Source organism: Copidosoma floridanum, unplaced genomic scaffold, assembly GCF_036245765.1.
Source record: "Copidosoma floridanum isolate Cflo_tuat_1 unplaced genomic scaffold, Cflo_Japanese_pri ptg000030l, whole genome shotgun sequence".
Classification (NCBI taxonomy): Eukaryota; Metazoa; Arthropoda; class Insecta; order Hymenoptera; family Encyrtidae; genus Copidosoma; species Copidosoma floridanum.
The window spans coordinates 14885435-15029613 of record NW_028321907.1 but is presented as its reverse complement, the minus strand read 5'-3'; the positions used below and the strand labels follow the sequence as shown (position 1 = coordinate 15029613).

Here is a 144179-nt window from a genome sequence, read left to right as displayed (position 1 = left end):
TTTTTTCGTTCTTTTTTTTTCTTTCTGTAGGCAATTTCTCTTTAGTAAACCGCTTTTTTTATTTTGCTTCTTTGTTTTCTAAAGCTTTTAAACTATAATTTTGCATACTGATTGACTGGTCGATGAACAAGGGAGTATACAGAGGAAGATTAGGAGGAATATTACATAAATTGATTGTATTGCGATCGGAGTGAATGTTGATGTTTTTATTAGTGAATTAAACACTCTTTCCATAAAAGTATTTTACGATCTGAGAGTTTTAATTTTTAAAGGGAGTTGTGGTAAAATCTTATGGAAATAGTTGCCATGACCATCAAATGAAAAATTCTTTGTGCAACTAGAGTGATGAAATGTTATATTATAAATCCAGATGGCCTAAGGGTACTCGAACTTGTATTATTAACGAAGTAAAAAAAGCCGTGACTGAAAATTTAATTACATCCGATTAAAGGTAAAAAGTTTGGCGAGAATTGTCCAGAGCACGCACTTCCCTTTTTCATTACTCATCCCGCGAGCGCACGTACAGAGTTTTGAACGAAGAGTTAAATTGACAGATGAAAATTGATCGAAGCCGGTAAATTAAGCAAGTGGAGAAGGGAAAAATCAAAAGTCTGGCTTTTCGATTATAATTAAAAACTCCGTCGCTGTTGCTGCATTGGCGCACGTATCGGATTCCATAAATATATACACAGTACAGTCTGCTCGCGAAGGGCTCGTATGTTATATTCATTCGTCGTTTCACGAATAATGGATTTTTTTTTTTACCGTTGGCGTTCCATGCAACAATGAAGAGATTTTTCGTAAATTTTGACATACAACGTATTCGCTCTTTCATAAACTTGTAAAGCGATGAAAATGTTTTTTTTTTTTACCAGTCTGTAGTAGATATTGGTTACCAGTCGAATTTTTCACTACACTAATAATGAAAACAAAGTGCAATTTTTACGTCTCCAAATTTATGACCAGAATTATTTTATTTAACATTTTATTGATCTTCACAGCGATAAGCCATACGCTGTACAACACGAGTTACAGTCCTCGTGTCACAGTTCCTATTTCCTAAAGGTTATGAAAGGGTTGCGACATGTGTGCAACCACCCAGCGCTGTTTTATTCGGCGCAATATTTTCAATAGACTTCACGTATGAGATAAGAAAATTTTGAAGGTACACAGGTTAAAGTGGGCTTATTTGCAACTCATTTTCGAGGACAACCCATGAATAGCTTAGTATGCAACGAGTCAGTTTTACACTAGTTTTATTTTAAAATAATATTTATCTTGGTATATTTAAAAAAAAAAAATTACTTTTTTGAAATTTATTTTTAAACGTTTGAAAAGATTCTACGTGCTTATATTATTGTAGTTACTGGAAAACGATTCAGCAATGTGGATCACGTAATTCATCGGGATTTTCTGCGCTGAAAAGTTTGAAAGTTACATTGAATAATAATACTTGTTAAAATTCACAAACAAGCAATCAAATAAGGGCTTACAGCAACTTTTCGAATAGCTGCAATAAAATACTTTTAAAAATATATTATTTCCAACGTAAATTTGCTTTGCATGTTTCTGTCTTTTTAGAAATAAATAAATAAATCCAATGTTTGACTTTGGCATGAAACTTTTGCAGGTGAAAATCAAATTTTGCGAAACTCTTTTTTTTAGACTCCCTATTACAGTGTACTTAATGTAAGTGTGATTTCGAGAAATGCTTATGAAAGAATGTAACAACACACTTTACATTCTTAATTTGTATTCAAATTATCATTATACTTTTTTATGTTTACTTGAAAAAAGCTTGAATTGTACAACAAAATAAGTTTTTTTTTTGAAATTCTTTTAAATAGAGAAATAACACACTGGCTTTATTAAAAAGCCGCAGGCAGAAACAAAAAGCATTCGAGTATCAAAGGTGTGTCGAACGCCAAAGTTACAAATTTCCAAGACCTACATTCGAAGGAAAAGAAAAAACTCGAATAAACAACAGCCCTCGAGAATTAAAGCCCCTCCAGACTATTGCCTCTTGTGCACATACCTATCGTATAACTAAAAGCCTTCTCCTTCCGTAAAAGTCAGTACCCTTTCCCCCTGCAGCTTCCCACAAAAAGACCCTTTATGAGCAAATATACCTAGTTAAAAAAAAAAAAAAAAAAAAAAAAAAATTTAAAGCATCAAACCAAGCTAGCGAGGAGGAAAAACGGAGCGTTAATTAAAAACTTTGAAGAGCCACTGCAATCACGCGGTGGTGCCGCCGTCGCTACGCCGAATTCACCCTCACCCCCGCTCGCTCTACTACCTTCTTTTTTACACCAAAAGAGGAGGTCGAGACGTAGTAAAAAAAAAAAAAAGGAAAAAAAAAAGATAAGAGTGGGGTAAGAAAAATAAAATTGCGCGCAATGCGGGGACCATAAAACTCGAAATTTTTCGTGTGAGAAGGAGAGAGTGCACCTACCTCCCTTCTAAGCCGTTCGGGTTCGCTCGTGCGAGTCGTCCTGCTTGGCTCTGGCGCTGCAATTTCTATTTTATTGTCCACCCACACACTTTTTTGACCAAGACGACGAATCCGTCGAGGACGAACTGCGACGAGGACAACGACGACGAAAGGTAGGAGCCTCGTCGTCGGTAGCATAATTTATTCCATCCAAGTGAATTGGGGCTGTTATACTTGATTTACGTCGCTTTTCAACACCCTTGCGCTTCCACATGTACCTATACGAGTACCCACCTATACGCAAGACGTAGTTTCATCACGTGCATTAATTGCACGGAAAGAGTTGGTGTGCAGTTAACGCTTATAGATTTTTTTGCATCGGATGTGAAGGTAGGCGTGCGGGAGGATATCGCCACTAAAGTTAGAGGTTAAAATAGCCATAGCAAGCGCCGATTTCAAGTGGTTTTTTCCGAAGACAAAATCTCAGAAAAATCCAATGGTAAAATACGACGACAGGGTGAAATTATTTGTAGTCTGGACTTCAATTCAATTTGTCAAGAGCACTTGAATAGCTCACTAAATCTGGAGTACACTGTATTTCGTGGAAACCGTTGTACCATAGATACAGAAAAGAGACAAACATTACAATGCAAGAGCGAATATATCTACGGATTATTCATTCGACACATTTAGTGAAATGATACCCATACACCAAGTTTTTTAACGTTCGGAAAACTGGAAACACAAAATATACACGGTCAAGCATTTATCAATGGTAATGGAGAGGAAGAAGAAGGTAGAAAAGCTAGTGTACATTATTACGTATACATACGTGTTCGCGTGTGTATACAACGAGTAAGCTAGCCTCCTAAGTTTCCGGATCTCCGTACGATCTCATCCCTAATGCGATAATGTGAAATAAAATGCAGCAAGTAACTATCAGAGCTCGCTCGTATAATGTTTGTACCTGCACTACACGTGCCCGTAGATACATGTATACCTCACACAGGAGAAAGAGAGCGTGCGGGTTTCATTCGCCAGCGCGGCACAAATGAAACGCAGCCATCAATCCCTTTATAATCCAATAAATTCCTTAATAGAGGCAATAGCTCTGCCCCAACCTCTTCTGTAGCACTTTTTGCCCCGTTGAGCGCTTGTACTACGGCGTGGCGCCGATAACGGCTTATTTCTTGCGACGAGGAAAACCTTTGTGCGCGATAGAAAAAGAGAGGGACACACTTTGTGTGCTATCCTTGCGATCAACTATTTAATTCCGTCCACTGGATTATTAAAATACGAATGGTATGATTATATTATGAGGCCTGTAAAATATTTGCTTCGAATAAGGTCACTTTCGAAAAGAAAAAAAACATTGTTGGAGGCGAATTGACATTGAAACATAATTATAATTTGGAGAGAATTAAAATTTTCAGACTTCAAAAGAGATCAATCACAAAGAGTTAAATTAGTTTGCAACAACTCTTGCGAGAACATACCGATACACAGCTAATTTATAAATTTCTCCATTAAAGCAATGAGCAAAGTTTTGACATTCAGTAAGGTTATAGAAAAATAGTAAATGAGAGCTATTACATAGCCATGACTTACGATTTAAGTGAGAAGTAAGAGAAAAGGCAAATCAGTGGTGATGCACTTGCACGAAACACAAAAAGAAATGTTTAGGTTTAAATAATCATCAGGAATATAGAGACAGAGAGCAAATAAGTATATAATATATTATACAGAAGTCCAGATTATGAATATTGAAAAAATAAATTAGTCGACAGTTTTGAGATTGACTGTCACATGTGTAATAAAAAACGAAAATGTAACAAACGCCCCACATAGGTTGGATGATCATTAATCTCGAACTGGATTGCGTACATCGAAGCACGCAATTAGACCCCAGTATAAAGCTAATCAACTCCAAGACATGCGAAAAATTTTTTTATCCTTAAAACCGCAATGGAAAATAATACACGGTCTAAAACTGACTCTGGGAGTAATAAGTTCAAAAGTTATAGCAATGATAAATAATATCGGTAAAGGTAACTTTGTGCTATTGAATCCACAAAGATTTTTCATCATATAATAAAGTATAACATAAGGAAAGTATAATTTTTTCCTTTCTCAGTTCCCAACTAGTGATGCAAAAAACATGGATTTTCTTTTGACCAGCAATAATCCAGTACCCATCAGTCGAAATTTAAATCATACGAGTGTATTGCGCAGAGAAAATCACGCGAGAAATATCAGCTTTCAATTCTGAAATTTCCAAAGTATCAACATTTATGCATACGGTATAAAGCCGATACCGTGCGAATGCGAAAAGATTCCCCTAACGATGATTAAGCTCCCGATAGGGTATCGCGCTCTCTCTCTCTCTCTCTCTCCGCATATAATATGCACACTTGGTCAGATTCGCGGAGGAGACTCGGTTCATTGTCAATTCTGCGTGCAGAGCGTGTGTATAAGTGCTGCAACGTTCCTCAACTGCAACAACGACGAGTAGTCCCCCGGAAGTGTCGTGCCAGCGAAATCCGAGTCGTACACGTTAGGTGAGTATACGCGGAAAGCCATTATAAGAAAGAGCCCATGCTCTGCGAAAACAGATAAAAAGAGTGTGTGCTGTATGTCCGTCTGTTTGTCTGCGTGTATTTACGTACTGTGTCCTGCAGAGCAGGTACAGCGAGAGAGAGAGAGAGGGGAAGATGAAAAGAGGGTGCAAGAGGAGAGGATTGACAGGTGCCGCACGAGCGCGATGCAATGACGTATACGTGGCGCACCGTACGTAGTTATAATACTACACCTACCCGTACATACCTATAGCTACCTCGACTCGTCTATGATGTCTCGCGATGCGGAGCTTTTATACATGTATACATACACGCAAACAGTACGGTATTATCTATAGTAGGTAGGTATAGGATCGCGTTTGTTTGAGGAAAATCGTTGCGAGGGGTCTGTGGCGTGCCAATTTTGATGGATCGAAGGGAGAGGGGGGGGGGAGATTGTTTTGCTGCAGTCGTTTTTCGGTTCTGCGAAACTGCTATGGATAACAATGTGTGTGCTGCTGCCGCTGCTGCCGTGAGCTGATGTTTATCGATAGACACGAATGCCAGTGTTTGTCGAAGGAATGTATACATTGCGGAGTTTTGTAATATATTCGTTGTTTTTAATGTACGGTTGATCCACTTTTTTTCTTGAACAAAAAAAAAAAAAATGATGGCTGATTGGGTACAACTTTATTACTCATAAAAACGATAATATTCAACAATCATTTCTTTAACAAAGCTTGTATTGAGTCGTCCGGGGTGATTAGAAGTGAAAAATGTTCCTCTTATTTAATTAGCAGCGACTCGATGAAAACCCCCGTGGCCCTCGGACACAATGAGAGTTGGGAGAAAAATGAAGCAATTAAAAGAGCGCAGAAACGTATTACATCTTTTTCTTTCTTTCCTCTGTACTCCCTTTCACATCGTCCGTGCGGACAAAAATGCGCTCGAAGGCTAGACGCCCCGAAAGAGATAAAACAAATAGCCAGTTAGCGATGGACACGGAACTATTATTTATCGTGCAGGGAGTCGAGGGAGAGAGCAAAGGATTACGCGGCCGGAGCAGCTCCGCACGAGGGAGAGCGGGCGAAAAAAAAGGGGCACGGGTTCAAGGGGCGCACGCTGGAGCCAGGCGCGTCTTCTCCTTCGTGTTTTGTTACTTTTTTTTTTCTGTTGGAAGCAAGCCACGACCAAGAGAGATCAAAAGCACGATTTCATAGCAGCAGAAGCAAGCAGTAGAAGGCCCTCTCTCTCTCTCTCTCTTTCTTGACGTCTCGCGCGTCTTCTCTCCTCTGCTCTTCTGCATGACTGCACGTATAGGTGCAGCACGCCTCGGAGGTGTTTCATATCTGGCCTCTATCGCCGTGCACGCAGCTCGAGCGTGAAATTCGACCAGCGGGGCATCGTCTACTTCTCTACCTCCACCGAGCCATTTGCGCCTCGTTTTATATTTTTTCCTTGCCACCCCGATGCTGCCCCTCATCATCGTCGTCGTCCCGTGGACGTATATTAAAAGCTAACTTTGCAGCGCCGTGCCTCGTATTATAATACAATGTCTTGTATAAGGCCTCCCCACTTTGACTTTTTTCTCTATCGCTTTCTCGAGCTGTTAGTAGATACACATGTACAACAGCTCTGATAGTTCTTTCAATTTTAATTTTTTTTTTTTTTTTTTATCTCTTTCTCGGCGAGCTGTCCGAGAGGTGTTAAGTGGAAGGGGCCCCTTGACGGTGTGGAGAAGCACTACCTTTTGACTCTTCACGTGCTAAACACACCGTGATTAATTATGAAAGTGAGGGACTACCCTCTGCCTACTTCTGCTACTTATTGCGTGCAAGACTTTTTTTTCTTGCTTTCCCCTCACACAAATACGCTCTCACGTAATTTACCGTTTGCTGCTCGGAAAATGAAGATTTCACGAGTTGTCCCACACACTCGAGTGACCTTGATATTGAGTTTCAAACATAATGTGCATCCCTGTTTAACACATTACTTGACCAGGATGGATCAATTTTGATAGAGCAACGTGGAAAAAGTTTTGAAATTATTTAATACGCAAATGGAGTAATTCAAGTTTGTTTTCACAAAAAAAAAGTATTGTTTATTTTTTTTTTTTCTGCGAATCATTAGGAAGTAGGTTGACATCCGTACGATATTCAAAACTCGTCTGTATTCACGTACATGGAGAAGAAACGCCAGCCACTCTTCCATTACATTCTTGGTCCATAATTGTACCACATCTCATGCAGAATTGAGGGAGTGCGGAAAACAACGTAAAAGCATGGTACAAGCGGCAGCATCACGTGTGTGCTGAGCTCCAGCTCTGTGCGACTTCCTTATACATGGATCCGATACGCGCTACCGAAGCAACATCAGCAACAGCAGCCACGCCAACGACACCGCTGCTCCGATGACCACGACGACGACGACAACGACGACTGCATAGAGGCGACAACTCAGCAGTCGAGCGCTTATTAGGCATATACCTACCCAGCCGGTGAGCCATCTGAGTAGGTAGAGGCTGTATACATAGCATACAGCCCCGGATCCTCGTGCTCCGCCAGCGGCAGAATCGGCCTGTATGGCAGTCAGGCCCTTATGATAAGTAGGTCTTATGAAAAAGCCGTGCACGGGCGTGCTTACATCTAGCTAGTGCGCGCTAGTGAGCTTCGCTCTCTTTCTCTCTTGGTCCGAACATCACGTTCGCGGCAAACGACGCACACGGAGGAGCGCAGCTGGAGCCTTCCTCGTGCAGTTGCACAGCAACGACAGCACGTGCCCTTTTCGTTGAACCTATATATACACACGTATAGGGTATATATATATATATATATATATATATATATATATATATATGTATCGTCACGCGTGTGTCGTGCAGAACGACGACAACGATGTCGACGACGACGACGGCGATGGCGCTCTCTCCCTCGTAAAGCCTCCCCCGCAGCGTCTTTCCTACCTCGTCCTTCTTCTGCCATTTCCTCAAACTTGCCTCCCTCCTCTACCTCCTCTCTTCTCTTTTGTGTGTGCTGCTGCTGCTGTTCGTTCAAGAGCAGATCCCACGGTAATCTCTTCTGCTTTATTTTCCTCTACTCTCCTCTCACCCTCTCCCTCTCTCACTTTGGTCGTTGTATTTTTTTTTTTTTTTCTTCTTTGTTCGTCTTTTTGTTATTATTCGTGCTCTCAATTTTTACTCGCAACGCGCGCGCCCGCCTGGAGACATCATCTCTCATGTGTTCTTGTTTATTACCCGCTTCTTTTTAATCTCCCCCTCACCCTTTACTATTCTGTGCATACCTACTCTGCTTTTGGCGTTGTTCTCCGTTTAAAATTTTTTTTTTCCATATTTTGTTGACTATGTTAATTTTTTGCTTTACAGCGTAATTTTAACTGCTAGCTCGTAAGAAAATGTTTTGGCGTCGATACAAATGACCAGGGTGCCAAGGATATTTTACTCCATTGATTTTCCATGGCTGAATTATGAGCATTTGAATATTTTTTTTTTTTTTTTTTTTTTTAACCATCGTAAGATTTAATCATTTTAATCATTTTAATGAAGGTTCTGCATCTGTAATGGTGCAAGCAAGAAAATTGATTTTTTTTCCTTTACTGCTGGTTACAAACAATGTTTGTCCTTTACCCATCGGAAATCATAAAAATGACACGGATCAACAAACTTATTAATGCAAGAAAAAACTTATTAATTTATTCAACGAGTCCTCGAAAAGCTGATAAAAAAGGGAATTAAAAGGAATAACGGTAACACGGACCCGAAGACGAGCTTGGCACAAGAAAAACTACTCAAGAAAGGGAACACAACTGGCCTTTCAGGGGCATTTTTTTTTTTTTTTTTTCGAAAAAATATTTTTCAAAAATTCCACTCATCGTAGTTTACTTTTTCATCCCTCCATACCCTCACCCACCACAACAGTGGTAACAGCCTCGTACTCGAGGGCCCAGCGCAGAATTTTGAAATAAGATTTCAAGTGGTGCTATAGACACTATACCAGTTGTCCGCAACGAACTGACCACTTTGGCTCATCCTTCGTTTTATTCTTCTTCACGGCGATGGTCCAGTAGACGGTTACGGGGAATCTGCTGCTCTTCGAATTTTCCTTGACCGATTTTGTATGTGCATCGTGATTCGTGATGCGCATCGATAAGCGGGCCAATGTACATATCGCCGATCCCATTGGTACAGTGTGTATTTTTACTCTTCTCATTTTTTTGTTAAGTCGTACTTTTTAACGTTTAATTATTTTGACGCAAGTTTTAACGGATATCAAAACTTAACCAATCTTTATTACACTCGTTTCAGCAGACCGTGTCCTCGACAAATCGATTACCAAACAATCATCCCTAGCATACTCGAAGATCATTCCTACATTAAAAGTTTTCCCACCGTATATACCAACGTGCAACACGTTCAAACAAACAAACAACCGAGCAAGAAGGCAAACAACAAACTGCTGCAGCATCAAACCAGTCAAACTCGTATATGATTCGGCTATCACTCCCAGTAGAGCTGCATCGGCAGTGCCAGCAGTATATAGTGGTACGTACACACAGAAACAGCAGCAACCTAGACGACGCAGTCATGCCACAGCATAGCACACATCCGCCTCCGCGGGCGCAAGTCAAGCGCAAGTTTTGCCAATGCGCCTACCTGCCTGCCTGCCTGCCTGCTTGATTAATTAAACGAGTCTCTTTACTCTGCCACTGTTCCACCCTACCGTACTGCTTCGAATGAAAAGAAAAAAAAAACAAAACAAAACAAAAAAACAGAAGAAAGAAGAGCAGAGGTACAGTAGTGGCGAGTCACCTCGCGGGAGCCTTAAAATAGAAATCCGAGAAGAGAGAGCAGCAGTAAATATACGCTCTCTCTCTCTCATCGTTCTCACTCGCATTCGATTTCAAAGAATCCGAGACAGCAGCGCTGCACAGCTAATTAGGTGCGGATTTTTCAAAACTCCCCTCCACACCCCCGCCTCCCTGATTCTCTCTTCTGTGCACGTAACACACCCACACACACAAGTATGGCCCTTACCCCATCCCTTTCTTCTTTTATCTTCCTCTGTCTCTCTTCAATTCAGTTCTATCCCCCTCCAAGTTCACCAACGCGCCGCGTACCTCACTTAATGGGAGCCCCTTTGGTTGATGAAGCCTCCACGACTGTTTCAGGCTCTCTGTACACGTATGCGGATGACTGATTTCATCGTCACGCATTTATACCTACTTATAATCCCACGTGATTGAATGATAGACGCAGGAGAAAGTGAATGATACATTTATTATATGCATGTACCCTGTGAGCTTCGTCTCTCGCTGAAGCAATTTTACGGATTCGCACAATCACCGGATATATCATGAGTTTGTCCGAATCGTATGATTTACTTGCACTACATTACACACATGACAGCTGGATGTCATCTATTGTTTCGTAGGATGATTTTTCAATCTATGTAATTATTCATAAAATACCCCTGCAATGCGTACTTGTGACATTGAATTTAATGGTATGTTACTGTGTCTTTCCAATCGGCACTATTCAATAATGTTCGCACACGTCCCTTATAATTTCAATTTTCAGAAACTGACATTACCTAAGATAACAAGTCATATTTCATTAGTCTTGAAAACTTTTTAATTAACCAGGAAAAAGGATATTTTATATTGGAAATACCGAGGTTCAGTTGACAAGTCAATAAACTGATTGAATGTGATATTGGCTGTTGAGAAATGGTCGTAGTATTGCCTTACTTCCGTGCTTTGTAATTTTTTGTATTGATACATGTGTTTATAGATATAATGCGTTGAAATAACCATAAAAACACATAATTCGTGTCAGAACGTGACTCACGACAAAAGAACATGATAGCAATTATTTTATATTGAATATCAACAAGTGATATCGATCAACAATTAAAACTCCACCCCACAAATGTTTCCGCATCAACGTGTGCCTTTGGCATGGTTGACTGAGCCTTTTTACTATGCCACCGTTATCCTAGTAAACAATGCTTACTTCAATCACACTTTGTAATGCAGTAAAAATAAGGGTAGTTATGGAGCTCCATACCTGCCTTATCTAACTTGTCATCACCGTCATACATTATAATAAATGTTGTATTAAACGAGCACATCTGGCACAAAACAGTAAAGGACAGCAAGATAGTATCAAATCCCGCCGCCCGTCGCATTATCTCTTGATCGTGCCCGAGGAGCAGGTTTCAAGTATAAAAATAAAAATGAGTGACAGAGAGATGTGGAAGCAGGGAAGTGAAGCAACTGGAGCAATACGCAGCACAGCGCCCAGCGTGAGCTAAAACAACGACACGTACGCAATAGAATGGACGAAAGAGCTTGAAGTCAAAGGGCGAGGAATGAGAAGAATCGGAGAATCAGTGACAGTAATAAGTAGAAGTATGGGTTCACATGTAGCAATGGTGGGGGTAGTAGTATAAGCACGGTAGTGGTAAGACGGGAGAAGAAGAGAAGAGGACGAGAGGTGGAGGTGGTTCAGGAGTAGGGTTGCGTGGTAGTGGTACCTAGATAAACTCCAGCGTATCCTAGTGCCAAGATAACCTGACGTGACCCACCAGCGCGCAACAACTTGGGTATGGGTGAACGAGCGGCAGTCCACTCTCTCTGTCTCTCTTCTGTGCGCTGAATAATTACAGGTAAGGTAAGTGAAGGAGGTAGATATAAGACGAAGGGAGAGTAAGATGGAGAGAGAGAGAGAGAGAAGAGAAGCAGATACAGCTATGGTAGCGGGAGACTAGAACCTAGTGTTACTCTCTCTCACCAACCCTCCCGCGCGAGCAAGTCTTGTAGCCTCCTCCTCCTCCTTATTGGTCTCTTCTTCTTCACCAGTTGGCCCCAATCCACGCACACACGCTTTCACGTATCAAGTACCAAAATAGATCTATACCTATGTATACGTGCGCTACTGCTGCTACAACTGCTGCCTCTTCACTTGTTCGTCCGATATTACCTACCCTTCCCCCGCTTAGCCCCTCGTCACCCCTTTGCGGACGCACCAACACCGAAAACCATAGGTATATATAAAGCTACGTGTCCACACACCACCCCGAACTAACTATACGAGCCATGTGCACGTGCCAAGACGACGACAACGAAGAAGCGTAGAATAGGGTGAAGAGGCAAATATAGAAGAGGACGAGGATGGAGGAGGAGGAGGTTACAGTGCACACGTAGGGCATAAGTGCAGTTACGTGCAGTACGCCACGGTCCCGTCATCTTTAGTACTCCTATAGCTGGCTAGATAGCTGTTGGTCGTCCCTCTTTTCTTCGCTGCGATAGGTACCCTCCTCCTATGCACCTACCCAACCGTGCCCCCATGCGAAAGTGCACACGCGTCCTAGTTACCGCGGCGGAGCGCGAACAAGTATTGTATAAAAGAAGGGTTGTTTCGTGACCAAGAACTCATAGGAGACACATACCTACGTGCAGAGTAGCAGCAAAAGCTACAGCACTGGGCCCTGCGAGAGCTGAACGAGAGCCAACAAGAGCAGGGGGAGCTGAGAACACGCAGGGCCCGATCCGGCTCGCCTTCCCCTTTACACCCACCTTTGACCAGATCGAGCTTCGAGAAAAAGGACCAAGTAGAGAGGAAGAGAGAACGAAAAGAAAGGTCCGGAGCCCCCGGTCACGAGTGCACGCATACGGGAACCCAGGGATAGCGCCTCGACCCTCGACGAAAAATAAAAGTTGGGACGTTGAAAAAAAAAAAAAAAAAAGTAAAGAAAGGAAGCTACCGCTGCAGCAGCTCTCTCGCTCGCACCGCTTACCTACAGGGGTGGTCCGGAGCGTTACACGCGCCCAAGAGCGACCGGGTCTCTTCCGTGTGCGCATCGATGGGAGCCAAAGAGGAGGAGGGCGGGGGGGGGGAACGGAGTTTTGGGAGCTTCATTGTGCGACGACGCGTAAGTTCTTCGAATTCTTCCCGGGGAACGTGCAGGAGGCGGGGGAGGATGTGGAGAACGGGATAGGAGTTTTGACGGGTAGATCGCCGTTCGATGACCCTTTAACATTGCATTGTAAGAATATGCATCGTCAAAGAACTTGATTTTTACAATTTACTATTAGGTAACAGTTGAAATCTTTCGAAATAAAGTTTTCAATAATAAAATTCAAATTACAAATGACATGCCCCTCTTTTTACTGATAAAATTGGCATCGCGAGTCAGATGGGCATACAACATTTATAAAGTTGTTCCAGCAGTCGACCACTTTATCTCGCGATGAATTAAATACCAGAGTTAAGCGCGAAATCCGCGCGTGTTTTATTCTTAAAATCGTTTGGACCCCCGATTAGATATTCGGTGGCGACGACTACGCTTAAATAATCGCACAACAATCCATTCGCCAGACTTGCACTAGATAACCCACATACTTTGGTGCATCAGAAACGGTAGGAGCTTTTCGAATTACAAATCGTGCGCTAGTGCAAATTTTATCTTCGCACAGTCAAACTTTCTTGTATTAAAGAGTAACGCATACTTGAAAAGCTGAGCTCTACATTTTTATTCCCATCCCACAACAGTGACGGTCCTCGTGTATCGTTTCAACGGAGGCGTGAAAATAGCCGCATCTCGTGCGCGCATGTATGCACACGTCGGGGGCTGCTGCCGGTCATCGACGTTGGTGTATCCATTATTCAGACACCTTGCCGACGTACATACGTGCACGTATAAACACAGCACTGGTGAGCCCGTGCGCGCGCGCGTTATTTAGCGTAGAGCCGTGTGTGTTTGTCCGTGTCACCTTGTCAGTGAACGGAAATCGAGTCGCAAAGAGCTCTAATTTCCATCTGATGGACGATTTAAAAATACGCTTTTATCAATATCGGATTCGCCCTACAGCATTCGCTCTCTTTTAGTTGTACAGCCATGCGACTCAAAATATCTGTATTACAGTACCCATGCTTTCCATTAAATTTGACTAGAAATTCATAATTCATGGACTACTGTTTTTCATGGCGAGAAGTACTTGAACAAAATTACAAGGTAAGCAAGGATAAGAGCGATACCACAAAAAAACTCTAGCTGGGTTTCTCAAAAATTTTTTTAAGACTATGATTTTTATTAGTTTTAGGTTACAGATATCTGGAAAAAATTTTTTTAAAGTAAATTAATGAGGCGTGAGGAACTTTTTTATATTACTAATATAATAAATACTAATCTTGAAATAAAAGAACAATTTAAGGTTCCTTACTAAACTTACTTTCAAAATGGCACTTTGAAAAACTTTTTATATTTTATAGGACTTCTAGCAGGACTTTTTTTGTGAAATTTCTTAAATCTATTAGTTTGATAAACTGATGATGAAATTTAAACTTTTTTCATAGTGAAAGGAAAAATTTGTAGATACAGTGTCTTACTAATATTAATGGCTTGTACACCTAAGTACACCACAAGGATCATACACTGAGAGAAAGAAATAATAAAAATTACTGTGCTATAAGAATGGTCATCTGGTGTCATTCCGTCAGTAAAAATGATTGTTCCAATAGTGAAAAGTCTCTAGACGACCAAACAGTACTAGATTAACATTCCAGCACATTAATTTTTATTTTACTTTTCCCTCAGCGTACGAAAAACTAACCCATCGATCCGTTGAGATAGCACTGAACAGGAAACCTGATCACAAAAAGAAACTTAAAAAATGCAATAATGCAAGCCCTACCAGCACACTCCAAACATCCATCAATCGTTCGCGAAAAATCAAAACCTTCGGCATTGGAAATGAGAAAAGCCACTGTTCCCGTATTGCTGCCGCAACATCGATAAATCGCACCACCCGGCGACGCGACGCGGAGGATCAGAAGCGTATGCAGCACCGGTCTGGCATACAGAGCACACAGTGTCATTTGCTGGGGGCACCTCTCTGGCTAATACGGCTATCGGAAGCTCCTGCACAGCATACGCGCAAAGATTAGAAGTACATGTTCTACGAGCACAGATAAGCCCGCGTCACGCATTATATTTGCCAGGCTACACGTATAATGTGTACCATGTAGGCAATCCTTTACCGCATAATATTGTTGTTTATATGCAGCAAGAGAAGCGCATCCTTTAAGGCTAGCCAGGGAGTAGGTGTACGAGGAGGATAGAGGGAGGCCAGGAGAAGAAGGATGAGAGAAGAGGCGAGAAGAAAGAGGGAGCGTGGCGCGCATATCCGCATGCAAAGGGCAGCTCCGGCCGTATCTCAGGCGGCCGGAGCCACTTAATTGACACGCGGCGCGGTCCCTAACACGCGGCGACCCCCCCTGCTGCTGCTGCCGACGCTCGAGAAGAAGAAGAAGAAGGAGAAGCTGGCTACTGCAGTACACACGGCGCTCCTGCATGGTTCCGCATTCGGAATCGCGGATCTCCATCTGTCGCCACCGTTCGGTCTCGCTCTACTGAACCTCAGCTACTTATATACCTACATGATACCTATATGCGCTGCACCAGCAAAAGGGGAGCGGGTGGACTGCACTGCTCACTCTCTCGGCACCACCGGCGGCGATTCTTCACGCCGCACATGTGGAAATGGCGACACGTCCTCAAGCCCGTCACGCAAAGGACTACTCTCTTGCGGTTCTTTTTCGAGCATCCGCGCTCTTTGGCCTTTAGCGTAGTTCCTTCTTCTTTTTCGTCCTCTTATGGAGAAAAAAGAGACCAACGTGGTCGTCAACAATTAACGACACCGCACTCCCAGAGAGAAGGTTCCTCTACCTTTCTTCCGTAGAAGTGAGGCTGTTTTTCTTCTAATAAGTGCACAATACAAACTCACACCGTCGGTGCAGCATCCGGCCATACATGTCTTCATCTATGATTGAAGCAACTGTCGTAGCTATTAATTTTTTTTTCCTCATCAAGATATTAATTTATCCTTCAGACAGGGACAACTCGTACGGAGGTTGGCAAGCTCGATTTTCGAAGCCACCCTTTTGCATGATCCCAAAGGAAGTTGAAAACAAAGCTCGCCGATTGCGTCAGAAGCAGCCCCAGGAATTCAACTTTCAGGCACCGTATCAAGATCCGTAAATTATCAGCCCGCTTGCACCGGCATCTCGCGAGCTGGGGTAAGCCTCCCCAACCGCCCGTGAAAAATCTTCCCAGGACGAAAGAGCAGCAGCGGCCTTCCATCGGGTACTCGCTTCCTAATAGAGTGCATTGCCACGCTGCCAACCCTTGCCACGGGAGGATGGACGAGGAAAAAAAAAAAAAAAAAAAAAAAGTCACGAAAGACAAAGTAACCAGGCGAACGAGAATGGAGCAAAAGCTAGCCGATCGATCGTACCGATCATTAACGAAAACCCGGAGAACATCGAGGGAGAGTAAAGAAGGTTGGAAAAAAGGGGTAGAGGAAACGGATGAGGGGCTGAGAAGCGGAGGAAAGGGCTCGGCGTGGCGTCGAGAAGCGTGTCGTCTGGTCGCCGTATCAGCGCAGCATCCTCTCCTTAGTGGGATCGCTCTTGCACTGTACTCGTGGCCACAGGGTTGAAGGGATGGATATCGAGATCGATAGATCGCCACGAGCCTGTTTACTTTAAGTCCCGAGTTTTCTAAAGCGAAAACCCCTCGACTGTTCTCAGCTCTCTCTCTCTCTCTCTAGCTTGTGCTACGGATTTATGGTGGCCGGAAAAAGAAAAGGGAGCAGAGTACCAGCGATAGAGTGCAGGGTACCCCCCTTGGTAGCCTCGGAAAGAAAAGAGCCGGGCATTGGTGTATGTGTATACATATAGGAGTGTAAAAAAGACCCAGACGAAGATCGTGCTGCGATGATGCCTGAGATGAGGGCTTCGCGTGCCCTCTCCCCCTCCCTTCGTACAGTCCCGTACGTGTGTATATCTGTACAACCTATCCCTATACTTGCACCACACTCTCCTCCTCCTCCTCTGCTAGTAGGTACGGTCTTACGGCAAGAGCGTGCGCCGGCCAGCTCAGGATCACGTGCTGGTACTTTGTGTGTGTGTGTGGCTCAGCTCCCCCGAGGTGCAGGACGAGCAAAAAAAAAGGAGAGCGGTGGGTAAGTAATCGCGCAGACCACGAGAGAGTCCGGTACCTCTATAGGTACCACTACAGTTGCACGTTGCACGTCCTGCGAGCAGAGCTCACGCGCGCAAATACGAAGGCAAGCTGCTGCTGGGACAGTGTACGCGGAGAAAGGGAGAGAGAGAGAGAGAGAGAGGAGTGCAAACACACGCCAGGAGAAAGAGGAGGCAGAAGGTGGAGGAGGAGGTGGGTGGGGATAGTTTGCTCTGGATTCCGAGCGTGACCTCGTGCTGACCCGGCGAGAACATCTCCGCGTATCTCCCTTGCTCTTTCTCTTCGCAATTATACCCCCACCTCGGGCGCTCCTTCCCTCTTGCACTGCAGGATTCACGTTGAAGGAAGAGAGAAGGAGAGTCTCGAAGAGAAACAGGCCCCCTCGAGAGCAGCCTATTCGTGAGCGTACTCTGCACCTCTCTCGATCTCCCTCTTTCTCGTCGTGAAGAACTAAGGATCTCGAAGAAAGAGGTACCTGCTACGTAAGCGTTTACACGCAAATATATAGGACGAAAGAGGGAGAGAAAGAGAGACAAAGGGAGAAATGCAAAGAAAAGATACTGCCGGCATGGGCCAGCTAACGCGCGAAAGGCGAGAAAGGGAGAACGAACGGGATGTTCGCTAAGTAGCCTGTACCCCACGTACGTGCGCGTATGCGATTCGGAAGTTTCTCTCACCTTCTTATCCGACGTGTAACTGATGCTCTTCCCATGTATCTTATATGCACATCGGTCTTCTCATATTTAGGAAGAATCACATGATGACTCTGATGATGCCGTTTTACTTGGATATTAAATCAAACATAAGCTTTACATTCATACATGTAATTATACTTTATTTTCTGACACATAACACTTTATTACAATTCAATACTGGAACTATTACGTAAAAGGACTGAGAATTCATGGTTTTTCTACTACTGGAATTACTTCGCCACTTGATCGAATGCGTTTAACTATGCGCTACAAATACTTTATTTATAACTGTGGTTTGTAACTTTCGCCCTCAAATAGATATTAATAACAAGATCGGAATTATAAATTTTATTATAATAATATTTGACTACGAATTATAAATTGGCATACGTACAATTTATTGTTCATACGCGCTAAGTGCATGTGTACTAAAGCGATCACGAACGAAAAATAACCGAATGGCTGTGCAAATTCATAATAAAACTGTACGAAGGACAAAAAAAGGTAGATTAAAAAAAAAACACCCTTGCTATGTGCTCACACAAAAGCGCTCTTGAAACTTAACAGCCACGAATAGCACAGCGTGGAGAAAAATCATCAGCCACGAGACTGCCTCAAAGTAGGAAAATCGTCATTAAACTCGTGAGTATCGAGGCGCACAGCAACATCCTCTGGGCGACTCGTCCCAGAATAAACGAGCGAGAATAGCGGCCTCACGAAGCCATAGACCCCACCGCTCGATTCCATAAACACGCATAATTAATTCACCGTATCTCTTCCTCCTCCTTGTCCTCCTCCCATTTATTTTACGCGAGCAACTATCCCTATAAAAAATAAACTTTGTGCTGGGATCGCGAAAAAAAAAAAAAAAAAAAAAAAAAAGGGAAAGAAGGAGGCTTACGCGGCACGTAAAATCGTCGCCGGGAGAGCCTGCACCATAATTGAGCGTAATTTGCGTGGCTTACCTTGTACCCTCTACCTTTTGGCATACTCCCACAACAACGACGACGACGACGCGGCCTGTACCTATATAAGTACAGCATGCGAAAGAGATTCTTAAGACGGTACAACGAGCGCTCGGTATGCTATGGTCTCTGTACACACGTATACTTATATACCTACTGTAGCGGAGAACGCGCGCGGGTCAGCTGCGGGGGATCCCCGGGAAAGGTGGTCGGGGTCGCCAACCTCGGGTAAACGCTGAGCCTCCACTCAGTGATCTATTGTAGTGCACTTACAAGAATTTTGATAGTTTTAATGGATGGATGGGTTTTAAAAAATAAAATTTGTATGGGAACACAGTAGGAAAAAATTTTTGTCATGACATGTTTCAACTTCTAATCAATAAATTAATCGGACATTTGTTTATGTGATATGAATACCATCAGCAAATTATAGTGTAAATTTAAAGACCTTTACAATATTGTAGTCAACATGAAGTCGATATATTTACGGCTACTCCATAAACAAAGTGAAACCATAAAAAGGAATTTATTGATTGGTAACATTTTCACTTTGTATATACGAAATTGCATATTATTTCTCATCCCTAGGTCTATAAAATTACTAGCTATTGATAAATACACGATTGTCATGTTATATATCTAACTTTCTTTCATATATTTTGGTCAATCACTCATAATTAATTGTTTATTAATATAATTAATTTATTAATTAATACATTTTTATTTTAATGTTTCACTTATTTCCTATGATCATTATCACATCATCACCAATCAAACCAAGAAACTATGAATTGGTTTCAATTATTTTTGTTCTTATTTTTTATGTAGTAAAAGTATTTCATGCGCAATTAGTACCAGAAAGAAGGAATAACGTTCAATGTGTAAATAAAAAAAATGTAATATTCAAGCTTTTATCTAATTCAAAAGTTAATCACGATACTTATCCGTCACTTAAACAAAAAAAAAAAAAAAAAAAAAGAAAGAAAGAAAAAAAAAGGTCGCAGCACATCTCATTATACGTAAAGACAGCCGTCTTCTATAGAGTAGTGCACCCGAATAAAAATAGGCAGCCTATAATGTAATCCCGTAATGATCCATCCATGCAATGTTCCAAGATTACGTGCACCATATTATACGGAAGCATATTAAAAGGAAAAAAAGCCCAGAAGACGCTCAGAAGGACGTCGTCGAAGTAGCCCTTTCATCGCCGGTGCCTGGCTGCCGTGAAACGCGGGGCTGCATTTTTATTTTTCTCCCCCTCATCCTCGGCCATTATGCATAAACGCGCCTAATTACAGGCGCGTTCTCGCGTGCGACACTCGGCCGGCTTTTTCGCGCCACGAATGGGGAATACCTTCTGGAATTACTCCCCACACATGGGTGTTTCAACGGCAACGGCAGCGGCTCACACGCCCGCGGCATTTTTTGCCTGTTTCTGTGAGGCGCTGTATTATATACAGGATGCACACAGTATGCAGGGTATAGGCAGCTATACCAGTTTCCTACATGAGTGTAGTGGCTCGCCAGCCATTCACTTACTGTTGATCGCTTTACGCCCTCCCCCCCCCCACTCCGTTCTTTGTTTTTTTCGCTGATCAGTATTAAGACATACAAAGTCTCGGGTGCCCGTGAGAATGAGTTGCGAGTGACGTACATTCCTCAGAACGAAAAAAAGAGAGAGCGAGAAAGCATCTGTTCAAGTGTTAATTAGACTATTGTTTAGCACTGCAATAATTTATGTATTAAAATCGTTTTTTAACATTCAAGAAGTGGATGCAGGCATGGGCTCAAGAAAAATACTGTTGAGTAACGTAACACGAACCTCTTTATCTTCTTTTTTTTTTTCTTCCATTTCTCCTTCTTCACATTTTTCTTTTGGCCATACTCGTTTTAAGGGACACTATTCTTATTTGAAATTTAATAATACAAATTTACATATAGTCGCCACGCGTGTTTTTCTTTTCTTCGGCCAAACCCTTTTGAAAATTGCATGTAGCATAAAACAAGTGCAGACTCGTGTATATGTATACTGACAAAACACGAGAAAAAAAGGTAGAAAAGGTAGCGGGCAGCACCATGCAAAGATGGGGTTATTGACTTTCTGGACGGAAGGGACACTTTTTGGCGTTATTTTACCGCTAGCCGATCTATGCATACACTAAGGCGTTGACGTTGAGAACTAAGGGCTTTTTTGCAATATCAAAGTACGATAATAACCTCATTAATTCTGACAGCTCTATTACGTATATACGCGTAATTAGAGTTTAATTAAAACTATTTGAAAACTAACCATCATATTTTCTTCATTTACTTAACTATTTTAATTTCCCATTGTAATTGTAAGCTATTCCTGAAAATATACTCGATCAAAAATACTTCAACTCCCTTGAATAATTTTAAAATTCTTCTTATATTATCATTAAAGAAAGAGTTATTTACTTTGACTAACTACAAAAAGTAAATACAGTAACTAATTCAAGTTTGTCAGTCCCATTCTTAATCTGACCGCAAATTTCAAAACTACTTGAAGGTTGAACAACTTAAATTTGTTGAATGAATCAATTAATTAATATATCAAACAGTACAGTTTTTTTCCCTCGACTCTTAAACGTACCGTAGTAACAGTTTGTTTTTTAATCGACCAATGTAAAAACAAGCCAATTATACAAGTTGTCAAAAATTTATTGGAGCAATGACTAAAGAAGAAATAAAATACAGAAAAAAAAAAAAAAAAAAAAAAAACACGAACCTCATCAGCAATCAACAAGCATCCATTTTGCGTATATTCTTCATGTTGTCGATTTCTATCAATCCTTTAAGGTAGGATGATAGGCAGCAACACGAAGCAAAACATACCGCTATAAATGGACTCTTAAACCTCAGACCTAATCCGCATACATCACATCTGCATTTCACTTATCACCCAACTCCGGCTACTGCGGCTTCAGCAGCGCGAAAGAAAGACGACCGCCCGTGGCAATTAATCATACGTACTTGACGTTTTGTGTGGCCTGACAGGACTCGATGCCGTGCAAAAAGGATCGAAGCGAGTCCTCAGAAAAAAAAGGGACGCCAGGGATGAGAGACGAGTGGTCGTAAATTCTAATGCCTTTCAGAATAGGGCGGAGCAGGGGTTGCGTCTCGGCCCGCGAAACTTGCTCGTAAACTCGCGCTGGATTGAAATAGACTCCAATGTGTGTGCGCGGGCTGAATAACCTGACAATGCAAAGTGAGCCCATTTATGCGTCGTCGGCTCCACTAACTTGACCCCTCTACCTTATTGCTTTCTTTTTCGAATTTGTTACTCAAATCTTTGTCACGCTGTTTACTTTTTTACATTTTGTTTGTTACTGGTATTTTGGATAAAATCTTTTTTCCAAAGAGCAATTGGTTACAGCATAACTTTTAAGGGTTCGTTCATTAAGACTGAGATTAGAGAGGATGCAAGTAGTCCCCCCTTGGGGTGTGGATATAGGTTGATAGGAGTTGAGATGCATTAATCCGAAAAAAGCATTATCACAGATGTTGGTTTATTATTTCCTGCTAAGTTTGTGTTAAATTAAAATGATTTATTTACTGCTTACGCATTAATGTTTAATTACGTACATATATGTTGAACTACCGAGTGACAAGTTGTGTCTTATAGATTATATATAATACTTTTTTTAGTCAGTACATACATTTAAAGTTATGTAAACGTACTGATGAGATGTGGTAAAAGTATTTTATCAGAAATCGTGATTTTTTAAAAGTTTGAAGATTTCGTTTTGCATTCGTGTAATAGAATAATCGAGAATAAGTGGTTAAATAGAAACAGAAGATATTAGTCAATATATGTTTGAATGAAAAAAAAATCACGTGTAACTAAATCAGTGAAACAACAATGTATAAACAGTTTTATAAATAGCCTTCGTAACTAAAAATACAAACATTAATGTTTTCGATCATGGAAAAAATAGTAAAATTGTAGTTGCCGGAAAACAACAAAAATAGAAATAAGTAGAGCATCTGTTTCCTCTCCAACCATTAAAAGACGCATCTCCGTTAAGCCACCAGCTTACGAGCAAAATTTCTCCCTCATTCCCGCGTATCTATTTTTCGCGCACAAGTCATTTTCCGGCCCATACAGGCGAGCTTCGGCATATAGACGCATCAGCGCGACAAAGTCGGATTTTATGAGAGTTTATGCTGACTAGCCTCATACGGACACGTGCTACAAGGCGGTGAATAGTGGAGGAGGAGAAGATCACGGAAAAAAGGCGAAAACGAGTGCGTCGTCAGAAACGCGCAACTTTGGGCTGCTGCTACTGAAGCATAAATCATGTTCCGAGTATTACGGGTGTGGAGTTTTATCTGGCCTCTACTGCTATTGAAAATCGATCGACCGACCAAGCGAGCGAGTAACACCGAAGATGGGCTATAGTACGCCTCTGGGCTCTTTTCAAAGTGTTATAACGGTATCGTATACATGTACATGTCCATACGTTGTAGCAACCTAAATTGTAAATCTGTCAAAGTAGATAATTGGTCTCGTGATAAAATTACGTTTAAAACCTGCATGTATAAACAATCCTACCCCACAGCCTGTATACAATGGATCCATCAGTTACACAAACGCTAAATTGACAAAAAAAATTTTTTTTTATATTTTATTTAAACTTAAGCGTCCCAAAATAATTCAAAAAGAACAAAAATTATTACTCTTAAAATGAAAAGAGAAAGTAAAAACTAACAGTTGCGTAGCAGATAAAAAACAGACGAGCACATTTGCTCTGAGGAGAACATCCTTTCTTCGCGTCGCTTCCCCTTGCGCTTGACGTTCATCCTGACGAAAAAGAACCATACCGAAAAAAAAGGAACAGCGTGAAAAAGGAAGGCGAAGAAGTCGAGAGAGCAAAAGAGGAAAACCGCTGCGAAAGATGGCTTTCCACCCTACTTGCTCTTTTTTTTTTTTTCGGGTAGATGGTGGCACTCACAAGTGCGTCGAAGTCGTCTATGTCACCGTCGTCTGTGGCAGCAGTCGGTCGAGCAGTTAAAAAAAAAAAAAAAAAAAAGAAAAAGCTTAGCATCGTCGTCGCCAACGCAACGAAAGCCAAGAGCAGTGTAAGTGAGTTAGCACGAAAAACGAGGGCTTTGGGTAAGAGAGACGGCCGGCTGAGTATCCGTACTGCAGAAAAGGGCCTAGCAGTAACCACGGCGGTCGTAGTCGTCGGAACAGAGGATGAGAGAACGGGGTGAGGGAGCATCGGGAAAAAGCATTCGAGGGAGGGCCTTCGTGCGCAGGATAGAAGGAACAATAACACATAGAGAAAGAGAGAGAGGCACGAAGGGAACGAACGAAAGACAGAACTATACTGCGTTTTCGGGCAACGACCCGTCGAGCCGTCGGTCGTCGCCGACGTGGTGGTAGTGTGCGAGTCCCTACGCGCTCAAAAGCCCAAACGAGCCGAGGATCCTCGGACTCCTCCGCCCTACTCCCCCTGCCAGTCTGCTGAGCTCCCTCACTCCCTCCCTTCATCTCTTGTCCTTCCTTCCTTCCGTGGGTATATGTTTGTGTGTACGTACCACCTATTCCTCTTTTTCTCTGTAAACATACAGCTAAGAGGGCTGCGTGTACGTTGGACAAATGCGTGCAGAAAGCTCGTCCGTCCTTCTGCAGCTCCAATGCTTCCATATCGAGCTTGCGAGTCTCGGCCAAATTTCACTTCCATGTCGTGATGCTCGCAGCTTTGGCGAGCAGGCTAGATTTCCTTTTTCTCTCCACCCTCTTTTTGGTTTGATCCACCCATCTCGCTTTCACTGAATTTGGTGCTGTCGTAAAGTAGATAAAGAGTGAGCGCATAAAACTTTCAAGAGGGAAAAAATGGCACAACAAAGATTCCGAGCAAAAAAAACCGTAGAAAGATTTATGTGTCTTCTATAACGGAATACGTATCATATATCCATCGGACGAGTTGAATTTTTGATGTTTCAAGTAGTATCAGAAATTTTACAAATAACGTATTTCAAATGATTGAAAAACAGGAATACTTTATTGAGCTTTATACAGAATTATATGCATTTTTAGGTATTCATTTACGCGACTCTCCTTAAAAAAAAAAATTTACATTGAAGTAGAGTATCCGTATAATTTGGAATAATTCAAGAGAGTTAATTCGCAGTATGAACTCAACGGATCCTTTGCACAAATCATTTTTTCATTAAAGATCAGTCTCGAGATGTATAATATAATTAAGCAAATAAATGCACTCGAGGCTGTCGTCAGTCGCGAAGATAAACACTTTGAATTTCCGTGAAGAAACGCGTGTACGCTGAAAAGTGCAAGGGAAGAAAGGGTACCACGGAGAAGGGGAGCGTCTGAGGACGAGTGCCAAACCTTCTTCAATAATATTAATTCCCGCCACAACCTCCTTTCAGTGGGTGCCAATGCGAATACGTTCATCCCGTGAAAGGGCGTCTTTTTGCCAAGAGCCCATTAAACGAAAAACCGTACAAGCGCGAGAGTATGGAGAAGTCGAAAGAATAACAGTGGTGCGGGAAACGGAGGGGCGCAAAGTGGCGAGCGAAAAGAAGGGACAAGCAGTCGGCAGTCAGCGAAGAAGAGAGGGCCTGGTGGTGCCTAATAAAATTATCAGGCGACACTAACAAACGTACGAGAAGAAAAAAGTTTCAAGAGCTAGTGTTTTCCTTTTTTTCCTATCTCTTTTTTTGATGTATGATGGACAAACATGTTCGTAATATACACAGAACAACATGGAGAGCAAGAAATAAAGCGATGAGCAATAAATGAGCTTGCGATAGGTACCAGTAGCACACAACCGCACCAATAAAGTATTTTGTTACCTGCCTTGCAGCAGCCCACGTCGACGAAACTTACCCTCCTCTTTCGAGAACCCACTTTCGATCCCACGTTTTATATGTATACATTCTTTTGAGTTGGGGTTCAGGGAGCTTTTCACGTGAAAGTCGAAGGATAACTCAGGTGGTAGTGTCTTCCCCGTTCAAGTAAAAACAGAGCGTGTAATGGAAGGCGACAAATGTTGAATGGAACAAATAATTCTTGCACCAATGAGGGTTTTAATAAAACCACACCAAGAAAATTTTAAAACATAACCATATTCTTTGGCGGGGGGAAGAAAACAAAGCTCAACTCTCAGATAAAAAGGAGCCTGAGTATCAGGAAGCCGAGAAAGAAAAGAAAAAAATACAAGTCACCGCACGCAGGGGGGAATCAATTAATTCCCAAAACTCGGTATATACGTAGGTATTACCCGTACGAGAGGGCGAAGCCCCGTAATCTCCAACCCTTCTGCCCCTTAATCCGGCCAATATTTTTCGGAGGAGGAGAAGGAGGAAGGGGCACACGAGAAACGGCCGCATCAAGCGAAAGCAAGCGGTAGAAAGTGCGACGGCATTTTCGGTGGCTTTTCTACTCCTCCTCTTCCTCAGACCGTATAGCCGTATACTCGCTCACCCTACCCCCCCCCCCTGCCCGAAAAGGTCGAAGATCGCGTTCGAAGCAGTATAAGAGGCAGCAGTATACATATACATGGCAGGGCCAAACGAGCAAGCGAGTCAGGCTGGCGGTGTGAACGAACTTTACGATAACGTGGCCCCGAAAGTTAGGTAGCCAGACGCATATTCGGTGTGCGTGCGTGAGAAAGCTTGAGCAGTCGGCGGCTCGGCGGGGATGACTACTCCTGCGTGTGTATCTCTTCTTACACCTATACGTGTATACTTGTACAGCCCGTGTGCATGTATACACGCAGCTCACCCCCTTAACGTCATACAGGTATACATATAATATACGTGTGCGTGTGTACGCGCGCAGCCATAACGGGTGGAAGGGGGTTGTTGCGCCGTCGCCGCCGCCGGTGCTTGCTAGCTGGATGGTGGGAGGAGGCTTTGCAGCGCCACTGTACCTATATAAGATAAGCGCAAGGGAAAGACAGAGAGGCGGAGAGGGAGAGGCGAGCAGACCATGTACGAAAGAGGGTAGTAGAGAAAGTGAGAAAGAGAGGGAGGTGGCACGGGAGGAAGAGAAGAGGAGATTCATCCGGGGGTGGGTTGCGTCTGGTGGCACGACTTGACCTCGGTTGACCCGAGAACCGAGCGAACGGCGAGAGAAAGAGCGAGTGAGAGAGTGACTTTGCTCGTTTCGTCTCTCTTTCCTCCAAGCCGTGCCGCCGAACAACCTCCGCGCGCCGCCCAAACGCCCAGTCGCCCTATCCCTCAGCCTACCCCCCGCTCGACTCCTCTCTAGCCGTGCGGCGTCTTGCCATCCCGTCCACCCTGGGTAATTATTGATGTGTCTGCCGCCATCGCCGCCGTCATCCTCTGCACAGGCGACTACTTCCTTTCCGAGCGTGCACTGTAATAGGGGAGCAGGAGTAGCACTGGTGGAAGGGAGAGCTGAGCTCCAAGGGACGCACGGGGAGGTAAGGGATGCGAAGAGGAGAAACGTGGAGGGACATTTATTATAAAGCGGACTCTGATTGAAGATGTGTCTTATTTGCAGTGATGTGAGAAGGGGACGAGGCGCCTTTAAATTTCGAGATGCGAGCCACTATGAGAGATTTTGTTGATTTCTACATTGTATGATTTTTTTCACACCTAAATTGACTTTACGAAAATTAGTGTCCATAATAATTGGTGGTTGTTCTAGTAATTAGAATTTTCATCAAAAATAATAGTAAACCGCGTTATCAAGTACTACGTAAGACCTCTGTAGTAGTCTAAATAAACACTATCTTAGAACGGACACATCCATTGGAATCCTACAAACCACTGTTGGTCCTTTTCCATGAAGACAGCTTATTTCGACCCTCCCAATAAACGAGAGTTTGATGAAAAAATCAAAAGGGACACTGATAAAATGCATACTTATGATGCAGCCGTCAAATTCGGAACCCAAGTAAGACAGCAAGTTATTTGGGATCCCTAACTACTCCAGAAGGGCTGAAAAGATCATCCATACGAAGTAGTAGTTAAAGTTCACGCGTGAAATCCCTGCATAGTGCAGAGCTAGTACAACATCACCCACACGTCTGTCACAAACAAGGAGTATGGGAGGGTGCAGGCAGGCTATGTCTTCGTCGATGCGCTTGATCTGTGTTACTTACTCAGGGGTGAGAGCACGGCACTTGTCGTCAATATATTTCTCATTACGGACGCTCTCAACGGCCAAGCATACGTCGATCTTTATCAACTTCCTCAGATGCTAACTACTACCACTACCACTACTACTACAACAACAACAAAAACTACTACGACTACTACTACCACTACTACTACTATTACTACTACAACAATTACTAGTAGTAGTGAAGGCTACTGGGACTACTGGGAGCCAAGTTAGCGATCAAAAGGCGTGATGACATCAGGTAAGACTCTCCTCCGTTCTCTGTCTCACCGGAGTAAGGAAGCAAGTAGTTATCGATCATGGGACAGCATCGTTAAGGAAGTTCGTAGGGGGAAGGTCCGCTTTGCTCGCACCTACACTTCGCAGCGTGTCACTTTGCCGTACCTGCCAAGCTCCCTCGAGGCAACAGCCTCGATGGCTATACTCTTGTACCAGAACTTCCCTCTCTGCTCCTCATCCTGCTTCTGCACCTCCCTCTTCTTCTCTCAAGCCTCCGTCTCCGCTGCCCAACCTCTTTACACAACTACCCGTTACTTTATGAGGACCAGAAATTTTTCTTGTTCAAAGAGTTACATTTTTTTGAAAGTCTACGGTCGATCAAAGACGACCGAGCTAAAACTTATGAAAGTTGCAAGTTAACTTAAATTTTGCTGCAATTAAAATTATATACACATATTTATTGATAAAAAATGTTATTCATTTGTACACGAAACACTTTTTATTTGTGATATTTAATTTTCTGCTAGGTAGCTTCTTACATAGAAAATACATTAAATTTTGCATGTTTTTAAAGTTTCATCGTCAAACTTTGCGTTAAACAGCCACACTATACTCGGGATCGAAACAAAAAAAAGTAAAGCCAGAAAGAGAGACAGTTGTGGGGAAAAGAAAGGGGAGATACATGGAAACCAAAGTACCGCGAGGATGTTCTCGCGCTCCCTCATCGCGGCTATGTATGAGAGTACAAGTATAAGTGTGTGCGCGGGTGCAATGGGGTTGCTGCAGCAGTGGGATATGTTTGCCTGTGAGTTGCCTTTCTTGTGCTGCTCCCCCGTATACGTAGCCGTGGTTGGGTATGAGTACCGGAGGGAAAGAGAGAGAGAGAGAGTAGAGCAGTATTGCAACCCTTTGCTTATCCGGTTCGCAGAGTAAACGGAATTTGCATGAAAACACTGTGCCAGTAGGTCGCGAGAGTCGAAGGTACTTAGTACTGCAAGCGCGTCTTCCTCCCTACAGTGATTTTCGAGCACGGATTTTTTGACTTGAACTTTCTGAGTAACATGTAAATTGGCTTACTATTTTTTCCAATTCTATGATGGCATTAGAGTTAAGATCAATCGGTTAACATTATTAAGTCAGCTGTGCTATGAAACTTGACTGATTCCGAAACTCTAAATAACAGAGCGCAAAAAAAAAGTTCCTCTGCATCTTTTTTGCAAAATAAAAGATATATTCCACGTACTAAATCATTCAAGCAACATTCACGACTGCCGAGCGGTACGTTCCTCGATCTCATCTCGAAGTTACCCGACGGCGTCATGCAACCCGGCAATAAAAACACCGAAACGCGCCAAAACAGCACGAACCGGGCCGCGCGGCTGCACATAAGGCAAGGGCCGCCCGCGGAAAAAGGCTGCCGTTGCTGAAATTCTATCGGCAAAACGTCTATAAAACGTCGGCGCACGAAACCACCCCCTCCACCAACGATTCGTTGCAAGCACGGTGCACACGCACATTCGTTCAACTTACCCCCCGCCTCGGCGCCCATTCGAGAGGCAGATATAGAGCTCGAGACAGACAGACGAAGAACTGAAGAACGTGTATAGGCAACAGTAATGGAGAAAAAAAACGAAACTCATGAACACTCGGGATGTATGTTGTAATGGCGAGTGCACGTATATAGGGTAGAAAAAGAAGTAAATTCGCGGAAATATAAAAGAAAAAGAAAAAAAAAAGGACGGGAACAAGCCAGCGATTCGTGTGCGCGCACAAAAGCTGCCGCTGCTGCACGCACTCTGATATTGGATTTAGGGAGGTTGCGTGCCGCGAGCGAAAACATACATATATATACGCACGAGGGAAGGCGTTGTCCTCTTGAGCCCGAGGTGGTTGAACTTACTCTCGGAGCTCGCCACTGCTTGACAGACCGAAGTTGGAGCTTTTTTCTCCCGAGATGCTCGCTGATAGGCCTTTGGGCCATTTATGCGTATAGAGTGCACACACGAGTAGAGTAACACACATTGGGTTGCATAAGCGCGAGTATGGCAGATTTTGCAATTACTCGGACCATGGATTTGAAAATCCATGCGATGATGATTTTGATTGGAAATAATAAAACACTGTACATCAGGTACTATTATAAACCTCGATGTCACTGTTATCATTTTATTGTCAGTTTTTAGACGGAAAAATGAAGCTGTTGGAAATCCATCGTTCATAATAAGGTTGCTTGAATTTAATTATTTCCTCGAACTAGCAATCACTTGAATTTATCTGAAATACGCATATACATCACATTAATGAGTGTTTGTGTCTGTTTTGGTTTTGTTCTTTCAAGAGATACTAAGAAAATATACGAAGGTGCGCCCACAGTAGAGGCCAAATAAAAGAGGATTGCGTTTATAATCCGACTGATTATATTTTGTTACAGTGAAGGGGTGGAGTTGCCCAGATTCCGATTCCATGCTCGAAGGGCCCGTATATAAGAGCAAACTGCAGTCCAGTTCTCGACCACTCCGCACATACATAAGCAAGCACGCAAATTCCGGAAACCCCGAATACGGTGAGGCTCGTCTACCCACGCGGATGCGGCGATAGTGGTAGCGGGAGATCGTAATGGGTACACGTCACACGTGCGAAGCGTCTGAGACACGCCAAGGGACATGCCGTTATTGCTCACATTGTGTATTTTGCGTACATCGGAACATACGATCTTTGTTTTCTCATGCTCATAGCGCCATTGCTGTTCGGCCTGTGTTTCAATTACAGTATGGTCAACAACTTCTTGTTTGCAAGTACAAACTGTGCAAACTCATTAAATAATGCTCACTTGCTAAAAGTAAAAATATCATCGGCACTTGTATAAGTACTAATCGCAGGAAGGAATAGGTGATTAAACAAATTCACAAAAAGTCACAAATATTATTTAAACATCAACTGAACGAGATCGTATTTGTGACCGAGTATTTTTACAAAGTGTACATGTGCACACGCGCACACACATACAGACCCAGCTTCCCTCGATCGTGTACATTCTGATGCATAATCACTCACTCAGAGTCCCTAGGTCTACAATTTCGCGCGAAATGCTAGCAGCGTGCGTTGGTTCCCCCTTGATTTCTCGGCATCTTCTCACTCATCCTTCTTAACAACCACCGGCCTAAAGGTCATATTCTCTCGAAAAGGAAAGGGACTGTTTTCCTACATGTCGAGAAGACCAATTTCCGAGTTATGCGTAAGTGAGAGAGAAGGGGAGAGATTGAGAAAGAAAGGGGAATTTTCTGTGTGTGCATTCACGTAAACATCGGGTGTAAATATACATACCCGCGGCCAGCAAATGCTCAGGTAATTGCATAATATTGCCGATCGAGCGCTTTCATGTCGTACTTATAAAGTAGTGCGTGTGCTCGGCTGTTTCAATTTTTTTTTATATTGTATTTCACTGTCTCTACTCTCTGCGTTTGATATTTCGTACGTAGGTTTGCGTTCGTAGCCATGTTGGCTATGTTAGTCATGCATCGATATAATATAGGTATACCGTTACGTTACTCATATGGGTAATTTTCTCTTCTATCGATGTTTTGGTTACAATCATTGTTGGAAGGTTTATTATTATTTTTTTTTTTGTATATTTTCTTCACTAGTAAATTATTATTATTATTATTGCTGTTATCGTAGTTGTTGCTGTTGTTGTTGTTATTGTTATAAATACTGCTCAGAAAAATGTACAAACAAAAAATAATTCGTGAATGAGTATAGAGAATTGCGAAGTGAATTCATACATGCAATTCAAAAGATATACAAAAATAAATAGATGCAACCAAAAGAGTAGTAAGAAAAAAAAACAGCTCGAGAAGGATCTTCGACTACTTGGCCCTTTTCCTTCTGGGCATGTATTATCATGTCTCCTAAACAATGAGCCAAGGTAACATTAAACCCCTGGCCCTATCCCTCTCTGTTTCTACGCGTGTATAGCTACGCGCAGTGCTCCATTCATAAGATAATTGCGTTATCCATTCCCGTCGCACAATCAAGTGCCACCATCCTTCTCTCTTCTGTGTACAATCGTCTAAGCTGAGCTCTGCTTCTGCGTATATATATATACTATACCTACTCGTCTGTGCATCTATACACGTGTTCGTACTGCAACATACACGCACGAGTTTTCGAGTAGGGTGGGAGGGGATCCTAGTGTGCAGTGCGAAATTACAGTCTAGAGCGCGAAACGCGTGTAATTTCGCACCTGGGAGGCATAAATGCGAATTGAATATCGTGTTTAGACGTGGTAATGAGAGTAAGTGGTGCATGCACATAGGCTTACGTAAGGAGACACTGTGAAGCTAGATCTCGAGTTGGTGCACGCGAGTTGTAGTGATGTACTTGTTACCAAATGATTTTTTTTTTTTTAGGGAAAGAGGAATAAACATTGTCTACTATATTTGTTTCAAGTTGTTAATCAACAGGTATAAACAGGTATGGATGGCGATCAAAACGCCTATGCTGTCTCATGTTCGATCGAGTGAAATTTGTAAAGAGATGTAGGGTTGTACGGATGAACTGAGTTTGAAAAGTGTTTACAGAATTTGAGCTAATTCTGGTTAGACTCGACGTTACCATTTATAGTCAAATTATGAGCTTAATGAATGTTGATGCAATGAATTTGCAACAGCAAACAGGAGCGAGGAGAGAAGTTGGGCAAACACCAATACCTTTAAGTAGCTCTACCTCGTAAACTTTGAGAAATTGGGTGTATTGTTAATGCATTGGGTGGTAAACGGATGATAACACTGTTGTTTACATGTAATTAAAATTATTACCAAGTTTTAAGAATACTTTCTATTCTTCGTAGACACGTTTAATCATTATTCACTATAGTTTATGGATTTGAAGTAGAAACAGTCATGTATGGTAAGACGTGTGCGATTTCAAAAAAAAAAAATAATTTAGTGTACATTAACCATACCTAAATACAAAATCATTTTGGTGACGAATATAATGAGGGTCTTATTTATTTAAATCAACAAATGACACGACAAGCCAAACTGGAAGTATTCACCTTCGAACTTGAAAAACGTAAGTACATTTAAAATTTTATTTTAAACGGTACAATTTATAAATTTCTCTAGAAAAAACTTGTTCAAAGTATATGTAAAACGAAATAGAAGAAAGAGACAACCCTTTTTGGAAGAAAATAAGAGAAACATGCACTAAAATTGAAATCAACATTGAACAAAGCGGTCGAGTTTTTTTCCTAATCATTGCAAAGTAAAAAGTGCAAGACTCACAATCAGCGTAGAAAAGAAGACAGTCAAATATAGACGATGGGCAGAGATACAGAGAGGAGGGGGAGAAACAGTACACGGCTGGAAGAAGAGCCAGACTAAGGGACAGAGAGGGACAGAGAGGACGGGAGAGAGCACCGTCAGTCGGGCGTAATCATCAATGACGCGTGTCATCGGATAAGAGCCGAACAAGCAGCACACAGCCACGGAGAGCCGAGCTAAGCCTTCCGTACGCCCACTCTCTCTACCTGCAACACAGCCAACGGTGTACTGCGTCGCGACGCCTTTCCTCTCCTTCCACTCCACCCCTATCTCTCTCGGTCTTACAGTTGAACGGACGCCACGCCGGTGTTGTGAATAGCGCACAGCGGACAGATCGCCGCCCCCGGACCTAGGCGCCGTAACACGCAAGCAACTCACTTTTATACCTGTGTGTGGGTGTACGTGTGCGTCGAGAAGGAAGTCTGCTGGCAGCAACGCCAGAGCTGCACATCAGGGGGATGAGACGGAGAAGAAGAGAGAGAGAAACGCACAGACGGCGATATCGACCGTCCTCCCCCGACCTGCCCCACACGTGCTTCTCCTCCTCTTCTTTCTTCACCACTGCTCTGCACGGCCGACTCGAGGCCAGGCATCGGCTGATATGTATTGCCTCTCTGTATACACGCACACAGAGACGTGGAGACGGCGACGCCGGTTACTATGTTGAGCCTCTCTCTTCTTCCTCGTTTTCGTTCCTTACCCATATAGTACAGCAGCTTTCGACCTATCCTGCGTCCCAAATTTACTACAGAGATTACTGTTTCTTTACTTCCTTGTATCACGTTCCTTTTTACCTCAGTTTTTCCCTCTGATGACATTTCCCACTCGATACGTAGATCATCAGATCGTTGATCAAGTATTCAGCTTGTGTCTATGAATTAATATTTTCCATAACATTATTTTTACTATGCTGACTTGTATTATTGACTACTACTACAATATTAATGTTTTCATATACTTTGTTCATTAATTTTAACGTCCAAAGTGGTTTTGACAAAAAACGTAATGCTTACAACGTAATACAGAAAATATACGAATATAAATTATTAAATTAAAAAAAAAAAAAAAAAGAATTACAACACTGAATAGGAAGAGAGAAATATAGAACAAGGAGGGGGGGGGGCACAGCGCAAGCGGAGTAATTCGGCAGTTTATAGTAGACACGTCGACCAGTGCGAGGCGAGCTTATAAGCGCCGGCTCAGGTGAGTTCCCCAATGTGCCCCCTTTCCTCCCTTGATAGCCCCATCATTAAGCGCAAAAGCTTGTGAAACGTATGTACGAGTGTGTGTGAGAGAGACAGAGAGAGAAACAACAACAACAACAACAGCACAAGGCCATCACCACCAGGAGTAGGGAGCAATAGGAGGCCAGGGTTGTGACGCAGTCTCTCCCTCGTCTAGACGTTTCACCCCAAGGGGCAGGGAGAAAAGGGGGAGTTTGACGGCAGAGCCGCGCATCCGCTGCCATTCACGCGGCCGAGAATTTACTGCCCCGACCGTTAATGCCATCATAGAACCAGTAGACGACGGTGGCGGCTGTAGCCGGGGCCGAGTCATAAACTTCTCGTACGATCGCGCTTGTGTTTGTAGACTCTTTCCTTCTTCATGCGGAGTAGGTACGTATACACGCTACTTTTCTCTCTATTGCCGCTGAAATGTTTTCACGCTTGTTAAAAGTTTAGTCTGTGCAGAGCGACGTGTGCGTGTCTGAGAATTTGCACAGAGGTAAAGGGAGCTGTACTTTTTTTTTTGTATTGGATCTCTTGAAAAATTGCTCTTTCGTAGTTTTTATGTATTTGTAATGACTACGTACGATTAATTTAACAGAGCAACTGAGAATAATTTGGGATTACAGCATAGTAAAAATGATACGTCAAGTATCCACAACGCAATAAAATCTATCACAGTATTATATAGTTTTGACTTATTTTACTTAAACAATGATTTTTAAAAGTCTTCTAGAATGTTAAATATTACGAATATAAAAGTTAACACATCGGACTGATTGCCATGTCTGATTAAGTAGTTACAGTCAGCCAATAGTCAGACGTTACACGACTCCACGTTAAAGACTAAACATATGTTGCCCATGTCTTTATTTGGTTTCCATAAAGGGTTTGATTCAATTTACTTTACTTTTCATTAAATTTTTTTGCTTTTTTTTTTAAATTGTGAAGAATTTCACAGTTAAATAAAAAAAATCAAATAATGTCAGACGTAATAAATGATACATCACTAGCTACTATTTTACGCAACAGCTAAACAGCCTCGTACTCATGAAGAAAAACAAAACGAAATCTTAAATGCATACCCAGGAACTGCCAATATATGGCTCTGTGAATCAGTGCAAGTCCTCGCCTTACATCCAAGTTCCTTTTAACGTTACCTAGTCCACTGCACACAACAAGCACGGTGTGAAATTTACGTTTCTGTGTTACCACGCGTCCAAACTGACAAAAAATAATTTTTGTACTAGGCTCTAGCCAATGGGTATAGTACCAAGACGTGCCTCGGCATCTATGCACCGTACCTACACACACCTTAACGTAGCCACCCCACATACTCAAGTAATAACTTTCCAGCTTGTCCTTCCCTTTCTTCTGCACATACATACTCTTTCATTTTGAGACACTTTAAGCTAGACGCTCTCGACTTTATATATACAACATACCTATCTCTCATACACAAGTTCGTAGGCATTCTCTCAATCTTTACACGTACGCTGGTTACATATATATATATATATGTGCCAATGCAAACGTAATATTATGTTCCTTCATAGCATTACTGCAAGCAAGTGAATCCTTTCTCTCTTGCTGCACTGATTCGTGTCCCTGACGATGTGTACACTATATCTCTCTTTCTCTCTCTTATACTTACAAAGGAGGATATGCGCACAAACGTGGACGAAAATTACAATAAAACCTCGTTCAAGTATCTCTGTTTTTCTTTCTCTCTCCCCTCTCTCTCTCTACTGCCGTGTTCGTCGATTTAAACGAGCCAGCGACGCCAACGTGCTTAGACAAATGACAGAGCTTCAGGTGCATCTACCTACTCGCATATAGGCACCCCGAGTCTACTCTACGTTTCTATTACAATAATCTTGAGCCTATCATTTATATGAATAAATTTATAGATCTTATTTGTATATGCCGGTGTAACCTATTGTTGTCAACTACTACTTTCCCTTTTTCTTCCTCTTGCAGTTTAGTTTTATAGATTGATTTAGTCACAATGCACAGTCTTTTTTGCCTGAAAACAGCACTGAAATCTACAAGTATAATATGTTTGTACAATGAATGCAACAGTTTGCTTTTTAAGAAATGTGTTTGCATAAGTTACCGAGAGACTCGGAGTTTGTGTGTTTACATTGAGCCACTGCCAACGTCTTGCAACCATCTGTTGTTGAAGGTGCTTGATTGCACTGATTAGTTTAGTAAAGTTCCATGAAAGTACGTATAACTATTTGTGTCCTCGATAAATAAAATAATGCGAAAACTACAGGCCTGTGATGTAAGTTTTCCAAATTTTGTTTCATTAACCTACTTTGTCGAGTGAAACGTTGACAAACCATCTAATGTTCACAGGAGAAAAATATAAATAATTTTTTAAACATTTCCTTGTTAATTTTTTTACTATTCTTATTTATATTCTGAATATTTGATTTGAGAAACCATTGCACATTTCAATAAATAATAGATAAACATTATTTGCCAGATATTTAAAAAATGTAGTCTTATTACATGGAATAAACCTTTTTTTCACAACCTTAAATTCTTGGCGATTAGATCCCCTCTTCCTCGTCTCGCTTGCTCAGCTTGCACGACTACAGTTGACTATGGTGAATAGACCACACCTTGACGATGCGGTGCTATCATTTTTCTTTCGTGAGCATGCATGTAAGTACGTCTGTGTGCAGTCAGATGCGTGTACGAGGATTGAGCGCGAAAAATGGGGCAATACGTGAATATATAAGATCAGATGTATATCGACTGAATTAGTCTTGAGTAAAAGGAGTGTGTGAAAGAGAGAAGCTCCGTTGTTTCGCTCGAATGCATCGATTTCATTATCATTTCTGTAATTGACGAATCAAGGATTTACGAAAGAAAGATAGAGCCTGTAGTTACAAAGTAAAGACAAAAATGTTGTCATCTATTTTTTATTTTTTTAACACTAAACACTAAAGTTCGAAGAAAACCATATTTCAATACTAGCCGTTTTTATACAACAAAAAACTTTTAAATACCATACATTACAATTATGTCTCAAATTGAATTGCACTTAAGAAAAATCACAAGCATGTATTGATTTTTCCACACCATCGTAAAAATGGTAACATTGATTTTCTTGTAGAAATCATCTAAAAATCTAAAAAAAAAAAAAACATTCCTCTACTCAGCCCCTTGATCATCTGTAACACATACTGACACAGGTACAAACAGCAGAGGGAAGGGCTGATGAAGCGACGTGTATAAAAGGAGAGGAAAAAGTCGACCTCCTCGAAAGAAAAGAGAATGAAAAAAAGGAGAAGACGATGAAGAAGAAAAGGGCGTATGCGACACAAATTTGAACAAGCACGTGCGACCGCTTATGCACGGTATGTAGGCTAAAACCGGCTTCTCACAAAGCATTCGCACACAAGCTGGGCAGAAGAGCCCGAGGAGCCGCTGTTGAGTTCCCGCGTTTCGTTCTTGTATCGCGCAACTCTGCCCCACGACAAGACCCTCTCCTGCACGAGCTTTCTCACTTCACCCAAGTCATTCAGTGAGCCCTTCTCAGAGCAACACACGTAGTTGGCCTCCATATATTACACGGATGACTCGTGTTGATGCCTATAGGCAATCACAGCTCGGTGAAACGGTGAATGAGTACCCAAAGAGGTGCGGTAAGCCGTGTCTTTTATTCCTTCCTTTTTCATCATTAACAAAACAAACCAGTGTCCTGACTGGCTCTTTCATTGTCAGTATTCCTACATATCTAATAATCCACTTGTACGTATACCTACGCGAATATTTCATCCTTTGATCTCGTCGATCTTTCGCAATATCCCCGCTTTCCAAATCCAATCCGTTTGATCTTGAAACAAGTTACAAGGATCCTTGACTATTCTTTCAAAAGTCGTGATTAAAAATTCGATGACATTTGTTTACTATTTCAGTATATCATCCTTCCTCCCTTCCATTTACAAAAAAATTAATTAAAGCCCTCCCGTCAGCGTCACCACCACTACCCAAGCCACTGGTTAATTTTACATGTGCACGCCTCATTATCTTAGCTTCATTAGGCAACCCAGTTGCTGGCCCGCTGGGGCATTATATGTAAGTGTACTCAAAAGACATGCGACCGCTAGCTTGTACGTTCGTCCTCTGAGCCCCAACAGTAATCCCAATAAGTTATTGTTCTCCAGTTCTCTTTCTGTGATACATATTTGGGTGAGATCAAACATCGTTTTCTCAGTCATTCAATATTTGACAAGTGCTTGATACAGGAAGATGCATACGGACGAGCTTAGTTAATAATTTTTGTTCTTAAGTATGAGAATTCACTCGAATTCATGAAAAAAAAAATTTCATTGTATCCTTCGAGTTCAGGATAGTATAAGAATCTTGACGGTCTCAGAAGGGAAATTTTCATTTAAACTCCGGGTGCAACGGGCGAAATCGCCCGAAATAAATTAGACCGAACTCTCCACTGCAGTGAGAAGTAGGGCCTCCGAATAAGAAGCGATAAGAATTAGTGGCACGAATGCCATGCGAAGGTAAGAAAGGGAGGGGGCGAGAAAATAAAAGCAACAAGCTCTAAGAAGAATTACTTGCACAGTGGCACAGAGAGACGGAGAAAAACGATCAGTGCCTCAGCGGCGGGCAGAGAAAAGGGTTTGGGTCGAACGAGGCAGGGCTCTCCACTGCGGGCGGCTCTCACGAAACCTCGGGAGGCTCTCGGGGGCCGCGCGCGGCTAAAACGCAGCTCCTTCGCCCTCCCGAGGGAGGGGAAGAGAGCGCAGGAGAGGGCCGAAGGAGGGTGCTGTGCTAGGGACTACCATTATCCTAGTAGGGCGGATCAATACAATCGCTAATCCGGTGCATTGTGAGGTGAGCCGTGCTGCAGCGGCGTCGGCAGGCGTGGCGCTATAGCCCTCACCCATGGACTCTGTCCTGCTTCTTTTCTTCTTTATTATATTATACATCTCTTTATATTTTTCTTATATCTGCGTAACGCCCTTCTTCGCTATTTTCATCCCGTTCTTCTATTTAATTGCTTTTTTTTTTGCTATCGTTATTTTCATTTTATTCCACTTTTTTGCCGATGGTTCCTTTGCTCTGCTTATTCTTCGACTTTGAATATCTTTCCCTTTGGATTATTTTTAGCATTGTAGAGTGGGTCCAAAGTGTACCTTTATAGTCCAGCCGTACCTCATTTTTTCTGTCTGGAGGAATCGGGAATAATAGCCACCATACTGAGCTTATTAAATTCTCAGTACTTCAATAATTTGCCTTTTCATTGTGCACGAGAAGTTTTTATTTTGTTTTGTTTCTTTTTTCATTCGAAAAATTTATTAATTTAAGTAAATTGCGTTTACTTCTCTATTTATAAATTAATTGCAACAATGTATCATATTAAAAACTTTTTAAAAAGACCAGAAACGTCGAGTTTGATTAAAGTTACGCAGGTAAAGAAGTGTGTTTATTTGGAAAAAGTTACTTATACCTCCATTTTTGGAACTGATGAAAATATTTCACTGTTGCTGTAATTTTAAATAAAATACAAAAAATGCACTCGATAAGCAATTTATATATTGCTGCAGCAACAGAGACGGTCGCACTATTTACTCAAACTATCGATCAAACAAAAGACAACTATAGAAAAAGAAGTGTGCCAATCCGAAACTCCCAAAAACAAAAGCTTGTAAGCGTGTAAATCCAACAACGACGTGGAGCACCCATTCATCCCCGTTTTTTCCCAAAAATATACCCAATCCCTTTTGTATAGCCCCCCGAAATCTCTTGACCCACGAAACTCGAACCACAGAGTGAGAAAGGGAGAAGCAGCGTTAGATATCTAAATCCACAGTTTCCGCTTTAGCTCGTTCAGTTGTTGACAAAAAGAAAAGCTACCACGCTCAGTATAGCAAGACAGAAAGAGATGCAGAGGAAAAAAAAAATGAAAATTATTTTTTTTTTAAATTTATATACATAAGAGAAAATCCGCGGAAATATAATAAATCAGACGTAGTGCTCTTTTCTTCAGCCTATTAAACATTTTTATTCCTTTTCACGAAAATCTTTGGAAAACGTTTCAATTCTTTCAAAACTACGGGGCTGCACCCCCTGCACCCTTTGAGCACCAACCAGCAGAATGTGATCTAATGTTTAAATTTTTAGATGTTTTAAGTATGATTCAATAATTTTTGTGTTTATTTCATCAAAAATTCAAATAATTGTTATCACTACTTAAGTAGCACATCCTTTTAAATGTTCCTGCTATGAACAAACCATGTGATCAGCCAAGACCAATCAAATATCAAATGAACAGGCTTTTCATCAAGTAACCCATCAATCCTTTAAAAAGTATTTTAGAATGATGGAAATTTTGCTTCGAAACAATGGAAATAAATTTTCTGTGAAGCGAAACTGTTTGCTAATACGTAAGTAAGCTTTTTTCAGAAATTAACAGCGATTGGCTCATAAGCTCGCCTTTTTATCGTAAACAAATCGATTGACTAAAAAAAAATTAATAATTGTTAAATCAATCTTACGGATCGATAGTTTTCTGAATTTCATGGTAAAATAATAGTCTTTAGTCATTAATGTCATAGCCTTTTTTAGAGGCTCTGGAGTTTATCCTTAGAGCAATTTGTAATCCTGACTTTTGGTGTAAGCCTGGAAATTATTGAAAAAATCATGGAAAAGATTTTCCTCTTAGAATAAATCAAACACCCTTAAAAAAAAATTGATTACCGCTCTGTATATAGTTTAAGATTTAAAATTTGCTCTTGTAAGCCTGAAAGTAGAGGAAAAGCTGAAGAACTTGTACCATGTCCAGCATCATATTATATGTATTCAAGAATTTACCCCTATCAAAGGCACGCACCTTGAAAAAAAACTTTTTTCTCTTGAGTTGAACGTCTGGAATCGCTTAATCCAATTCACTACGACGTGCTATAGGTGTTGCGCAGTTTCCAGGAGCCTAGCAACCCCTGCGAACTAACTCGTGTTTATTCCTGCGAACAACCGAAAACTGTGTTACTGGAATAGGTATGCAGGAAGAAAGAGAGTTTATCGGTGAGAGGGAGATGAACTGCGCTCTGGGTCAGGACGAGAGAGTGGAAAGAGAAAGGCAATCCCTTTATAATGACACGCCCGAGCGAGAAACGATTCCTGCGTCTTGAAATGGATGCGCCAACTCCCTCTTTTTTCTTTACGCGACGCGATGTTTATGTGGGTCGTTGTAAAAAAAGCTCTCGCGAGCAACTTTGATGAGTCTTGAATGGTTGGACACGAATTTCGAAGGAAAGGGAGCAGTTCGAACTTTTAAAAGGTACAGCAGTTACGCAATTGTTTAAAATAAACAAATTTTTTGAATGTTTGCGTTTTTTACTTTTAATTTTAAATATTAAATATGTTTAGCTTTGAATCTACAGAATACCTTTTAAAAAGGAGACAAAATGTTAATCATTTTCAAATCTGATTGATGATTAAATGTAAATTTCTATGAGTCGGGTTTCATTACTGACAATAAACAAGTATAAATATATCGTACGTAAGTGCACTCATGTAAGGTCCACGTAAACCCACGTTAACTCAAAGGAAGAGTTACGTGGGATTGGAGAACAAGTGTCTCATCTCTTGATGGATGGAAACTAAGATGATTGGAACGATACAAATAAAATATTGTGCCACTTTTGTACGTCACGCATCAACAATGGAATCGGCAATTTTATAACTACCAAATATAAGTCAATGCAACTAAACAGGATCAAGGTCAGCAGTATCAAATACAAAGTCTACATGTCTTAATAAATAACAAAAGATGCGCGCACAATTCATATTTCTCACGCAGGTACTGGTGCTGTACTTTTTTAGGGTAGTCTTTATAAGAGGTACCTTTTTCCTCTTACACGCGTATGAATATATATAACAGTAATCAGAGATTATTCGATATTGTAAGCTATACTAAAATTTTTTTTTAATTTCTAGTAAAAACTCTATTTTTTGTCACGGGGTGGTTTTATCACCTGGATCCACGCAACTATTATTGCGAAATATTATGAAAATAAATTTGATGAAGTAAGTATACAAAACGGTTTAAATAACAGCAAACGAATCATTTTAAGTACTGATAAAATAATTGTCTTTTAAAAGAAGTTATAGATTTTTCATCATTCACGAAGGATCAATCATATATTATGCATTCACGGAAATGGATTTGTTCCAAATATTCATTTAGCGACGTCAATGACATCACATATTTAATTAATCTAACCGTGGAATTCACAGTATATATATATAAATTTCTTTTTTTTTTAATAATTAACAATACTGCAAATAATTCTATACTAAGTAGTGACATCCAGGAAACTTAAAGAAAAGCTTGGCGCAATAAAGATTTATTGGTATACATAAAGATGATACTGATTTCTACTCTACCATCTATAGGTAGTCCATTTTTGATCAGCGCTGGAAATTTCCACGCAATCGATTGTACAATTTGTACATACCTGAAATTTTATAAAAATACGAAAGCTGAACAGTTTAAATAACGATATATGTTTTTTTTATTCGCATCGTGTGTTAGGAATATAGAAATATTTCATACGATATGTCAAGTCATTAGGCAGCCTGATGGCCTGATCAGGCCCCAAGGTTTGGTTATGTGATGGTCTACATTTGCGGGTGTATTCCGCAAATGCTGCCAGCAGTTAAGTTACGTAGGTCGTGGTAACGCCGCATGGTCGGGTAGCGCTAGCGTCAACCTGTACTAACTGTCGGTGGGTTCCGCATGTCAACAAACTCCGAAATATCAGATGGCATGGGAGCGAAAACAGTAAAAAATATCAAAGTTTGTTGACATGCGGAACCCACCGACAGTTAGTACAGGTTGACGCTAGCGCTACCCGACCATGCGGCGTTACCACGACCTACGTAACTTAACTGCTGGCAGCATTTGCGGAATACACCCATAGTCCGCAGGCTAAGTATACGTCCTTAACCGCCTTTTTCACTAACGTTTAGAATAATGATTGAGACAATCAATGATTGTATCATGAGTTTTTGTATAAAGTTCAATTTATACAAATAAGTTGGTAAATATAGGCACACATGATTAATATTTAAACATTTTAAGCTGTATAAATATATAACATAGATTCCAAATATGCATTATTACCGCTGGAATATGCTAACAAAACCAAATATCCGTCTTTCTCACCCAGCAAAATAATAGGTATCTGTATAATCCTGTATCAATTTATTGCACACATGCGAAATGTTCAATGACAGTAAACAATGACATAATTTCAAACTTTACTTTTAACTCTTCATTTCACACGTAATTTTACAATGCAATTGATAAATTATTATTCATACAAAAGTATTAATATTCTTATAGGAGTTCGATTTTCAGGCAAAAGATTATTTGTAAACTTGCCGTAAACAGCACAGCCAATGTCAACTTTTTATTTTCTATCTACACAACTAGTTGCGGCTGGTTTTAGCGTTTCAGATTTCTAAACTAAAAAGTGGCCCTAAAATTCTGAAGGAAAGCTTTAGATATTTTAGGCCCTAGAGCCATGTTGTCAATTATAAACCAGCCGCAACTTATTAGACAGATACAAAATGAAAATTCAACATTTTCTGTGCTGTTTGCGGCAAGTTTACAATTTATCTATTACTCGAAAGTATAAATATATAGGAGGTCAATATTCGTATAAAACATACACTGCAAACTTGCCGCAAGTAGCACAAACATCGTTAATTATTTATTTTGTATCTATTTCACGAGTTGCGGCTGGTTTATAAGTGACTAAATGGCTCTAGGGCTAAGCTGCCTAAAGCTCTCCTTCAGAATTTCAGAAGCAATTTTTGGCCAAAAAAATCACGACCGCTAGATGGCGCTGATCCTAATGATTATAACTACTTATAGTAGAGCCATTTAATCAACTATAAACCAGCCGCAACTAATTTAGTAAATACAAAATAAAAAGATAACATTGTTTGTGCTACTTGCGGCAAGTTTGCAACGTATGTTTTACACCAATATCGACCTCCCTTATATTTACACTTTCAGGTAATAGATACATTGTAAACTTGCCGCCAATAGTGCGAACAATGTTCACTTTTTATTTTGTATTTATCAAATCAGTTGCGGCTGGTTTATAAGTAATTAAATGGCTCTAGGGCTAAGCTGCCTAAAGCTCTCCATCAGAATTTCAGAAGCAATTTTTGGCCAAAAAAATCACTACCGCTAGATGGCGCTGATCCAAATGATTATTACTACTTGTAGTAGAGCCATTTGATCAATTATAAACCAGCCGCAACTAATTTAGTAAATACAAAATGAAAAGATAACATTGTTTGTGCTGTTTGCGGCAAGTTTACAATGCATTTTTTACACAAATATTGACTTCCTATATATTTATACTTTCGGGTAAAAGATAAATTGTAAACTTGCCGCAATTATCACAATCATCGTTAATTATTTATTTTGTATCTATTTCAATAGCTGCGGCTGGTTTATAAGTGATTAAACGGCTCTAGGGCTAAGCTGCCTAAAGCTCTCCATCAGAATTTCAGAAGCAATTTTTGGCCAAAAAAATCACTACCGCTAGATGGCGCTGATCCAAATGATTATTACTATACTTATACTAGAGCCATTTACAATTTTACAATTTATCTTTTACCCGAAAGTATAAATATATAGGAAGTCAATATTCGTGAAAAAAATGCATTGTAAACTTGCCGCAAACAGCACAAACAATGTTATCTTTTCATTTTGTATTTACTAAATTAGTTGCGGCTGGTTTATAATTGATCAAATGGCTCTACTACAAGTAGTAATAATCATTTGGATCAGCGCCATCTAGCGGTAGTGATTTTTTTGGCCAAAAATTGCTTCTGAAATTCTGAAAGAGAGCTTTAGGCAGCTTAGCCCTAGAGCCATTTAATTACTTATAAACCAGCCGCAACTAATTTCATAAATATAAAATAAAAAGTTAACGTTGTTTGCACTGTTTGCGTCAAGTTTACAATTCATCTATTACCCAAAAGTATAAATATATATGAGGTTGATATTCGTATAAAACATACACTGCAAACTTGCCGCAAGTAGCACAATTATCTTCAACTATTTATTTTGTATCTAAGAAATTAGTTGCGGCTGGTTTATAATTGATTAAATGGTTCTACTATAAGTAGTTATAATCATTAGGATCAGCGCCATCTAGCGGTCGTGATTTTTTTGGCCAAAAATTGCTTCTGAAATTCTGAAGGAGAGCTTTAGGCAGCTTAGCCCTAGAGCCATTTAGTCACTTATAAACCAGCCGCAACTCTTGAAATAGATACAAAATGAATAATTAACGATGTTTGTGCTACTTGCGGCAAGTTTGCAGTGTATGTTTCATACGAATATTAACCTCATATATATGTATACTTTCGAGTAATAGATAAATTGTAAACTTGCCGCAAACAGCACAAACATTGTTTATTATTTATTTTGTATCTATTTCAATAGTTGCGGCTGGTTTATAAGTGATTAAACGGCTCTAGGGCTAAGCTGCCTAAAGCTCTCCATCAGAATTTCAGAAGCAATTTTTGGCCAAAAAAATCACTACCGCTAGATGGCGCTGATCCAAATGATTATTTTACTATACTTATACTAGAGCCATTTAATCATTTATAAACCAGCCGCAACTGATTTGATAAATACAAAATAAAAAGTGAACATTGTTCGCACTATTGGCGGCAAGTTTACAATGTATCTATTACCTGAAAGTGTAAATATAAGGGAGGTCGATATTGGTGTAAAACATACGTTGCAAACTTGCCGCAAGTAGCACAAACAATGTTATCTTTTTATTTTGTATTTACTAAATTAGTTGCGGCTGGTTTATAGTTGATTAAATGGCTCTACTATAAGTAGTTATAATCATTAGGATCAGCGCCATCTAGCGGTCGTGATTTTTTTGGCCAAAAATTGCTTCTGAAATTCTGAAGGAGAGCTTTAGGCAGCTTAGCCCTAGAGCCATTTAGTCACTTATAAACCAGCCGCAACTCGTGAAATAGATACAAAATAAATAATTAACGATGTTTGTGCTACTTGCGGCAAGTTTGCAGTGTATGTTTTATACGAATATTGACCTCCTATATATTTATACTTTCGAGTAATAGATAAATTGTAAACTTGCCGCAAACAGCACAGAAAATGTTGAATTTTCATTTTGTATCTGTCTAATAAGTTGCGGCTGGTTTATAATTGACAACATGGCTCTAGGGCCTAAAATATCTAAAGCTTTCCTTCAGAATTTTAGGGCCACTTTTTAGTTTAGAAATCTGAAACGCTAAAACCAGCCGCAACTAGTTGTGTAGATAGAAAATAAAAAGTTGACATTGGCTGTGCTGTTTACGGCAAGTTTACAAATAATCTTTTGCCTGAAAATCGAACTCCTATAAGAATATTAATACTTTTGTATGAATAATAATTTATCAATTGCATTGTAAAATTACGTGTGAAATGAAGAGTTAAAAGTAAAGTTTGAAATTATGTCATTGTTTACTGTCATTGAACATTTCGCATGTGTGCAATAAATTGATACAGGATTATACAGATACCTATTATTTTGCTGGGTGAGAAAGACGGATATTTGGTTTTGTTAGCATATTCCAGCGGTAATAATGCATATTTGGAATCTATGTTATATATTTATACAGCTTAAAATGTTTAAATATTAATCATGTGTGCCTATATTTACCAACTTATTTGTATAAATTGAACTTTATACAAAAACTCATGATACAATCATTGATTGTCTCAATCATTATTCTAAACGTTAGTGAAAAAGGCGGTTAAGGTGGCTCCTCACTAAATCAAAACACTGGAGTATTAAATGATATTTTAAAGGATGATTCTTGAAGGTGCAAGGAGTCTTTTCCCAAAATTTTAGACCTCGTCACCACCAAAATTGTTGAAAAAAACTAACTGGAAAATAGACTCTGTAACATGGCCTCTTATGGAGGGTCGTCAAATTGGTGGCGCAGGTTGTATGATATCTCAGCAAAGATACTGTAGTTCTTAATAGAAAACTATGTAGCAGATAGAAGAAATCAGAATCTTTCCAACGACATTCAGGTACTTGGACATTACCATGGGTTTTATAGGATATTTTATGAAAATAGTAGATAACTGTGCAAGTCATGGAACAGATGAAAAGTGTGGGGCGTCTGCTACACCGAAGAGCGGTAGCCCGCGTAGTTTGAATTGGTCAGAAAGTTGTACGTTAAATGAATAGGAGTTGTGGGGAATCGTAATTATAATAAAAATAAATGAGACGCCAAACTAAAAAAATTATTTAATGCGGGGCTGACTTATGTACTTTTTTGACTAATAGATAAAATTAATAGAATATATCACGATAAAGTTAGGACACGGTTGTATTTACTCGTCACTAATAAATAACTTGTAGATTTTTTCTAAAGTTTCTTTGTCTTTGGTCACCCGTGGCTTATTATTAGGTACTTATCGTTAGCTTAGTATTATTCACATACAAGTCAACAAACTCCGAAATATCAGATGGCATGGGAGCTGGGAGCGAAAACAGTAAAAAATATCAAAGCTTGTTGACATGCGGAACCCACCGACAGTTAGTACAGGTTGACGCTAGCGCTGCCCGACCATGCGGCGTTACCACGACCTACGTAACTTAACTTAACTGCTGGCAGCATTTGCGGAATACACCCTGCGAGATATCGAATGATCGAACTTATTGTTTCACTTGACGTCTTTGCGTTTGTGTAACTTGTGACAGTTATAACCTACAGTACAGATAAAGAATTTTATGATTTCTCTCTTAATGTACAAAACTTAAACATCAATATTTTTCTAAGTTTAGTAACAGTTTGGTGAATACTTATTCAGTCAATTGGTTAATCAAGGTGTTACACCATGAAATAGCCGTAGTGGTGAATACACTTTCATAACCAAATTTTGAAGTCTAAAATAATTTTTTGATATTTTAGTTCTTGTTTAACCAATCCCAATTATTATCATGAAGCAGATTATGCCAAGGTGGGGATTAGAAGTGTCAAGAATGTTTTTGTATATGATGTTTCCAGTTGGATGTTTTCATTACTTTAATAACCCCCAAATTTTTGAAGATTCTGTTGTCAAAATTAGACAACAAAATCAATCACCAATCCCAGTAGAGAAACAACAAGAGATTAGAGATGCAATTAAGGATTTACAGAACCATATGTATTTGAAGCACATTCAAAATTTGGAAGAAAAGGAAAAAATGAAACAAGGCTCTTTAGCAATGTAAAACTTCTGTGTTAGATGGAAGATCAAAAATCATTAATTCTGTTTTCCTAAATGATTTATTTTTTGTGTGAAATTTTCATGTTGTTATGGACAAAAATAATTTTGGATTAAACAAAATTAAAATTAAAAACTAACCTTCCTTTAAGTGTTACATACCATGTTGAAACTTTTGTAAATAGCAAATATATTAAAGGTTTTTATTTGAAACTAATTTAATTCAGTCTTTTCTGTATAGAATAAAACCTAGTCATCCTCTATTGAAATGCAAAAAAAAAAAAATTTTTTTTTTAATTCACCTTTTTTTGTATAAGTACTCAATGGTAATTTTATATGTTCATTGATCCTGCTTACAGTGCATTAGACGTACTTTTTTTTTACCAACACCAAATATTTGACAGATTAAGCTATATAAAATTATATCTATAGGTATACTATACCGACCACACCTATACTCATATACCTCTATAGTTCATTGGCATCTATTGCAACGTCTGCTGTCTGCTCTGTCTTGCTTCTGCTCACTTCGTGCGTGGCGTGGCAAATGATGAGTGTGTGCAATGTGTATGTGTATATGTACGATGGTAATTTAGTATTTTCTATTGTAAGTAGATTGGATATGAGAAATTGAGAAGTGGATCTGTGATGGGGTTGCCATTAATTTAGACAGCTGATTGAGTTAATAATTAATGAGTATATATAGCAAAACAGAGTGAGAGAAAAAGTGAACTGAAGTTTCATCGCTTGTGATGAGACATATCCGTTGAATGTTTAAACATTTTTTCTACTCTTATGTTGTATCGTGATAATTGATTAATGGTAAAATTGAGATTTATCATAAACATAACGACTGAACCAAAGACATTTTAGTCAACTTTGAGTATCTTGAAAATCAAAGTAGTTAAAGTGGACATTCCATGTAATTAGTGCTAAACAGTTTGATCGACAAAAATGGCTGGTTGTTATGATGATTTGTCTTGGTCAGGTATGAAATGGATTTATTATTGTAGAAATTATAATTGCATCAGTAAAGTATTCGTTGCAAAATAAATATAAAGCAAAAGTAAAGGTTATGCATGATTTGTACTTACAGAAGCTCGCGATCTTCTAAGGAATTGGCGAGAAAACTCTGAACGACGAAGTAAAGATGTTGTAGAAATTTGGGAGTCGATTTTAATGCCTCACATTGACAGTCTAGGAAATGAAAGTAAGCTTATTTTTGACGTACGTCAATAGGAAAATTAATTGAGTATTTTTAGTGAATGACATTTGTTTTGTTTACAGAGTATTTAGTTCTGGAGCAAGTATGTTTTGCTGCCCTGGACTGCTGCAGACTTCCTCTAGCTGAATACTGCTTGAAGTTTTTGTTGAAAGAGTTCCCAGAAAGCCTACGTGTTCACAAGTACCATGCCATGCATTTAGAAGCATTAGAAATGTAATTATTTGTTATTTTAATATAACACATTTAATAAATATAAAATACTTAAATGTTAAATTGCATCCAAGGTATGATAAAGCTTTGGAGGTTTTGGATTCTATTATCAAGAAAGACGAAACAAATTTAGCTCCAAGAAAAAGGAAAGTAGCTATTTTCAAAGCCAAAGGTCAAATACCTGAAGCTATCAAGGAATTGACAGAGTACCTGAAAAAGTAATGAGCACAGATGATTCAGATTAAATTTGATTTTAAAAATCTCTTGATAAATTTATTGCTGTTCCTCTTTTTTTAGATTCATGAGTGATCAAGAAGCTTGGCACGAACTCTGCGACCTATATTTGCAGGAGCAGGAGTATGGCAAGGCTGCCATTTGCATCGAAGAGCTCATATTACACAATCCCCACAATCATTTACTTCACCAGCGTTATGCAGAAATCAAATATTCTCAGGTAAATTCGTATTTAGACGTCAAGTACGACGATCAGATACAGTACTCTAGAACTTTTCTACTTTTAGGGTGGATTTGATAATATGCTGTTGGCTAAAGCATACTTCTGTCAAGCTATTAAATTAAACTCCAATAATATTAGAGCTCTGTATGGTTTATTGTTGGTATGTTTATTAAAAGTTATCCAAATATTGATACGTACACAAATTTTTACAGCGATGAATTCTTATTTTGATAATTGTTTACGCAGACAACAAATAACATAGCTTTGTCACCAAAGTGTCCTGTGTTAAAGAAAAAAGAACTGATCAAGTTGAGTGAGTGGGCTGCAAACGAAATTGACAGACAATACAAAAAAAAATCTCCTGCCGAAGATAAGAACATCAAATGTATAGAAGGACTACTATCGCAACTGCAACTTGAAGCATAAAATGTTTGTAAATTTCAAATAGGGAACAAAATAATTTTGCAAAGATATAACTAATTAGATTTTTCAAAACATTTATACGTTTACATTAGCAAATTATTATTTATCAGGAAAAAACATGAAACTTATCACTAAATGTTATGTGTCTCATTAATTAATAAAGTGAGTTTTAATACTGTTAAAATTTGTGCATTAAATTAGGATAAAAGCCTAACCTTACCCTCGCATCCAATAGTAACCTACGATGAAAAAAAATACTGTGTATCAGAGATTAAACTATGTGTAACTACATTTCCTCAAACAACTATTATTTAAATAAGTAAATTAACATTATTATTTCACAGATAAGTAATGTTATTAGAATAATATTTGAAGACCATAATGGGACCTCTTCAGGACTTAGTTTCTTGTAATATAATAGGTAAATAACTGTTTTGTTGATTGTAAACAATGTGTTGATATCTGCTGATAAGATAGCATTATTACAATGGAAAAAATGTATTCAAATTTATTATAGTTTGTAATAAGCATACATGCAATAATTAGAATTGAGTTTCCAATAATTTATTTTAGAGAAAGACACAAATGGTGATACATTATGGGTGTGGAACTATCCAACAGTTGTAGAATCAGAAAAAGATGTAATCATGAGAAAGTATAATTTTCAATCAGAACATAACAATGTTCAATCCTTTATATTCTCTAGACATGGGCAGTATTGGTTTTATATATGTAATAATGAAGCTGCTGATGCAGAAAAGTTGCCTAAAGTAATATTCTTCATTTGACCATTTCTACTCTATCTGCAACAATTGTTTGTAAAATGTATCAATTACAAAATTTCCAGGTCAAACAGTTTGCTATAATCCTTTTGTCCAAAGAATATTGCCCTCAAAAGTACGAAATACTTTGTAAGATATTTAGTAAGTCTTATAATAGGAATGGAAATCCATTAGAGATTTTAAAACTTTATCTAAGTGCATTTGTCAAAGGATCATTTGTAACAGACAATGAAGTCTTCCAATCCAATGATTTTAAAGCATTGCCATTTGGTTCGAGCACCAATGTCAAGGGGTTAATTAAAGTATTTGAATTAGAAACAATACTAATATACACTGCACTTTTATTGAAAAAAAGAATAATTGTATATCACCATAGTTTAGAACAATTGCTAAAGTGGATTAAAACGTTTCCTGCTCTGATGAAACATAGAAAAGTAACTGATGTTCTGTTTTCATGGGTAGATTTAGTCCAAGATGAGCTAAGTGAACTAAAGGTAGTACTTAATTTTTAATGTTTAAAAAAAATTCGATGAATAAGTGCAATTGCAATTGTTTGATTCCAGAAACACTCTTTTTACGTTGCTGGCTTTAGAGACAGCGCAATTTCATCAAGATCTGAGTTGTACGATTTATTTGTTAATCTTCCAGCAAGAGAAATCATTGTTGCTAATCATGCAAAAGGTTAATTATTTTTGTTAGTCTTTTTTTTCAACTTAGGCCCGGTAATAAAAATAGCAATACATATCTAAGTTGTTTAATACTTTGCAGAAAGTCTAACCATGACAAAAACCCACAAAGACATTGCACTATTCATGGTCCAACTTAGTGAAAACCAATCGCTTGCAGAGTCACAAGTAATAACAGAAATAGCTGACAAAACTCAAGATCTTTTAAATCAGCTGAGAACACTAGCCACTGTTGAAACTCCAGAGGGAGAGAAGAAAGTTCCCATTCAAGCAATCAAGGAAAAAAATTTAGCAACGTCCGTTGAAAACTTTCTAATTAATCTCGCAGTTGCTGAAAATCTCCTCATAATGTGATGTTCTATTCGATGTGTTTAAAACTATTTTCTCACCAAAAATATTTTTCAATCGCAAAATTGTACACCGAAATATTGTTATTAATAAATCTTTTGTACATAAAAATGAAAAAAACATTTTCATTCAAAATGCTTTTGATGTTCGAATTGACAAAAATATAACTGTCCATGCAATTTACTCATTGTATTCAAATTCCTAATATTGAATTCTGTTATACCCCAATTTTTTTAGCTGGAGCGAGTTTTAGTAATTCTGATGTTCAAATACGTATTATACGGTTGAAATTTAAAACTTTAAATAGTTTAGCCCCAAAAAAATAGTAAAACTAAATTCTTATGACTTTATGTCATTTGTAATTTATATAAATTATCTGGATTTTATCGTAAGGTAACTAAACAAAGCCAAAATTTTTAATTGAAAAATTTATTGTAATTCGATAAAAACACTCGAAAGTAGTGCTCTTTAGGATCTTATTATCACAGTTAACTTATAACTATCAAGTGATTATGATTCATGCGCATAGAAAAATTAAAAAATTTCGTTTTATAATTGATAAATAAAATAACATATGAAGTATCATGTTTAATTCAGTCCATCACTATTTTTGTAAGAGTATGCAAAAATTTCTTCTGTCAACCACCAGTTTCGTAAAGAATTCCTTTAATTTTTATCATTAACAAGTACAATATTTTATTGAAATTAGTTATCTATCCATTGTATTGCTTTTAAGATAATCGGAGCTGATCATTGAAAGTAATTAATTATTCAATTTAGATGTATAGTTAATAATTTTGTGATGATTTCTGTACATGAAAAACCTAGAAATCAAAAGTAAATGAAGCCTCAGAAAAAACGAGTTTCATATAGTTGTTTCAACATAAAAATGATACTTTCTCCCAAAGTGCGTGTGTGCTACTGGAGGCTAATAGTTGAATTTGCAGTTTTTATATGTGTGAAATGATTGATATTTTATTTTTATTTTTTAAAAACTTGTGAAAAATCTTTTAATTTTATGTTCAATCTACAACACGAAAAGTACGCCGCATCATTAAAAAACACTCGTATGGCATACAAAAATTATTGATGAGTAATAAAATATGTCAGAAGTTTAAACAATAAAATTAAAATTTTCAATAATATACAGTTACTATAATTAAAATCTTGCTATAATGTTTTGATGAGCAAACTCCTTCACAACGACGAACAAATTCAGATGAAAGTTTGTGGTAACCTGCAGTCACGGATTTCATGGTGGTCAAAGTAGATGTACTTATGTATTATATTAAACAGCTTTAAAGTATCGAATAACCTGCAAAATTAAAAAATTAAATGATCACAACAGTTGAACTATCAATTCTATTTGATATGTTTGAATGTAAAAATTAAGAATGAATTTTTACTTTGCATTTTTCTAAAGAAGTAGCCATCTACGTACCATTAAAATATTCCTTAGGTGCTTAATTTTATACTGTCACTCTCCTGCCTAATTTTACTACTCATAATTGACACAAGTGAAAAATCATTTGATGAGCACAGATGCACTTTGCTACAGACTTTATGTGGACCATCCTTTATGAAAATATTAATGATATTCTGTTCGTACGCTTTCAACATTGTTGAGCACTGTAAATTAAAACGTGCACATAAATTGTACAATAAATAGATACTTGGACAGTAGAAAGATCGAGCCACTTACTTTTTTTTGTTCTGCTAGTGGAACGTCTTGACAAACTTTACTCAAAACCTCATCTAAATCTTTTATTTTTGGATCTGACATAAGTTTTTCAATATTTGTAACAATAGAGTGGCATAAAGCACATTCAGCCACAGATTCTGAAATTTAAGAAAATTAGGTAAAATTGTTCCCAGCCACACATAGTTATACTAATTATTCTACCGTGCAGAGTATTAGGAAAAGAGCACTTTATTAAAAACGTTGCCAAAGATGCATCCACAGGAGAAATATCTATTAGGGATGTAGAGGTTGTTAAGACTATTGAAAATTAAACAAGACCACTATCAAAAAATACTGGTTTTATTAAATAAAGGCATTATTAAATTATCACTGAGATTAGTAAAAGTAAAACATTCCATTATTTTTTCCATTCTCACACCATAATTACGGAAGGCTGATACATGCGAGCCATTGCTTTCAGTTCAGAGTTACTATATTCAGAATCATCTGATTCAGAAACAATACCTTTCAGATTCTCGGTTGCAGTATCGGACTTGCACAAACCGACAATTTTACAAATTTCTAGTGGACTAACTTCTTGAGTTAAAAGATCAATCACAATTTCACCGTAGTCGTTTACAAATTCGTTACACTTGATGGATATCCCAGGAAGATAATCACAAACTTCGTGGAATATATGTTCGATTTCTTCTTTTGATTTATGGGTGGCTAACTTTTTCTCCACGTAAGCCATTACTTTCCTACAAATCACACATTCAGTGTCCTCTTCAAGATTGGCGATGCCAGTGTCTTCTTCGAGATTGTGAATACCAGCAGGTATTAGCTGATAGGTTGGATAGTCTGGAATCTCGTTTGTCACTGGAAAAATAATTTTGCATGATAAACTTTTTAAATATAGATATATATATAAGTGAAAAGAACAAGAAAAATATTTGTTCATTTTACTTATTTGGCCATCCTTGTCCAACGGGAAGAAAGTAATCGAAGGTTTAACATCTTGAGAGCTTTCACAAATTTTGAGATAAACACAGACTTCCGTAGGCGTGAAATCGGCTATCATTGCATCAATAATATATGCACTGTATTCATGAACAAAGTTTTCACACTGATCCACTAATGATTTTGACAGGTGAGTGCACAAATTTTTCAACGCACCTTCTATGGTTTCCTATTTTGTAATACGATCATTTAATTTATGAATAAGGACATATTTTAAATTTTATATTAAATTAATGACAATACCTTAGTTTTGTTGTTTTTAATGACGTTCTCCAACTGAGTGATTCCTAACAGACAAAGGGGACAGTTAGGTTTTTCTCCATGATTGTTAGCAATATTCTGAGATTCCATTTTCTCGTATGATTCAAGTAACTGAGCGGATGGACACACATGAATCATCGGACAGATTTGAGAGGGATCGATTTCTTGAGCGATGATTGCTACCAATGCACTAGCATAGTCGGCGACAAAATTGTTGCAATCGTTTTCGATTGATTTTGGTAGTTTTTTGCAAACGTTCTTAACAATATGTTCCACCTCGTTTTCAGCTTTTGGGTCAGTGATAGCTTCTTGAATAAAATGCAACACTCGTTGGCACAGCAAACATTTCTGTTTACCTTCCAAATCATTCTTTGGTACAGCATCGATCTTATCACCAATATATATTTCATGTCTCTTGATTGTTTTCGATGGCTTACAAAGCTTTAACGTTTCGCATATTTCTTCGGCTGACATATCTTTAAGCAACATTTGAATGAGCTCTTTACTGTACACTTTCACTAAATCAACGCATTCTTCTTTTAAATTTTTGGGCATCAGCTTCAAGCACAACTTATCCAAAGCGGCTTGAATATCTTCCTAGAAGTTATCGAGATAAAATTAAATTAATAACAATAATTACTTTAGCTTCTACAAATAATATTCAGGGTTATTACTTCTGTTTTGTTGTCTTGAATATACTCGTATATCTTTGTAACAGCCAACTTGCATAAAGGACAAGAACTGTCACCTTTCGATGATTTTATTTTCATTTCATCAGGAATTTGTTTCCAGGCTTCGATTTGCTGATTGGTTGGGCAGACAGCAACTAACGAGCAAACCTGAAAATAAATTTACTTTAAATTTATTTAAAATGTATCATTTTATCAAAAGTAGAAAGGAAAAAATCAAATACCTCTGAAAAGTCTTTTCCTTGGGAGATCAATTCAATCAATGCTTCTTGATAATAGTCCAAAAATTGTTTTTCTTGATCCTTAATTTTTTGCACGTTTTTAGTAATACTCTTCATTCCAACAAAAACAGACCTTATTTCGTTCTAAAGCGATAAAAACGCATAATATATTTATATGAATATATTTTCTAAATTCATAATACAAGAACACTTTCTAAATTCGATGAAAGATTGTATATTTTTACGCACCTTATCACGGACATTTTTGACGTTCTTTTTCACGTGATGTATTATAAATTCACAAGTAGAGCAATAAGTATCATCGATAACTGGGAAACCTGGAATGCTTATTCTGTCCAAAGGTAATTGCATCTCATTGGATTTCATAATTTCAAGAGCGTAATGGGCATGTTTTGGAGGAACTAAAGGCCACATCGGTCCTAACTATAAATTTAAATTGAAAATATACAAATTAAAATCAAAAAAATATAAATACTAATAATTTTAAACCTTTTTGTCTGGTGCTGGACATAAGCTAGCCATTTGGCAGACGGCATTTCCATTCAGATTTTTGGTAAGGAACTCGTAGATCTCTGGATAGTAATTGTTAACAATAGATTTACACTCATCAGCAAAGCGCCCAGTCTGTTTACAAATTCCACGAAGTACTTGCAGAAACTCAGTCTCGGTAGTATTGGCGACTAACAGATCTCTCAAATGTCCAACCAGCTGTACACAGAACTTACAAGGCAAATCATCGCCGATATCAACCTTTCCAACACTGGATAGCGGTCTAATTTCAACAGCAAGTGGCTGAAAAGGTTGAAGTAAATTTATTTAACACAAAAAATCGTATGTGATAACCAATAGTAGAATATTTTGCAACACCCAATGTTATTGTATAATGGCTGAAATTATACTACTGAAAAAATGATAGCATAAATATTTTACTTTATTTTCATCTTCATGAACGTGGAATCTGTCAGAGCACTGACCCGAAAGGTGACAAATATTGTTGGCATTAAAATTACTCTTAATGTGGTTGTAAATTGTTTCAAAATATTTCAAAATTATCGCAGAACAGGAATCTGAAAAAGAACTGAATTCTCCACATATTTCCAGGAATCGATTAAGAACTTGATCTTTTGTCGCCTGGTTAAGTTTATCTTCCATGTGGTGAGTAATTATGAAACACTTTGAACACTCATCAGGACGGTACTCATCATTAGCCAAAGATATTTGTCCCTCAGTCATCTGAAATATTAAAATAAATAAGATTATTTGTAGAATTTAAAAATAAGTATTACCGTACAATGTAATACATGTAATTAAAGTAAATTGATTTTCTATAAAGGTATCTGTGTAACACAGAAAATTAAATTACTTTACAAAAAATTTGTATATAATGTTGTATTACCATGTGTTATTTTTAGTAAAAAAAACTTCGCAAAATAAATTACCTTAACGACAGGTTGATCTTTGTACTCTTCCAAAAGTTTATCAATGCGAGCGGAATTACAAAGCCCAGCGACAGAGCAAACAACTGAGGGATTCATTTGCGATGCCAAAGTCTCGACCAAATCCGGAACAAACTGATCGACCAGTTTATCACATTCTTCAACTATTGGTTTTATATGAATTAAAGCGCATGTGCCTTCAAAAACATGCTTCAAATCCTCTTGAGTTTCATTGCTTTCAAGTTGGTCGCGTGCTTGCTGGACCATGTTTTTACAAATGTTACAGACATTATCATTGTCCTCCGGCACCTGCATGCTTATCCATTTGTGAGGAATGCAATATGATGTTGCACTGCAACATCCTGAAGTACTAAACAAAAAAGTTTCGTCAGTTTCCAAAATGTAAAGCAAGTAATTGAAAATTTTTTTGTAATAATGTACTTATAGTTATGTAAAAAATTTTGAAAATATAGTGGTTTGTTAAATAAATCAAATAATGAATATGATTTCGAGCAGTTTGAAAAGATTTTTTAAATAAATTGGATAGAATTATTGTAGTATAGTAAATTTCATCATTCTTACGTGATATTTTGGCACCAATATGATGGGCCATCCATACAATCCTTGGAGCATGCTCGATGCGCTGTTTTTAGTTTTACAGGATATAATATGCTAGCCAATGTCGCTGATAAGATAAAAAAACATACAGCATATGAATCGAAATTCTAGACAAAAAATTTTTTTTTTTTTTCGCTTGGGACAGAATAGTATTTTTGCCAGTTTGAATAATGAAAAATGATAGTTTTATGTTGGAAAGAAAATTCACTTTCTCTATCGAAAAAATTAAATATAAAAGCGCAAGGAGTGGAGAAGTATCTCATCTTTTTTTTCTAAAGAGCTCGTTTTTTGCCTGAAGTGTTAGAATAACTCACATACATTCATATCGTGCTATAAAATCTAATTAAAAATTAGGGCGTTAAAAAAACATAATAGCACTTTAACATGCAATACTGATTTAAAATAGTACTCTCGTAAACAAAATTCTAACCAGATGAATAGTTTGTTGTGAAAGTTTAAATTAGAAACAAAAGAACAACAAATAACTTTTCTGCCGAAAAAACATTTAAACAATAATTTGGAGTGTTATTTTTAACAAAAGTCACTGAGAGACAAGACAGTTCTAAAAATACTAGTTTCAAAGATTCGTGACACAATATCTCGTATTTTTTCTGTATCTCGTTACGATGTGAAAGTTCATTAAAATGAGACAACTGGTAATCACCACGCGACTCATCTCAGCTTTACTTCATCCATCTCGAAGCGAAAATGTTAAAGAAAATACTGTTGTTGTTGTTGATTCACTGTTTCGACTTCATAATTATGTAAACAAATCAGTTGAAACGTGTATTTACATTTATAGCTTGACCAACAGGGAAAAAACCACGTTTGGTACCTTTTAAGAATATAAAAGGCAAAAGTAACGCTTGAGTCATAGTCACAGCTTTAATGTTTAGAGAGAGAAAGAGAGCTGAAGCATTTAGCTGAACGTATAACGTATGTGTAGGTAATGTGAATGTGACCCTCGCTGCAGTTGCGTTCCATGAGTAACTGCTCACTAAAAGAGCTGATGTCAGAGAGAAACATATTTATCTGAACACTGAGACTCGATACAATTGAAACAGAAAAAAGCAAAGCTCGTATTAATAATGATCCCGCATATTTAGCTCTTGGAAGCCAATCACCGCATATCTTCCTTCTCAATGTTTCATTTGAAGAAAACATTATTTATCAAAGTTTCGTCAGCCCAAGTTTCTATCTAGCACACGCAAAGCAAAAACGTTGACATACTCGTACAGTCACGTATATTCTTTGAAAATAATAATAATAATAATAGAAAAAAACAAAAACCCATGCAATGTCTTCATTTTTCATTGGAAACGACAAGGTGTATAGGTATCAGACTTAAAATCATCTGACCTGATGAATTGGAGCTCCTCTTTCTCTCTTATCATTCTTAGGTATTGGTCATACGATTCTGGTTTGATAAAGTTAAATAAAGTATTGGCGATTTAAAAGGTAAAAAGTCTTTGATGAGCTGGAGGAAATAATGCAATTAAGCGTGAATTTGAAGGAAAAAAATCAAACAAAGAAATAATAAATTCGGTAAAAATATAATCGGATAATAGAATAAAAGGCCATCTGGTACGATCGTATTATGCTGAAAAATATTATCAAGTAAATAACGAGTAAGCGTTGTTAATAAAATGCTTAAAAATTGATGTTTAGAATAAATAATTTTATAGTCGAGGCACGTTTAGAATCAAAAATATTATTAACAATAGCGAGTAAATAGACATAGGTCTAAATGTATTAGTCATGTGTATATAAACACAGAAGCATACTGTGACAAGGAAAGTTGATGAACCATCTGTTAAAAAAAATCTTTCATCGATAAAAATAATTTCTAAAAAATTACATGCACACTCATTGGTGATACGTAATCGTATAAATTGATATATGCCACAGAATTAGATATTGAATGGTACTACTCTCAACAAAGAAAGCCTAGCTAGATATCCACAAACTCTTTTTTAATGAGTTTGGGCTCTTCTCTCCGTAAAAAATCTTGACTACATATTATTGGACCATCTAAATTCTGAATATGACAATATATTCTGATGATGCCAGAGCGATGAAAGTAAAAAATTTGTCGTGTCATTGGTTAAGTATACTTTGTGATAGTTTGCATTTAAAATCACTCAAAATATTTATGTTGCCGTAGCTCGAACCTCAATTCAACGATCACCTTTAAAAAATCTGTATACCAATTCCAACACACTTGTTTAAAAATATAACGCGTATTACTCACACATTGACGGCGTAAAAACATAATGAAAGAGTAATTTACGTAAAGGTATATCTATAAAAACCGGAGTTACTAACAATGATACTCGCATTTTTCGTGCAAAGCAAAGGTGTAAGAACAAGCAATACACATTCACTATCAGGTATCAGCAAATCCATGTTATTGCACGAATGAATAAATGGATGTGGTTATATGATATCGTATAGTAGATGCTTAGGTGATCGTATACAATAGGAAACTCTGAGAATTGCACTGTTGGGGTGAAAAAAGTATCAATTGAAACTACGAGATGATGACACTTACCAGTCAGGACGGTGCAGAGCACAAAGGCGACGGTTAGTATTTTTCTTATCGTCGACATCCTGGGAGGAGCGAAAACGCTTTCGCTCGCAACTAATTAATACCTATTCCGAGCTTTTTTGATTTGGAACTGTTCTGAAAGTACTTATACGTTAGTCGAACGATGAGTAATGACGCCACTGCAGGGAAGGAAAAAATAATGCGCCTCAAATCTCTATCTCTGATGCACTGTTTACGTATACTGTTTCCACTCATCCGGTTGTTTGTCCCCTGGGCCCCTGTATATCACGTTCTATTCACCTTACTAAGAGTATAAAGTAGCGCCTCTCCTGCTCACATCTGAAACTGTCTAAAAGTATATAAGTAAACTTCAAAAGCATTGCTAGTATAGGACAAATATCTGAACTGTCTTCTTTTACTAATGTTCCATATTACTTAGCTGCTTCAAATTACAAGATATGTAAACTAGAACTCTTATTTAATACGGAGTAGTTTTTTTACTGCCAATACATCTGCGGTAGTTGAGTGAAAGGGATGTTTATAACGTGAGTCCAGGGTCGTGTACATTAAAATGTATATCTATACGTAAAATATACATCTCAGCTGTAGCATGAATAAGGTGAGAGTGTCTTTCAGCACTGCTCGAAGCTACTCGGAGAGTTGTAGATACAGATATAAATTTTAATGCACGTGGCGATGGACCATAAAATAAACGTCCTTTTTACACAACTACCACAGATGAATCGATGGTCAAAATATTACTCCGTAATAAAGATAAGTTTTAGTTTACATATTTTGCGATTTCAAGAAATTAAGCAACGTGAAATATTAGTTAATAAAATGATTCGGACATTCGTCCTATACCAGCAATGCTTTTGATGTTCGTTCACGTACATTATACCAGTTTTAGTAGTGTCCAGATGAGGCGCTACTCGTACCCAGGTGGATCGTTGGTTTAATGCTTTATTTGTCAACTTTGTTGTGAACCGAACAAAAGCGACGACGTAAGAGTTACTGTCACTGCGCTTTGCTGTTAGAAATAGTAATGACTGCTAAAATACCCCAAAACTGCGCGAATTTTTAGCGACATTACTTGAAAACCACATGCTTGAAATAAAACACAAATACTTATCTAATAAACCTTTGAACAACGCATTCTATAATCTAATAAACAAATCGGCATTTGTCTCATGAATTTTAAAAATGTGAAATTTTTTAGCTAAATACGACTAAAACAAACCATACAAATCTATAAATTTAGGAATATTTTTGATGTTTTTATAAAAGAAAAGCTTCTCACATTGATAGTTGTAGAAAAATTAGAAAATTAATATATTGGCTCTACTCTATTGATCACTAAAAGTTAAAATTAAATAATGGATACATAACGATAATGACATTTTAGTCACCTCTTTTTTTTCTACCTTGAGTTATCAAAATAAATCTTTTAGTTTTATTCTAAAACTAGTATTAAGAAAATAACTTTTATGATAAATAATGAAAAAAAATGTTTACGAAAATGTTTATACATAAACTACCTTTTGCAATACTTTACAAGATATACTGGTTAAAAAAAATAATTAAATGTCAGGGATATAATTCGAGTGTTAAACAAAAGTTGATTAATCTGCACGGTTTTTATAAATTTATAAGCAGAGTTTGGTAATGAATCATCCACATGAGTACCGAATAAGATAAAAAGGGGTACTATGATACTTTAATATATTTGATAAAGAACGGAAGTGAGCTATAGATGTATATAAAGCAACGTAAAGTAAGGAGTTAAAAAAATACTCCTTTTTATTGACGCGTCAATTTCGCCGAAAGAGAATAATCAAACATATTAGAGTAAAATTATATATGATGGTTGTGGAAGCAATACAACTTAATTTATTGAAACATGTTAGTTAGTAGCAGTACATGTATTAATTTTCATTTTGATTGGATGTCAATTACACAAGTAAACGCGATTTTAATGGTAAAAATATTATAAAAAAAAAAAAGAAAGCTTATATTTGCACGTATGTAACATAGCTCTTAAGGTGTACGCAAAAATATAATTCGTTTGAAAATTGTGACAAAGATTTTTATTTTTAGTAGAGTTCTAACAGTTTTCTTTCGTCGAGAAAATAGTTTAAATTTAGATTTAATTCAACGGTTCAAGTTGTCACGAAAAAGAATAGTAGACTTGGTTTGGTAAATTTATTTTTTGGACAAGGGTTATTGTGTTACTGTGTTATGTCACGATTTTTGTATGAATTATTTTACTGGTTTTATTTTAACTAATACGTATATTTTTCATAATATGAATCCCATAATCAAGATGCAGAGGCATCGTGGTCTCATGTAAGCGATCAGTTGGTGTCTCTACATCTGTTACAGATCAATTAATTAGCTATTTTTATCTATTGATCTTCCAACAGATCCTGAACGTACTCTTATTTTTTTATTTTCTGTCATGGGAAAAAAAGAACATGTGATGGTTTTCGACATAACAATATGTGATAAAATTAATTATTTGAAAAATTTCTTTTTAAATTGTCACAACTTTAAAGTATGGCAGCTAATGTACATGCTAAGAAAAAGAAAACTGTGCTATCGACTGCATACTCTTTTAGGTTTGGATATTCAACAGATGTCATTAGTTACCATTTGTGTATGTGTATATATACATATTTGTGTGTGTGTATGTGTGTTGCAAATAGTGCATGACAATATTTACTAGTTTCATTAAGTTGTTTCTTCAATAAACAAATGATGAGATAAAATCTTGATTTTGTTTGTTTTAAGCAAATATTTGAAAAATTACATGTTTTTTGAACAACACTGGTTAGATTTTTCTACCCTGCCAGATGTTTCCGTGGTGTAGTGGTTATCACATCCGCCTAACACGCGGAAGGTCCCCGGTTCGATCCCGGGCGGAAACATTTTTGGAAAATTTTTTCTTGTAAAAATTGAAAATCTGTTATTTTATATCTTAGTCAAGTGAAGCAGTTACATTCAGGTTACGAGGTACTATGCATAGATTACTTGCACGTAATAATAATCATTGTAATATTTCTACACATTCAGAAGCTTTACCACCAGTTATTAGCTGCTTCTAAAATTCTTTCCTGCCAATTTTGAGTCAGCGTAAGTAAATCATCACCAACAGAAAATCAGAATAGAAACCGTAAATTTTTGTAGCTTGATATACGGAATCCTAGACCAACTGATTTACCAATTATTAATGATTAGACTCAACTTGAAGATGATATCAAGCAGTTCCGTAAAAACGTATATGAATTCTATTATAGACGCCTTTTTAAGTGGGTGCCCACTTCAGAATAAAACGCAAGTCTTGGCACAATGTTCATATTAAAACAAAAATAAATGATCTGGTTTCCACTACTGTAAACTTTTGTTTGTTTTCCAAATTCACACTATTTATGTGCAAAAAATAATACTAAGAAAGGGAAAATATCGACCAAAGACTATTTCAACTACAATGTCCACACTGAAAAGGTCCCTCGTATCATGGTAACAGATCCATCAAGCTTTGGGCCATCCATACAATATGTTGGGCGACCTACATATGACTGCAGTCTATAAAATATAGAAATAGCAAAAACTCTTTGTTTTTTTTCATCCTAGATTAGTCTTTAATATATACATCATTATTTTTAGACTCAAAAATTACCGCGTACCATTTTTTAATCGAACATTCGAGCTTTTTCAACTTCCGAGTTATCGATTTCACAAGTGAAATTCAAGAGTTTCCTGAGAGGGAGCGCTATGAACTTACATTAGATCACACTATTCTTTCTGTCTGTTCAAATTCAAAGGAAAGAATTAATGTAAGTCACTGTCTGATCTTAAGAAATTTTTTATTAAAAATTACTGCTAAAAAAATGATTGTTCGAAAACTTTGACACTCCTATTTTTGCATCCCTAAAAATCAACAAATTTACTTCAATTTTCCGCAACTTCTTTATTTTTTTTAAACCACGCCACGTGCTAGACGCTTCGTAGGTTAGCGTAACCCTTTATCCTTGTATACTGCAAGTATTACTAGAAATTTTAAAAATAAGCATCCACGAAACCCGTTCTATTACTTTAAATTAAAGTTTGATACCTAAAACACTATGAAATTCTAATCATTTTTTTTTTTAAATTATTAAATTCTTAGTATGGCGGACGCAGCTCCAGCCCAACGTGGCGGTTTTCGAGGAGGGTTCGGTTCACGTGGAGGTGGTGGACCAGGAGGACGTGGTGGTCGTGGAGGACGTGGCCGTGGTCGTGGTCGTGGACGCGGCCGCGGTAAAGAGGATTCCAAGGAATGGGTGCCCGTGACCAAGCTTGGGCGCCTTGTTCGGGACGGCAAAATCAATTCGCTCGAGGAGATTTACCTCTTTGCTCTGCCCATTAAAGAGAGCGAAATCGTCGACCACTTCATCGGGCCCCAGCTCAAAGATGAGGTGCTGAAAATCATGCCCGTCCAGAAGCAGACGCGTGCCGGTCAACGCACTCGCTTCAAGGTAATTTTTTTATTTCTTTTTTTCTTTATAAATTATCTACCCTCATTTCTGATCAAGTCCCTATCTTCTAATTATCTTTCTGTTTAAAATAAAACTACATGGTATGTTTTATTTTAAGAAAATATTGAGAGTTCAAGCTATATATTTTGGTATAATTTAACAAACAGGTTTTAATCATGCAAAGTTGATTAAAAATTGGGCCTTAAGTGATCAGAAATAGAAACAGTCTTTACTGTTCGCATTCGTTAATAAACGGTTGTAATGTAAATTTTCATTTTCTCAAAGGCCTTCGTCGCCATCGGTGACAGCAATGGTCACATCGGCTTGGGTGTCAAATGCTCCAAAGAAGTAGCCACAGCCATCCGAGGTGCCATTATTCTGGCCAAACTGTCGGTCGTACCAGTCCGCCGAGGATACTGGGGTAACAAGATCGGTAAGCCTCACACGGTGCCCTGTAAGGTCACTGGCAAGTGCGGCTCGGTCCAGGTGCGCTTGATTCCAGCGCCAAGAGGTACTGGAATCGTTTCCGCCCCAGTTCCCAAGAAGCTCCTACAGATGGCTGGTATCGAGGACTGCTACACCTCGGCTAGAGGCAGCACGTGCACCCTCGGTAACTTTGCCAAGGCCACCTATGCCGCGATCGCCAAGACTTACGCCTACTTGACACCCGATCTATGGAAGGAAATGGCCCTCACCAAGACTCCATACCAGGAGTTCGCCGATCATCTGGCCAAGAACCACAAAGTCGTCACTGGCCCACGAACCACCGAAACTGTCTAAATGTTGTACAAATTTCCGAGCATAAGATCGATCGAGAAATAAATTTCCTTTGTCGTCATCATCATCATCTTATAAACTATGTTATTATTTACGTTTTTTAAACCCATTATTTTTCTGCTATAACGAATACAACGTCGAAAGTGAATGAAACACCTGAACAATTAAAAAAGGCTGGAATATTAATCTTTCTCCTTATTGCTTGAACTATTTCTATAGGCACGCATACGTTTTATTCGAGGTGCTTCTAAGCAATCTATTAATTTTTATACAATTATTATTTTCCAGCACTTTTCTGGAAATTTTTCGTAAATATTTTTGTTACCGTAAGTATATTTATGAAAAAATTAATCGTCAAAAAACATTTTTTTCATGAGAGCCTATACACATGGCACCCTATCCTATATAAACGACACCAACCGCCCGAGCCATCTTAACGACAATTAATACATTGCAACAATTATGTAATACTCGAAAACAAGCCCCGTGCTACTAAAGATATTCTAATTTTGAAATAATGTTCAATTTTTAGTGTATCCATTTAAGTAGTAAGATTTGTTCAGGGAGCTTACAGGTACTCTGGGGTCTCCATCGAGATAAATTTACATTTCAATATGTAGCTGTATATTAATTTATAGAGGCCTCTAAAGTCCACCCTGAATATTTAATTCACTACTTTTTTAAATTTTGATTACATTTTTTATTATTTTTTGAGTACGAAGACCATTTGTAAGATTGCACTGAAAAAAATTTCGTCCATTCTAATAAACAGTAAACACAAATAAAAAAAATAAAAATTTCTTTAAAAAAATCTATTAAATCTATTAAATATAACATAACAAATAAACTATTTATTAAATTCAAATAAATATTGTTTGATTTCAATAAACATCTATTACATCTGAATATATATTTATTTTCTGATATTAATAAATGGTTATTTGAATAGATAAGGAAATAGTTTTGAAAAAATTTGATGATTCACTGTTAAATTATTGTCGTATTAAAAAAATATCATAAATCAAAATGGTATTATTGATTGAACTTTGCTCTGACAATGCCGTTAATTCCAGCATTTTAACATTTAAAGGTAATACCATATGGTATCTTCAGAACATAACAGGATGTATGTCTCAATGTCTCTTGCCTCTTGTAACAGAGGGCGTTACTAATTGCATTGCCCAGTTTGCCGTTTGGTCCACCAAAATGTACAACATGTACATACTAATCTTTATTAAAAAAAACTTGCATATGCCATCCCGTTGGATTACTTTGAAAACTAAAAACAGCATTGAAATATCAAGGTTCAATGTTTATACAAAACAGTGAGTTTGATAATAGATTTTAACAACTATATATTTAATAGATTACTGTTTAACAGAAAGTAATAAAAAAATTTAGTTCACGCATCTATAAAAATTCGTATATTTTTACCAAGTTTAATTAATTTTTATAAAAAACCTTATTTTTCCTTATAATATTTTTAAAGTCACCAAGTTATTTAATGTTATTAAAACTCAGGTTAAAAATTTCAATGAGTTTTAATTTTTTGGACAGTCTAATTAGGATTTAATATTTTGATTAAAATGAGTATCGTTTTAGTTGAGCTACGTAACTTTAAAATATTTTTATATTTAAAATACTTTACATTAACATCTATAAAATCTATTAAATTTATAATAGTTATAAAAGTTAAATAAAAATTTTAAGAAGGTGTTTGAATTTCCATACTTGCGGTTCTTATAGTATAACTATGTAACAGTAAATAAAATAACTAAAGTAAATTTCAGTATTTTTCTAGTACTGCAGAAAAATTTAATGAAGTCTAGTAAAACAAATTTAACCCGTAAAAATATTTTTCATTCCCAAAATCACTTCTCAGGTGTGTATACATTAAAAAGGAAAGTTGTAAGCATAAATATGCACACTAACAAAAGCACACGGAAGTATTGCGTGACAACAAAGCTATTTCGCAACGCGATCACATATCCTCCGTTTTCGATCTTGATAAGCTACGTGTGTATAGACATATAATACACCAGGGAGAGAAAGATAGAGTCTCTCCAACAATATTGACATAACAGTCTCTTAGACCCCATCCCGCCTGACCTACCCTGCCTTCTACAAACCTCCCGTTGCCAAGGTGACCATGAAACCGGCGTTTCACGGGGCTGGCTGCAAAGAGAAATGTACTCACCCTCTTCGAGAACGTGACAAAGTCCTCTCGCATTTTGTATCGTGAGTGAACTTTAGTGTTTCGATTTCGTAAGGAATCATTTTCTTTTTTTGATTATCCTGTGGTGCTGATACACTTAAGTACACAATTTTAACACAAAGCATGTAAGTATTTTTCATTGAAATTTTATAAAAAGTATCTAAAAATTAATTTTTATTAAAAACAAGCTTCATGTATACAAGAAAATATATCTGATGGTTGAAAATGTGGGTTCCTAGATGGGACTCATCTTTACAATATTGTAAAAATTCGGATAAAAGGAGTCGCCACGAATACAAATGGGAGTAACACAAAAGATAAGATAAGAAAATTATAATTAATAATAATAGTAATTGCAACAATTTTGAATAATAGAATATTATAGCAAATATTATGAGATTCTTGGTAATTTGAAAAAAGACCTGAAGTCAAATAATGACTAAATTTTATTCGCACGTACATCAATACTCTACGTGTTAGATAAAATCAATGTGTCACCAAAAGCTCTTAGCAACAACAACAATAGCATCTACTGCAACAACCCAATCGGATTTTCAATTTTAGCCTCTTGTTCTTCCGATCTAGGGGAGTCCCACAGGTAATACGCGATCAAAGCATCCTAGCGGCATAGTCAAAGGATATATTCAGCGTATATGCGCCAAATTGCTCCGGCATGGCAGTAGGCGTCACTGCCAATTTTCGACTAATATGTCAGAGAGCGGTCACACACCTACCCTTGTTTGAGGTCGCGCTACACGTACTGCGTGTACAACCGCGATTGTGCACCCCGTATAGAGTTCGAAGGAGGAAACGTAATTCAGCCAAGTTATATTGGTTCGACAACGTACCACACCCATGACCGTCGAACATAATTAGTCAGACACGATCTTGGCGGTTCCCTTAAGCACACGTGCTCGTGTTACTCGATATACATTGCTTGCACTTATTTCTCGTTATCATGTACATTGGATGATTGGAGAGTTGTTGTATTAACTTGATTTTTGTGAAAAAGTATCGAGTTGAGCAGTGCTTAATTAATTTTTAATTTTCAAAAACTGCAAAAAATCTTTTCTTATCAAAAGTTTTTGTCAGTACTTTTCGTCTAAGTGCCCAAAATTTTTTGGTAATAGCATCGTTAAGGAAGTATTGCCACTCCATGACACTTAAATATATTAAATGCACAGATTTTTGAAAAGGAAAAAATTATATAATGTAACGAGTAAAAATTTTGTTGACGTTTTGGTGATTACCTCACAGCTTTTACAGATGTACGTAACGAATTACGTAAAATTGTGCGTAAAGCAAACTCACTAGTAATTATTTAATGTTATCATCACCTTTTTTCTCACCATTATCTGCAGCCTTTACACTCAATCCATTTTATTAAAAAAAAAAAAAAAAAAAAAAAGATAAAATATAGCCCTATAACTAAACGCCCTCAGCAGAGATGAGCCGAAAAACGATGCAAGCTGCGATGTTTGTTCTCCAGTAATACATATCGCATTGTATCCCACATGAAGTCAAAAAGTGCGTTTCAGTTACCCTTGCAGATAGAGGAGCATCAGCGGCAATGTGCTTCTCTATTATCTCTTGTATCTCTTTTTTACGATGCCATATGTCTTCAATATAATACACGAAGGTCCTGGGCTGGGTGCGCTTTCGTACTTTTGCACCATGTACGGGGTGTAAACCTCGCCGTTGTCGGGGGGCAGCTCATTTGTCAGCCAGCAATCTGTACGGCAGATAGTTAGGTATTAGTAGGTACAACACACATATACAAAATGGGTGTACTTTGACTCTACTATTTATACCACTGTCGAAATATCTCCAACCCACAACTAGGAAATTTATTCCTTTTTATTTTTTTTTTTCAAGAGATGCGCACGGGATATTTGATAGCTGCAGTCAAAACACATGGTGCGTAACGATGTTTTGGTACTGTTAGGGGTTGCACACTGTCATTAAAAATTTTTTTAGTAAATTATGTTTGGTTTGTAGTCACCTACATCTTCAGCTTTTTATTTAGTTTTGTATTTATTCTCAAATAAACTGCTATTATTATTTTCTTCTCTTATAATTAACCGTGAGTAGAACTAAATATTTATCAGAGTCTATCAACTATAAACAGAAATTTTGTCAAATTTTATCAGATGTATAATAAATACAAATACCCATTTCAATAAATTTAATGTCTCTTTCTCGCTTCTTCTATCACTAAGAAAGAGAATTAGGTGCACTTACACGAGTTGTAATCGTATATTAACACCATTACATACCCTACTACCAGATAAAATCACGACAGTAAATATATGTGTTCGTGGTGCCAAGCCCTGGAACGTGATAAGAAGTCACAGATGCTGTGGATGGGGATAATATAAGGGTTCGGACGTCGAGTCGGTGTACACCTACGCGTATTTATGTGTATTATTTAAATGCACCCAAAGGAGTCCTTCGGCCATCCACATCCAACGTATAGTACGTATTTATGGTGTCTGTTTGTGCATGCATATGTGATGTGTAAGAGTGTAGTATAATGTATGACTCCAGTCTGCGTTTAAAGTTAATCATGGCAGAGTCAATTAGCTTTGCATGAATAATACATGACATCATCACTTAAATACAGTAGGAAGGTTATTTTTTATTTTTTTTTTAACCCTTTTCATTTGAACAACAGTTAAAAATCTTGAAAACTTGTATGAGTTTCTTTTTAGTTGGTAATGATCAACGACACAATCTTTGATAAATTAAAAAATAAAGTACGTAGAATTTCTACTTATTTAAAATATCGCCGTATTCGTCATGAAAAATACTAAAAATCTAAAATATTAGATAGAGTAAAAAGTGGCCAGAAAAATCCAAAAACACGTCTGCGCTCTCCCCTCCCTCAAAAATACAGCTCCACAAAAGGGAGCATTAAAGAAGGGAACTCATCTTTATAGCGTGCACACTCGTGTGTGTAAAAAAAAAGAGAAAGAAAATCGTAGAGAAACATTTTCATCCCCCCTGCAAGTTGTGCGTACACAACGTCAATGGGCATCGTATCGGAGGGTGCGTGCGATGATCGCGTCACATTAACCAGCCAAGCGTTCTATGAGCGGCTGCTTTGCCTTCCTATACATGTATACAAAGGTTTGAGTATGCATCGGACGAGCAACGACCGCACCATCTCCGAGAGTACGACGATGTATGCAAGCATCTCCCGTTGCCAACAACCCCTCCTCATGTGCGTATAATACGTATATACGGGGGGTGCCGAAATAAATGATGGCTAATTATGTACGCGCAAAGCGTGAGTGTAATCGAGACAAGTGCGCCTGTATTCTGTACCTATTATACTCACTTAGGTATTATATTATACATATAGTTTGGTTTTGCCTATTTTATAAAGAGAGTATTACTTATTATTTTATCATCATCATTATAGTGCAATAATGGTTGATGCTGTACTGGAAAATAAGATGTATATAATATTCGAAGTACAAAATAAGAGGTAAATTTTTTGGTATGACTGCTACAGAGATGTATTTTAAGTATAAACATATTTTCATGCAAGCAAAAAGTGCAATCACCAAAAAAGCATTCCTACTAATTCTAAGGTAATAAATTTTTTAATGAAATATAAGAGTATCGATAAACTTACACGTATTCAATTAAGAATTACACAATTAAATTTACAGACTAATCCAAGAAATTTACTCTCAACCGAGCTCAAATTTGATCTTCCAACTAGAAAACATGTAGATTTGATGAAATACAGCTATTTTGTATTTTAATGTACTTGATATTTCAGGACAAAAAACCAAATACAAATACGAAATTTGTTGATGTAAATAAAATGATATTAATGTTTTGATTAGTTTTTGCTCCAATCATTAACTTATCAGTATTACCCGACATGTAAAACGATATCATAATTTTAATAAATGCATTCACTTAATGTCTATGCTAAAAAATCTGCTGTAAAAATTAAATTAAAACCCTATTAGCAATCGGTCTTAATGAAAGCTCTGAGTCACTATGCGTGCAGAGTTCGGTGGCCAATGCATCCCATGTGCACATATAGACAGCCTTCAGCGACTGCGGTCTCTCATTGAAACCTTGGTACCTATACGTACACAGCACTCGGCAACTACGGTACGGTGCAGTGTGGCGAATGGAAATCGGCGAACTAAACACCGCACCGCCCGCCATTAAAATGTTTACAAAGACAAGTATAAATTATATTTCTTGGGCATAAAGTTCGCCATCTGGGAAGTCGTGGCGTTATTTATGAGACAGGGTAAACACGAGGCGCTTTCTCTCTCTCATATTTTCGTCCTCTGCATGCATATACATGTATACGCTTTGTTGGGCTTCTCGCTTACGCGTATATGCATTATACACAGATATGGAGGAGGAGAGAAAGAAAGGGAGGAGGCGCGGAGCCTGCAGAAGCGGCGGGGCGATGATTAATTAGCGTTTGATGAATATGTATGAGAGAGAAAGAGAGAAAGAAAAAGGAGGTGGAGGTGGGATACCGAGGACTATGTAATATATAGTGGAGGCCTTTTCAACAATGAAGATGCCATGTATATATATATATATATATATATATATATATATATATATATAGGTATACAAAGGGGGTGGTACACTTTTTCCTTTCGCTTTGGATGAACTGCAGTTTTTGTTGATTTACATGATGTTACCTATTGTTGTTCACGGAAATTTTGGTCAAGTAGATTTTATGTACAAGTATACTTAAGATTTTGTGGCGCTTGACTGCCCATGTGATAGGGGATCGTCGGATACTTTCACCATACAATATAAGTAGTCTCAAATATCAACGAATTTCTTCCTATTTTAAATTAATACACCGATGTAACTCTAAATGAACCAAATGATCTATTAAATTTCCAATTTGTAAAATAACTAATTCGATCTACAAAATTGACATTTTCTAAGTCTTTTGGATATGTATTGATATATCTGAGTTTGGCTTTTAACTATATGTGTTACTAGGATCACTGGAGCAATTCACGAAAATAAAAATATACAAACACTCGGTCCAACTCTTGATTGAGATCAATGTATTTAACAAATCATTGACACGTCAGCGGAAAAAGACAGAGTTGTTAAATCAATACACACCAACCTCTTGAGATCATCCTCAAAAAATCTAGGCACTGTTACATCATTATGATTTAAAGGCAATCTTCGCGTCCAGATCCAGGTCAAAAGACTCGGAAAAATTCGCATTTTTACACATACTAGTGGAAAAATAGCTAAATACGAGGTTGGAGAGAGACTTACGAGTTTTCGTGGTGGTGCACACTGTATTATAAACACATATAGACGTAACAGTAGACGGGCAGGTCCTGGAGATCTAAAAAAAGGCCAGTGGATATCTTGTTCGTGAGAGTGAGGAAGAAATAATGTTTATGATATGAGGTCTTGTATGGCGAGTGAGAGAAGAGCGGAGGAAAAAGAAGAAGAGCAGAGAGCATCAGAGGCGCACACAATGCGAACAATGCGGTGAGCCTTGCTATACAGAGAAGAAGGAGTGGGGGAGAGAGGTTGGCTTACGTAGGAATACAATTACATTATGAACTCAATTACCATTTAAATGGAAACAAACGTGAAGCGCTGAAATTCGAGGTTGGCCGTACTTGGATTTTACCGTATCCACGAGAATATAGATGTGTACTACTTATATCTACCTATATATCTATTATCTGGTGTATGTGTTTGGAGTAGCTTCAATGTTATATGCACCTGTCATTTTAATTTTCTTTACAGGTCTTCTTGATTTTCATAAGGTGATTCTTTTGTGAAGTCCTTTTGTCAATACAATTGAGTTTTCGATACGTCAAGATTCGTCTTGATGACTGCTTTCTGGAAAAGGATTTGATTTTTATTTATTGCGTTCAAATAACAAAGTAAATAGCTTAGAATGAGATTTACCTATTCGGAAAAGATTCAGATACAAAAGAAAACGATTGCTTTGTGTTCATTTGTTCAAGTCATTATGATGATTTTTACATTGCTGCTATTTTACCATATTATATCCTTCTCTTACAATAGTTGCTTTGAATCGACAAGGGTACTGTTTCGTCTCAAGATTCTTACTCAGTACTTAACCCGTCATGATTTCACAAAAGAGTAACTGCTTATTTTCGCTTCTTCATACAAAATCCATCCATCGTATATCACCAATCGTGCAAAATGTACAAAAGCATCAGAAATGACTGTCAAAAATGTCGACCACGCTTAAGTACCGAGTTACCCCCAAAATTTCTATGCAACGTCAAAACATTACAAATATGATGAAGCATCGCTAGCACAAAAACGCACACACTCATGCCAGGTAAAAGATGAAAAAAAGAAACAGCATTAAGTCAGAATTGATCAATGATTCTGACAGTACGCCCATCGGCGGCTACTGGTCGTTTTTCGCATTTTTCACTGGAAAAAAAAGAACAAACAGAAGATAAAAGGGGAGCAGTGTCATATATATACATGTACTGTAGGGACACAATAGGAGGGCGTGCAGGTCTGTTACTATATGTGTAAACGCCGTACGCATATTCTCTTCCTGCTGCGGGATAGTTTTCGGATTTTGGACTGCGGTGAACGTGTCAATATTTTTTCGTTTGCATTGTTACATTGGGACTACTCGTATACACCACAATACGACGTGGTACGCTACAAATGTTATACCACAGTTTGGGTGGTATCCACGGATGAGCCATTGATCTGATCTATACATGTATAGTAACCGACACAATTCCTACGAAATCGTTTGAACAGTGCGTATTGCGATGTATACTCTATGTACATAGACATTTGGTGGTGGTAATGGTCGTTGCAGGAATTGTTACGCATTTGAAACTTTTTTACACTGGTATGAATGGACCTTGATGTTCAGAGTTTGACTTTTGATGTATGGATGGAGATTTTTTATTAATTTTGTCAAAACTCTGACATCTATGTATGTTGTTTTCTTTATGGCTCATTGATAGACATTGATTAAATCGTAGAATTCCTCTTTTGATAAGTGTCTAACGACTTGTTATCTTTTGTTGAGCAAAATTATGTTCACCACACAAATCATAATTCGTTCAGTTACAGGACAATATCATCATCATTATCATCATCATCTAAACTTAATGAATCGTTACATAAACCATAGTTATTAACTTAAATTTCATAAAAAACATCAAATACCGTTCAATCAACATTTAATTCTCATGTATGATATTTACATCAAGAAATTTCCAAACTTAATTAAATTATTAACATTTTCCGAGTAGAAAACAAGGTATTCCATCATGAGAGCGTGACACCCCACACCAACCCAAAATAAGCCAGGCGCACCTCAGGTATACCTATTTCTGGTTCACCATCCTTTTATATTCTCATTTCTCCACTGTGCTAAAATCGCTTCATAAACCATCAACAGCCACGCGCCGCACAATGCGGTACCAGCCCGCTCTGTAGCGTACACGCAGTGCGAACATACGGCACCACGGGATGCCAAAATACATATATACACATGCGTATGGTTAGCCATCTCTCTAATACGATATAGATACACGTGACAAAAGCTGTGGCTAACTTATATACTAGCAGCGGTGCATGTGTGTCCGAGAGGCATTCAAATGGTAATACCCCACGGCCTTAGTTCCCGTAATATGTATACCTTATGACGATGACCTACACGCATATATCCACGACCCTATGCAGGGTGTATGTATATACATCGACGACGACACAGACCCCTCCTGCGTGCAGAGAAGGTGCTTGCACACGTACGTGCTGCAGAGGCACGCGCAAACCCGGAGAATCAGAACAAATATTGGCAATATCATCCCTCTGCTTTTCCACGATGTGTGTCCGACATTTTGGTCGTCGTTTTTTTGCTTATTTTTCCTGGCAACCAGAGCGAAGAGAGAAAATCAAGAAATAAGCGAAGCAATGGATGGCCTCCACTGTACCTAGAGCTTTTTTTTTAAAACTAGAGATAGCGATTCGATGGAATAAGTGAACGAACTAAATTTTTTATTCTCATTTTAAAATACGTTACTATGGTATTGCTCGTTATGCGATTGTTTTGCTTTGAAATTAATAAAATTCATTTTGTCGGTGCAATACGAGTCTCCAATGATAAAAAAAAAAGCGAGATTGACAAATGAAAGGAAAGGTCAGCCACGGTGAAGTTCCATGTACATTATCACTGCTATTTCACCAGCTGCTGAGGTATTTGCACTTGAAAAGCCGATCGTTCTGAAATGAATAGGTGCAGAAAATGCAAAAGCCGATATCTGACCGAGCAGGATATGGAAGAGGCTTAAGCTCGAGCCAAAGGTATTCAGTGGGAAATGGAGCGTACGATATATAGAGATGAAAAAAGAAAATGAGCGAGTTGAGAAGAGAGATTATTGAACAAAGGATCGTTGTTTTCGATTGATTGGCTAACCATCTGACTGACTGATAGGGTTACTGATTCTGTGCAGACATCAAATACCCCCTGCTACGATGCGTGGGATATAAACACGTATATAATTAAACTGCACTCGAAAAGGATTGGTAGAAAGCAAAGTGGGCAGCGTATTATAGATACACTATTTAAGATTTTTCGTACTAACTTAATGTGGTGCAAAATCCAGGACATGTGGGTAAACTCTCTTCTTTCGTAACTCAAGTTTGACGTATCATTGGGAATTATCATAACTTGCCTAGAGATGCTCGATTGGGATACGAAAGATCTAATTGGGTTTCCATATCCTGATCATTAATGTTATTATCATTACAGCTTTTGGATCAAAAAATGTTTCTTGTCAATCCATTCTTCTCAGGAAAACTTTGCTTTCTACGTTATGTACGTACCTATACGTTTAATATTTGTCGGCACAGCGAGTCTCTCTGTTCCATAACGTTTACGGAAAACACATCTCCCTTTCGAGATTCTCCGGACACGCACGCGCTCGCCTCTGTACAGGGTACGAATTATAAGGAGGGACGCGATGGTAGCAGCAGCACATCACCCGGAGAGAAGAGAAGAGAGATGACACGCGTAATCGCGTAATCGCGGCGCGTGCTGAAGTTCGGATCGGGGGGGCTTTGCTGCGTGCGCGCGTATACTTACGCGTAGTACATACACATTCGTATGGGAGACATAAATGTAGCGGCACTGGCTCCTCTGACACGTGGAGGTTACGTTACATGTATACAGGCTTGGGGTGTAAGGCCTCGATCTGCCGCGCGCCTTGAGTCAACATCGATCACAGGTCGTTGCTTATATACATAATATACTCACACTCCTCTCTCTCTCTCTCTCTCTCTCTTTCACATGTACAGATCTCCGACAATCTGCTGTGTTTCTCTTAAGATTCGGTATACCTACATACTCTGGGTTGTTGTACTACTTACATAGCACGTGATTGTATACGTACATGCAAGCATGGCTTGTCGCCCGTTCTCAAACGTCGAGTGTGTTTACCGTCGAGCTTGCAGATGAGCTTTAGTTAAAACACAAAAGGTGGAGGAGGCGGTCGAGATCAACGGGGGACAAAATTTTCAAGTGCACCCAAAAGTAAGATCTCGTACTTTTTTTCTCATGTTCTCTATTGTACTATTTGGCAGATTAAAATTAAAACTAGGGGGGGTTGGAAGTGCGACGAGGTTATACATACATACATACATACATGTGGGATTTTTTATTGGAAAATTTCAAGCTTACAGTGCACTGAGAGTTAGTAAGTAAATAGTAAAGCGCGATGGTAATAATGCAATCAAAATTTTCACGATGCATGACATGCAGTTACAGTCAAATTTAATTTCAGGGGATAAAAATCATCCGCTATTCAATACCAACCAAAGGAAAATAGAGAGGGAGAGAAAACACGGTTGCGTTGGTTTAATAGGCTAATCGGCAGCCAAATGAAATAGAGAGATTTAAAAAAGATTTTCCAGCTCAGCGGCGACGCGGTCGACAGAAGCTTAATCCTCTTAGCACATCGGAGTTCGCCCGAGCAACTGAAAAAGAAAAATAAAACAAATCACAGGCTAAAACGAGCGCGATGAATGGGGCTGTGTTTTTTAACGTCGATTCGCGTCTTGGCATTGTGTTATTCCCATCGCCCCATATAGTGTCTGCAGTACGCGGTGACGTGTGTTCAAAGTCGAGCACCTTATATATACCTTATATGTATACATCCCGTCACTTAAAACTAGCTCCCAAAATCGTGCACACCCAGTGGACATCGGACACGACGATTTTATCTCACAGCATATCCGAGGAGAAGAGAGGGAAAAAGAGCAATCGGTTCTGAGACCGCGGCGACGGACCATGGTGTGTGTAATATAGGCGTGTGCGCTGCAACACCAACGGCACGAGTCGGCACGTGGCCGGCTGATGGGACCGTCCCATCCGTCTCTCCATAGGCGTGCGCTAACGGCATTATGCACGCCTCGCCTCGCGCCTATTACCAACATTAATCTAAGCTCTGAGATATACGTCAGCGTCGATACCTATATATTATATTGGACCAACGCGAGGACCACCTACGGGGTTAAGGCAGGCGTCGATTGGAATGAAAGTTGCGCGTACGTAGTGTGTGTTTTGGAAATTTAGGCGCTACCCATGGGTGAGATTTTTCGGGGGGATGCATGGTAATTTTCTTGAGGGGGATTAGGATGAATATTTTGTGATTGCGAGGGATTACGCGTGTGATTGAACGAGAAATTGATTTATATTTATCCGAAAGGTGTTGGTGTAGTGTGGTGGCTGGATCATTTTTTTTTTTTTTTTCTTTACCTTATACGGTTTAATTATAATTTAATTTGATTTCTGCAAATCCACCTCACATGCCAGAGCTGTATTTACTACAAATACCCATCAATACGAGGTGGGAAAGATTTAGTTTTGCTGGCAGGTATCAAAAATTCCTATTTGCGAACTTTTGCAATATCAATGAGAAAATTTACAGCGACAGGCCAATTTATTAATATCATATAGACCGCAGAAAGCCGCAATAAGTCAGTAGCACTTGAAGAGAAGGAGAATCATAAATCGCGTGGTGAGTAAATCAATGAAGCTCTTCGCTCGGCTTGGTAAGTGTAATAACAGGGTCTCAAAATCTTACGCGCAAAGTCAATGATCTAATCTCTGGGGTGACCTGTAACAGCAGCTAACTTCGGTCCCACTTTACGGAGTGAATAAGTCACGGACGGCAACTTACTCCCGTTATCGTGGAATGTTATACGCTTGAAATTGCCACACCCTGCGGGCGCTCGTCGTTCGACGGCTCTTGAAAAAGTGCTCGCTTGGAGCACACGGATCTCGTACATAAGACTCGGGCTGAAATTTTAATCTTCGAAGCAAACTAAGACTCAGTGTTAAATGCCGCCTTTGATATACGATAAGGATCTTCCGTTTGTAATCACATTCTCGAGTGTGTGAGATTTTTTTTCAGACCTGTGGATTTTCTGTAAAATAATAATAGATAGGGTGGGTGGTACCATGTTTTCGGCGATTGAGACGAACTGCTTGTTGTGAGATTGGTTGACGTGAGATTTGTTTTGAAGTATATCTTTGAAAAAAAAAATTATAATAGAGCAACAAAGATCTTACAGACGTGTAACAAGTAATCTTATGCTCGTTTGTTCCAGACAATCATGGACATGATAGTCAAGTCCGTCCGCAATCCGTACCCTGTGCCAGATCTATCAAGGGAGGGATCGTGGGCCGCCGGTGGTCCAATACTGAGTCCAAATGTTTGCCCGAATGAAAGACGATGGTACTCAAAGTTAAAGCCCCACGAACGGCTTTTCTCACACCACACTCTAACCAGCGCTCGAAAGAATCATTTTTATAGCTGCAACAAGGTGAGTTCAAATCACAAAACCATACCTATGGGCTTTTTGTATTATTTCATAAAGCTGCATTGCAAAGATGTGGGTGATTTAATTTTGAACCATTTAAAAATTTACAATAGTATAGAAAAGTGTTTAGTAGGTATGGGTAACTGAAACATGTAGGGAAAGACAGCAATTATCTTTTGAATGAGAATAATAAATAAAACCAGAAACATTTTTTTGCTGCACATTCAATCAAAGTACGGCGAATTAAAATTTCCTTAGATTAAAAAGTTGATGATTTCGTAAATTTTTTTATAATATTGTAGGTTCCAAAGGATTATCTGGATTCGATGTTAACTTCTGTTTATTCGCACAAAGACGACTTATTCGTACCAAAAATGTACACCACAATGCAGCCAGAAGCTTTGTACAAGGAAACGTGGCGAGTTTTACGAAACGAAATTAAGGTATTTACTCAAGAAAGCATCATCAATAATTTATTTTACTTGGTTAAGGAGTTAGCTTATTAATAAAACAGCAATACTCATTTAATTAATATTAAATATAATGCTTTTGTTACTTGCTCCCTGGTCAATAAATTAAGTAGCACGGCAGAGAAAAACTTGTTAATAAAGAGCTGTATCTGAATAATACAATGACATGTCACTCTTAATAAAAAAATTGTGTTTTCCCGTAGTAATTATTATCCATCAAGTACACATTTTCGGAAAACTCAACTTTAAAAGAAACAATTTTCGACAATTATTTCACAACAATGTGGAAAGAATCCAGTAAACGGAGGTACAATATAGCTTTGCTCTCGTTATTCGTGACGACGTTGTCTTTTGCGCCGGTATCGAGATAAGTACTTGGTTTTATTAATTTACTGCTAAGCGCGAGGCAACAGTGAGGATGCCGGGTTTTTGATAAATTTTCAGTCACGTTTAGAGAGCGTGTCGGCAGATTAGATAGTGACGGCTTCTTCTCTAGACGCAAACACTAAATTTAAATAAAACTCCCGGGATGCTTGCGACCTGTTTACCTACCGCTCACTTTGAGTCACGCTCCTTTCAGCTACCCGTCTGACGCTCAACGTAGTGAATGAGAAAAATTATTTTTTCCTCCTTTCGAGCACTTTGCCGTAAACTTTTCCTCTTCGTTTTAAAGTATTTGACGAGCATGCATTTTACATTTCAAATCGAGAGATGCGGTATGCATGCTGTAACGAGCATTTTTGTTTGAAAAAACTTTTTCCGTGCCATTTAGTTGAAGTTGAAGATAAGATGGTTTATAAAACGCACGTAAAATATAATCTTATTTTTAAGCGATTCAATACTGTACGAGATAGTGTCCTTAGTTTTGATAATACTGTTGGTAAGTTAGGAACTGAAGAAGTCCTTTTTAGTGAAAAATTCTTAATGCTAGTAAAGTTATTTTGGTACATACAATTATACTAATAGCCAAGGTATATGTATATTTTGATGTGCTCTGATAAGACGTAATCTCCATAGAATATGATATCTTACGGTTGTCTCATATTAAAAAAAAAACCTCAAAATTCTGTACATGTGGCCAATCGATTTTTCCGCAGGTATACTCGAAGCCACCAGTACCTCTCGGCCACGAGATCAAATACGCCGACATAAAGGCAACACTAGCAGGCGACCACCAGAAACCAGAATGGTACTTTCACAAGCGACGAAACGTTCACCCGAGCAGTCTTCAGTTAGCCGCTGAGGGGCCGCATACGGATCGCACTAATCCCGGCTTCAGCAGAAAAATCGACGGGACGTATTACAGCATCTAAATTATAAGGGCATGTTTGCCTTCATATTTGTATTCCCTTACAAAAAAATTTAAATTAAATGTATACTTGACATTCTAAATTAATCACATGCCAGCCATAAACACAATTTACTAATAATAAACTCCTACATAAATAAATACTACTTGTATACTGCTGTTTATTTTACTTCATGCTACAAAAAGAAAAATAGAAAAGAAGCTTTATGCGTACAAGATTAACACGAATCCATCTTTACAGGTTACACTCGTGATAACAAATTTAAAATATTTTATTTTCTTCTGAACCGATACATCATTGTCATCGTGATGATTTCCATCGAAGAGTGATAGGTCGATGGTCATCCAACCAGAAAGCTGGTGCTTGTACAGCTTAAACTATATGTGCAGGTGTAGTTTTTGATTCTCTAAAAGAAGATATTTACCTTTTATATGTTTGATGGACAAGTAACAGAATGATATAATATTTAATAATCGTGTAGTGTAGATAGGGTGATGTGAGATCGCAATCGAAAGATACTAGCACCCACCCGTTATACGATAGCTGAGATCGTGTTTACATTAATATCACAGATCTGATCATGTGCGCTGACAAATTGGCTTGGCAAGATGCTTATCTCGCGTTTATGTTACACGCGTGCATGGCCTAGCAAGACTTATACCACCAGAGACGAGGGTAAGGCCTGGACTCACCGTTTGATCTCCCTCATAAGAATAATGGGAGTTGTAGCTTATTTCATAACGTAAAGTTCTTATTAGTTTTCATTTGTTATTAAAAAAAAATTTTTTTTTTAATATATATTTTTTTTCAATCATTGCATAAACAACAAATTTCACTGGATCACATATCTGATAATTACATGCATGTATGTCATGGTTCGCCACTATTGACATTATATTCATCAAATATGTGTATGACAATAAAACTACGTATAGAGCACTACCAGCAAAAAAAGAAAAGATAAACAACAAAACACCATACCTTCATTTTTTTGACTTTATTGTCCAGATTTTAATTTTTACATTCATTCGTTTGCCTTCGATAAATTTCACGTTATCCTTTTCATCCCTCGTACGTATGTATTTCCAAAAACCTCATGTTTAGCAACAAAGACTCACATATCTCTTCTTGACACATCAACATATTCCGTATACAGATGAAATCTTTCACGTACACTGACTCAATGCGCGAGGAGCCAAGGACTCCACTCGTCCTATTGTCTAGTAATAATCCTCCTTTGCAATAAGGTTGCAGTATCTCATAAAATAGTCACATACATATATTCTGCAGAATAGTAACGTATAAATTGGCACATATGTTCTCTCCCATCGAAATATCATTTACACATTACCCCATCTCGCAGCTACTGTTGCTGGTCGTGGTGATACGAAATGGAATAAGAGATGACACACAGCTGACCTCTTTGGCTTCTTTCTACCCCTGTGGGTATTCGTGAAAGGGTCAGTGCTGTGCCTCCCCTTGGAGCTTCTGTGGTCCGCATTGACTTGTTTTTATATTAGAGGAAGATCCTATAATCCGATAGTGATTGGTACACCTATATACATAGGACAAGAGACGATGCTCTGTTTGCTCCTGAGGAAGAGAATCGAATATGCTCATGCTGTGTTGTAGAAAATCTATTTGTATAAATATGCGTTGTTCGCTGTTGTTTTGGAATGACTGACACAGCATCAAATGACTTAATGATTATTTTGTACTAAGTGTCTCGTTCTTCACTCAGATCAACAGGTGTTTGTTCACAAAAATCGTTTGATTAATGATACGTAAAAAAATTTTAATTCTTTTCGTAAGAAAGCAGTTGGATCCTTCCATAGCTCAATGTGTTTTTATCACGAAACCTGCATGCCATTCGCGATGAAATTTATATACCCTGAAATAGAAAACAAATAAGTATAAAACTGAAGCAAATAAGAATTACCAAACTCGATAACGTAAAAAAGGATGAGTGGAAGTGAAGGTATGAAAAGCAAACACAAAGACGCATCTTTTTCTTGCCTTCAGAAGCCATATGCATATGTAAAAATCCACAAAAAAAAAAAGTAAGTCATGAATCATCGAAAATTGGAAAATTTTTTTTTTTGAGACATATACGTCTTTAAAGCAAAGATTTTTGAAGTTTGTACATATCAGATTTTTTTCATAAGCCTCTTACTATGTCTTTGTGTAAAAAATGGTGTTAAACTTTAAAAATTAAAAAACAAAAAAAAAAAAAAGGAAAGTTAAATGAAAACCGCAAGGAACATATCCTTATCAAATAAACTACGAAATTTAATTTTTTTTAAAAAAAGTATGTTATGAGTTACGTAAAATGTTTTTACTCTTATATCCCTGAACTTTTCCAAAAGATAAAAATCTTTGTCCCAAAGGAGCGTGTAGAAAAATTTTTTATTGATTCGGGAGTACTCCCAATCGCAGTATAATTTTCGTGGAACGGTTCATAAATGTAGAGTAAACGAAAGTAGAAAACAAAGAACAAATCAAGCGAGAAAAAAACCAAAGAATAAAAAAAGAAAACTAGACGCTGGCGTGTGCGAGGGCGGCAATTCTTTCATGGATTACTTGACACAGGCTCCACACGCAATTGGAGCAGATTGATTTCCTCCTCCTTTTACTTACATACTCTGCACCCAATGTACCTACAGACATACATACAATGTACGTCCACAAACGAACACAGAGGAACGCGAATACGCGCGTACATCTACAGAAACAATGGAGGGTGACATGCAGGACGGCTACGTTTCTCTTTTGCCAAAGGGAGATGGGGGAAGGAAGAGAAAAGGCAGTGGCAAGAGAGCGAGTTGCTATTGGAGTACAGGAGGTGGCGGGACCGCAGGGGGAGCCAATTACTTGGCCGAGCGGTTTTATTTGTATTTAATTCTTATTTAATTTACTTTTTACGGCTGTGCGCCAGCTACTCTCCTCGTCGTTGTTACTGCCACCACGGTTAACGATATCGGGGTCGTATCTCTTATTTTCCTTCGTTTGTCCCCAGGAGAAAAGCAGTGAGGGAAAAGCTTCGTGGAAGAGACTCGAGCTCGCGGAAAGATCGACCGTGAAAATGGATACTTTTATACATACAGTTTGCTTTAATTTAACGTGAGTGGAAAGGACAGCTTCTTACTCGTGGTGACGTGAATTTACAGTTTCTCGTAGCCGTATCAAGCTATCGTGCGACTTTTTTTAACAATCTTATATTAACTTAAAATTTTTTTTCGGTTATAAACAGTTTTTATGGGTGGCTTACTGCACATGCTTCTGAGAAGGAGTTTATGTGATAATGAATATTTTTTGAACCACTTAGATTAGAAGGCTTTGTAGAATGTGTATGTGCTTCTATATGTTTTGATTTATACTTATAAGGTATTTGTTTATTTCATACAGCTGTATATGATCTTAATTATTTGAAGGCCGCATAGCCAGTTATGTAAATTTTATTAAGATCGTGTGTTATTTATTGTTTGCTTATAGACAGGTTGGACTCATAATAGATTTGATCTGCTAGGAGCAAAAATAATGGACGAGTCCTAAGATAATAGATATCGTGATTCAGAAAACTTCAAGAAACCAAATTATGAAAAATAACAATTATTTGTCCCGAAACAAAACCTAAAAATCTACAATTACGTTGGAATCTTTTAAGTTATTGAATAGGTAACAATGTCAAATAAATCTATTTGGACCATTCGGTAGATTATCAAAAAATAATGGACACGTATTTTTTTTTTTTTTTTATTTTCACGACAAAAACTGTCAGAGCGTGTTAAAGTTACTCGTTCAACGAAGTGATGTCATAGGGGTGCATGCATTTAAAATGTATTTATTTTTACGAAGTGGCTCCAAATTTTGACGAGTTCCATCTTAATCAGTTAATTTTTATCTGAAAAAAAAACCGTATTTCATGTATTTCAACGAATTTTAATGAAAATAATTTTTTTTGTTCCTCATTATTATTATGCATGTCATTTTTTACGCATGTTTTGCAGAAGTCGTGTACCTTTTGACTATTGTTCTAAGGATAATTCTTGCAACATGGTACATCTATAAAAAAATGACTCTCTTTTGCTTGGATAAGTACTCAGAAAAATCTATCATCTCGCAAAGCCCTAAAACTAATCACACTAAAAACTTCCTTCTAATATTTACTACTCTTGCTAATTGACTTTTTGAGTGGAAACTTTACAATAACGTAAAAGTAAATTATTATAACTTACGATCGAGGGGTCCATGTCCCATTTAAATTAAGCTAAAAGGAGTCACCCCAAAATCACAAATAGAGTGTATATAGATATTATTTTTTTGGGTTTTTGGTATCAAACTTCATGATTAATTAAAACGTAAATAACGTCAGGATAAATCAAATGACGATATAGAAGAAAAAGTAAGCCGTTTAGTCAACTTAACTGTCTACGCTCTCTACATCATTATTATTTTTACCACACATTTTCTCATTCGTGATAGCCTTTTTTTTTTTTTAATCGCAAATATTGGCTTTCTTTAAAAAAAAACATTTGTTTTAAACATTTTCACATCAACTAATATAGATAAAAATTTGAAAAGTCAAAATAAACCAGAATTTCAGTATTTTGTATATAGTTTCTTTAATTTTTAGGTATTCAATTGGAATGGGCTATAAAGTTATTTGTGAGATAATTGAAAAAGGTAATGGTATCAGGGAAATAGACCCTTTTTAAAGTGACAGTAGCTTACTTGTGCAAAAAAATTCTTTATTATTCAATGACACAAAAATGTCTCTTGAGTCAGCGTTGAAACTTTTTATCTCATAGTAGTTATAGTGGGGCTGAAATGATCTCACTATTTTTGACTTCCCCTAAGATATAAAAACTTGATGTCATGAGAGGATTTGTGTCAATTTTAAAAGTACTGTTGTTTAAAGTGCTTCTGAATTCTTTGGCTCACAATATTTTGTACGATGAATAAGCTGGTTATAAAAATCTACGTCCTATGCATCAATTTCGCATTATCGGTATGTAAAAAAAAACTTTTGCAACCTCTTTAAGAAAGCTGTATTATTATTGCTATTATTATAGTTTTTATTATTATTTCTATTGTCATTGTTCATATCATATGACTTACCTTTCATAATCATGGACTATTTGGTTCTGAACAGCTGGTTCTATCGCAGTTACAGTTTCTGATACTTACAAATTTCTACATAAGCTCTAGGCCTCAATAATGAAAAGTTTCTTTTTGAAGCTTTTCATGTTTTCGAATAAATGATTTTTTTTCTGGTAAAGTTGTTCTAAACTCAATTCAATAGTTTCGTCCTCTTACTATTGTTGAAATTCAGATGGTAACAAGTAACGATTTTTCCAATTATCTTTCTTGGAAAGAAAAAAAGGAATATTAATAAATAAACAAACCTCAGTTGACTCAAACTCCGAAGCTAATGACATATCCTACCGAGTCGTTCAACGCTTCCGCAGCCGCATTGAAGTTTGGAAAGTCTCCTTACTTGCAAGCCGTTTCCGAAATATTGACAGTGCGCCAACTCAATAGACGGCTTGAGATCGCCGAAGCCTACAAGATTCTTTATGGTCGGGACCTCGTGGATGATCTAACAAAAAAACTCTTTCATCAACTCAAAGACGTTTATGAGGCCTATATGACTCCACTAGCCGATTACTTTGCTAAAGAACTGCACCATGCTATGGACGGCCTCGGCACCGATGAAGGGACTCTCATGGAGATACTTTTTACTTTAAGCAACGAAGTAATGAAGTCAACCGCCGCTTCTTATGAAAAATGTGAGTATTTTAAAACTTTGTTTAATCTTATTTTTTCTATTAGGAACAAAGTGATTTTGATATAATTTATCGACAAAAAACATTTTACTTCATTATTTTTTATTTTTCGAGAAATAAAAACACTTGTACGACTAGCACAATTTTTCAGCAGCTTATGCACTGCTTTAATTAAGCTTTATTCACAAATTTCATGTGAAACACAACAGAGTTTCATCATTTCAATGTGATTGATATTATATAGGCATAAACATGCTAAAGTTGGCTTATTTATAACATGTGCAGCCATCTTGTTTATAGATAATATGCTTTCAACTTTTTTAAGTTGTAAAAAATTAATATTATTCTGCCGCATCTAATATTGTTTCTATACGTTATATTGGAATCATATTTATTGGCATACAAGTTCTTACGCAGTATATAACAGAAGTCTGGAGAGCGATGTAATCGATGACACATCTGGTGGCTTCAAGTCGCTCCTCTGTATGACTATCAATGGCAGCAGAAATGAAAATCAGATAATCAGCTCTTATTGGGCTACTCATTATGCCCTGGATCTCTTCATGGATGGTAATACAGTAATTTTGTAATTAATACTGAAAAATAGCAATTTTAAAGTATAAAACAGCATGGATCCATTTATTATTCTTTCAGATGAATCAATAAAGACATCAGAAGATAGATTTACAACCATCCTTGGTACTCACAGCTTTAAAGAGCTTAAACAAATCTTCATTGAGTATAATGAAATATCTGGCCATAGCATTGAGAAAGCCATCAAGAGCAAACATTTTTCTAGAGATCTTGAAATGGGTCTTCTTCAAATCGGTAAATTAAATCATTGCTTCTCTTAGTGATCATTAATCGTACAATAATATCTCATTAATTCTTCCATTCTTTTGTAAAGTTCAAATTGCCAAATCGAAAACTGGTTACTTCGCTAAGCGTCTTCATGATAGCTTCGGATTTCTGTATAACAACGACTGCACCCTGATCCGTATTATTGTTACGCGTAGAGAGATAGATCTTCAAGATATCAAGAAACAATTTAAGAAACATTATGGAAAAGAACTCAGAACTATGATAGCTGTAAGTTTAAAAATTTGTGTACTATCACTTAACAATTACTTCTGATTTTGGTCCTTTACAGACTTTATTGTTTGATTTTTTTTAAATACCTCAACATAATGAATAGGTCCCTTACTTTTTCTCCATAATTTTCACACTAATAATTGTTTAAAGTGTCTATTTGGGTTCATAGCAACTTTCTCATTCACTCTTGCTTACTTTAATTTAATATGAATAAAATTTTTTAATCACCTAAAAAAATTTAAAAAAATAGCCTCACGTTTAAAGTAACAAAAAAAAAAAAATTTATAATACCTCAGCATTTTACTAACTAAAGAGTATTCCAAAACTATGAGTCAATAGAAACTAAAATTTCAAAAATATTTTTGGGTAGTACATTTTCCAGATATATTATTTTTTAAGCTTAAGTTTTTTTATTATTCGCGATTTTTCGAGGGTTTTTGGTTGTAAATACAGTACCTCTCTGTTGGCGTTTTAATTTTAATTAACAACAATTATTAGTGCTGTTATGTTTTTTGTTTCAGGAAAATACATTAGGTCATTATAAGGAATGTCTTTTCTTCCTTGTAGCAGCATGAAACTCCATCGGCTCAGTTATAATTTGCGACGTATAAGACAATAACATAAATCATTGAAAAATTTTTTTGTACCACGTTTACTTCAGTTTCACTGTTAAAATCGATACTCTACATCTCATGCTTTCATTCTTTCCATAGTGTGAATCGTAGAAGAATTATAGTTTTAAACACAAATAGGAAGACTTTTTGAAAATATAAAGACGATAATACTAAACATATGGTGGCTATCTAATGGTAATATTTATTCCTTAAAATTATTTGTGGACTCGTGTGCAATAATGTACGGACACAGAATTTATTATTTTGGGTATGTATGACTTACAAAAAGATATATTTGCTTTAAGCAGCTTAATCAACGTGTTCAATATTGCTGGATGTTAAAAAAAAAAAAAAAAAAATTAAACGAATTTGTAGCAAGTCAAAACTATACTAAAACCGTCTAGGAAGTGTTAACAACCAGTATGCAAAATTTCAGCAAGATCGGTTAAGTAGTTTTCGTGGTTAGCGATCACAACGGTTTTAGCGACTTTACTTTATATGATATACTATACTACTAGTATACTGCTAGTACGACTAGTAATATAAGATTAATGTTATAATCAAATCTAATAAAGAAATAAAAACTCGTACCAGCTGCATGGAAAAAAAATCTTTCTCAAACTCTCATTTTCCACATTTTTGTATTGTAAATAATTATTTAAAACCTCGTTTTAAATATGACTTAATCAAACATAAATTTTTTACTAAACGGGTATACGAATTTTAATCAGTACGATAAATTTTAAACAATCTTTTAAGAAACTTTACACGTTGACGTAATTACTCAGTTAATTACGATTAATAATTTTTTATTAATGTTATCACAAAGAGTTCATTTAAAAAATTTATGGTCAGACCACAGAGTTAAAAAATGTTTGTCTAAATATTTTTGATGACAACTTACAATACGCTAATTGCACTTTATTTTATTGGAAAGCTCTGTAAATCAGGCTCTAAAAAAGCTGTAAGTTTAAAGCTGATAATTTTTGACGACTCAAATCTTAAATAAATGTCCCTAATGATTTTATGTCAGTGTTAATTATAAAACTTTTTCCCAGAGCACGTTAACATCATTGGAATAGTTTAGACTATTTAACTATTACTATGTATATTGCAGAGATCTAAATTTATTTATGTACATTTTGCGTAGTCTTTTTTTTGGAAGTAATATATAAACATAAACTAGTATAAATATAAACTAGTCATAGACTGTTCGATACCTGAAAATATAATGTACGTGATAAATGTGTGGATGCACTAAACACAGTGAGGCTTTTAATTTACGAAAAATAAATATCAGCATAAGCTCTGCAAAGCTTGCACATGTGTACGAGTTAATTCTTGTCATGAGGATAAGCTGTTTTTTTGCAAAACTTCAGATACATTTTTTTGTTATGTTATTAATTTCTTTTTGGTTTTTCTGAGAATAGTTCTTGGAACATGATGTATCGAAAATACATCTACTATTTTTTGGTTGGTTAACTACTAAGTATTTTCAATCAAGTATTTCATAGAAAAAATTGACGTAAAATTGATTAAAAACAATTAATTTACAATTTATAAGTTGTAGTTTTTATTAACTTAAAAAAAAAAAAAAAAAGAAAAAGAAAAATAATGCTAAAACATTAATTTTTATTTTAAAATCCTGTACTGTTCAAACCTATACAATAGCATTTACACTTTAAAATTGAAGCAGTGTGATAAAGATGTAACATACTGTGTACAGGGCGACTATTACTGTAGGTATCTAAATAGATTATGGTCTAATAATATTGTTGAGTGATTTATGAGCACTCCTCGTAGTACGTTGTATAGGCAATTTCTCCGTTCGTCTATAATGATGTATTGTTTATTGATTTAGCAAGTAAAATAATTTTTTTTTTTTTTTAAGAAAAAATTTTTAAGATCAACATATAAAAAATAAAAATATTTTCATAAAAGTTTTTAGTGATTGTGAAACATGTGCAGAGTAAAAGTTTGTGATATAAAAAAATGAGCTAAGACCTATTTTTATACACACAACCCGAATTAATAATGTATTTATAATCTATTACTTCATCAACTATTTCAAGTTATCTTTCACCACTGATTTACAATAAGTTTTTAGTATCGTTGAAACAAATTCTACGTATTTTAAAATTACTCACGTGCTACTAAGACTTAATTAGTAAAATTGGTTGCAGTTTTTATGCCTGTTTGAACATACATATAAATAATACAATGACATAATTAAACTTGTTAGTGGTGATTTTGTAGCTTATTTAATGAAAGTGAAAATCCAAATTTTAACTGAAAAATAAAAAAAAAACGTTATTTAAGTAGTTTATATTTACTCCTATTAAACCAATAAAGGTCCACACATACATTTTTTTTATTCTATGCATTTTGACTACTTACAGATAGCCCGATTACATATTTTTATAATTATTTATTTTATCATAGATCTATTCTCAAAATTTTTTTAATTAATTGCAATTCAAATCGAGAATTCAAGGTAAGGTCAAGACTAAAGAAAAACTTATACATATCTAGGCCAAAATCATACCTATGTTCTCAAAAGTTTTAAAAAGTAATACAAGTGTCATGTATGATAACACATACTATGTGTACGAGTTTTGCTGTCCCCACCAGAAGGGCAATAGCTGTAGAAAAAGAGAGGGAGAGAGAAAAGACTAAGGTATAAAACTAGTGATGGAGTAAGGAAAAGCTATCGAAGAATAAACGTAGAATACATCGGTTAAGTTTCGAGACCATTATGCACGATACAGCTCTTCCCTCGCATATTTGATTGAATAACGACTAAATATAAAATTCATTGTGTTTATTCAGTGAGCACCAATATCCATAGTCCCGCACGTAACACACGTTTTTTACATTTTGATTGATCTCTTGTAAAGCTCTTTTCTGACATTTTAATCTCACTAAAAAATACACAAGTACACTTAGCTTGAAAACTTGAAAATTTCAACAGCAGTCAACTTAGGATATGTCCGTGAGCAATTATAATTATAAACTAAAGACAAATAGTAAGAAAGAAAAATAAAAGGAAAAATTTTTATCCGGGTGAGCGAAATCCGCAAAAAAGGGTTTGCAGTCATACGTACAAATAAGCACTCCCATCTCCCGTTGGAAAAGAAAACGCGTTGATCCCTTTTCGGGGGTTGAAAAGGATAGTGCAGGGGATGAAATAGCTGTGTAGGTATATCTGTTCCAGTGAACTTGTTATGTTATATTTATTATCAGCACTCCGCAGCAGTCGGAATTTTTTTTTTTACCTCTCACTTGAACCACGTTTTACACTCAGCCTACTCTCTTTCTCACTTTTTGTTCCTCTCTTTCTCTCTCAGTTGCTCTCTCTCTCTCTCTCTCTCTCTCTCTCTCTTTCTCTCTCAGTGTTACCCTGTACATATTATACTTTTCACTTGTGATTTCTCTAGGTAAATATAGTTGTGTAACATAATGCTGGATTAAAAATGTTTTGCGGAGGCTTTCATCTTTACGCATTTAATTTTTTTGCGTTTTTTTTATAAATTAGCTACCAGAAAGGTTAGTAATGTGTGTATGAAGAGAGAGACAAACTACTGGATGTTTCCAGAGCTCGGTAATGAGCTATATACTCGCACTTTCAAGTTTTTTCTGCTTTACGAGTTCTACGAAATTCGTTAGTGAGCGAGTTTCAAAGTGGTTCCCTTGGTAAGGCAAGAATGCAACTATCAAGATGAATACTCTAGTTTGATGCAAAGTTTGTCCGGAAATGAAAATTCTTTTATCCTCTCGAAATAAAATCTAACCTAAAATAGAGTATTTGCGTCGTCTATAATCAACAAAAATGGGCTGAAAATTTACGAAAAGTCAAAACTTTGTAACCTTATATTATTTCTACATGCATTAGGAGTAAGTGTACAAAGTTTCGAGGGTAGATGTGCAATAAGAAAAATTTTAGAAGGTGTTTAGTAAAAAGGTGTCTTGTTATGCAGACTTACAAAGGACGTCCATAAGCATTAGTATGAATCTGCGAGCTGTTTGTCTACGTTTATTATGTAATAACTTTGTTCATAAAAGGATGATTAAAAAACATTTTTTTTAATTTTTGTCTTCCAACCAGCTATACGTGGTTAAAATTTTATGTCAATTGTAAATGTTGTTTCAGAGATATTTCATGATAAGTACGATTTTAAATGAGAATTTTGATGCTCGTTATATTGAAAATTTGACTCCCATTGTTTAATAACAAAAAAACTAAATGCACGAACAATCATAAAATATTCAAGCATGTTCCGGAAACCCTACAGATTAATGCATAAAATTTCCATAACTTTTGTAAATAAAATCTTGAGTCGCGGGAACCAACATAATATTCTTTATTGGTTTGTTAGAGGGAAAAGGCTTCAAGCTCTTTCTTGACATTAATTTTTTCATGATTTTGCGAAAAAGGTTTACAAAATAGGTTTGAAATGTGTTTGATAAAGTTATAATTATAAATTAATAAAATTTTGTCAAAAACGATTTATACGTTAGACAAACCCAACGTTGTTATTTTTACAACACTTGCACGTTTTTCTATGATGTGCTTCCCAAAATCGAGTAGCTGTTCGTACTAATACCTTCTCAGATTAAAAAATACCGTTCAAAACCGTTTGAAGTGTACTAAAGTCATCAGCCCTTTAAAACCTGTTCGTACGCACGGGTAACGTACATCATGTACGCATTATAGTGTGGGAACAGATTGCGGTAGGCCACGCGTGCGACGCACGCATATGTTTATTTTTTCATTTTAAAATCATGATCGTATGATTTTTGTTATTGCATTCTAACGTATTCTCTCAAGCTTTTGAGCATTGCTTACGCTCCAAGGTATTTTTTATTGAATTAATCGTAGGTCACAGATATTTTTATTTTGCCATATTGATGTAATATGTCAATTCTACAATATGTTACATTGAATAAATGATTTTATTTTGAAATTTCATTTGGAATGAATTAGCTTATAAAGTAATGAACTTTAGCGTGTAACCACGACTGCAACAATCTTTACCTTAGAAAAAACATACACTATGATGTTAATTTTTAAAAATGTGTTGTTATTTTCTAAAATAGTAATAAAAAATTTTGGTTATTGTTCATTATTTTCTTAGCTTTTTACTTTTTAGACATAAAAATGATTGATTTTGATTGTTCTCCTAAATCAAATTCATAGAAAATTGTATTTTTAGGAAACACAACTTTTCTCAACTATGTATAAACCTTGAATATCAAGTCTTTTGAAATAAAGGATAACACAGTAACAATGTTAATCATTTGTAATGTTCTTTTACATTTTGTAATATCCTCCATCGCATACACTTCCAATAAGCAATTTCTTTACTCAAAAACAATATTCAATATGCTATTGATTTGATTGATATATCTTTATATCGATGAACTCAACTGGAAGTAATAAGTATAAAACATTAAAAACGTCACTTTGTTATCTTTTTTACGGATAAGACTTAAACAATTAATTAGATAGTTATAAAGATCAGTAATACTGAATAAAAAATGACGTTGAAACTATTAGCTAAATCGTCGCAGCAATACCGTCAAATATAACATTTCAAGGTACGTTTGAAACTAAACCAGGTATTGTTTAAAATAAGTAAAATAAAGGGGTATATGTTGATTTTTTATTTGGAGGGTACGCTATGTAGAATTTAGTATTTGATGATATCACTGCTATATTTGACTCCTAGATTCAGTTTCATAATAAATAAACCTTTTTTTAACAATCTTAACTCTTTAAAATGCAAAGTTATATTATATTTTAAAAATAATAACAGTGGGAGAACTGTTGAAAATTATCAGCTGAGCTAGCTCAGACATATAATTAAAGCTCGCATGTAGTGGGGCTAAAATTAGACGTATCTATATAAATTCAATTCTTCTACTGGATTTCTGTCAGTTTAAAAAGTGCTACTGTTTGAATGGTTTCTTGAGCCTTTTCTATTCTAAAACAAAATGAGTACTTTGATTGTAATAATTTTCGCCTTGCAGACCAGCTTTGGTTCATCAGTGAGTTAAAATATGCTTCTTCATAGTATAAGCTTTTTCCGTTCCTTTTTTTTTTTTTTTTCTACTTATTCATACGATGACGGTGATAATTATTGTTCTATAATCAAGAAGACAGAATTTAATGAAAATAATCGATAAAGTGGCTACATCCTATAAGGATCTTGCTGAACCATGAAACTATCCCCGAATACAACCAATTATCAAATTTATTTTGGAAAAATGGTAATTTTATTACAAAATTCTGAAACAGAGAGAACTCAAGTTTTTATTGACTTTCTGTAACTTATAACTTTCTGTACATTGTTGATAGACGCTCTGCCATTTATCATTATCATCATTACCATCGTTGTTGTAGTTGTAGTTGTTGTTTTTGTTATTAATGTAATTATTATTGTAATGTTATTGTTATTGCTATTGTTGTTATAGTTAGTATTAAATCATAGACTGTTAGATAATTTTTTTTTCAAATACGTTCGAAACTAATATTGTGACAAATTACTATCTTATCATTTTTCCTCTAAAAAATATAGAAGAAATGTTGATAAAAATAAAAAACTTATTTCAGCTAACACAAACTGCAAAGCCAACATTCTATATAATTAAACCGTTCAACAGTTCTGAGGTCGCGGAAACGCTCTGGAAATACATCAGAAACCTCACTTCTTACCAACACGGTATCATCGATATACTTAAGGAGCGTCGACTCAATCAACGGGAAAAAATCATTGAGGCTTACCAGATAAAGTACAACCAGAACCTTGTGAGCGACTTGAAGAGCTCTCTCCCCGTTAAGTTCGAGGACGATATTGTGACACTTACGACTTTGCCTCGATCGCTCGATGACTATGCAAAAGAGTTGCACCATGCTATTTTTAGCTCTCAATCTAACGAAAAAGTCATTAATGCCAGTATTAGTATATTAATGAAGCACAGTGCTGACCAGCGGATCAATATCGCTGAGGCTTACAAGACTCTCTATAAACAGGACCTTTTGAGCGATCTAAAGATAAAATCCACCGGAAAGCAAGAAGACATCATTGTAGCACTTATGACTCCATTACCTGATTTCTACGCTAAAGAGCTGCACGATTCTATGCTCGGCCTGGGCACCGATGAAGATACGATTATTGAAATCCTCTTCACTTTGAGAAATGAAGTAATCATGTCGACAGATACTTCTTATGAGAAACGTGAGTATTTTAAAAATTTGTGTACCATATTTTTCTTTGTTTTTCGTTCGATAGTGTCATTCATAAGAAACATTTTCTTAAAGCGACAAAAGTGCTCTGATATCAGATGTACCTTCAACTTTTTAAACTGTTTTTTAAGTTGAGAATCTACCTAAAATATTAATTTACCAGCTTTCATATACTTATGAGTAAATTCATAAAAAATACCTCAGTCCCCCAGTTTGAGAAAACAATTTTTTTGAGGCTCATCCTCGAGGCTTGTTTTGTGAGCAATGTCATGTACTATGACATGTGTCACCTTAATTGAAATCCGTGATTATGATGTTTTTCCTCATGGTATACGACATTGCGAATAAAATGAGCCGCATCTCGTGGGTGTACCTAAAAAATTTTTTTTTTGTAAAACAGAGGACCACTTTGGTATGTTTTTTTATGGATTTGCTCTTATACTACGCTCATACTACTTAAGTTTTAGTAATATGATTCCAGTAATGAATAACGTGGTACCGTAAAGACTCAAGATAACAGTATAGATAATACTAAAATTTTTAATTACTATTTTTTAACAAGGAAGAAAATGATCAAACCATTTGTTCGGCCTTATTAAGTGTATGATCATTTTTCAAACAAAAAAAACTTGTTTCTCACCCAAGTGAATTCCTTTACCTATCATGTAGCCAACATTTTTTTTTTTTTTTTGTACACACGCATATTTTAAAGCATTTGTCAGACGGAAATATGGCTTTCGTCAAAGTTTTTTAAACAGTATAAATCGTAGATAATAGTTATAAGAATTTAAAGCATTCAGAAATTAAAAAAAAAAAGTATGTACAAGTCGAATTTCGCCTACATTTAGCAGGAACACATTGTAACAATTGTAACAGTACATAAATACCTAATAAAAACAAATTATCCCTACAATAATCGTTTTGTTTACAACTAATATCATTTTCGATACGTAAAATACAGTAATATTTGTATTCTGCCACAGGGAACATTGTTTCAACGTCATGTTGAACATTATATCTTTATTCTCTTCACTTTTTTCCCACAGTTTATGGCAGGACTCTCCAGAGTGATTTGATAGATGATACATCCGGTTATTTCAAGCAATTGCTTGTTTTTATTGCTAATGGTCGCAGGGAAATGAACCGGGGTATCGATTATAACCAGGCTAAAGTTGATGCTGAGGCTCTTTTCACCGTTGGTAATGTATTCATTTACATATATAATATGATTATGCAGTTTATTTTAAAAGATAGTGTTGATGTATTTATCACCTTTGCAGACGAGAGAAAATGGGTATCAGACCAGAGTAAATTTAAAGGTATCCTCGGCACTCGCAGTTATCAGCATCTCAGACAAACCTTCATCGAGTATAAAAATATTTCCGGCCACGAAATCGAGGAGGCCATAAATGGTAAAAGCTTTTCAACAGATTTCAAGAAAGGTCTTCTTGAAATTGGTAAATTCAATCGTTCTTTTTCTTACTGTTCATTAGTTGATGGAATTTTTCTATTCTCCTGATATCCCACAAATCGTTATCTGTTTTATACAGTTAAATGTGCTAAATCAAAAATTGACTTCTTCGCTGAGCGTCTTCACGACAGCATTGGCATCAACGACCGAGCTCTGATTCGTATCATTGTTACACGCAGAGAAATAGATCTTAAAGATATTAAAGAAGCCTATCAGGAGCGTTATAAAACGTCGCTTGAGAGTCGAATTAATGTAAGTAGTTGATAGTTTTTTCTTTTCTTTCTCATTTTATTATAATGTCTAGTTTAAGTCCTTCATAAAATTAATAGCCAAGCACTCTTTAGTAAGCTTAAAAATATTTCGGGGGTATTTAATAAGCTCTTTTTTGAGAGTTTTATTTTCATTATTATTTAAAGCTAGTAATTTCTGTCTAAGATTCAACTCTTTAAACTATCTGTAAAAAAAAGAATAGGCTTGCAGTTTGAAAAAAAAAAAATTAAGAATATGTTAGCAATTTACATAATTTTTGATTTATGAAAAGTTTATAGAAATCAAAATTTCTAAAATTTTTTTTTGCTAATACTAAGGCACACCGTGCAAAATCTGATGTTCTTTTACATATTGATAGAGATACATATAAAACTCTTAAGAGAATATAAAAAATTCTGTTAAGTATAACACAAAAAAATAATAATAAAGTAGCATCTTTAATGCTACCGAAGTTATCTTAAATCTAAAGAATGCCGTTTTGTCCAATAAATGTGATTCAATGTCTAAGATTAAATTTTTTGACAATCTGGCGTCAGTTAACAACAATTTATCAGTGTATTAATGTTAGCGTGGTTAATGTTTTTCTGTTTCAGAAAAAGATATTTGGCGCTCATAAGGATTTGCTTCTTTTACTTGTGTCAAAATAAATCGTTCCTGCATCGGTACATTTGTAATTTTTATCGAATTATATAATTTGTAAGTCTTAAAATATGTACGTAGCATTTGTTTTGTACTTCTAGGTACATTCTTAAACTTATTCTCATGTCCAATTTGATGGATTTTTAAAAAGTAATAAAATTGAGGCTTACACGGATAATTTAGGAATAATCAAAGATCCGCAGAGCAAACTGTTTCCTGTATTTGTACACATTGATACTACAATTATATTTTACAATACATAAGATAAAACTTTGGACCTTACGCTCCAATAATTTGTCTGTTGTTAGATATTGAAAAAACGGAAAAATACAGTCGGAGGTTACTGTCAAACAGTTAATAAAAAAAAAAAAAAAACTTTATTTCGTGTACGCATAATATTGTTTTATTAAAAAAAAAAAATTAAATGATAGATCAACTTGTTAAATTATTTGATACATGTTGTACCACTTCTTGTAATTCTTTAAAAATTAAAAATACTGCCAGTTAAACTACAGCTTTTTCAGTATAAATGTTCACCACTACTTCTTTATATTATAAGTTATTATTTCAAACGTTGATTTAAATATTATTTACCGTAAACATAATAAAATTCTTAAAGTTTTTTATGATACTACTTACTGATAAAAACTATTTCTTAAGAACTTTTGATAGAATTATGGCAGTGATGCTAATGACAGCAATGTGATCAAATTTTAAATCAACAATTATAATAGCTATGCAGTAAATTTATTTTTATTAATATTAAAATACAACGCTTCGCCCACATATGTGCGGCCCTCTTTAGGTACAATATTTGAGTAGCGTCAAAAAATTACCAACTTAAAACTACTATGCCCAAATTCTACTACTTTGTTACGTTTATGTTGAATTTGGGCACAGTAGTTTTAAGTGGTTAATTTTTTGAACAAATATTGTACCTGAAGAGGGCTGTACAGTCAAAATATTGTGTCTTAATATTAATAAAAATAAACCGACAGCATAGCTATTAGAATTGTTGATTTAACTATTGACAGACTTTTGTAAGCATATAAATTAGAAGTTTTGCAAAATTTTGTTGAATTTTTGAATAAACTTTTCCGAAATTCCAATTTTTCTACGTGAGAAGCGCGTGCCGTCACAGAAGTTCTAAGGATCAGAGCAAACAACGAGGAAAGAGAGTGAAGCTGCGAGCGCCCTCTCCAAGAGAAGATTACCTTCGAGGGCAGCGGCAGATCTCTTCTGTCTCGCAACCTAACGGGGAGACTCTTCCCTCTTCTGTATACTTACATACATAGTATAGGTATCTGACTATACATGTAGATACTTTGTGAGCGCTTACATTATCATACTATTCCTCACTCTCTTGAAAATGCTTAAAATAACATGGATCAGAAGAAGAAGAAAAAGAGGAAGAGGAAGGAGAAAAGACGAAGAAGGCAAGTAGAGCAATTTTATCATCCGGCAAATAGATGTAAGTATTTCGGTTGGAGAGCGAGATAATCCCGAATAATGGACGAAGAGACGGACGCTCACACGCTGCATTGGTACTTATGGAGCGCGCGTCTATTTTCATTTCTACTGAGGTGGTCGTCGTATATACATAAAATATATGTATGCTGTATGCACGTGTAGGAAAATGAGTAAGTTTAGTGTAAAAGAAAGTATCGTAGGATTGAACCGCAAACCAACAGTAGATTAGTATACGGGAAAGGAGGCTCATTTTGGTGTGGTTTAACGACGATGGCTCCAGATGAAAATTCAATTCAAATAAGAATCAGAGAGTAAGTTATACATGTAATTTAGTTAGTTGGAGTACGTAAATTAATCGCGTGATTGTAGAGGTTTTGACAAACAATTTTTCAAAACAGCGCTAATTTCATCTCATGAGAAGTGTACAGAAACTGACGTTTATTATAATTTACTTAATTATTATTTACTTAGTTCTGTAAGTGAAAATTCACAATTCCATATTGCAAGCTCATCGATCGTAAGTACATCAGTGGATCACAGAGACGTGGGAAAGTTCCGCGCCCATTCATTATAAAAGGCAAATAATGTACACATGCACATATAACACTGCGGCGCTTATGTTGATCCAATTGTATGTACATGTACATGTACATGTGATATCCATCGAGCATCGCAGTCGGCCCTTGCGCTCCGTCCTTTTCCCTGTAGCTTGCCACTCGGCAAATCACCAGCCCGGAAAATATGACGAAAACAACATACCCATTATATTATCGTCAGGCACAGTCGAGTCATAGTGGTACATGAAGTGGAGTCAGGGCCGAGAATTATGACAGCTCGACAGACTGGCTGAATGACTGACGTTTTTTTTCCCCGGGAAATCCAATAAACGACAAGAGGGGATTAATCGAGATTGTCTTATCGAACTTTTTGCCTGGGCGTGTGTGATATTGTAGTATGTGAGGTTATAACTTACGCTAAAAGGATTGGTGTATTGGTTTATTTTGTTATTGCAGGGAAAATGTGAGCGATGCTTTATAAAATGTTTTCGATTCTTGAAAAGGTCAAGGCCTACGGTAGATTGTGGGTGTGATTGGGCCATAATTTCAAAAATTGTAATATTTAAGTCCACAGGATTAAATCAAGAATAATATTGACTCCCTGATTGAGGATATGGTCTTAAATTTTAAATCTACTTGAATACTGTTTTTTTTTATTCTTTGTTTGGAAGCTCGTAAAATTTTACTTAAGCACAAATAGCGTGGTGTATCTCTTACTTTTCTTTACTTTTCTCTATTAATTTGCTATTGCTATTCTTCTGTTACTTTAAATGTCATCTTATTTGTTTATTATTTATTTTTTACTACTTATTGTACTTATTTGAAAACATCTGATTATCAATTACATCGAATATTTATTCCACAGAACAAAATGTTTATGGACTTTCTATTCATTGCAGTAACATAAACCATGGTCCTCTTCAAATTTTACAGGTAGACCAAGCAAATTGATTATATAATTCGATAAAACTTATAGTGAATATTAGTTTTCACATGGAAAGTTTCCTTACAATTTGTAAACACAGAATTTTTATCCTCTTCATTCGTGAAAAAAAAAACCGATGTTCATACAACGTCTTCATGACAAACGGCAAAAAAAGAGAGATAATGTCCCCACGTCATAAATATAAATAATTGCACGACAGTTCAAACCTCGTTCTTGTCATTTGCTTATCATATCTCAGTAGAGTCGCAAAAATAATTATCACTGGGTAATCTCAACACCAACATGTACCTTAAAACGATGAGTTTTTTGTCATTTTTATGCGCCCTCTATCTAGAGATTTATGCGGGTTCATCGTTCGATTGGAACGCAATTGCCAAATTTTTCGCTGCCCGCAATGTGTAATTTCTCGTAAACCATCCAGCAACAAAGAAGCCGATATGCATTTTTTTTTGGTGGCACTGACAAGGTACATTGGCCCGTCAGGAAAGCTTTAATTATTTGTTCAGTTAGCCGCCGAAATATGATGACTGCGTGTGCGAGGAATAAGTAACGTACAATTCTTTTTCTTCTCTTACAGACATCGTAGTGACAATCGCATTGCAGTAATCATTATTATGTTATGCTAGCTCAAGTTCACGCAGCTGGCGCGTTGTACCTACGTGAAAACAAACACGTGCGACTCGTGTCACGAGAATGAAATATTTCTGGAGGTGATAGTGACACGAAGGAAAGAAATGGAGAAGTATGAATTTCACAATGTGTGTCCATGTGATATGTATGAATATTTGCGTGAACTTGCGAACAAGTTTTTTAAACACAGTGAGGAAGAAAAAAGTTGTTCGTGAACAAAAAGCTGTTCCAAAGATGAAAAAAAAAAATAAGAGTTTATAAAACTGCGAGCGACAATGCAGAGAAAAAGAGAGATAATATATTTTTGTTTCCATGGTACATTTTTCATGATGATAAAAAAATTAAATAAAACAATAATCCTGCGCTCAAAAATATCCCGTTAATGAAACACAGAGTTGAGTTGAGTTAAATTTAATAATGTCCAAAATGGACCCACAGTCCTGGAACGTCGAGGCGTAATGATACAGTTAGGCAACATGCAGATGACTGAACCATTGCATTGGCCTCAACCTAACAAAATTCGCATTACCTCAATGTATACATAGAAAAAAAAAATAATAATAATAATAACAAGAAATAACAATAATATAATAAAATGTAAAAAACAAGAGAAAAATAAAAAAAGTGTAACAAAAATAAAAAATAAATGAAAAACCAAAAATAAAAACACAATAAAAACATAGTAACGTTATGAGCAGGTAAATACTACGGCTAAGAAAGACTATACGTTCCCTCAACAAAGTAATTGTAAGAGAGGGAGAGTAAGAGAAATAGATAAATAGAGAGAGAGAGAAAGAGAGGAATTAAAAATTAAAGTTTGTTTATTGACGATTGAGGGCTTGGGCCCTGCACAATTACCGCATAGATGGCAATTGTTTTCGTCTTCAATATTAATAGTATGCAACCATAATAAAAGAGATAAATAGAGAGAGAGAGAGAGAGAGAGCGTCTGCATAGACAGTTAATTTGTGTATATTCGTTTAAAATGACATTCACCATAACTTAATTTGAATAAAATTGTTTCAGTATAATAATGATAATAAAAATAAAAATAATAATAATAACAACAACAATAATAATAGTAATAACAATAATAATAATAATAATAATAATAATAATAACAATAATAGTTGTCAGCATTTATGTATCTACTTAAATAAAATAAAGAAATTTGGATACAAAAGAAAGTAAAAATGAAAGGTTCTCACTGTTTATCCTATACTATCAATTACAACTGCAATATTTAAAATTATTTGTTGAATGACTCCGTACAAGCCTAAACAATTTACAGCAAACGATGAAAAGACCTCAAGGAAAATATTTCAGCAGCGTTCAAAAAAGTTTTCAGATTGAAAAAAGTGCAGCACGCGTGGAAAAACGAAGCGGGAATAAAACAAGAGCACGAGGAGGAAAAAGGCAAACAGACGCGAGAACGGCAGAACTCGAGCAGATAAGCTTTTATGGTACGTCAGTCATCAGCTCCAGGCAAACCGCCCGTTGTGTGCCGTAGACGCGATATCGACCCTACAGTCATGTACGTGCAAGGTGTGTCTGTGTGTGTGAGTTCATGTGGGCTGTTTTTCGTTTTTGTTCGCCGATGACAGAAAGAGAGGACGATTGCTGAGTTCTTTCGTCATTTTTTCTTTTTTTGACCACGCATGAGTCCGCAGATTTTTGGGGTGCGTCATCGATTTATGACTGTAACCGTTCGATGTCTTTTGCCACACAACTTGCCTATGTGCTTTTTTTGGCAATTTCATCAAGTGAGATTCAAAGTATGCATTTACAATTTTTTTACAACCATACAATAAAAGCACGATCAAAAACTGCATGAGGAAGATCTTTGTCTTTTGTATCTGCGTTTTTAAATTTTATTGGCATTGTTTCCTGGCTTTATACGATCCCATTTTAAGATGGATCCACTTTATTGCACAATTCACGCTTGGCCATTCGGAATATTCAAGCTCGACATCATAGAAACAAGTTGAACACTAACAAAGTGCGTTTAACTCAGAAACTTATTATACTGTTATTGTTAAACACAAAGTACTACATAAAACGGCCCAAAAAAAAAAAAAAAATAATAATAATAAAAAATAACAGTATAATTCAAAACGACGTAACAATCATCATCATCAATGCGAGGCTTATGTGTAATCACAAGCATAAAAGGCAGAAAGTAAAACTACTAGCGGAAAGGGGGAAGGGGATTTAGTGATAGCTTTCCCTTACGTATGCAGAGAAGCAAAAGGAGTCAGACAAGTAAGTATATTGGAGGGAGATGAGGAGGAGGAATGGCATCGTCGAGGGCGCGTAAATCAGCCTGATTTTGATAGATCGCCGAGGACGATGGCATAATAGTTTAAGAAACCGATGTTCGCCCTCGCGCGGCCCACCGGGGCGTGAGTCGTTTTCCAGTCGGGAGAGCCCAGCTTCAGCCCCTCTACCTTCTGCTCCATGCCTCCCGCGAGACGAATGAAAAACAGAGAAGGGAGGCTGGGAGAGCTTTGTGCCTTTATGCTCGTCTGCATGTTTTGTGTACGTGTGAGGTGCGGTGCGCAAAAGAAAGTAGCCACCCTTGACAATGTCGCTGAAACTTATAAGCGAGGAGATATGAAAAATTATTGTTTGGTTACTGCTGCTTTGTTGCTTTTGGGTTGAAAGAATTGAAACCAAACAAGTTTTGTTTTTTTCGCCGGGCCGATAAATTTTTCAACTTACATCTCCTTGAAATTCTTGATCAATAATAATGTTTTGGAGAAAACGCTTCTGTTAGTTGAACAAAAATAAAATTAAACCAGATTTTTCAAAGTTTTATGGTGATTTCTGTACAATATCTGCAGAGAATCATCGCTATACGTACATATATACCATGTAGAACAAACACGTATTTGCCAAAAGATATCCGACCACAACAGATATAATTAGCGGTTTCATCTAATCCCTGACGCGCATAATTTATTTCAAAAAACGAGAAAAGGGGGCTAACCCACGAACGTGTGGTAGAGCAGCGAGACGTTGCTTAATCAGCCCCTTGTAGTATAAATGTAGTACTCATAACGGTCTTCTTACAGCGTTTCGAATGAAATAACGAGATCATTACAAATTTTGGACCATAATATTTACCATTTGTTTCGTTTAATGGGAATTTGGGGTCGAGAGATTTGTTGGAATAGACTGCTATTGCTGTAAAAAGGATTAAACTTAAGTATGAAGACAATTTGTCCGTGTAAATTGTCCCAAAAGAGAAATTATTATTTTTGTTTTCTTTTAAGCGACGATTCGTTATGGGCAGTTATTTATTTTATACGTAAATGTGTCATCACGGGTTTATAAATAGTCTTATTTTTCTACAAAGGAAAACTTGAAATTTATTATTTACCTTAACTAAAGCAACAATAAAAATTTATTGACTGATTGAAAGTGTACTATTTTTTACGTCTTTGCTGAAAACAAATGGAGTATCAACTTCGATCTCAAAGTCTTAGTAAAAGCGAACAACAACAGAGTAAGCCAATCAGACAAACTTTTCTTAGAAAATAGCTTAGAGTAGTCTTAGGCTCAATTAATGTTGTTCTGACTCTATACTCTTCGGTTAGTATAGAGCCAAAAGGTAGTTTTAAAAAATATAAGGTGTACCACTCTAAGATTTACTTAAATACATTTTTTAAATTCTTCACGTATTACCAGTTGTAAGTATTATTTATAAACACCATTTTTTGGTACCATATGTAGAGCCACAACAAGTTTAACTCCTGATAAAAGTAAGATGTTAGTTGAACTCCGCGTCAAGTAAATATAGACCGTAACAGGTGTACACCCATCTAGTGCAGAGCCACAAATCAAAAGAGAAAAATGATACGAAAATAAGGAAAAGAAACAAAACTTTTTCCTTACGTGACGTAAACACAACTACACGTACTCAAGATATATGTATATAGAGAGAGAGAAAGAGGGAGAGAGATCCAATCAAACACCCAGCATACAAACATCAGCGCAAGTAGAGCCCGAGCGGATGAGACGAGAGCTGACCGAGTCTGTCTGATGCTTGCAGTACCTGTATCTATTGTACGTGAGCCAAGAGTGTGCTTCCTCCGTCAGTCTGTACTCTGTTCAGTATAACGCTGTATTGGGTATACGATGGGGCAGAGAGGGAGAGACAACTGCGAAGGAACTAGAGAGAAAACTTGCAGAGCCATGATGGCTGCCCCACGGATGAGGCGCCGCCCCCCTACCGTCGTTCCATTGGTCGTGACGTCATCGAGAAGCCCCCTCCAACGTGACTCTCCCTCATCCAGAGTGGGAGCGCGTGGGGGTGGCTGCAGGTCTTCTAGCAGCTCTTACGTCCTCTCCGTCTCGTTTTCTGGCACCCCCTTGGATTGTATACGTGTATACCTATATACCGAGACTCTTCCACGAGTTTCGCCGTCTCTCCTCTTTCTTCTCTTCTTTTTTGTGCCTTTCACTCTGATTTCCTTCGTTTCCCACCATAGTCTCTATTTATCATCCCCAGCATCTATGTCTCTCTTTCTTCCTTGTTTCTGACGCTCGTCATCTTTTCCTACACTCTTCACTGTTAATAGGATTTTATAAAAAATTTAATGATCAGCGCGCTTTCATGCTTTAAGTTAAAATAACAATTGTCTTTAAGTAAAAGATAATCTTGGAGTGAGCTATATTAAGTTGGAGTTTCTGTAGGGGTGAAAACAAAACTTTTTCAAAACCATTCGTAATTAAAATTAATTCGAAAAAAATGTTACACCAAAAATTTACAACACGTATCACTTTACCAACAAAACCTGAAATGCGAGAAATCACACGCACGCTGGTAACACGTCTTCATAGCGCTTATTCACGTTAGGAGGAAGAGAAAGCATCCGTCCACCGGATTAGTCACGCGCTTGGGCCAGACGCTTCGGCGTTTATCAACAATATTCATGTATATGTAATAAGAAAGGAAAAAACGGCGCTTGTCTCACCCCTTCCACGTGCATTTAATCCACGCCAGCGTCCAGCATCAACAAGCTCGACATTTCCTTTTAAAGGGAAGCCGTGCACTTGCATGTGCTGTGTTAGAGTGATATACAGAGCGGGGGCATTGTCATCACTCGTTACCATACATCGCTTCTAAGAGAGTGTATACGCTTAGTATAATGAAACATGTTGATGTAGAGAGCTACTTCATGATTCTTTTAATGCACGACACCAGCATCATTTTTTATTTCGTTATGATCGTAAGGTGATCGTATGGCTAGTCAATTGTTTGATATATGTATTGTAATATGATGATAAGACTTTCCATGTTTATACAATATATTATTGAAGATTGTAGATTGTATCGTGAATATAATTGCTGCGTCGAAAATAATGGAGCACATGTTATATTTGGAGATGAAATATTGATGTAGTAATATAAACTATTCCAATATCAATGGATTGACCAATGGCTGGGTTAGTTTTTTGTTCGCATTCACGTGCATGTTCTTATAAATCACGCATAAAAAATGTAAAAAATTAAAAATCTCATCAAATGGTTCCTGTACATCTAATCTCAAAAATCAACTAATCACGTTTCTTTCTCTCATGCATGCAAAACAAAAAAAAAAAACAAAAAAAAAAACAAAAAAAAAAAACAAAAAAAAGTCAAACGCTCGAGTTTCAAGCACAAAGACAAGAAAATCTAAAAAGAAAAGTTGGAGGGGAAAGGTGGTCGTGGTGGTGCGGCGGAGTCGCTGTTTTTGTGATTGAAAATTGATGGACTGGAATCGAGAAGGAGGAAAAGGGAGGGAAAGAAGCTTACGACGAGTGTGCAGAGAAGGGCTCGAAGGGCTTGCGGCTGCTGCTCGTTTATCAAAGCGAAAAAAGAAAGGCTGGGCTGTGCTTGGTCTAGCTTCAAAGGAGAAGACGCATAAATTCATGGGTATAGGTGTGTGTAAACGCGAGGGAAAATTCTTGCTGTTGAGAAACACTTTCTCAGTAGTGGCCATTACTGTTCACGTTGTAGTTATTATAAAAATGGTCAACAATCTTTATTCGAAACAAATAAATAGCGAAAAAATGTATATTAATAACCCCAAACAAAATTATCGGCATACGATGAAGATTTTAATCCTGAGGAACTCACAAATCAAGACGGTCATCTCTACAATTCATTGTCATCATGATGATCCCTCATGGGTTTTTTCGTGCATCTCTACTTCTAATTATAGACCATTAAAGGGAAGAAGGGTGCACAAAAAATCATGCACGCGGATAAACTTTTAATCTCCACAAATCCTCAGGCACGCGTGTACGGAGCCGTGTCTCAAAAAAGAAAGTATCTCACCCACGCACATGTGTGCTCTCTATGAAGACGGCTATTTCTCTCTGTCTCTCGTATTATTTATTGGAAAAGAAAATAGAAAATAGTTATTTACATAACAAGTGCGGGAAATCGTCCCGCACGAGTTGCGTACAAGTTTTTTCGCAATAAGTGTGAGGAAAATAGGTGTTTTCCGCACACTATTGCGAAAAAATTATTTCCACGACATTGTAGGTAAACATTAGAGAGTTCTCGCAATAGCTTAGAGCTAAACAAGTGCATATATGGTGGAGCAAATATTTCAACTAACACACTCAATATCATCCAGTCGAAAAGAAACAGCACTTTCGCAAAGAGTTCCAATCACATATATCGCAGTCCTTAGGAAAATTTTAACCCCTACCTAACTTCTCTCGCACCAACTCTTACCTCGACCAAGTTTGACTGCATGAGCAAGGCCTCTCGTGCATAATACATTCGAGCCACACACGCGTATGTAAATAAATATGAGAGGGCAAAGTCCGTTCCACCTTTGCTGGCTCCCCGAGTTTTTTTTTTTTTTTTTTTTTTTTTTTTACCGTCTCGTTGCCACTCCTTGCAAATTTCGACTGCAACGTTTCAATGTATTTTCTGTTTCCATACGTATACAGGTAACAGGTACATTCATCCTTTTTCCGACGATTCTCTGTCGTTCGCTCCATTCCACATTTTCTGAGTCAAGTTCGTCTTTATATCTCATAAAAATGATATAAAATTTGTAAAGATGTAGCGCACCCCCGTTACGACTGAGAGGCCGACTGTAGGTGCAGGAGCAAGAGATAGTAGAAAGTAGTCTCCTTAATCTTTCGCGAAGAGATAGAGAGGTAAAGAGAAGTAAAATAGCTATGAAACAGCTCTGAGGGAATATGTTTACGGTGTACATATATTTTTCTCGCTTTTTTTTTTTTTTTTGGTTTAATCCAAATTGTTCGTTTACTAACTTGTGTATAATATGCTATAGTAAATGAAATAGTTGAATTTTATGTTGTTCTTATCAATAATGAGGCCAAAACTCGTCTGGAAAATTGTTCCAAAAATAAAAATAATTATCTTTTTGAAAAATTCACTCAACAGAGTATTTAAGGAAAAATTTATTTTTAAATTGCTCAACGACACAACGTGAGAATACCGATTGTTTGCTTTTTTCTCATTTTTCACCTCCACTATCGCTATCAAAACACCGTCAGAGGTGATAATAATCGATGCGGCTCAGGTACACGAATGCAGTGCGCAAAGGCTCACGAGGTCCCGAGAGCCTTTGTGCAAAACCATTTTGCCGACACAGCAACTGCCCATACACTGTGCATAGAAAAATTTTCATTTTAATGACAACAAAGTATACGGCCTTATCGCCATGATGAAGAGATAATAAGAAAATAATAAATCTTTCACCAGCTTTTTGAGGATTTAATATCGATGCGTATCGCTTAGTCTGATTTTATTTTATCCATAGTTTCCATTGTTACATTTTTCCGAATGTACTTTAATTAAAAACATTTTTGCTTTCCATTACGATACACAATCTAATTTTTCACTGTAAAAATATCCTCCAAGTACTCCGGATGATAATTTTTGAAAGTTACATATAGCGATCCAGCAGCAGAGTCCCAGTGTATACTTCTGCATTTAGTGTTTTACGCCTCCAGCGGAGCTGATGTGTATAAATGGCCTGTCTTATCCTTTTATAGCAGTCGGGCCATAACTTGGTTTATGGACGATGCGCTTTCTTCTTCCCCGGAGTGTGTATCGAGCTGACAACGATCGTAAAAGCAAAAACATCTATAACGTAAGAATATCAGAAAGGTCGATTAAAATATCGATCATGTGAAGATGTATGGACATTATTTATACTTTTAAATGCAAGAAATCCAATTTTTATAGTCCGTTTAAAAGTATGCATAAGGTATTTATTGTTTTTAAGCCGAAAAATGATTTTTCTCGTTATTAAAAAGATATCCGTAAACATGAGTTTTATAAAAGCTCCGGCCTAAAAATATCTTTGATCGTAGAAAAGAGTGATAAGATAATTCGAACATGTTAAGAAGTACTATCACAAAAATATTATTGATTTCGGCTCAACTTATCGTTTCTGTCAATACTTCTTTTTCTCAGCTTGTTACACTTACCTATAACAATATATATATATATATGTTCCGCGTCTGCGTAAGATAAGATTCAATGTCAAGGTGGTAAGCATCAATGTACATACAGTCGCAAATATATTTTTTGTTGACAATTCAGATGAAAAAAAATTGAACAAGAAATAGGACTCAGGGCTTGATAAACCCAGCTGTAATGGTCATTAATGGAAAATCGAATGATCATCGCAGAGGGAGAGAGAGTCGCGTGCATTAGATTCCACAGTTAATCTTGGCGATTATCAAATTACGGCGTGCCAAAGTCGAAATGGAGAACGAAAAACAGAAGTTTGAAAGGTGACCCAAGCGAAGCGCAATAAAGAAAAAGAAAAATCGGGTGAAAAAGAAACTCCCTCTTTCCGTGGCACGAAAATCAACGCCACCACTCTTCCCTTACGTTGTATATTTTTTTGTTCTCCCTCGCATGTTCTATATACAATACACACCAAACTTCCCTCGAAATTCCCCCAGAGAGAGAAAGAGGCGACGAAATAAGAACTCGAGCTCCACAGCGGCGAGTGGAGAACGAGAAAGACCAGAGATATAAGGACGACCCGCAATAAGTGCGACTAGGAGATTGTTCCTGAATGTAGGTGCATGACAGAGAGACAAAACGGTGAGAAGGAAGGGAAAGGCCGCAACGCCCACGCGCTGGCATGGGCGTGGTTTCTCCACGACGCGTTTGGCTCTGCTCCCACTCTCTCGTTTCCACAGATATCCCTTCTACTCCATACCTATACTTGCTCTCATCTCTCGGCTGACGAACGTACTACTGCCTGCACAGCCACCACTCTGGCACCCAGCAGTATCATCCTCCTCGAAAACTACTCGCTGCTCCTCTCTTTCTTTCTTGACTGCAACTTTCTTGTGTCTCTTTAGTCTTCCATTTCGATTTCCTTCCTATTTCCCTCCATTTCCACCCGCGTGACACTGGCGAGTAGATCCACCACCGAGGTTTTTTTCTGGCCTCCTCGGCACCTTAGGTTTGTATGTGCTCTTCGCCGTGTGTGCGAGCCACTACACGAAAAGTTTTAGCTATTTCTGTTTTTGTGGAATCGGACGTGGCGTTTACTCTTCCGACGCTCTCACGTTAGCCACAGAGTTTCTTTCATATATACACGGCTCAAGAAGAGCTGGAGATAGTTGTAGGCGCCACATGCCATTGTTGGAAAACCTTTATCTCCGGTATACGCATTAACGTTGTCGGACTTATTTACTGTTGGAATCTAAAATGTTTTGCCTCCGTCCGGCTGTACCCATGCGTGTACTATATGCGGGTCGCATTGTATAAATGAAATATTTTATCACATGATGGTGCTTACATATTAATTATGATGGTCCAATTTTTTATTCTACTGAGTTGTAAACTTTTTCACGAGGATCAGTACTTATAACGTTTTTATACATTACTTTTTGCAAGCACAACATTGCCGTCGCAAAAAAGAAAATTCACAGATACACAACATTACTCTTTAAACCAAACTACTACGTTTGACGAAACAACATCAAAACTATATCAACTTCATAGCAAACCTACGAAATGAACTACTCTCTCTTTATCCCTCATAAGTGGGTGGTGAAGACCCAGAGAGGCAGAAAAAACTTATGCCCTCAGAAGAAGACGCATCCGTACAAATAACATCCTAGTGCCATTATCACCAATCACAATTTAACCCCCAAATGGCCACTCACATACATCACCCGTACGCGTGCCGTTTGTTTCCTATGCTTGAAAGACGAGAGGAAATGTCTACTCTTTCATCCCCATTTTCGAAAGAGTCATAGCCACTTCGTTGACTTTGAAACTTTTGCCATGAAAAAATGTCGCTCTGATAAATCGAATTCTATATTTCACAACTCAAACTATCACATGCATATGTATTAAAATAGGTGCGTGTAGTGGTATGATACAGTATACATTATGAACATGAAAAGCTGTATACAAATATGTACACAAACGATCCGTCGGACCGACGGAAGGGCCACTTGAAGGAGCTGCACACTTTGGTACGACAGCCAAGTTCACGGAGTTGACCGTAGCGAGTTGGCATAACAGTGAAAGGTTCAGCAGGGTAATAAAAACGCTGACAGCCATGGGGTGAGACAGGACGAAAAGAAGCGCAGGTATACACGTGGAGCAGCGAAAAGAAGTGAGCCGGGCAAGCTTTTTCTCGGGCGAGCGTCAGCCGTCGGAGCTTGCGGCACATGAGCCGCGATAGGGGAAAGTCGAGCCAAGGGTGGAGAGCTGGGAGTGTAAGCATCCCCCGCTACGTCGGCTATAGTGAGAGCACACCACGTGGGGGTGGGGCTCGTGATAGGAGGGGCGACCGATGTAGGGAGGTGGAGAGGGAGGCATCTCTTCTTCGCTCGTGCTCGCACCCACGGCCCAAAGCAGAGACAGCGGGTACGGATTCGTCGTACGCAGGGGGATGCGGAGAGCACACACACACATACACGCAAGGCTGTAGATAGAGAGTCGGCCGGACAGACAGATAGACAGCAACACCGACGACGGTAAATAGCTCAGCGCGTCGAAGGGGGAGAGAGAGAAAACCATCGGCCCGCATCACGCGCCAGGCGCATCAGCAGCCCGAGCGAGCATCAGCTAACAGCGGGCGGCGGTGCACGGAGCACGCCGAGAGTATACTGCTATCGCGCTACAGCATTTCTCCTGGATAGCGCGCAAGGGACTCGAGATCCGCGGAGATCCGTTCGGCTTTGGTGGACTTACCGAGGACTTAAGCCGGCCATCCCGCCGGCACGCGTCTTTTAATACGTACCCATCACGCAGTCCTGTAGTGGCCTATACACTTTTCTCTCTCGCTCTTTCGAGCCAGCCGCCAGAGGTACTCGCGAAGGAGCAGCTCCAGTAGTGGCTGCCGCCGCCGTCAAGCCGGGGCTTAAGAGCATACCTGCGGACTGACCTTAACCTACGCTCTACTTTCGATCCCGCTTGTAATAACAACAATAACAGTGGTTGTAATAATCTGTGCTCCAACATCAGTGTCGTGCCGATGAAGAAGTAGATTTTGGAATTCAGAAACAAGAGAAAGTAATAAAAAAAAAATTGCGCGTGTCGTGTGTGACGATGAACCAATTACTGAGCCCCACTCAGGAGTCAATGGTGCTTGTGGCTCGACCATCTGGTGCGAAGTAGTACAGGTACATGTGTTAGCGAGACGGTGCCTAAGCCTATAGTGTAACAGCAAGATTACGTAAGTCCTCGTTGAAAAAGACAAACGTATCGTGCCTACGTACATCTTATCATCATCGTTGTTGGTGAGGTGCGTAGGAGGAGGAGAATTTCTTATCGTGAGTGGGCTACGTGTATGGGCCCGTCCGAGAGGGCAACGTCGTTAAAGACGCGAGTGCGCAGTCCAAGCCGAGGAATTTTTGGCAGAGCTAAACGAGGCAGAGAAGCATGCGGATGCACGCTCCGACGGACTACTTATATCTGCACCGATGAATTGATACACCGCGATACGTACTCGTGCAAAATAGGGTAACATGAAAGTGTCGTTATTCGCGGTGCAGCGCAACTTTGAAACGCATCTCTTTTCTTGTGCGCGTGTGTGTGTTTGTGCGTTGATTGTGTGAATTTAACAAGACCAGGACAACGTCTGGGAAATAATAAGTAAGTGGTCGTCAACACAGAGGCTACAAACTTGATACCTTCAGGACGTAAGTGCAAGCTCGACGAGGCTCCAACTCTACTGATTGGGACACAGCCAAAGCCAACTGGCGCAGTAGCAGCAATATAAGTCACTCTGTACGGTTGGACAGTAGCTCCGGGTAGACCCGTGGAGCATTTGGAGCAGCCGGCCGGAGGAGTCGAGGAGCCGGGGCTCTTGGAGCCACTGAATTTCCGACCAAAGTACCCCCCAAGTACCGCCACGACGTTGGCCTACTACAGTATGGAGAACGGGGTGTTCGGGGGCCACCACCACCACCACGTACTCCGGGGGCTCGATCAGGGTGGGGGCGCTGGTGGTGGTGGTGGTGGGGCTGCCGAGCTCAACCTGCAGGACCTAGTGAGCGGCATCGGGAGCGCCTCCCCGGCCAACGTTGCCGCCGGAGCCGCAGCAGCAGCCGCCGCCGCCGCCCAACAGCACCTCCATCAGCATGCTAACGATCACTTGCACGGGGCGATACAGGCGGCAACAGCGGGGCACCATCCGGACCACATACACGCGGCTGCCACAGCATCCTACAATGGCACGCATCCTGCCCAAGTGCTGCACGAGCCGCTCGAGAGGCTTAGACGTGGTGAGTCGTTTCTGGTTACTGTGGGGTCGACTTTTTTCATCCATTGTTGTTATCAATGTTGTAGTTGATCAATCCTTTAAGTTTAAGTATAGATGTACGTAGTGGGTTTTTTTTTTTGGTGATGCAAGATGAGAGAGCTTCTTATCATCGTTGTGGTTGCATCGCAGATATAAAATTAGAATTTTCACATTAGCCTAAAAGGTTTTGTGTAACTTTATTTCTGTGATTATTTGAAATTTTTAACAGAGTAAATTGACTGCATTCTTTATTCCTTTTTGTCTAGTGAAATTTTCTTTGAATTTTTTTTTTTTGGGGGGGGGGGCGATATCCTGTGGCTCCAATAAAGCAGGTTGTAATTGACCGTTCCATGGAACGCTAGGCCTGTAAATCCCGGACAATTCAGGTGTATTTCACAAGGCAGTACTCAAAAACACAAGTATGATGGTATTTGTTGCTGCAAATATGAAGCTCTGTTTTCAAAAATTAAAAGTTAAAATACTCTAAAACACTTTGTTTGCGAGATAAAAAATAACCTACGAAAAGAACGAGGAGTTAAAGTTAGGGGGCCTAAGGACTGTGCCAAGTTTCGGATTATGATTTTTAGTTAAATAGATTCTACAAGCAATTTCATAAAAAGTATTAAACCATTCGAAAAGACGAGCTGGCAGCAGATGATGCTCACGTGTCTTTCGTGCATTTAGTCAAGCATTAAGTATAACAGTGTCTCACGACTTTACTTGCGTTGGCGTTAAAATTTTTATATTAACGCCTGAAAAGGCAAATGTTTTTTATACAAGTGTCTTCCTTAAGAGTTGAGCTATCCAAGCAAACTTTTGTTTTACTAAATATACTACTCTCTGGCTCCCTAATTTGTGTATCAAAAACTACGTAATACGTCTCGTCTGTAAGAGCCAATAAGCTGTATGATTTCAAAATTTTTTCTTGAAAATTTGCTTGGAAAAATAAAGATTTTTTAAATCCATACAAACGTCGAATGTGCATAAAAACACTGTATGTTTATTTAAGCGAATACATTTAAAAAAACTCTTGAACCTTCTACATGGGAGACCTAATTATTTGTCGTATTCTATCAATAAGCAGATTTTGAGTAGAATCATTTTTTTACAGAATAAATTGTCAAGGAATAATTAAGTTATCAGCAAATTTGTATTTGTAATTTTTTTAGTTTGTGGATAACATTATAATTTTTTATTAAACGTTTGTCTTTCATTATTTAGTTAAAACTAATGTGATGAGTTATGTATGTAATAACATGGCGTATTTCCAAAGTAATTAAACGTTTTAAAGAATGTAAAAATTTCAAGTGGTTGCAAGAAATGAAAAAGAAAAGTTAAAAATTCAGCTTGGAGGGATTGCCTGAGAATCAGAATAATGAAAACATAGTATACATAGAAAACTATTGCGAATATTGATTTAGAATTTATTTATATTTTATAGAATTCTACCAGCAGAGTACTAAATCATACATAAATCGTATATATTTTGCAAGCAGTGAAACCAATTTATATGGAATAATATGAAGTCGAACTTTATAAAAATAATCGAATGGACAAGAGTTTAATTTTTAGGTTGTCCAAAAATGAAAGCAAACGTAAAAAATGATATATAAAATGAAGGAACTGAGAATTTATCACAAAAATAAGATAAACCCAAAATTATAGCCTTTGTCAGTTCAGTTCTAAATGGCTTTCCAATTTTGATCTTACCATTCAGTTAATTGAACAATGCGTGACAAGAAAAGATAATGTATGGGGTGCGAGGATATGTGAAGGAGCTAAACCTTGTGACAACAATACACTTTATGAATACTGTCTGTTAAAATATTCAATCACTCTAATAAGTGAAAAATAAAATTAGAACACTAGCGTACAATAAAAAAAAAAAACTATACTAAATACTCAGTAAACGTATCAAAATGTTGTCCTTATTTTCAACTCGGAAACAAAGCCAAAACACAATAAAATGATTCTCTTTGAACGAAATTTTTCCGGTGAAGTGATATACACAAGGCGGAGATAAAAAAAAATTTTAATGAAAAAAATAATTCTCTCAGCTTTTGTCACCTTAGCACAAAGCAAGCGAGCATCAGCGAGCGCTAGCAAATATTTGAAAAACAATAAAACTTGAATTTTCACAAAAAAAAAAAAAAAAAAAAAAAATAGACAAACGAACAAGCCGCGATGGTTGTAGCAACGATCTCGCGTGTACCACTTTCGTCGGATGTCGGACAAATATAGATAAACTTTTAGTACCAACAAGCCGATAAGCCCGACGCCCTGTACTTTTTGCCGCTCAACGTACCAACCGACTCTGTTTCTATGTAAACTATCAAACTATCATTCTGCTCTCGTTGTTATACCCCTCTCCCAAAAAAAGAGTTCATTACTACGCTCTTTGTCCCATTCGCTTACGTGTACGGCATGTAAGCTGTTGGTTTATAACATTGTTTACGAAGGTCTATCAAAGTGATCAATTTATGTTTGTTGTCAGTTGATTTGCAACTAGATATGACGGTACAATCGATCTTCCGAAAAATCGATTGACTATAATACATTGACGCGGCTATTAAACGGTCATTCCACGCTTTATCGGCGCAACGCTCAATAACAACACGATTACAAAAATAAATCGTAATCAGATGCACTTCTTCTCTAAGTAAAACATGAGTGGACCTAATAAACTTCATCTCTACGGATCGTCACAAAATGACAAAGATCGAAAATCCCGATCGGAAAGATAATAATTCAGATGTAGCGATTCAAGCACAGCCGGCTCGGACCTCTGTCTCTTCTCTGCTTCTGGTATACTATAGGCACTGCTTTGCCACCACCACCTGTTTTGTGATTCATTAACTCACCGGCTTATCGGGATAAGGCCGACTTATCTGGGAGCTCGAGGCCGACACCGCGGGTTAAACCCGATCTTATTTCAACGGCAACCAGGCCATTCCCGTTTCGGCTCCTCTCTCTCTCTCTCTCTCTCTCTCTCGTGTACCAACATCTTTGCCGGAATATACGACAAAGCTCTCCTTTTCTTTTACGTCTCGTATTGTATCTCGGATATACTCAAATTTCTTCCATCGAGTTCTTATTTTCTGCAGATTTATTGACTTCGACGTGGGCTGTCTTGGTAATGATACTTTGCTTTGGAGGTAAATTCTCATCAACTCAAAGACGATTCTTTGCCAAGTGTCAATTGTTTAGCTGGGAAAATAATAATTGTTGTTTGGATTACACGAAAAATCAAACTCGTTGTCTCTCATCAATCGTGTCTTACAAAGATATCGATGAATTAATAGAGAAAAATAAGTAAAAGATATGTGACGCTCATAGCCGTCGTGTTGTTCGACGCCTCAGTGTAGGTATTTGTGTTTATATTTGCGATCGCGTGACATTGTTATTAAGATATTACTCATTTATCAGCCATCGATTCGATATCCCAACGATCGATTATGTGTCCAACGTGACGAATCACTTGAATTACTTATCTATTGCATCTGACAGATAAAATTTGAATCATCGAAACAATGAGATAGTACCACTGTGTTGCTGGGCAATTTTTCGCGTTTACCTGTGATTAGGTACCACCTTGAATTTGAATGACGCTGCTACATATATGTACATTTATATTTTGCTCTCGAGATTCGATTAGGAGTAACGATGCTGCATATACACCTATTCATTCATTGTCGAGAAACTGTTCATTCAGATTACTTTTAAAGATACTATTACGTTATATCATTGACTATTCATCGACTAGAACTGATAACATTGTATCGACTGATTAAATTTTCATTATACTCCGGTTGAATATTTTTTCTTTTAATAAAAATCTAGAAAACTGTTACTCATTTCATTAAAATTATTTTCAGATCGTGCATGATTTCCCTGACGGCTGCCTGCATTATCTTGATTAATAACCTGTCCAAGCTAATCGCTGAACTCCCACATCGATCGCACCAACATCCAAAATGCATGTTTTCATTCAAATCAAGCCTATAAATTAGCTTAATCGCCTGCGACACCTGTCATCATCGATCTCATTGTTTTTTCGACCAAACAAACTATATCACGGCATCAAACCACTAAATTATTAAAAGTGATCAGAACAGATATCTCAAACGAACTTCCAATCGTTTTCCAACACCCTTTACCTACCGCATAGCCGTTCCCTCTCATATTAGTCACTGTACCACGCACGACAAACGTATACACACGCACATCCGTTCCCTCGTGTGCACAGTGGCAATCAATCTCGGAAAATCGGGGAAATTCAGGACTTGCGTGCCCAAAATGGTCAACGTCCCGGGCCTGCCCGATATTTCGCCAACATACGGCCGCATCTCTACTGAACCCCCTCAGTTCATCCCCAGCTCGGCTTCATTAACTCTACCCCTTTTAGTCATTCTGGGCGGTACCGCAGAGTGTCCGTATTACTATGCTATTGTACACAGACAGACAAACGCGCGCCAGTCATTCCTGAGGCACGGCAGATGCGCTCCGAAAAAGTCAGATACATCGACTATCGGCAACCCCATCCGAGAACCATGCTATCCTAATAGTGTTGACAAATTACTCGGCTCCCTTGGGATCTCTCTGTGCCTACATGCACGCTCGTACTTTTCCACCCGCAAATGCTCATCGCGCGCTCGTTTGGACGTTAAAGAGGATTTTGGGGGTATATGTATGTGTACGAAGGTACGAAACGGGAGCACACAAAAAAGGGCGGTCGACGCGGGATATACCACACCGTGCCTGTCCAACGGGGTGCCCAGCACCTATATCATATCCAGCGGGAGTAATATATTTCTCGTGAGTCGCAACGTGTTTTTGGTAGCTCGATTTTCAACTTGTGCGTGTGTGTGTGTGCGTGTGAGTATGCCTCAATGATTTCGATTTCAACGGAGGTACTTTTTGCGTTTTGTTTCTCTCCTGTATATAATGGTCGCGATGACGTGGATACGTACGAGCGATTGTGTTTTATCACGTTTTCATCGTCTGATCGATGGCCTTTTCTAGTCGTTTGTCACTTCGTGGAATTTTTTGTAATTACTCTGTGAACATCAAGGTGTTTCATCGGAAAATTAGAGTACTGTCCATTTCAACAATTGGACTTTACATCGAGCGAGATTTTTCATCTCATATGCTTACTAAAAAAAGACTTTGAGAACATGTGCCCAACTGAGGTATGCCTAAGAAATTGACGAAAATTTATCCTCGTGTACACATTATAAGGATTCGCATGAATATATTGTGGACGAGCAAATGTTTCCTACGAAGACCTTCCAAATCCATATAGACTACACATGCATGTACATACATTGTGCGAAAGCTCGTCACGTCTTCTTTCACATTTGCGGTAAAACGCATCACGAGACGATGCGTCGTCTTCGCAATCGATTTAGGGGTGAGGGGAGCTTTTGCGATCACTCTGATAACGCAGGGTCAATCTGCACGTGCACATACGTTGATACAAGGGGAGCTGGTGCGTGAGATGATGTCTGAGTGTGGGAGAGAAGAATAGGAAGGGAGGCTGTGATGTGTCGGTGCGCTCTCGTCTGCTCCGACGCCGCAGGATCAACATAGAAATGAACTGATTTCCTTCCCATTATCTCTCTCCTTCCGATCCCCTTTTCCCCCGTCGTTATATCTGTTTTTCTCTTGAGGCAGGCAAGGCTTTCCTTCTTACTCTTTTTTTGTACACTTAACTTTTACGACGTAGTGGGATGTTTATATATAATAATATTTTACCGCTTTTGTTTAAAAGATAGACGGTGATTTTTGGAAAATAGTTTCTTACATTCTTCTCCTCAGTTTAATGTCTCTTATAATTTGTAGCTGTTATGAGATGCAGAGCCGATAAAAATAATTGAAAATTATCAAGTGCAGATATATAAGTTTTCAGATATTTTTATTATTCCATAATTATCTATGAATCGCTTGATTTATAGCGTATAGCTGTTTTTCGAGAAAAATGATGATTATTACAGAAAAAATTTATATTTCAGTAAGATATGCAATTTTTTTTCTGACACGTTTGTGTGAAATATCAATTTCCAAAGTTGTAGCAAAAAGTAGGTTTTTTGGTGGAGCGTTTTTAATAATTAATTGTACAATAAGTAGCTATGAATGAATTAAAAATAAAAGATCAGTATTTGACAAAATATGGAGCCAATTATGACTATTCAAAACCCATACACGAAAAAGATTCACAAAATGCTTCAGCCTCCCTCGTCCCATCGAAAATATCCTCAGATCGTAAATATAGACAAACATACGAATCACGTTCGCTAGAGGCAAAGCGAAAAACTGGGAAAAAGAGCGGGGCGTGTCGATGTGTGAGAAAACCTTAGCAATAGTGTCAGCTCCAAAAACATTCTCTCCTGTAGGCCCCGCTGCTCTCGCCGCAGGAACTTGTAACACGATACACCCTCGCCACAGTGTCTTCCTCCCCCGCAACATATAATTATATACGACGACTTCCCGAGCTCTAAGCGGTGCTGCAGCGCCAGGCAGTCTGCCCCCAACATTTTTCCCCCTTCGTGCGGGTGAGAGGAGTCCGATGGCTCGTTGCAGTGCGTGCGTGGAAAATCGAATGGAGAAGGGATCTGAGGCTCTCTTCCTCTCTCTTCCTCGCTTGGATTACTTATAGCATCCACGTGTTCCGGTAGGGCACAAACGAGTTTGCTCAGCACGTCAAGTTGAAACTAAACAAATTGCCGGACAGCCAATGTGTGTCGTGTACGAGCTACCGGTCCTAAGACGTGTCCTCCCTTGCATACATGTTACGTATGTACGTGTTAAATGTCGAGGATCTTTTTGAACCTGAAGTCACTGGCCCCTCTCACGTCAACCAAGACACGATGGGTAGCTATTTATTTTATACTTTTTAAATCCTATCCGAAACAGGCTGAGCCTGCACGGGATCAATATTTCTTTTTACTGATGTTTTTACCTACATGCACGACGCCATAACAATTTCCGTTTAAAAGTAACACAAGGCTTCGTTTGTATACATAATAATGTGACTTTTATTCGAAAAGATCACTTAAATCCCAAGTGTTAACTTGTGGTACACATATGGTACAGAATTTTTGAAAAAATCCAACAAAATCAATTTTTTATTTGAAAAAGCTGTACTTATACATAAACTTATTCGGCTTTCGGAAATCAAATCAGAATCTTTCTACAGTTATAAAATTACAGAGCTGAATTTTTGATTTGTAAGAAATTAAAATCTTTCACACTTTGAGTATGAGTTACTCGTGAGGAAGAAAATCAAAAATAAAGAAAAAAATATTCTGGTGAACTGTCTTATAGGAGTGGTAGGTACCACGCAGCAACGTATACGAGTATGTGGTAGTCATCGTCCGAAGCAGCAGCTTACTAATAAACGACTTCCTAAGGAAGCGAAGGATTAGGAGATTAGGGGTGTCCGGATCTCTCTCACCGCAGCAGCAGAAGCACGCGCCTGGAGCTTTTCTCGATGCCTCGCACAGGTGCCCCACGCCCCTCTCCACGCACGTTTCCCGTCGTTCGACCCCCTCTCTTACTTCCTTTTCCCTCGTCTTTCTCACTCTCTCTCTTTTTTGAACGTCTTTTTCAAACCCTATAAGCTGTTTGCTTCGGTAATTACTATACGAGACGTCTTTTTCTCAACTTTGATGAGTATAAAAAAGACGTGCACATAACAGTTGTGCTACGGGTCTTCCCGTATAAATTTAGGGCGTTCTCTCGTGCGTTAGGATATTTTTTTCTGGCCTGCGTTTTATTTTAATATTGATGGTGATACGCGGAGAAAAACATTGTTCATTGAAAATTGCTATTTAAAATTAAAAAAACTCTTTGTAACGTGACTTAGTTCCGGTTTCTTAAAATAAAATAGTATAGTTTTTCTTACTTTTTTAATTAAACTGTGCAACTCATCTTTTTTTCATTTAAAATACATAATGATCAGTATACTAAAACCTATATGTTGTCGAAGTGTAAACTTGAAAATAACGAACAATCATACTCGGTCAGAAAAATAATTCATTATTACCTTCACCCCATAGTACACCCTTGCATTAATAATCTTACTAGACGTAACGAATGACCGAGCTAATGTACCCAAAGAATACTTCTCGCCAGTGCACAACGAACGCGATACACACTTTCCAAAAAAGAACAAAAAAAGCCCGATACAACGCGCACGACGAAACGTGAATGATGAACGACTAATAGCGCCACGCACAAAAGGGCGATTCCCTACAATTTAGGTCGCATTGCACGGTGGACTGGCTTTTCTCCCGTAGGTACTGCGGATAATACAGGAGCTCGCAAACCCTCGTCACACCCCGAGAGAAGGAAAATTTTCAGGACCATAGCTTTTTCCTTTGCCCAGAACGTCACGCGCCACTTAACATCCGACCCTTTTTTCCCCCAGTTGCATATATAACTTTGGATTATTTGTATGTAAATACATAAGTATGGACGTGCAGATACGTGAGGGATGCTAATGTATAGACTTTTTCGCTTGTGGTCTGTGCCGTCTGTGGAGTCAGGTCAAAGGTCAAGTGTGCGCAGTGGAAAGTGAAATTACAAATTATCGATGCGTTTTGTGAATGATGAGGTGTACTATTTGTGGCACTAGTTATACCATTGCAAGAAAAATGTTTTTTAAATTATTTACGGTAGAAGAAAGAGACGTGACGTGTTATATTTCAGTAATAACGTCTTGAATAAAAAATTATATATTATGAGCAAAAAGGCTGCGTAAGCGTTAATTCATTTCGAGACAAGAAAATCGCATGCAACGTTCCATACTCACCTCCAAATCTAAACAGAGCGTTAAAAACTAAAAAAAAAAGGAACGATACATAACTCGCACTTGGCGTGGAAAAATGAACGCGTGGCAGCATCGCGAGGAATGAGAGAAGCGAAAAAAAAAAGAAAAATCAGCTACCGAGGAAAAAGCGAAGCGAAAACGGAAGCACGCTTCACAGAGAAAACGCGAAGCCAAATCCCGGGGAGCTTAAGCCGTGGCTGAAATATATGTACATTTCGCGCGCGGATAAAAACGGCGAGCAGCTGACGACTTTTTTCGTCTTCGTGCGTTCTGGAAAGAAAGGGAAGAGCACGTAGGTGTACAGAGACGGTACTGGTTGCACGGAAGAGTAAGGATACAAGGGAGTAATGAATAATTGTCAAGGAAAGGTGAAGCAGCACCGTTTTCTTTTCACAAGCTACGCGCCGTTCGTTTTTTCGCGCTCGGTTCTTGATTTTTTTTTACGAGGCTCGTCTATGTACTTGTATTATACGACGCGCTCAGATTTAGTCGTTATTTTACGTTTCTGTATCTGCTCAGAGCTATAGTGCAACAAAAAAAGTTGAAAAAGTTTTTAAAAAACTTGTTTTATCTTGCGTAACATCAATTACAAATAACTGAATCATGAAGAGGCTGGAAGTATTGAATTACTTTTTTTTCAACTACAAAATAAATAAGCAATCTTTTCGCGCCGACAGCAGCTATTGTTATTTCTTATTAACGTACAGCTCCAACTTATACAAACAACAAAAGAATCTATTATGAAACTAATATTTTAATATATAGGTATTTAGTCATACATGATTTCTCTGGACTTTTATAATATTTAATTTATATAATATACAGTTTGGTACAACTAACAGTAAGTAAGTTTCCATTGAACTAAAAATTTCATTTGGATATTTTTTTTCTGCGGAGAAAAAAAACCTCAACTAGGTAATAGCCAGACAGATCACATGAACATCACTGAAACGCATCGGTTTCATAAATTCGAAACTCGTGAATACAGTAAATCTTTACTTGCACTGACAATTTAGTTCTCAAGTGTCGTGCACCGTACGTGGAAGGGCGAATCCTCTTGGATACCACAGAGTGACTTATGTATCAGAATTTTCCCGAAGATGGCTTGTTGTCCCTGTGCCTCTCCCATATGAGTATCTAATTTCTTTGGTAACTAGCATCACTTTGATCCCCAAGCTCCTGTTCGGGAGAAAATTTTCCGATCTGTCGACCCTTTTTCTTTTGAAATATCGATATGTGGTCACACAAACGTAAAATTCCGCGAATGAATACAAGGTACACTTTGTTTACGGCTTCTTCTTATTCTTTACTTTTGGTTTGAGAAAAGATTGGATCTTTGACGTTGATACTACTGGAAAGAGCGGTTTGATACGCTGTACGTCATTGATGAGCTCTACAATAGAATAAAACTAACATATCTAAAAATACTGTATCAATATCAATAAATCAATACAAAGACGAAACCTAACACAACTATTTGAACTATCCATTGAGGAGAATAAATGTAATTAAAAAACAAAAAATATGTTCTACATGGAATTCCCACATAATTTTTCCGTCTTCCACCGCACATAAATTTCCGCACCCTGAACGAGAGTCTTCAAAAACAACTACAAAAGCTTGTTAGGATTCATTGTTTACGCAGAGGGTCGTGAAGAAGAAAAAGCATGTCTCCAAACAGACGAGCGATCGGGTACCCATACACCCAATAAGTACACTCTCAAGGGAGGTATCACTGACGTCTTTCGGCTCGAGAGGCCTGTGCAAACATTGGAAAAGAGAGGCCATTCGGCCAGTTACACGTGTTTTCGGTAAGAGAGCCGCGAGGGGTGTGTTTGTTTGTTTGTTTCTCCAAGATTACGCGTGGATACGGGCTTGGTGGCGTTCGGTTCCCATGCGGCTATTTCACAGCTCGGCTTCCTGATATCCGCTCTCGAGTATACTTCGGTATTATATATATGCGAGTGTGGTATTGTTTGTACAGATTGTCCGAGATTAAAGGACTTTATTAGCTGCGAGTGTTATAACACGTATGTATATATATATATATATATATATATATATATATATATATATATATATATATATATATATATATATATATATATATATATATATATATATATATATATATATATATATATATATGTATATATATATGTGTGTGTGTGTTATATTCCGACATTTCTTGGTGATGTTTTGATTCGAATTAAAATTAAACCAGAGTGAGATTAACAACCTTGTAAATACTTACAAATCGTCTCATAATTACTATCAACCAACTAACCACATAGTCGACTAATAACGTCACACGCTTCTCTTCCAGCAAAAAGTCGAGAAGATTAAGATGCCTGAAATTGTTTCGAAATAAAAAAAAAAAAAAACCCCTACTCTCGACTGGTATGTCACGTTGCGCTCGTGTAGGAAAATTTTTCAAAGCGACAGCTGCTCCGAGGCGAGAAAAAGAAAGTGAGCTAAGAGAGAAAAGAAGAAGAAGAAACTAGCGCTTCGCGGTACTCGGTCGTGGCGCTATAAATCAGCCGGGGAGTTATGCACGTCGACTAATCGCTCGGCCTCCTCACCCCATACCCCTCCTCTGTATCTTTTTTCTCGGCTGTAGGCTTACCAAATTTAACCAAACGGAGCCGAACGAGTGTCTCTAAACGGAGGCCGATTAACGAGTCGTCTCAGCCACGCGACTGTGACTACGATGACAGCTCTGTTCAGTCTTTTTTTTACTTCTGCTCTTTTTCAACATTGCCATAGGGCTTTGTCCTGTTTATTTAATTGTATGGTTCAATTTGAGAAGCTTATTGTCAAAGTTTTTTGACATTTAACTGATAGTACTACTCCCTGGTGAGAGATCAAATCGAACAGAGCTTATTTAAAGATCACTTAGTCATACGAAATTTCTCTCGTCTCACCATTTCTCATTAAACGTAAGTTTTATTGAAGAAAAGTAAGTGACTACATTCATACATTTTCAGATACACCAGAGTAAAAAGTATAATTTTAACATGCATACGTGTCGTTCTAAACAAAAATTTGTTTTTATTTTATTACTAAGAGTTTTGTCTTTTTGTTTTTTTGCCTAAACATATCAAATGAAAATATTTCATTTCGATAAGATTCACAAGTTTTTGGAGCAACAAAGTACTGTATAAAATGTGAATACTCGAAGTCACAATAAAAAAACTGATTTTATTATTATTAGTTTCAGTTTTTCTTCTGAATCAAGAAGAGTAGGTAAATAAAAGCTTTGAAAACTTCAAACTCTTTGATAAAATTACGTAAATAACTTGAATTGGTCTGAAAACTTGATTACGCATATTATGCATGTAACTGATAATAATCGGACCGTACTAATTTTGGGATCAAAATTTTTTCGGGAGCCAAAAATTTATGTTATCAATAGCTGAACTGTTTTTCTGGTGAAATCATCGAAGAAGCAACAAAACATTTAAGAATCGATGATACTAAAGAAAAAGAAGTTAGAAATTATCACACTTCCCCTTAACATGTTGCAGAATGGGCGCAGAGCGACTTCAGAGATGAAACGACCAACGGCCTGGCCAGACTAGACACAGCACACACGCCGGGTGGCAGCAATCCCAGTACGCCAGGTGCGACCTCGACGACACCGTCCCACGGTTTCTCAGCGACACAGCCACGGAATCGCAATAACGTTGGGCAGAGGAACGACGTTCGAAAAGGTACAGTTTTGAAAAAGAGAGAAAGAGACTCTTTCGATAGTTATACGTACCACTTGTTTTGTTTCTTATTCCTTTATGGTTGATTGATAATTTTTTTCATCAAAACTAATTTTTTTTAAAGAAAGCATATTACAGCTTTAAAAACTTACTTGGCTAAGATGTTGATTTGAAATCAGTAATAATTGTATGTATCATTATTGTCCTCTGTATAAATCAAGCACAGTAACATCAGTTTGCCGCTGCTCTACAATTAAATTTGAAAATGCACATTACCGTGTACACAAACAAGTGCATGCCAATGTCAAGTTATTCATTTCAGCATTATTTGTACATTTGTGTATGTTCTGCAAGAAAAATTTAATATTCAAATTTTCCAAAACGTCATTCTATTACTTAACATTTTTTGTGAGTCGCACGCTGAAGTGATGCTGAAATCTCAGTAAAAATTCTGTAGGAGTCTTGATGTGATCTTGACAACGATTTCAAAAAGACAACCAAGCATACAGCGTCAAGTCTATAAAGTTCGCAAATTGAAAAGTGTGTCTCTTCTTGTGTAATCTCATGACTCTGCGCGGAGCTCGGTAGTTGCTGCTCCGCACAGAAGTAGACCAGTGACAGATCCGGTTAATCCCCAGATGAGAGCGGAAGATCCCGAACCGATGCTCTTTCTTGCTACTCCAGGCGCGCCTGATACTTCTCAAATCCCTCGAGCTACTTGCCCGCTGCTCACGATTATTAGCCAGTGTTTCGTAATTTTTGCTGCTACTACTACCGCTTTACCACTTTTGTTGCTTCCAATGACAATTAAATGATTGTTGTTGATCAAAATTTGTTAAGTTAAAATTACGACGAAATGCACTACTGAGATCCAAAGGGTCGCGCCGGGGCACCGGGCTACGCACGTCATCGATCTTGCATCCACGCGCGAGGGAGGTTCGATCAGCAAGGGGTGGTGGGTTATGGTTTCATTTATCTACACAGTCCTACGGCGTTCAAATCGACACCAGGGAGAGTCGGACCGAAAAATGGCCCCCTCGCCTCACCTGTCAACGTCACAGTCGGAATATAGGACCGCCCGCCGCGCACGCTCGTAAAGTCCCTCGTGTAATAGCGCGCGTGCGACCGTGTATGGGCACAGCTACGCATAGGATTTTCTGCTGTAGGTACATAGGGACGAACCAGAAAGAAGCAGAAGCGTTGAGTAAACACTGGGGGCACGATCGAATGAAAAAAAAAAAAAAAAAAAAAAAAAAAAAAAAAAAAAAAAAAAAAAAAAAAAAAGAGGAGCGCTCAGACTTGTGGCTCTCCAGGAGGTTGGTGCATGGTGATTGATCGTCGTTTTATTTATCATGCCAAATAGTAGTGGACGAATGATTTTTCATTCGAAGGAGTTGATTCGAAATTATTGCTTGGGGTAAATTGCCATTTTAGGGAATCCAGTGATAAGATCGTCTGCTGTAGATTTAAATGCAATTGCTTCGTAAAATGTTTGAGATCGGTAGACTCAATTTTTTACACCATAACGCGTTTCTAATTTGATGTCGATATATCATCGTCGAGATTGAAAAGCCTGCCATGCTGTTGTACCGTAGAGCCTCTGCCCAGGCTGGATAAAAAATTGGTGGCCAGACAGCACAGGGTAACAGATGAGTCGATGAGCAGGGGCCATATGTTCTTAATAATGTTTTCGCTCGGTGCTTCTTCATTAGTCACGTTTCGAAGTGCTGACGACATTTACTAATGATTTGCAGTTACTTTGAAAACACAGAGAATTACTGTTCTACAATCTTTAACTTGAAAAAAAGTGCTAGCACTGAAATCGGCAATTAAAAATTCATGATGTCTCGACTCGTTGCAGGTGTGCGCACGCCGATAGAAGTGAAGCACGAGCTGACGGGTGGAGGCACGGTGGTGTCACCGGGGGTCGACTCGGACGACAAGGACGGTAAAAAGGGCAAACGGCAGAGGCGACAGAGGACGCACTTCACATCACAACAGCTTGCCGAGCTCGAAGCGACTTTCAATAGGAATCGGTATCCAGACATGACCACCAGAGAGGAGATCGCCATGTGGACGAATCTTTCAGAGGCGCGAGTCAGGGTATGTATTTTTATGCATTGTTCATTGCCGTCAGAGTTATTTCATATTTTTGTAACTTTTTTAATTCGTGGAAGAAATATGTTTTACGCACACATTGTACAGCCCATTTATGAAAAGATGAACATGATATTTTAAAAGCGTTATGTAGTATGTAAACATTTGAGACTCCAATTGAAGCTCAAGCCCAGATTCAAGCGTTGAACGAAAACGACTGTGGTATGTTAAAAGTGTGTTTGGCTTGAAAACATTCTTAAGAAAGCGATAGCCTCGTACAATGACTTTATGTATCTCAAACGTATCAATTACAAGAGAAACATCTGCGATTCCATTGGAGGGCTGTTATACTCGCACTTAAAAAAGTTCATTAAACACTCCATGAAACATTAACATGTAGTCTTGCCGTAGTATGGATTATTGTAAGTTTATTTTTTATTGTACATCATATTTTTCTAGAGCAACGAATGGAATCTTCAGCATCAATAGGTTCACTGAACTAACGCACACATTGACTAAAAAAAGCATGTATATCAATATCATAACTTAAGTAGAGAAAAAATTGAATGAAATCGAGTTACCGTTCATAACACACAAGTGACTCTAGGAGAATCGGAATAGCGATAACGCCTTTTCACCCGTGCAGTCGCAAACAACAAAAAGCCGTGCGTAGCACATCACACTCCTGTTGAGCCTTTCGTCCTCCTCTATAACTTTGCAAAATCTACCTGCCCGCGAGAGCAGAACGTGTCGCTCGCCACCTCTTCATTAAATGCATGCCCACAACGTCCACATGTACACGCACATACATGTATACGCGCGCATCCCCACACTCGCTTTGCACGTATGTATAACAAAGCTGAGCCACGCGCCCGCGGTGGCTGCGCATATAACTGCTATACATTGCATGCATATAACCTAGGGGTTGAGGCCGATTTTGCATTTATAGAGGTGGCGCGCATCCGCCACAAGAGAACAACGAGCTCCCCAACAAGCGAGGGGTACGGAGGAGGATGGAGGGGAAAGGGCCAGAGCCGCGGTCGCGCCGCCATATATGCAGAGGAGCGGGCTTTGTGCTCTGCTGCCGGCCCGGTAAGCCCCCTATGGATTTATAGAACCGCGCGCGTATGGCATATACGGTGTGTCCGCGCGCACCAGCCACGCTCTACTGCAAAGCCGCGACGTTATACGCCACCGCGTAGTGGCAGCGGTAGTATAGGTGCACGAAAATTCCGCAAATTCTGTTGCCCCGCGATTCTCCATGCGTCTATGCGTGCTCTTTTACCCTTTTGCTTCTCCCACTCGTCTCGCACTGTTTTTCTTCTCTACTGCAGCTTTTGCATCCATGCATATCTTTTTTTTCCCTCATATCTGCTATTCTCTGTTTGTGTTCTTATGGCAACAACCACTACGAATGTTGGATACTCGCTGGAGTGCATATTACACGATACAGCTGATTAAAATTTAACATATTTGCACAGGCACCCAGTTCCATGCAGTGCTGTAGAAGCTCGTTGCTTGTACTTACAGTCGATTCAATCGGCTTCCAAAAAAGCATACACCCACACAGAGGAGCGAGAAAAGAATTTATCGATAATCCAAGCGCCCTCAAAAGCCAAATGTCAGCCGTCCACCTGTAGACACGCGTACCCCTCCTCACGGAAGATACGCGAGATTCCCAGCGGGGGAAAAAGGCTCTGGTCCGCTATTCCGGCAGTTATCTACAGTGAGGCAGGCGCGTACGTGTCTCGCTAGCAGGTAGGTACATAGCGAACGGGCTGTCCGAGATAATCCGCCGGTGATTAAGACCATAAATCCATCGGCGGATTAGTATGGTTGCAGTGCCATGCTGCTGCTGCTGCTGCTGGCTACACTCGCGTTTCCCTGTCTCTAGATATATATATATACGTCCAGCTATCCTGACTACTCTCTTTCTCTTCTCGTTGCTGTCATTCCAATACACATAGTGCTCTCTTTGTACTTGCGTATGAGACATACGAACATACATTACCCTCGTAGGTTGGAAAACTTCGGCAAATAAGTACAACTTTGGCTAGATAAACGTGAAAATCCATGTTGTGCAGTTGCATGCGTGAAAATTAAAAAAAAAATCTCAACGTTTAATCGTAATAAAAAAAAGATACCCCTCACCCCCTGATGCTCCCTCTCTTCCTCTAATCACATCAGCATCTAGTGCATACACCCAATGGCAACGGCACTATCATCAGCTTAAAGTCAGCATCATCCCTCGCTAGCTCGACCAACAGCCAGCTAATACACGCGATGTGTATTAATTTTCGGTCGTCAGGGTAAGCTTTGCATTTGTGCTCTGCACACCTGCAAATACCCACTACGCCTAGGTATACACCTGGTTGTGGATAGAGAAGCGGGAGAAAATCGGGCCGCGATCTAGCGAGCACTGGCCGGATTACGCGGGCTGTCATTCGTACCCGCCGCTGAACTGTTGGGACGGGGTTAGCGGCTGTCAGTGGAGCCCAGGCCCGCATATATATCAATTATTAGCGGGGCGTCCATTTGCATTTCACGTGCGCCCGGGATTGAGCGCGCTGGAGAGGCTTTCTGGTGCCAGTGCATGCTGCATTTATTCTAATATCGACTAGAAGCCGGGTGGGTTAGATTTTAGAAGCACAGTCGCGGGTTTGTCGATGGTCGAATTTTTTTTGCTTCCTTTCCTTTTTCATTTCTTTTTCTTTCGCTCTGATGTTAAAAGTTGCCGATGACAACAACAATTGAGCCCAATCTCAGCACACTTTCAAATCCATTTTGAGGCACCATAAAGAATTTTTCCGTGATGCTCATTGATAGAGCTGTCGCTAATTCTGTTTTGCGATTATTTTTCAGGTATGTATAGGTGAGTGTTGTCCATATTTCTTGTATGTTGCGCAAAATCCGTACATAGACTTTATGCAACTTGTAAGCACACACATTACATCGATCGCTCATCGAGCTACGAGTTAAACAACTCTTTGAGCATCTCGGACACGGGCTCTCGCACAGATTTTGCCCTCTAGTCGATCCATGAAAACGTTTTTAGACCATGATAGACTTAGATATTTATAAGTCACTCACACACGTATTCCTTTCACTCTCTCACTGACTCTTTGACTCGAGCTTACACGCAACTGTACACGCGTATAACACATACACACGTATACCGAGCAAAGAGCTCTCACGGCAGTGGCATCGCGGGTCGCGGGCATTAAAAATCACGTGTTCCGCTTGAGCTCATAATCTCGTGTAATCTTTTGCAAAGTTGTTAATACTCGCCGGCTTACGGGGTGTTAATTTAATATCCATACAGGTGCGCCAACATTGAATATCCGAATCCCGCTGATGCCGGTGACTCTCTTTTTCTCTCTTGCTTGGCCAGTCGGCGCCCACGCCCGGTCGATGTAAAAAAATCCATAAAACTCGTCCGCTCTCTCTTTCTCTTTTCGTCCTCGTGTTCACTGCTGCAATCGGCACTTTGTATTGGTTTTCCTCTCTGTCCTCGCTTTCGATACAAGATTCGATTGAACGTATCTCGCGAGAATCAGTTGGCTGAAGATTTATGTACGCATCTGTGAAATGCCTATTGCAATGATTAAGTAGAACAGGTCATCGTATGGTCAGACGCGCAAACTTGTACAAATCGACGAAAAATATCCATTCACTCGGTGTCCTGACCTGATCTCCTACATACTCCTAAATAGAAATGATGAATCGCCCTCTGATCCTTATATGCTCTATCCAGCGAATGTGCGTCGTTATGCCTCACAAACTTTTAGAAAATGGATATTCCGAGAAGAAAGAAGAATATTTTTTAAAAAAAAGCTAAAAACGGAGGAAAAAAAGGGAGAAAGAGCAGAATGCGCTGCCAGAGAAATTCGAGCCCACAGTAGCTACGGTGGCGGATGGGGGAAGACGTGACCGTTCCCAACTCTCGCTGATCCATCTCGACGTTATAGCGAGATTTATGGAGACGCTACCGGTGCGCGCCTTGGTCTGCCTTTTTTTCCTTTCCTTCTACCCCGTACACTTGGCTATCTTGGGAAAAAGAGGAGCAGAGCCTCTTCTCCTTATTTCGTAGCACACGTTTTTTTTTACCCTTACTAACCACCGCCCCCCCCCCTTCTCCCTCTCTTTGCTTATTCCTTCGGCTTCAAGTATCGTTTGATCTTTTCGTACTTTTTCTCGTGTAGTGTTCTTCCTGCACAAGGTGTATCATTTTTGCCCATTTTCTTGTTATTTTTTGCTCACGTCATTCGCAAGTGAGTAAGGAATGCAAAGTTCTCATGAACCACGTGCTTTTCATTTATTGATTCATGATCGAGTCATGAAATGATCGAGTTTATAAGTATAGATACTCTCCGAGTACCAAGAATACGCGGACAAGAACAAAAATCAGCTGGGGATCAGTGCATGGACGTAATAAAAATGGTACTCGCTCGCAGGATTTTCTACTACTTATACTACTTTTCATCTGACAACGAGGGTGGCACACGGTTCCTAGAGTCTAGGATGTAGGTGTGTACGCTATCATGGCCGCCGAGACTGTGGGAATCCTGCACGTTGTCTAGTTGCCTTCGTATCGACGCAAACACATTGTGTACGATTTGCCTTGTTCTTTTCCTGTCTATTAGTTATTTGTTGACTGCACTCCTGTAAATGTATATGGTGCTCAATGAGCCTATGAATGTGCCCTCCATGAAGTGAAAACAATGAAGGACAAATGAGTGGTACCCCGAGGCTATGGTCACTTATGATCGTTTGAGATGGTATCTTTTTTTTTTTAATAATGAAAATATACAGTTTGTTGTCACGTTGATATTCGTTGAAACTTATTTTAACATTGTATGAGCTTGCATGTTATTAAAAAATCTACAAAAAACTAAAAGCAAATGAATAATTGATCAATTAACCCAGTGACCGTGAAGCTCGTTAATACTCATCATTTCATGCAGTCGAAGCAAAATGAAGTTTGACGGAGCATCAGAGTTTTTGTGTGGAAAAATCAAACGCAGGTTTGAAAGTTATGGATGCCAGTATCTTCGAGGAAGGCTTGTAGCTAGGCCAGAAAAGTATAGAAGGAGCAAGGAAGAGGGAGTCACTTTCACACCCCTGTGGCCTTTTCGTGTATGGCAGAAGCGCCTGGGCATCAAATCCCTCCCGAAGCCCCCGGATATCCGCCAGCTCCTTCGCGGAATTTATTTTTAATGAAGTGGCGCAAGCCTGCACTCACTTGCGCTTGCTACCGCCGTGGGCTTACCTGGCTAAGGTGCAGCCACTGCCTTATTGTTATTACTCGGGAGTTGCTTTCGTTCCTTGCCTTCTTCCTTTTTTTTTTTTTTTTTTTTTTTTTTTTCTTATTCTCATTTTCAAAATACATCTGCAGAAATTGTGGCCTTGCTTACAGATTTTGTGGTGAAAGCCTGTCACTGATTTTTGAAACAGATGATTTTACACGTTTTTTTCAATTAAACAAGGTTATTTCCGATAGGACAGGTGGTGTAGTTTCGTCATTAGAGTATGAGTAAAAATAATAATTTTAATCATCATGCTTTAACACATTTGTGAATTTTTAATATTTTATTGTAGGAAAGTAAACAAAAATTAACAAGTTCCAACGAAAGTCAATGAAGTCAAAGACAAAACCAAATAAAATATTGGACATGTTTATATTGCGAAAGAAGAATAATTATGTTGATATTGTTATTCAAATATTCTGCCTAACAAATAGAATGATAGAGACCCAGTGTAAGAAAAACTTCGTAAAAAATATACGTTGAGCATGATTATGAAAATATAGCAAAAAATATAACAAATCGAATAACTTAAACTCAAGTATGAAAAAAAAACCAGTGGTTTTAAATACACAAAAATAAAGTTGGTACATGTTCAACAAAAAAACGTAGAACATACAGATTTTGAGGTCGTGAGAGTTGAGTACAAAGAGAAAGAGAAATTGAGTCGCGCCCAGATTAAACAGACACACACGACGCACCCAGAACCAGCCCACGCAGAGGGATGGTGGATAACATAATGATGGCGTCGCTGTAGGGGCCAAGGAGGAGCGGGGCGGGGCCACAAGGAGATCAATATAATCCTCCTCCGTTTCTCTACCCCTTGCGTGCCACTCTCTGTCCGTCCTTCTCCCGCACTTTCTAGCTGTTCTACTATGGTAGCAGCTAGTACGCGTACAGAACGCGCCAGACCTTTGGCCTGACTGTTTCTCAACATCCTCTTCCTTTTCTCGCCCCCTAAAGCTCGCTTTCTCTATTTAACTTTCTTCGTTTCCTATTTCTCTTGGCAACGCTGTTTTCATTTGAATTTTATTGCGTGCTTTGTTATCATTCTTGTTCTATCAGTTGTTCCTTTTTTTTATTTGTGACGTAGAGATTATCACTTCAATACTAAATCAAGGGTTACTTAGAAAAAGTAAATTTTGAGTCAAGAGAATAGCATTTTTCATGGACCTTTACAAAAACTTGCCACCCTAATTTTGTAGTAATTTTATTTACAAACGATATACTACGAATCCGTGGCTCGTAAAATATTGATGCTTCTCATTAAAAAAAAAATTTTGATACTAAAACGCTTCCTTCCAAACGAATGAATTATATCAATTAGAGAATAATTTAACTTAAAAGAGCCATAAAAAGCACAAAAGTAGGAGCGACTCTATAAAATGGGTACGAGTTTGAGAAAAACCTCCGACAAGGAGACGTATTCAGAAGCCCATCCCTACACAGTTCTTGAGTCGATACAGAAGATAAATGCACAAAGATTCCCTCTCGTGAAATGCGAATGATTCGTATATTTTTTGAACGTCGTATTGTATTTTCTTCTGACTATATTTTACGTACGAGAACCACACGCATATATTCCATACCTTAGAATGATAAATGATGCGCCAGGAATTTCCTTTTCACGTATTAATCTTACTCACTAGAGTAACGTTATTTCTATGGCAAAGATTTATTCATTGAAATGACGCTGCTAACAAGTCATTATCAGTGGATTACAATAACTGACGTGCTGCTGAAATTATAATTTCAAAAGTAATTCAGTGAAAAAAGAAAAATACCATCGTTTCTACCATTTCATGCTAAATATTTATTATAATACAGAAAACAAATTTGCAATCAGTCAACGGCACGTCAAGAAATCATCTCAGCCATAACTTCCAGGAAGCTTAATGAATTGTGCGCCTATCATGCAACGACAACTAGCCCATCCTCTCTGTCTCTCAAAATCATGACAGATCGATATCAATTACGCGTATCAGCTTGTCGTGAATCTATCGTTTCATCAGTCTCAGGCAAGGACATGATCTGCCTCGCTCTTGAGGCAAGCCTCTCTCAGTTTACCATGACAAATCGTCGATCGTTGGCCGATTGACCACAGCCATAGCCACGTACATGTATACAACACCTAATACTACGCGAGAGCTTAAGATGATGGCCATAGGTGGGATCAACTCTGAATGACTTTTGCGGCGTAACGCGTATGTATTAAGGATTTTTAGTGGTATTTGGGGAGGCTATGACTTCTACGCATAGATACTCTGCAAGTAAGAAGTCCTTGATACTATATTATGGCCTGATAAGGCAAGCGATTAGTCATCTTAACTTTAGGGTACAGTTGTAATTCTACAGTGATGCGATGGTGACCCCCAAAATGTTCAGTTGCGTTCCATGACGAGAAAAAAAATTGAGTTGTAACCCAGTTATCAAATTGCAAGTAATAAGTCACTTTTAATAAAAATAAAATTGGATTTTTCTTGTACCCTTATTGTTTTCTGTTACGAAGTAGATACCCTTCACTGTAACAATTTCTTCCGTCACACTTTATCCAGGCTTCGGACTGGCAGTACAATGATATTTATAAGTACTGGCGTGTTTAAAAAAACTGTTTTTTTTTTTTTTTTTTATGAAAACATTTCATAATTTAAACTGGGAAATGTAGCAACACACAATTATATTGGTAAGAGGTTTTTCATGACAGCTTAAATCAACTTAAATCAAGATATTAAACTGTTTTAATAATCTATCATTATCTTTCGTACAAATTGGTATCTTACTAGAATGTCTTTTAACTTTATTTAGGATATCTGGTCAAAAACATAAGATAGATAAATAAGTGAAAAATAATTAAAAATTCCGTGAAAAAAAAAAAAATAAATAAATCCAAAACACCTGCTAAGAACCGCGAGAGAACGAAAGAAAAAGAAAAAGATTTCTAAGAAAAGCTGGGCAAGGGGAGACGGGTGGGGGTGATTGATGAGGCCTCCGTCCGCAGTCTCATTACAGTTATATAAGCTTCTGTAGATTGAGCCGCCACGCCGAGAGAGAAGCTTACGCTCTGGTCGAGCGGACAGTTGGGGGGGTCGTGATTCGATGAGGTTTTATTGCTCGCCTGACATGCTGCGGTGCGCGCGCGTTTGCGAGTTTTTCTTCTCAGCCCCTGATACACGGCGCGTGCCCGAGATGCACGAGTCTTGTTTTATTTGAAAAAGTATACAGTACATGGGACTTTGATTTACGCCATGTCCCGCTGCAACTTTCCTCCTTTTTGTTCGGTTGAACGTGATGGTAAGCCCTTCGCACTGTGATTGTCATTATTATTATTTTTTTTTTTTAACCAGACACATTTACACTTTGAGATTTTTTGGGTAATCGTGGAATTTAATTTCAAAGTATCGTAATAAATAAAACTCACAAATTTCACGCCACTCCAATAAAACTGTAAAATCATAGAGCACGTTGTTTTCACAACATCAGGCTCGACGAACTGTCTCAATCGAGACCATACTATCGCAGCTTAGCTCCTCGCGCAGGTCAGTGAGCAATAAATAAGTATCCCAGCCAACTGAGAGAAAGAAGATAGAACAAGCTATCGAGTCGCGACGAAAGACGTACTAGATACAAAGCGAATCACCCTTGTGATTCCATCCCTTGGATCGTGTACCACATACCCTTGCGTTCCCATGATCGTAAAGCAATTACACATCCAAGAGCTCGTTTTGCGCTACGTTAATCTAATTTAAGTCTGCATAAAGTTAATCGCTCCTGGTATTTTATTTGATCAAACAGTAAACGTATTTCTGCCCTTTTCTCCAAAGTCTGCTCATCTGGTTCGATTTTGTTCGTCTTAGTCAACATTCGCTTTCAAATACGCGCAAGCATCCCGCATCACTCATCGAATTAGAAACTTGTTGTCCTAGTATATTTAAAAATTTCGAATGATTGTTAAATAACAATAGTTTGATAGGTGAATTAATGCGTAATTAATGCTTTCGTAATGCGTCTGACCAAATAGGGTGCTACTCTACTTGCGTCCAATGCGTAAAACCTGAAACAGAACAACCTCCTCTCATATCCAAAAGCATCGGTCAGATCTCACATCACAAGATCTATGAGACGATGAACAAAAGATGAAGCGTAAAACCTCACGTGCCTTCAATCAAAAAGTCAGGGAACACAGTGCAAGAGGGGAGCAAGAAGCTGAACGGCCCCTCCTCTCTTTGCACTAGCGGCATATTACTCTTCATTAAGGCGCTTCGCCCCCACCCCTCTTTCAATGACTCGTCGCGGCGCTTAACGTTCGCCCCGAGTTTTTGCGCAAGCAAGCGTACCGACCGATCGGCCCATCCATCTTGCGAGGAGACCCCTCTCCCCATACTCTTCCATTCTTCGCCACAGGTCCTGCCTCTCCATTCTTCTCCTCGCGCGAGAACTTAGCCTTATACCTCCTCCTAAAGCTACTTACTCAGCTTCCCGACGTCCTTTTTTCCGCTCCTCTCCTCCTCACCTACCATATTCCCTCCGCTTCTAAGTTGGCCGACGTTTTACTTACAGTCACGCCAGGAGAGACGTGCACCCGAGCGCTGCCAACCGTGTAATTGCCATTAGATGAGTTTTCCGCGCTCCTATGTATGTGTAACACTGCCGCCTCCCCGCACTCTAAGAGCATCTGTTGGAAAAGTGAAGTGCTCGCCAACGTTTATCGGGGGGGATCGATGGACGCAAAGGTGGCGGTGGAGTTTTGATAGAACACTTTGACCAGCAATGTGGAAGTAGGTACCAGTGCGACCGCGTAAAAGTGATGCTTGCAATGTTGAATATGATCGCCAATGAAAAATAATGCCTCGAGAAATCTTTAAAATCTTACACATTAATATTCTGGTTATACTCTCGAGTCAACTGTTTTCGAATCCAAATTTTGCAAGTATGAAAAATCTCGCGATGATTTCGTTTGGGTTATTCGTGAAAATTACACGACGAGCTCTCAGAGATTGGTAATGTCCGTTTATTCCAGACAAGCAGGCGAGCTCCAACAGGAGCTAGAGAGGGGTACTTACTAGAGGCATAGAAAGAAGAAGAAGAGGTTGAGGTATTGAGCGAGCTTGCGCGCACCGTGTTGAATTAACGCCGTCATATTTCAGAATGGCGTACGGTAGCACAGAGGCGCTGGAAGGCTTGCTACTACTCCTCCTTCCCCCGTTCTTGCCATTTGTCTCTGCGTGAAACGTCTATCCCTCTCGTTCCTGTATCATTTCTCCTTCTCCTAAGTCCGTGTGGTTTTATCATGAGTAATACGCCACGAACGCGATACATATAAATCCAAGCGAGAAGAGGAACGTGGAAAGACTCTCGAATTACAGGGGAGGAAGGAGTGCTGCTGCGTGTAAATTTTTTAATCAGGGGTAGATGATTGAAGGAGAGACAAGTTGAAGGAGATTGTGGGGGGTGGTTGTGAATGGGGGAAAAACTAGCTTTTATTTACTGTTATTAAGTATGTGAACTCTTTTTTTTTTTTTTTGTTTTCTTCAAGAAAAATTATACTTCATAATTGCGGTTTTTTCTCGTGGTAAATATAGAGTCGTATTCTACACGCAAACATTTAGCCTTTCATTAATGCAGTTTACGTGTTTTGGACTATATATTATGTGTGGTCTTTACAGTGTGTATATATAGGAATTCCTATATTTCTTCCACGACATGAAATACCCATCCCGTTTAAGGTATAATACATCTAACTGTATTTTAACAACATGCCAATGTCGGCAATTAATTTTTTTCTAGGTCTGGTTCAAAAACCGTCGAGCAAAGTGGCGCAAGCGAGAGCGAAACGCTTTGAACGCAGCTGCCGCGGCCGCCGAAAACTTCAAGACCGGCTTCCCAACGTCCGCCAGCTTGAACAGCTTTATGGGCCAGCCTTTCCCCGACGCGGAGTCACTCTACAACTACAGTTCCTACAACAACTGGGCGACGAAGGTGCCCTCGCCCCTCAACAGCAAGCCCTTCACCTGGCCGGTCAACCCACTGAGCAGCGTAGTCCAGACGAGTGGCCACCACCCCCACCACCCCCAAGTCAGTCCGTGCTTCAACACGACGAGTTCGTTGTCGGGCAGCCACGTTGGCGGTATGTCTGTCTCGGTGGGTCAAGCACCCACCTCCATGATCCCCGGTATGGGCTCGGGTCTAGGTGTGGCTGGCTCGCCGGTCGCCGGAACGGGCGCCACCTGTCATTACGGGGGCCCGGCCGCTCCCCATCATCCCTACGGCCCACCAGTCTACTCGCACCACAGGGCCAGCGCCGCCTCTGAGACTACCCACCTGTCCACCAGTATAGCCTCGCTGCGGCTCAAGGCCAAACAGCACGCCAACAGCTACAGCACAAGTTTTGGGGTGGGCAGCAGTGTCAGTGCCAACAACGGCGCCACGACGGCCAGCGGCAACAACGGGAGTATCAGCCCGGTGAGCTCAAGAGCCTCGTCGGGTGGTGGTGGTAGCCTCAGTGCCTGCCAATACGCCCTGGCGGCGGCGGCGGGTGGTGGCAATCCACACTCGCCGGGAGCCGAGCACGCCAACGCCACCGCCAGGAGTCAAGTTTGAGGCGAGCCGGGGGCTTCTTCGAGCAGCCCCCACAACCAGCATAGCAGCAACATTGCCGATAGCAACAATAGCAGCAGCAACGCCACCACCGGCCAAGTGGCTGCGTCGGAGGAGCTACAGAGGCCGCCGGGGGGCGAGCCGGGCACGCCGGGCGAGTGACACAGGCCCCGGTCCGTCGTCGAGTCGCCCGCTCTGTCATCGACACCCTCGTCGATGGCCTCGCCGAACAACTACCTCTTCGAGGACGAGACGACCAGTGGCGCGACGGCGACGGACCGCAGCAGCAACAATAATAATAACAACAACAACAACAACAATAACAACAACAACAACAGCTGCAGCAGTAGTAAGATGGTAGTGGATGTGCCGGAGGAGATTGGTCTCACGGGGTGCAGCACCGTCGAGAGGCTGCATCAGGGTTTGACAGCGAGTCATCACCACTCGGCGGGCGTGGGCGGACTCGCGAGCTACTTCCATCACTCGGCTGCGGCAAGCGCTGCCTACTGGCCGCCTCTCATCTACGACTGGTCAGAGAACGCTATTGGCTCGCAGGCGCTCCAGCTACCCCAGCAGCAGCAGCAGCAGCAGCAACAGCAGCTGAGAACCGACGAGGGCAGTAACGCACATCGCGGACAGTGATGAGGAGATCACTCTCCCTTCGTTTAGTCGTTCGTTCGTTCGATACATATTTTTGTTTTCTCATATACATTTGCTGCATTTCGTTTTGTCGTTTGAAGACGAGTTTTTCTTTTTTAAGAGGTTTGTACGATAATAATAATAATAATAATAATAATAATATCAATAATTATAATTATACCTATCCCCTTCCTCAAACGGTTGTCGAATGCTTATGTATGATTTCGGAGCGCGGAAACTTATGGATGTGACATTGAATTTTGCAATGAATTGAGAGATATAGACGAGTGATGTGTCGTTTAATCGTTACATGTTCAATAGTAGATACATTCATTAAGGGTATTATCAAGTAAATATAATATACATACACATCAAAGAATGAATGAATGGAGAAGAAGCGCCGACATTAAAAAAAATGTATTGTAATTTTATGGTACCGGATAAAGCAGAGATGATTGACGATTCACGATTGAATAAGACGATTGGTCGTTCGAGTTACATTTATGCATAATATAATATACTGGTCATGCGAATCTTCGATAAGCTCGGATTGACGCACCCCAAAACGTCTGATAATCATATTGATTAGGGGTTCGTTTATAATTTCGTTTCCCTAATTCCTCTTAAAGATGAACATTTATGAAGTACTGCTCAAAACTTAATCTCCATTCCTACAGCCCAAATCCGAGTCTTATCCATGATAATAATCGTCCGATCAGAATTTACTCACTATCCTGTAGATATCTGTATAGTAGACGTTCGTTCATACAAGACGATGGATGTATATCAGAAGTTAAGAAAAAAAAAAAAAAAAAAAAAATTATAA

The 144179-nt window shown here is 38.1% G+C and overlaps 8 protein-coding genes and 1 non-coding gene across 10 annotated transcripts; 8 read left to right on the top strand and 1 right to left on the bottom strand.

Annotated features, from left to right (window-relative positions):
* The first annotated feature begins 48378 nt into the window (after nt 1-48378).
* On the top strand, nt 48379-49117 carry LOC106639649 (uncharacterized). Its single transcript, XM_089596790.1, has 2 exons — nt 48379-48539; nt 48624-49117. The coding sequence occupies exon 2, from the start codon at nt 48653-48655 to the stop codon at nt 48923-48925; it is 273 nt and encodes a 90-aa protein (XP_089452916.1). The 5' UTR covers nt 48379-48539; nt 48624-48652; the 3' UTR covers nt 48926-49117.
* Nucleotides 49118-49443: 326 nt separating this feature from the next.
* Nucleotides 49444-51389, top strand: LOC106639640 (ER membrane protein complex subunit 2). The gene is made up of 7 exons (XM_014353348.2): nt 49444-49906; nt 50015-50128; nt 50206-50356; nt 50428-50571; nt 50651-50807; nt 50875-50970; nt 51057-51389. The coding sequence occupies exons 1-7, from the start codon at nt 49873-49875 to the stop codon at nt 51234-51236; spliced, it is 876 nt and encodes a 291-aa protein (XP_014208834.1). The 5' UTR covers nt 49444-49872; the 3' UTR covers nt 51237-51389.
* A 91-nt stretch (nt 51390-51480) lies between these two features.
* Nucleotides 51481-53208, top strand: LOC106639645 (putative DENN domain-containing protein 10 B). 2 transcript variants are annotated; one of them, XM_089597133.1, is made up of 6 exons: nt 51481-51515; nt 51578-51654; nt 51807-52003; nt 52081-52509; nt 52579-52696; nt 52784-53208. In XM_089597133.1, exons 2-6 carry the CDS (start codon nt 51615-51617, stop codon nt 53053-53055), a joined length of 1056 nt encoding a protein of 351 aa, XP_089453259.1. In that variant the 5' UTR covers nt 51481-51515; nt 51578-51614; the 3' UTR covers nt 53056-53208. The 2 variants fall into 2 exon arrangements, with proteins under 2 accessions (XP_089453259.1, XP_014208839.1); XM_014353353.2 differs by having other exon boundaries at nt 51486-51654.
* A 490-nt stretch (nt 53209-53698) lies between these two features.
* On the bottom strand, nt 53699-61837 carry Sap-r (prosaposin). The gene is made up of 14 exons (XM_014353313.2): nt 61548-61837; nt 58961-59063; nt 58382-58748; nt 57873-58175; nt 57432-57734; nt 57171-57365; nt 56925-57065; nt 56686-56850; nt 55994-56608; nt 55697-55919; nt 55256-55609; nt 54752-54888; nt 54491-54678; nt 53699-54364 (listed from the first exon to the last, which is right to left on the bottom strand). The coding sequence occupies exons 1-13, from the start codon at nt 61603-61605 to the stop codon at nt 54505-54507; spliced, it is 3138 nt and encodes a 1045-aa protein (XP_014208799.2). The 5' UTR covers nt 61606-61837; the 3' UTR covers nt 53699-54364; nt 54491-54504.
* Nucleotides 61838-64398: 2561 nt separating this feature from the next.
* Nucleotides 64399-64471, top strand: TRNAV-AAC (transfer RNA valine (anticodon AAC)). Its single transcript has one exon. It is a non-coding gene; the product is annotated as a tRNA-Val (tRNA).
* Nucleotides 64472-65319: 848 nt separating this feature from the next.
* LOC106639638 (small ribosomal subunit protein uS5) lies at nt 65320-66905 on the top strand. Its single transcript, XM_014353345.3, has 3 exons — nt 65320-65380; nt 65713-66061; nt 66347-66905. Exons 2-3 carry the CDS (start codon nt 65714-65716, stop codon nt 66839-66841), a joined length of 843 nt encoding a protein of 280 aa, XP_014208831.1. The 5' UTR covers nt 65320-65380; nt 65713; the 3' UTR covers nt 66842-66905.
* Nucleotides 66906-78606: 11701 nt separating this feature from the next.
* Nucleotides 78607-82701, top strand: LOC106639653 (cilia- and flagella-associated protein 276). The gene is made up of 4 exons (XM_014353361.2): nt 78607-78627; nt 80706-80921; nt 81221-81361; nt 82486-82701. Exons 2-4 carry the CDS (start codon nt 80712-80714, stop codon nt 82699-82701), a joined length of 567 nt encoding a protein of 188 aa, XP_014208847.2. The 5' UTR covers nt 78607-78627; nt 80706-80711.
* A 5428-nt stretch (nt 82702-88129) lies between these two features.
* Nucleotides 88130-99824, top strand: LOC106639589 (annexin A6-like). Its single transcript, XM_089596837.1, has 9 exons — nt 88130-88487; nt 88902-89054; nt 89139-89312; nt 89392-89573; nt 96804-97428; nt 98483-98635; nt 98717-98893; nt 98987-99159; nt 99771-99824. The coding sequence occupies exons 1-9, from the start codon at nt 88130-88132 to the stop codon at nt 99822-99824; spliced, it is 2049 nt and encodes a 682-aa protein (XP_089452963.1).
* A 15987-nt stretch (nt 99825-115811) lies between these two features.
* On the top strand, nt 115812-142887 carry Ptx1 (pituitary homeobox homolog Ptx1). The gene is made up of 4 exons (XM_014353283.2): nt 115812-116160; nt 128538-128723; nt 130582-130823; nt 141905-142887. Exons 1-4 carry the CDS (start codon nt 115812-115814, stop codon nt 142715-142717), a joined length of 1590 nt encoding a protein of 529 aa, XP_014208769.2. The 3' UTR covers nt 142718-142887.
* Nucleotides 142888-144179: the final 1292 nt, after the last annotated feature.

Coding starts and splice junctions, on each gene's coding strand:
- Ptx1 (XM_014353283.2), top strand. CDS start 115,812: ATGGAGAACGGGGTGTTCGGGGGCCACCACCACCACCACGTACTCCGG. Junction 116,161..128,537: donor GCCGCTCGAGAGGCTTAGAC/GTGGTGAGTCGT, acceptor AACATGTTGCAG/AATGGGCGCAGAGCGACTTC. Junction 128,724..130,581: donor GAGGAACGACGTTCGAAAAG/GTACAGTTTTGA, acceptor GACTCGTTGCAG/GTGTGCGCACGCCGATAGAA.
- Sap-r (XM_014353313.2), bottom strand. CDS start 61,605: ATGTCGACGATAAGAAAAATACTAACCGTCGCCTTTGTGCTCTGCACC. Junction 58,749..58,960: donor TATTGGTGCCAAAATATCAC/GTAAGAATGATG, acceptor TTTTTTGTTTAG/TACTTCAGGATGTTGCAGTG. Junction 57,366..57,431: donor GTCCAGCACCAGACAAAAAG/GTTTAAAATTAT, acceptor TTAAATTTATAG/TTAGGACCGATGTGGCCTTT.
- LOC106639589 (XM_089596837.1), top strand. CDS start 88,130: ATGACATATCCTACCGAGTCGTTCAACGCTTCCGCAGCCGCATTGAAG. Junction 89,055..89,138: donor CCTGGATCTCTTCATGGATG/GTAATACAGTAA, acceptor TTATTCTTTCAG/ATGAATCAATAAAGACATCA. Junction 98,894..98,986: donor GAAAGGTCTTCTTGAAATTG/GTAAATTCAATC, acceptor TGTTTTATACAG/TTAAATGTGCTAAATCAAAA.
- LOC106639638 (XM_014353345.3), top strand. CDS start 65,714: ATGGCGGACGCAGCTCCAGCCCAACGTGGCGGTTTTCGAGGAGGGTTC. Junction 66,062..66,346: donor GTCAACGCACTCGCTTCAAG/GTAATTTTTTTA, acceptor ATTTTCTCAAAG/GCCTTCGTCGCCATCGGTGA.
- LOC106639649 (XM_089596790.1), top strand. CDS start 48,653: ATGAAGCAGATTATGCCAAGGTGGGGATTAGAAGTGTCAAGAATGTTT.
- LOC106639640 (XM_014353348.2), top strand. CDS start 49,873: ATGGCTGGTTGTTATGATGATTTGTCTTGGTCAG. Junction 50,808..50,874: donor CAGAAATCAAATATTCTCAG/GTAAATTCGTAT, acceptor TTCTACTTTTAG/GGTGGATTTGATAATATGCT. Junction 50,971..51,056: donor CTCTGTATGGTTTATTGTTG/GTATGTTTATTA, acceptor TTGTTTACGCAG/ACAACAAATAACATAGCTTT.
- LOC106639653 (XM_014353361.2), top strand. CDS start 80,712: ATGGACATGATAGTCAAGTCCGTCCGCAATCCGTACCCTGTGCCAGAT. Junction 80,922..81,220: donor ATTTTTATAGCTGCAACAAG/GTGAGTTCAAAT, acceptor ATAATATTGTAG/GTTCCAAAGGATTATCTGGA. Junction 81,362..82,485: donor TTTTACGAAACGAAATTAAG/GTATTTACTCAA, acceptor ATTTTTCCGCAG/GTATACTCGAAGCCACCAGT.
- LOC106639645 (XM_089597133.1), top strand. CDS start 51,615: ATGGGACCTCTTCAGGACTTAGTTTCTTGTAATATAATAG. Junction 51,655..51,806: donor AGTTTCTTGTAATATAATAG/GTAAATAACTGT, acceptor AATTTATTTTAG/AGAAAGACACAAATGGTGAT. Junction 52,510..52,578: donor ATGAGCTAAGTGAACTAAAG/GTAGTACTTAAT, acceptor GTTTGATTCCAG/AAACACTCTTTTTACGTTGC.